This window comes from Lissotriton helveticus, chromosome 4_1 (assembly GCF_964261635.1).
Source record: "Lissotriton helveticus chromosome 4_1, aLisHel1.1, whole genome shotgun sequence".
In the NCBI taxonomy this organism is placed as follows: domain Eukaryota; kingdom Metazoa; phylum Chordata; class Amphibia; order Caudata; family Salamandridae; genus Lissotriton; species Lissotriton helveticus.
Genome location: NC_136063.1, coordinates 33270147 through 33414325, shown reverse-complemented (window position 1 = coordinate 33414325; position 144179 = coordinate 33270147). Strand labels below are relative to the sequence as shown.

General features: G+C 44.6%; 1 pseudogene across 1 annotated transcript; it reads right to left on the bottom strand.

Annotated features, from left to right (window-relative positions):
- Positions 1-23037: 23037 nt before the first annotated feature.
- On the bottom strand, positions 23038-135585 carry LOC144828303 (verrucotoxin subunit beta-like; annotated as a pseudogene). The gene is made up of 4 exons (XR_013610421.1): positions 135546-135585; positions 128641-128759; positions 72523-74530; positions 23038-24608 (listed from the first exon to the last, which is right to left on the bottom strand). The product of XR_013610421.1 is annotated as a verrucotoxin subunit beta-like (transcript).
- Positions 135586-144179: the final 8594 nt, after the last annotated feature.

The following is a 144179-nucleotide window of genomic DNA, read 5'->3' as shown; positions in this document are numbered from 1 at the left end:
TTCAATATCAGGACATGCCACACACTTCAGAGCATGTCCTACCTTTTACATACAATGTACCCTTCCCCTGGGGGTACCTTGGGCCTACCTTAGGGGTGACTAATATTTAGAAAAGGGAAGGTTTAGGGAATTGCAAGTGGGTGCACTTGCCAAATCGACATGGCAGCGCCATGCTGCACACAGGCTCTACAATGACCGGCCTGAGTCACATTTTACATGCTGCTTATGTGGGTGGCACAACCAGTGCTGCAAGCCCACCAGCAGCAATTTGATTTACAGGCCCTGTGAACACATGCTACACTTTACTAAGGTCTGACATGTAAATCAAATAACCAATCATGGAATCACTAATCCATTACAACAACTTACAATAGAGAGCATATGCACTTTAGCACTGATCAGCAGTGGTAAAGTGCCCAGAGTCATAAAACCAGTGCTTTAAATGGGCCGATACTCCCCTGTACTAAGTATCTGCACTTCTAACTTTTCTGCTCTTGAGTACTGGAACTTCTCTTTGCCTAAAGAGAGTACCAGTACTCATAGGACAGCAAGCCAAGCTCAGGGAAATTGGCATGCACAGAAAGAAGCGCAACGCAGCTGACAATGAGTCAGTCCGTTTTGCTGAAGAGCTCTGATGATCGAGTGCTACTCTACTCCCCACAATGTGCTAATTGATTGGCAGTGATGCTATATTGCACAATGCTGACTGAAAGCTGCAGTGGCAGCGCGCTGCTCCCGTTAGGCTTGGGGGGATGGCTGAGCTTCTCACAGCTCGTTTCTACTCCACTACAATATACACCTTACACCACGTGGCATTACTTTCACTGACATAGGAGTCAGACACAGTTTAATAGGCGGGTCCATCCTGCCCCAGAGCGCGAGCGGGCAACAGGTAATTAGAGTGAATTAAGTTTTGGCTGGAGCTGGAAATGCCGGCTGTAAATGACCCCTGGAAGGAGAGCTATCAGCAACCTGTGAGTACAGCCACAGATGAGAAGGAAAGGTGTCAGCAGCCTGTGAGAACAGCCACATATGAGAAGGAAAGGTGTCAGCAGCCTGTGAGAACAGCCCCAGATGAGAAGGAAAGGTGTCAGCAGCCTGTGAGAACAGCCACAGATGAGAAGGAAAGGTGTCAGCAGCCTGTGAGAACAGCCACAGATGAGAAGGAAAGGTGTCAGCAGCCTGTGAGAACAGCCACAGATGAGAAGGAAAGGTGTCAGCAGCCTGTGAGAACAGCCACAGATGAGAAGGAAAGGTGTCAGCAGCCTGTGAGAACAGCCACAGATGAGAAGGAAAGGTGTCAGCAGCCTGAGAGTACAGCCACAGATGAGAAGGAAAGGTGTCAGCAACCTGTGAGTACAGCCCCAGATGAGAAGGAAAGGTGTCAGCAGCCTGTGAGAACAGCCACATATGAGAAGGAAAGGTTTCAGCAGCCTGTGAGAACAGCCACAGATGAGAAGGAAAGGTGTCAGCAGCCTGTGAGAACAGCCACAGATGAGAAGGAAAGGTGTCAGCAGCCTGTGAGAACAGCCACAGATGAGAAGGAAAGGTGTCAGCAGCCTGTGAGAACAGCCACAGATAAGGAGGAAAGGTGTCAGCAGCCTGTGAGAACAGCCACAGATGAGAAGGAAAGGTGTCAGCAGCCTGTGAGAACAGCCACAGATGAGAAGGAAAGGTGTCAGCAGCCTGAGAGTACAGCCACAGATGAGAAGGAAAGGTGTCAGCAGCCTGTGAGAACAGCCACAGATGAGAAGGAAAGGTGTCAGCAGCCTGAGAGTACAGCCACAGATGAGAAGGAAAGGTGTCAGCAGCCTGAGAGTACAGCCACAGATGAGAAGGAAAGGTGTCAGCAACCTGTGAGTACAGCCACAAATGAGAAGGAAAGGTGTCAGCAGCCTGTGAGAACAGCCACATATGAGAAGGAAAGGTGTCAGCAGCCTGTGAGAACAGCCACAGATGAGAAGGAAAGGTGTCAGCAGCCTGTGAGAACAGCCACAGATGAGAAGGAAAGGTGTCAGCAGCCTGTGAGAACAGCCACAGATGAGAAGGAAAGGTGTCAGCAGCCTGTGAGAACAGCCACAGATGAGAAGGAAAGGTGTCAGCAGCCTGTGAGAACAGCCACAGATGAGAAGGAAAGGTGTCAGCAGCCTGTGAGAACAGCCACAGATGAGAAGGAAAGGTGTCAGCAGCCTGAGAGTACAGGCAGCTGAAGAAGAGCATTTTAAGGAGAGCCTAGGGCATGGCCTGGCATGTCCTAGGGCAGATGACTCTAGTGAACTGCATGCACAGGATGTGTGCCAATCAGGTTCATAAACTGCACACAAGACAATCACTCGTACCTGGCACCGAGCATCTATCCTTACACACACTATAGCAACTTTCTGTACCTCCAGTCTGTACCGCTTGTGCTGTTGTGTGTTATTTTATGTTATATATATTTTCTATGACACCTTCTTCCATTTGTATGTAAGCCTACTGTGACTTTATGACTTATTCCTAGCTTCTTGTCACAGACTGGTGTCTGGTTTGGCCTGTGAATGCGCGCTATCAGTAGGGTGAATGGGCAGGGCACAATTCCTAACAAAAGAAGAGGGCGGACTAGTGTAGTTTGGCAGCAAGTGACATCACGGCGAATGTCATCGCGGTGCAGGACATCACTGCTCACGACATCACAGGAATTAACATCATAGAAAGTGGCATCACAAGCCATGACTTTACAGGAAGTGACATCACAAGAAGTGACATCAGATCTAAAGCGCTCACATATGTTTAGCAGGTCTATCATGTGTACGTTTGAGCTCATTGCGAGGTTAATGGCACAATAAGCTATGGAAGATGATAAGTGACTTCTACACCTTGGAATCCCCCAGTTTTATGTAACACATCCTGTACATTAATTGACAAACTTATATATTTTATTGTACATGTAATATGCACGAGGTAAAGTGCTCTGACACCCTGCATTGGATGAGTAGGGCTATACGAAAAAAAAGGTGATACTTAAATTATTTCAACACACCTTTAGGGAAAGTAAGGTCTACATAAATGCAATTAGCTTTGTGTAAATACTGGGAAAGACCAACACATCTGACATTCTTACAGTGCATGGATATCTCCGAAACAGGGACTGAGCAAAGTGAAAAGCTGCCTCTTACGTATGTTCATAGTGCTAACAGGGTGTTGGCCTTTGTTTCCCCTCCGCTTCATTTGCATCAGGTGTGAGGTCCTGACTGCTCCCAGACAAACAAAAGGAGGCCTGGTGACCCCACAGATTGGGCCTTCCTCATGGGCCCAGCAGGAGTGTTAAATGTGAATGCCCCCTCCCCGCCTGCACGTTGTTGATTGTCGCAGATGGAAAGCAGACCACGTGCAGGCGCTGCTGAAAGTGTCCGGTGTTTGGAAATTACACCGGGACAAATTCAGCATATTATTCAGTGGGGCCCAAATTCTTGGCAGGCTGGACGACGTTCACCCTGTGAAAAAAGGGGGTGGACGCCGTCCACCCGTATGTACACCTGACTCGTGCCCTGTGAATTGGTCTTCGCCACTTTCTGTTTTAGGTGAATGTGTCGGCTTCAGTGAGCTCTGAGTGAATTGTATTGGTGGCTGTGAGTGAGCCAGGACTGGACTGCTGTACACGTTTATGCAGATTATGGGCTCACACTGGGCCTCATATATGAGGCTGTGCGTCACTTTTACGCCGCCGGTGCGTCACTTTTTGTGACGCACCAGTGGCGTAAAAAATGCGCCTTGTTGTGCTATATTTACAAAGTGACGCATCTAGTTAGATGCGTCACTTTGTAAACCCCTGCGCCACATTATACCTGCGCCAGGTATAATGTATGCAAGGGGGGCGTATTGACGCAAGAAAGGGTCATAGAAGTGACGCAGTGAAATCTATGAGATTTCACTGCGCCACTTTTAGGACGCCATTGCGTCAAAATCTTGCGCCTGCCTCACAGCAGGCCTAAGACTGACGCAGGCCCTTTCACACGGGGCTTGCCCCATGTGAAAGGACACATTGCTGGAGTGGCGTCACTTTTGTGACACACTCCAGCAATGCGTCACTTTTGCGCTTACAGATACGTCAGAAATACTGACGTATCTGAAACTCCTTGCGACATGATGCGTCATACTGTAAATATGACGCATCATTAGTGTCGCAAGGAGGGTGCAATGAAAAGTGACGCATCGCTGTTTTCCCGCAGCGATGCGTCACTTTTCATAAATGAGGGCCACTGTCTTTCTGTGCCTGGTGTGTGCACTCCTAGCTTCTTTACATGTTAGCCTGTTTCTGTTGCCACTGCTCCCACCAGGGCTCTTGTGTGACTACTCACTCTATGCCCTGCCTGATCTTGTGCACACAGTCATTCTGCGCCTACGTTCTTACTCCTGGCTTGCTGGGGTGTGTGCCTGTTTCTGTACGCACAGCTTGCATATCGGACCTCTTGTGTAAATACACTTTGCTCTGCCTGCTCTTCTGCACACAGCTTGCACGATGGGCGCCTCTTGTGTAGATACACTTTGCTCTGCCTGCTCTTGTGCACACAGTTTGCACGATGGGCGCCTCTTGTGTAGATACACTTTGCTCTCCCTGCTCTTCTGCGCACAGCTTGCACGATGGGCGCCTCTTGTGTAGATACACTTTGCTCTGCCTGCTCTTGTGCACACAGTTTGCACGATGGGCGCCTCTTGTGTAGATACACTTTGCTCTGCCTGCTCTTGTGCACACAGTTTGCACGATGGGCGCCTCTTGTGTAGATACACTTTGCTCTGCCTGCTCTTGTGCACACAGTTTGCACGATGGGCGCCTCTTGTGTAGATACACTTTGCTCTCCCTGCTCTTCTGCGCACAGCTTGCACGATGGGCGCCTCTTGTGTAGATAAACGTTGCTCTGTCTGCTCTTGTGCACACAGTTTGCACGCCGGAAACGCAAAATAACAGTGTAATAGTAATCAAAGCCTACATGTAAAAAGTTTGCAAACACAGAGTAAAATCTTTTGTTTGTTATATTCCCAAGGCCTGTAACATTTTTTTAGCTTTTTTTCTTTCTATTTAGAGAAAAAACAGCTGTCTGTAGTAGATGATGACTGAAAATGTATTCCATGAAATAAACAAGATTTTAAATTAAAAAATAAGACAAAGATAGCGAGTTTTTTTGACAAAGTGTTATTAAATCTCCTCATAAAATAGCTTTCTCAACGGTACTTCAGTGACCAGCAGTTCATGAGACTCAATCCTTGTGAGGCCCACTTGTCTTTACATTTTCTGAGGCTGGTAAACTGAGAATCATGAAATTGGATAATGCAATCATCCTATATTTACAGGGTGTAGAAACACCCAAAGTGAGGCATAGAGAGCTGTACTGTGATGCTGTTTGATAAAGTAACTCTGGCCAGATTGGAACTTTTAATTAAGATGCTTTTGTCAGGCTGGATGAAAATACAGGAATATAGCTAACCCTAAAACAAGGGTCACTAGAGAGAGGTGAGTGAAGAATGTTTCAGTGAGGCCTCTCTGGTACATGAACCAGAGTTCACAGGTCACCAGGTCAGCAGAGTGTAGTGTAGCTCTGTGACAGGCTGCCGCTGGTGTGATCTGGTGCCACCAGTGGGGCTGGGTAGGTAGTCGGCGGCGAGCCAATTTGGGGTGGAATGCTCAGCTGATGATTTTTATAAAGATGAGCAAGCTGAAATCTTTTTGAAATAATATAGCCTGGCTGTGACCTATGTGTGCCTCATCCTCACTATCCTAAGAGTTTATGATTCCCTCATCTTCATTGCTTGATTTTTCTGGCGAGAAAGTGTCACTCATTGTTGTTGAATGTCACTCATAATTACACTGAAAATATGAAAATGTCACACATAAGCAATCTGAACCCTTGGCAGCTGAGCACATGTATTAAATGCTCAGTCTGGGTGCATGAATGCTTCTGTGACTCTGTGCATGTTCGTGAATGAGAGAGTGTCTGCATTGTCCAGCATAGCAGATATAGAGTTGTGAGCCCGACAAGCCCTGCATTACCACACTCTGCCAATGCGGCACACGTGAAAGGGGTTGCTTGTAGCAAGTGCCATGCCACACTCCCTCCAGTGTGGATCTGCTTTCTCCGCAGTGTTTCAACACCATTGTATTTTGTTTTTTAGATTCCGTTTTCTCTTGGGTTAATGGAAGGGCTCTGGGAAGGGTAGAGGTGGGTGAACCAACAAATTAACAAGGAGAGCCCAGTCAAAGCCTAACCACGAGGTCTAGTTTGGCCTTAAAAGCTTGTACATAAATCGAGCCCTGAAAACAGTACCATTGAAATAATAGTGTCCTTTTTAGGTGTCACCTACGCAGCGCGCATGTGCTGCATAGGAGAGAGACCTAATGCCATTGGCACAGCTTTGGGGGCAAAAACGTGCACTCGTTGCAATGCTTGCAATGGCAACGCGTGCACATCTGCCGATTTCCTTGTGGGAGCGTGCAGCGCCATATGGAGGCGCCATATGGTCGCATGCTCCCCTAAGGGAATCGCGCAGGCCCCCTCCCCTGCTGCCACGCGAGGCGCGTTCTTGTTTCATTTGTAAGCATTTCACCGTGGTGCACAAGCTTATATGACAGCATTGAGAGGAGTTTGTGCTCCCACCATGACGACAATGCCATTAGTGATCAAGGAAGCAAGTCACTTTTCAGGTGTTTATTATATTTGGCTTATTTTGTTTTCATGAATGAAGCAACATCATAGTGTATTGAATCTTACACAAGATACGATTGTACAGCACACATCCTGAACTTGTGCATTTGAATATACTATCATATGTGCTAATGAAGAAAAAGGATGTCGGTAAGATAACATATTTGTCTACGATCACACAACTTACTCATGTGGGGATGACTGGGATTGATCCCAGAATTTCTTCTTTCACATTGTGCAATTCTGCCTCTAGATGGCTGTTTCTTTCTTTCTCTCCTGTATTGCAATAAAGGCCATTATTTTGTCTTTATTCTTTGCACATGAGATTAGAGTTTGGTTGGCAGGCAGATGCACACTCAAAGTTCAGTTTATTTTGTGTTTGAGGGTGCAGGAGGAGCTGGAACTGAGCCAGAGCCAGGCATCCTGGCATAAGCTTTCAGCAGCTTGCCCACCTCCAGAAAGAGGCAATCAGACTTTACAGCAGGTAAGGAGCTTTGAGGCAAAGTTCTGAGACCTAGGAGAGGCTGTGTGACGTCTGCTAAGTGGCAATGAGACAAGAGGATTAACTATAGTTAAATCTTTTCAAAAAATGCTAAGGACAATTTCTTGTGCTAGTCATATGTGATATAGGCGATGCACCATCAGAAGCCCACTTTCATTTTAAAAGTACCCTTTTGTACATTTAAGTGAAATGGAATACTCAAAATATACCAAAAATGCTTTGTATCATTATGTACATTTTCACACCAATTCAATCTCAATCACATTAAATGTGTGCCCCTGATGGAGTCCCTTAGCATTTAAATAGCCCGCCTCCATAGCCCCGCCCCCTGGTCCACATCTCAATTTGGTGAGTACCTGCAGTTAATTTTCCATTTAAAGCACTGCATAAAACCACCAACAACAGGTCAGAAGAAAATACAGGAGGAAGGCAAAAAGTTCAGGGATGACCACAGATGAGAAGGAAAGGTGTCAGCTGTAAAATGAACAAATAGTACACAGCCTATGAAGTGGCTCTAAGTGTGCACAAGGTCCCCAGAGGAGCCATGGGATGGTAGTTTATGGAGGTTAATGACCACATTGGGGATGGATATACTCCTTACACTAGAGGTAGGAGACCAGACATGCTACCATGCAATGAAGACCATAAGTTGTTGTTTTTTTACAGAGTTTTATATTGCGCCAGCTTGACCGAAGGTATTGGGTATCAGAGTGCTTTACACGAGAACCAGTTGTGTTACGTGAGGACACACTCATTTTTTGGAGTTAGGAACGGGAGATTAAGTGAATTGCCCAAAATCACAGGATGTTGCCCTCCTTGCCGAGGTTCGAGCCTGGTTTCCCAGCTTTGAGGTCCACCGCCCTAGCTGCTAGGCCAACTCCTCTTCCCAATTTGATTTTTCCACTTTGATTTGACCCCTGAAAAGAATGGACAATGGTTCAGGGCCAGCCACAAACTGAGCACAGACCTGGGTGGATTTCTTGGGTAATGCTATAGAGGCACTGAAGGGCTGGGTGAGGGGCAGCAGAGCTTAGGGTTATTCAGGGCTGTACAAGATCTTTTTAAAGGGGCACATGCTTGGTACTTGTTTACCTGAGCTGTGCCAACACCTGATGGATAGTAAGCTTTCTGACCCCCGGATGTTTGCTGAAAATGCGGACATATGGGTCAGTACCTGAATGTCCAGGAAGGTGTTGGGGGGATTCCCACAAGAGTGGTCAGGGTTCCCATCAGAAGAGGGAGGAGATGAACAGAAGAAGGTTTCTCATGCCCCCAAAACATCTAACAAAGGAAATGGTCGCATTCCCAGCCTGTCCACCACAACAAAAACTACCCTAAGTAAAGTTAGCAGCCCCAAAATCTCAAGTGTTATGAGTGTTTTTAGTATGGATACTATCCGAGGGATCCCAGGGATAGTGAGTGTAGTGCAGGGCTAAGAGTTTGTCCCAGTTAATATGCAAGAGTCCTTAAATGCTCAACCTAAAAAGGGGGTTTTGGGCAAAGTTAATAATGGTCCTGTGCTGAGTTCCTACCTACTACACCAATGCCCAACCAGGTTGATACTTTAAACTCAATATGTCTAGATTCATATGGAGCTAGCATCCAAAACAACTACTTTGCAGGAAACTGTACATTGTCCATTGATTAGGTATAATGTTATGATTTATTCTAAAACAATTGAAACACAGGAATTCAAATGTCACATTTCTATATAGATTCACAGTATGAGAAACATTTAAGCTATACAGTACACAGTTACACACTTTCAAAAGTGGAAGGAGTTTCAATTCTTAAATGATAGTTTACAACACATATTTGTTTTCAAATCTTAAATTTAATCAACAAAGTTTTCAGCCAACAATTAATTCATGGAGTAACTTGCTTCTTCTTCAGGGCTGAAATGTGATCCAAACACAATGATTTAATGTACATTCATAATGAATACTGATGTATTGTCCTTTATATGTTATAAAACATTCAGACTCTAAAATTATACAGTTCATTTCCATGTGAAGGCTCATATACTTCATTGGTTACATTATTTTTATGTGACCAAAATATATGCATGAGAAAGCTCACCATTCAAGAAAGAATACAAACACTACAGCATGTTACATGATTCAACATAAAAAAAGGACATTTTAAAAATGTTAGTAAGGACACCTCTTGAAAAAAAAGATGTCATGTAAAGATTCCGACTGTGCATGTTACTCATTTTAAATATCTCTCATTGACGACTTGCGCTACTATCTGTTAGAAATGGGGTTCTCTAATTGGCAGAGGTAGGTGCCTTTGTCCAAATCGCGAAAATTGCTTCTAGTCAGGAAAAGGGGCTAAACTTCTAAAATAACCCCTGGTCACCCCCTTGGCAGCTTGGCATGAGCAGACAGGCTTATCTCAGCGGCAGTGTGTAAAGCATTTGTAAACATGTACAGTAATACAGTAAAAAACACTACAAATTAACACCACACCAGTTTGGAAAAATAAGTAATGTTTACTAGACTTAACAGACGACCAAACAACACAAATACACAATACTGTAATCAAAAATAGATTTTAAAATGGTAGCAAATAGCTTAGTTCAATGTATATGGTAAATGTAACACTTTACTCTCAAAGTACCTTTGATGTGTTATGCAAACAAACAAAAATTGTCGCAGGGAAGTTGATGCGCCGTTCCTTACACTCAGGGGAGTGGATGCGTCCCTTCCTTACTGTGTGGGGAGTTGATGCGTTGTTTCTTACTGCAGTCAAGTGATGATGCAACAAGATGGCGCCTCAATGCGATGTGACGATCTGGTGCGATGCGACAAAATGGCGTCTTCATGTGATGCAACAACGTTGGATGTGATGCGTGCATACCCGACAGCCGTGCAGGGGACTTGGTAACTTCTGAGCTGCGACAGGCCTTTTGACATGATTCTACAGGGCTGCGACTCGACCTCAGTGGTGGCGAAACGCTTCTCTGGGGATTCAACACGCTTCGTAGTTGATGCAACGGCAACAGCTGCGAAGGTGCCACGCTTCTTCGGGGATGCGACTGCAACTGCTGTGGCGGCGACACGCTTCTGCTCGTTGCGTCACTCTTCCAGCTCCCAGCAGCATGCAGTCTTCTCAGAGGGCCGAAACAACAGAAGGCACCTCTCTGCAGGTAGAATTCCCAGCAAGGGAATTCAGGGGAGCTGGTGGTAAAGTCTTGTATCCCTGAGACTTCAGGCAGGAGGAAAGCACACTTCAAGCCCTTGGAGATTCTTCTTCAAGATTGCAGAAGTACACACAAAGTAATTTTTCTCCTTTTCTTGGCAATACAGTAACTACTGCAGGCCAACCTCAACAGCACAGCACAGGGACAGTCTCCTCCTTCAGCTTCCTTTGTTCTTCTCCTTGGTAAATGGCCGTCTTGAGTCCCAGAAGTGATTCCCAGTAGTGATCTGGGTTCTGGGTTCTGGGTTTCCCTTTTTATATACACAAATCCTTTGCCTCTGAAGGCAGAGAGTGTCTGTACCTTGTCCAAACCAATTTGGGGTGCATTCTGCCAGTGCACAATTTCTTCCTTTGTCAGTATGTGCCAGGGCCATCAGACGCACCACAGGAGGTGGAGCCAGCATTCTGGAAGGCAGCCACAGCCCTATTTAGGCCCAGGTGCTACTCTTCCCATCGCTCCCACTGCAGATAGGTCTATTCAACCTAGTGCTGACTCACCCTGTCTCCTGGAGTCACCCCAGTCCCTGTCACTCACAAACCAGACATGAAATACATAAACCTAGCAAAGGCAGGCTGGATGGTTAGGCAAGAAAATACCTACTTTCTAAAAGTGGTATTTACAAACAAAGAATGTTAATACGAACTCACTAAAAGATATATTTTATCATTCTGAGTTCAGGCATACTAAATTAGTGTTTCCATCATTTTCTCTGGGTCAGTTAGTATTATAAGATGTTATAATCAAACTGCCCATTCTGGCCTATGGGAACAGGTATCCTTGCAATAGTGAAAAACAAAATTGGCTGTAATTCAATATCAGGACATGCCACACACTTCAGAGCATGTCCTACCTTTTACATACAATGTACCCTTCCCCTGGGGGTACCTTGGGCCTACCTTAGGGGTGACTAATATTTAGAAAAGGGAAGGTTTAGGGAATTGCAAGTGGGTGCACTTGCCAAATCGACATGGCAGCGCCATGCTGCACACAGGCTCTACAATGACCGGCCTGAGTCACATTTTACATGCTGCTTATGTGGGTGGCACAACCAGTGCTGCAAGCCCACCAGCAGCAATTTGATTTACAGGCCCTGTGAACACATGCTACACTTTACTAAGGTCTGACATGTAAATCAAATAACCAATCATGGAATCACTAATCCATTACAACAACTTACAATAGAGAGCATATGCACTTTAGCACTGATCAGCAGTGGTAAAGTGCCCAGAGTCATAAAACCAGTGCTTTAAATGGGCCGATACTCCCCTGTACTAAGTATCTGCACTTCTAACTTTTCTGCTCTTGAGTACTGGAACTTCTCTTTGCCTAAAGAGAGTACCAGTACTCATAGGACAGCAAGCCAAGCTCAGGGAAATTGGCATGCACAGAAAGAAGCGCAACGCAGCTGACAATGAGTCAGTCCGTTTTGCTGAAGAGCTCTGATGATCGAGTGCTACTCTACTCCCCACAATGTGCTAATTGATTGGCAGTGATGCTATATTGCACAATGCTGACTGAAAGCTGCAGTGGCAGCGCGCTGCTCCCGTTAGGCTTGGGGGGATGGCTGAGCTTCTCACAGCTCGTTTCTACTCCACTACAATATACACCTTACACCACGTGGCATTACTTTCACTGACATAGGAGTCAGACACAGTTTAATAGGCGGGTCCATCCTGCCCCAGAGCGCGAGCGGGCAACAGGTAATTAGAGTGAATTAAGTTTTGGCTGGAGCTGGAAATGCCGGCTGTAAATGACCCCTGGAAGGAGAGCTATCAGCAACCTGTGAGTACAGCCACAGATGAGAAGGAAAGGTGTCAGCAGCCTGTGAGAACAGCCACATATGAGAAGGAAAGGTGTCAGCAGCCTGTGAGAACAGCCCCAGATGAGAAGGAAAGGTGTCAGCAGCCTGTGAGAACAGCCACAGATGAGAAGGAAAGGTGTCAGCAGCCTGTGAGAACAGCCACAGATGAGAAGGAAAGGTGTCAGCAGCCTGTGAGAACAGCCACAGATGAGAAGGAAAGGTGTCAGCAGCCTGTGAGAACAGCCACAGATGAGAAGGAAAGGTGTCAGCAGCCTGTGAGAACAGCCACAGATGAGAAGGAAAGGTGTCAGCAGCCTGAGAGTACAGCCACAGATGAGAAGGAAAGGTGTCAGCAACCTGTGAGTACAGCCCCAGATGAGAAGGAAAGGTGTCAGCAGCCTGTGAGAACAGCCACATATGAGAAGGAAAGGTTTCAGCAGCCTGTGAGAACAGCCACAGATGAGAAGGAAAGGTGTCAGCAGCCTGTGAGAACAGCCACAGATGAGAAGGAAAGGTGTCAGCAGCCTGTGAGAACAGCCACAGATGAGAAGGAAAGGTGTCAGCAGCCTGTGAGAACAGCCACAGATAAGGAGGAAAGGTGTCAGCAGCCTGTGAGAACAGCCACAGATGAGAAGGAAAGGTGTCAGCAGCCTGTGAGAACAGCCACAGATGAGAAGGAAAGGTGTCAGCAGCCTGAGAGTACAGCCACAGATGAGAAGGAAAGGTGTCAGCAGCCTGTGAGAACAGCCACAGATGAGAAGGAAAGGTGTCAGCAGCCTGAGAGTACAGCCACAGATGAGAAGGAAAGGTGTCAGCAGCCTGAGAGTACAGCCACAGATGAGAAGGAAAGGTGTCAGCAACCTGTGAGTACAGCCACAAATGAGAAGGAAAGGTGTCAGCAGCCTGTGAGAACAGCCACATATGAGAAGGAAAGGTGTCAGCAGCCTGTGAGAACAGCCACAGATGAGAAGGAAAGGTGTCAGCAGCCTGTGAGAACAGCCACAGATGAGAAGGAAAGGTGTCAGCAGCCTGTGAGAACAGCCACAGATGAGAAGGAAAGGTGTCAGCAGCCTGTGAGAACAGCCACAGATGAGAAGGAAAGGTGTCAGCAGCCTGTGAGAACAGCCACAGATGAGAAGGAAAGGTGTCAGCAGCCTGTGAGAACAGCCACAGATGAGAAGGAAAGGTGTCAGCAGCCTGAGAGTACAGGCAGCTGAAGAAGAGCATTTTAAGGAGAGCCTAGGGCATGGCCTGGCATGTCCTAGGGCAGATGACTCTAGTGAACTGCATGCACAGGATGTGTGCCAATCAGGTTCATAAACTGCACACAAGACAATCACTCGTACCTGGCACCGAGCATCTATCCTTACACACACTATAGCAACTTTCTGTACCTCCAGTCTGTACCGCTTGTGCTGTTGTGTGTTATTTTATGTTATATATATTTTCTATGACACCTTCTTCCATTTGTATGTAAGCCTACTGTGACTTTATGACTTATTCCTAGCTTCTTGTCACAGACTGGTGTCTGGTTTGGCCTGTGAATGCGCGCTATCAGTAGGGTGAATGGGCAGGGCACAATTCCTAACAAAAGAAGAGGGCGGACTAGTGTAGTTTGGCAGCAAGTGACATCACGGCGAATGTCATCGCGGTGCAGGACATCACTGCTCACGACATCACAGGAATTAACATCATAGAAAGTGGCATCACAAGCCATGACTTTACAGGAAGTGACATCACAAGAAGTGACATCAGATCTAAAGCGCTCACATATGTTTAGCAGGTCTATCATGTGTACGTTTGAGCTCATTGCGAGGTTAATGGCACAATAAGCTATGGAAGATGATAAGTGACTTCTACACCTTGGAATCCCCCAGTTTTATGTAACACATCCTGTACATTAATTGACAAACTTATATATTTTATTGTACATGTAATATGCACGAGGTAAAGTGCTCTGACACCCTGCATTGGATGAGTAGGGCTATACGAAAAAAAAGGTGATACTTAAATTATTTCAACACACCTTTAGGGAAAGTAAGGTCTACATAAATGCAATTAGCTTTGTGTAAATACTGGGAAAGACCAACACATCTGACATTCTTACAGTGCATGGATATCTCCGAAACAGGGACTGAGCAAAGTGAAAAGCTGCCTCTTACGTATGTTCATAGTGCTAACAGGGTGTTGGCCTTTGTTTCCCCTCCGCTTCATTTGCATCAGGTGTGAGGTCCTGACTGCTCCCAGACAAACAAAAGGAGGCCTGGTGACCCCACAGATTGGGCCTTCCTCATGGGCCCAGCAGGAGTGTTAAATGTGAATGCCCCCTCCCCGCCTGCACGTTGTTGATTGTCGCAGATGGAAAGCAGACCACGTGCAGGCGCTGCTGAAAGTGTCCGGTGTTTGGAAATTACACCGGGACAAATTCAGCATATTATTCAGTGGGGCCCAAATTCTTGGCAGGCTGGACGACGTTCACCCTGTGAAAAAAGGGGGTGGACGCCGTCCACCCGTATGTACACCTGACTCGTGCCCTGTGAATTGGTCTTCGCCACTTTCTGTTTTAGGTGAATGTGTCGGCTTCAGTGAGCTCTGAGTGAATTGTATTGGTGGCTGTGAGTGAGCCAGGACTGGACTGCTGTACACGTTTATGCAGATTATGGGCTCACACTGGGCCTCATATATGAGGCTGTGCGTCACTTTTACGCCGCCGGTGCGTCACTTTTTGTGACGCACCAGTGGCGTAAAAAATGCGCCTTGTTGTGCTATATTTACAAAGTGACGCATCTAGTTAGATGCGTCACTTTGTAAACCCCTGCGCCACATTATACCTGCGCCAGGTATAATGTATGCAAGGGGGGCGTATTGACGCAAGAAAGGGTCATAGAAGTGACGCAGTGAAATCTATGAGATTTCACTGCGCCACTTTTAGGACGCCATTGCGTCAAAATCTTGCGCCTGCCTCACAGCAGGCCTAAGACTGACGCAGGCCCTTTCACACGGGGCTTGCCCCATGTGAAAGGACACATTGCTGGAGTGGCGTCACTTTTGTGACACACTCCAGCAATGCGTCACTTTTGCGCTTACAGATACGTCAGAAATACTGACGTATCTGAAACTCCTTGCGACATGATGCGTCATACTGTAAATATGACGCATCATTAGTGTCGCAAGGAGGGTGCAATGAAAAGTGACGCATCGCTGTTTTCCCGCAGCGATGCGTCACTTTTCATAAATGAGGGCCACTGTCTTTCTGTGCCTGGTGTGTGCACTCCTAGCTTCTTTACATGTTAGCCTGTTTCTGTTGCCACTGCTCCCACCAGGGCTCTTGTGTGACTACTCACTCTATGCCCTGCCTGATCTTGTGCACACAGTCATTCTGCGCCTACGTTCTTACTCCTGGCTTGCTGGGGTGTGTGCCTGTTTCTGTACGCACAGCTTGCATATCGGACCTCTTGTGTAAATACACTTTGCTCTGCCTGCTCTTCTGCACACAGCTTGCACGATGGGCGCCTCTTGTGTAGATACACTTTGCTCTGCCTGCTCTTGTGCACACAGTTTGCACGATGGGCGCCTCTTGTGTAGATACACTTTGCTCTCCCTGCTCTTCTGCGCACAGCTTGCACGATGGGCGCCTCTTGTGTAGATACACTTTGCTCTGCCTGCTCTTGTGCACACAGTTTGCACGATGGGCGCCTCTTGTGTAGATACACTTTGCTCTGCCTGCTCTTGTGCACACAGTTTGCACGATGGGCGCCTCTTGTGTAGATACACTTTGCTCTGCCTGCTCTTGTGCACACAGTTTGCACGATGGGCGCCTCTTGTGTAGATACACTTTGCTCTCCCTGCTCTTCTGCGCACAGCTTGCACGATGGGCGCCTCTTGTGTAGATAAACGTTGCTCTGTCTGCTCTTGTGCACACAGTTTGCACGCCGGAAACGCAAAATAACAGTGTAATAGTAATCAAAGCCTACATGTAAAAAGTTTGCAAACACAGAGTAAAATCTTTTGTTTGTTATATTCCCAAGGCCTGTAACATTTTTTTAGCTTTTTTTCTTTCTATTTAGAGAAAAAACAGCTGTCTGTAGTAGATGATGACTGAAAATGTATTCCATGAAATAAACAAGATTTTAAATTAAAAAATAAGACAAAGATAGCGAGTTTTTTTGACAAAGTGTTATTAAATCTCCTCATAAAATAGCTTTCTCAACGGTACTTCAGTGACCAGCAGTTCATGAGACTCAATCCTTGTGAGGCCCACTTGTCTTTACATTTTCTGAGGCTGGTAAACTGAGAATCATGAAATTGGATAATGCAATCATCCTATATTTACAGGGTGTAGAAACACCCAAAGTGAGGCATAGAGAGCTGTACTGTGATGCTGTTTGATAAAGTAACTCTGGCCAGATTGGAACTTTTAATTAAGATGCTTTTGTCAGGCTGGATGAAAATACAGGAATATAGCTAACCCTAAAACAAGGGTCACTAGAGAGAGGTGAGTGAAGAATGTTTCAGTGAGGCCTCTCTGGTACATGAACCAGAGTTCACAGGTCACCAGGTCAGCAGAGTGTAGTGTAGCTCTGTGACAGGCTGCCGCTGGTGTGATCTGGTGCCACCAGTGGGGCTGGGTAGGTAGTCGGCGGCGAGCCAATTTGGGGTGGAATGCTCAGCTGATGATTTTTATAAAGATGAGCAAGCTGAAATCTTTTTGAAATAATATAGCCTGGCTGTGACCTATGTGTGCCTCATCCTCACTATCCTAAGAGTTTATGATTCCCTCATCTTCATTGCTTGATTTTTCTGGCGAGAAAGTGTCACTCATTGTTGTTGAATGTCACTCATAATTACACTGAAAATATGAAAATGTCACACATAAGCAATCTGAACCCTTGGCAGCTGAGCACATGTATTAAATGCTCAGTCTGGGTGCATGAATGCTTCTGTGACTCTGTGCATGTTCGTGAATGAGAGAGTGTCTGCATTGTCCAGCATAGCAGATATAGAGTTGTGAGCCCGACAAGCCCTGCATTACCACACTCTGCCAATGCGGCACACGTGAAAGGGGTTGCTTGTAGCAAGTGCCATGCCACACTCCCTCCAGTGTGGATCTGCTTTCTCCGCAGTGTTTCAACACCATTGTATTTTGTTTTTTAGATTCCGTTTTCTCTTGGGTTAATGGAAGGGCTCTGGGAAGGGTAGAGGTGGGTGAACCAACAAATTAACAAGGAGAGCCCAGTCAAAGCCTAACCACGAGGTCTAGTTTGGCCTTAAAAGCTTGTACATAAATCGAGCCCTGAAAACAGTACCATTGAAATAATAGTGTCCTTTTTAGGTGTCACCTACGCAGCGCGCATGTGCTGCATAGGAGAGAGACCTAATGCCATTGGCACAGCTTTGGGGGCAAAAACGTGCACTCGTTGCAATGCTTGCAATGGCAACGCGTGCACATCTGCCGATTTCCTTGTGGGAGCGTGCAGCGCCATATGGAGGCGCCATATGGTCGCATGCTCCCCTAAGGGAATCGCGCAGGCCCCCTCCCCTGCTGCCACGCGAGGCGCGTTCTTGTTTCATTTGTAAGCATTTCACCGTGGTGCACAAGCTTATATGACAGCATTGAGAGGAGTTTGTGCTCCCACCATGACGACAATGCCATTAGTGATCAAGGAAGCAAGTCACTTTTCAGGTGTTTATTATATTTGGCTTATTTTGTTTTCATGAATGAAGCAACATCATAGTGTATTGAATCTTACACAAGATACGATTGTACAGCACACATCCTGAACTTGTGCATTTGAATATACTATCATATGTGCTAATGAAGAAAAAGGATGTCGGTAAGATAACATATTTGTCTACGATCACACAACTTACTCATGTGGGGATGACTGGGATTGATCCCAGAATTTCTTCTTTCACATTGTGCAATTCTGCCTCTAGATGGCTGTTTCTTTCTTTCTCTCCTGTATTGCAATAAAGGCCATTATTTTGTCTTTATTCTTTGCACATGAGATTAGAGTTTGGTTGGCAGGCAGATGCACACTCAAAGTTCAGTTTATTTTGTGTTTGAGGGTGCAGGAGGAGCTGGAACTGAGCCAGAGCCAGGCATCCTGGCATAAGCTTTCAGCAGCTTGCCCACCTCCAGAAAGAGGCAATCAGACTTTACAGCAGGTAAGGAGCTTTGAGGCAAAGTTCTGAGACCTAGGAGAGGCTGTGTGACGTCTGCTAAGTGGCAATGAGACAAGAGGATTAACTATAGTTAAATCTTTTCAAAAAATGCTAAGGACAATTTCTTGTGCTAGTCATATGTGATATAGGCGATGCACCATCAGAAGCCCACTTTCATTTTAAAAGTACCCTTTTGTACATTTAAGTGAAATGGAATACTCAAAATATACCAAAAATGCTTTGTATCATTATGTACATTTTCACACCAATTCAATCTCAATCACATTAAATGTGTGCCCCTGATGGAGTCCCTTAGCATTTAAATAGCCCGCCTCCATAGCCCCGCCCCCTGGTCCACATCTCAATTTGGTGAGTACCTGCAGTTAATTTTCCATTTAAAGCACTGCATAAAACCACCAACAACAGGTCAGAAGAAAATACAGGAGGAAGGCAAAAAGTTCAGGGATGACCCTGTAAAAAGGGCCAAGTCCAACACTATCACATTTAGAAAAGAAAAACCAAGCATTTGCAATGCAATAGGTCTCACATTAGAAAGGTTTGAGCTATTGGTATTGTAATTGACACATTTTCTTTTTTTTTTTTAAATAGCGAAATTAAAAGTTTCGTCATTTACAATACCAATAGTTATAACTTTTGCAAATGTGACACCTATAGCATTTGTAATGCAATATGTGTTGTATTTACGTGACTTAGATGTATTAGTATTACAAATAACAATGTCTTTTACTTTTTTTAAAATAATTAGTACTTAAATAAAAGTTATTGCAATTTATAATGGCAATAGCTTAAACTTTTGTAAATAACTTTTGTGAAGATTATGTTCAGGGTATTTTATTGTGACAAAAATCCAAGAACAGTAGTGAAATATTAACATCTTTTTGTTACATTTGTAATAAAGCTTCAAACATTGAGAGAACCTATTTGAACCAGTTTTTGTTGAATGGTTGCACAGATTGATGCTTTGGTGGCGCTGAGTGATGTTGTGATGGCGAACAAGTGATGCTGTGGCAGCGCATAGTGATGTTGGAGTGCCCCTGAGTGATGCTGTGGTGTGTTCAGTGATGCTGTATGCTATGCTATGTTTTGTTTTGCTATCCTATGTTTTGTTTTGTTATGCTATGCTATGTTTTGCTATCCTGTTTTGATTTGTTATGCTATGCTATGCTGTTTTTTGTATTGCTATGCTATGTTTTGTTTTGCTATGCTATGTTTTGCTATCCTATGCTTTTTTGTTATGCTATGCTTTGTTTTGTTATGCTATGCTATGTCTTGTTATGCTATGCTGTTGAGGGTGAGTGAAGGTGTGGGGGGTGAGGGTGTGTGAGGGTGAGGGTGTGTGAGGATGAGGATGTTTGAGGGTGAGGGTGTTTGAGGGTGAGAGGTTGGTGAGGGGTTTGAGGGTGAGGGGGTTGTGAGGGTGAGGGGGTTGTGAGGTTGAGGGGGTTGTGAGGGTGAGGGGGTGTGAGGGTGAGGGGGTGTGAGGGTGAGGGGGTGTGAGGGGGTGTGAAGGTGAGGGAGGGTGAGGGGGTGTGAGGGAGTGGGTGTGGGTGTGAGGGGGTGTGATGGTGAGGGGGTGTGATGGTGAGGGGGTGTGATGGTATGATGGTGAGGGGGTGTGATCGCGAGGGGATGTGAGGGTGAGGGGGTGCGAGGGTGAGGGGATGTGAGGGTGAGGGGGTGTAAGGGTGAGGGGATGTGAGGGTGAGGGGGTGTGAGGGTGAGGGGGTGTGAGGATAAGGGTATGAGGGTGTGTGAGGTCGAGGGAGGGTGTGTGAACGTGAGGGAGGGTGTGTGAATGTGGGTGAGGGTGAGGGGGTGTGAGGGTGTGTGAAGGTGAGGGGGATGGGGGTGAGGGGGTGTGGGGATGAGGGGGTGGGGGTGAGGGAGGGTGAGGGTGACAGGGTTGAGGGCAACAGGGGTGAGGGTGAGGGGATGTGAGGGTGAGGGTGGGTGAGGGGGTGTGAGGGGGATTGAGGGTGAGTAGATGTGAGGGTGAGGGGGTGTGAAGGTGAGAGGGTGAGAGTTTGTGAGGGTGAGGGGGTGTGAGGGTGTGTGAGGGTGAGGGTGTGTGTGAGGGTGAGGCGGTGTGTGAGACTGAGGGGCTGTGTGAGGGTGAGAGGGTGTGTGAGGGCGAGGGTGTGTGTGAGGGTGTGTGTGAGGGTGAGGGTGTGTGTGGGTGAGGGTGTGTGTGTGGGTGAGGGTGTGTGTGTGTGTGGGTAAGGGTTTGTGTGAGGGTGAGGGGGTGTGTGAGGGGGTGGATGAGGGGGAGAGTGAGGGGGTGTGAGGGTGATGGTGTGAGGGTGTGGGGTTGTGAGGGTGAGGGGGGTGAGGGGGGTGAGGTTGAGGGCGTGTGAGGTTGAGGGTGTGTGAGGGTGACGGTGTGAGGGGGTGAGGGGGTGAGAGGGTGTGTGAGGGGGTGTGTGAGGGTGTCTTTCATACGACATAGAAACAAAGAGGTGTGCGTTGAAGCAAGGGAGCCTTCAGTATACACAGCCTTGTATTTGTAAGTCGAAAAGTATATACCATGGCTCAGAGGCACTAATGAGAAGCTTGTGGGAGAGAAGGGAGGTAGAATAAGGAGGAAACAAGGGGAAATAAGGAGTGATGGAGGGAAGAAATAAGGGCTGTGACTGGCTGGAGAAAGAGCAAGGTACATGGGAAAAAGCGCCAGGGAAGGAGGAATGAGGGGCTTTTGCAGGTTGGGTAGCGAAAAGCACGGAGGGGAAGAGACGACAGTAATAGGGAGGGAATAGAGGGGGCAGGGGGCATAAGAAAAACAAGGCACAAAACGGATAATTAAATACTCCAGTCAATCAACACAAGAGGAGTTTGACAATATTGCACATCAATGGATGAAGGCTACAGAGCAAAAGAAACCAACAGGTTAAGGCCGATCGCCTAAAGCAAGTATAGAACACATTTGATGTGAATAGCACAAACATCGCACATGTCCCACCAAAAAGCAGTTCATTCCCTAACCAGTGACAACATACATATGGCTCAAATGGATTAAACTGCGTTTCCAAAACCAAGCCAAAAAAATAGGTGAATGACACAACCGACCGTTGAATGGAGAGAGCTGGCCGAAAACTCCTGTAAATATATTACGTATATAATTTTAGTAACATCAGAAGATATTGGCTAATGCCAGAAGTAAAAAAAAAAACACTTTTAGTGAATGTAAAGATATGGCAAGCCCCTCTAAAATTCAACGTTCTAAAATCCCCAAAGTGTATGGAACTCCCAGACAGAAGATGTTTTAAGTTTTCGTTTCATATACAAAATACATATATTGTTAGCCATTAGCCACTCACTCCGTTTTCCAGGCAGAAGTGCTCCAGCCTCTTGTGTGGCACACAGGGCCACTCTGCCGTCGCTCAGCACCACAGCCACATGGCGCAGGCTGCAGCTCACCTGACGAATACCACTGAACTCCAGCGGACACCGGCTCAGCTGGCATTCCCCAGCCGAATAGAACCACAGAGATGAGGAGGGCAGATTGGAAAGCGCGCCCGCTGCCAGCGCACTGCTCCCTGAAGGTCTCTTCTTACCCATGCCGAGGACCGCAATACCAAGTGCGCAGAACGACTGCCGATATTATATACACTGTTGTGGGACAGTTCAGTTTCGTTTCCGGAGACGGCGGTGACATCAGCCCTCGAGGCAAACCCTGTCTCTGCATATCTAGGAGCAGAAAGGAAACTGAAAGCAGGGCCCCGAGATTGGAAATGAAAACCTGAGTAGGAAGGGAAAACGTGAATAAAAGGATTTCACAATCTAATTTCCTAGCCTCAAACCCGACGCAGTCAGTATAGTACCATTAGGAACTTGAGAGTGCACAAGAAAAGAAAGAAAAGGTGCAAGTGCGTCATATTAAAGACAAAGCGCAGTTTTCAATAAGCCAGCAACAAAAAAAACAAGCCGATTTTATTTCGGCAGTTACGAATGTCGACATGTACTGTCCACGCTCTTTTATCTTTTTTTTCTCCACCGTTTAAAGGGCTGCGCTAACAAGCGGTGTGGGATGGAGCTGTGTCTTAAAGGGGATTTATGCCGGCTTAGAGCAGGGCTGAATGTGAAGAGATTGACGCCAATAGGCATTAACATGTTCAGAGGCAGAGCAGACAGATGATCAAACGAACACGTCAAGCCTGCAGCAAATCTCAAAAATGTGTGTTGGACCGGAATTTGCGACGGATGGAAAAGCTTACATAATTCAATGTCTTTTGGAAAGCGGCTCCAACAGAAAACAAGCTGAAGAAGCAGTGTTGCCGGCGGGGGCGAAACCAGGAAGTCAGGCATCCTTGCCCATGACATGGGCGGGGCCTGTGACGCGGCCGGAAGAGGTCGGTGTTGCTCGTTGATGCGGGGCTCCCATCATGGAGGGAGAGCCCCGCGGTAGCGTGAAAATACCGAGAAGTGCCCCAAGTGTGGATATGCGCCGGAGAAAAGGAGCGCAGCGACGCGACAAAAGAGCATGGTGAGTGGAGGGGGGATATGTGTGTCTGTGTGTGCGCGTGTGTGTGCGCGTGAGCGGTGGTGGTGGTGGGGGAGGTGCGTGCGTGCGTGTGTGCGTGTGTGTGTGCGCGTGCCTGTGTGTGTGTGTGTGTGTGTGTGTGTGCGCGCGTGCCTGCCTGCGTGTGTGTATCTGTGTGTGTGCCTGCATGTTTGCGGGGATTCTGAGCCAGGGGACGGGCAGCCAGATACAAAAGCGCGAGGCGCGCTCACGCGGATAAATCTGAGACAGCAGAGGCGCGTGGCCGAATGCTGTCTCAGATTCCCCCGAAACTAAAAACAATAGGTCCTGAGCTAGACAGCGCATGCTACGCATGCGCAGCTCTACGCTCGACCTAATAAAGAACATAATTAACCTAAAGTGCAACATGCACCTTGCATGTATGTTTTTGAAATCGTATATTTAATCTTGAATCATGTAACATGGTGAAGTGTTTTTTATTTGCTTGAATAGTGAGCTTTCACAAATATATGTTGGTGGTATGGAAAATAACTGTATAATTTTAGAGCCTGAATGTTTTATAACACATAGAGGACAATACATCAGTATTCATTATGAATGTACATTAAATAATTGTAATTGGTTCCGTTTTCAGCCTTGTAGAAGCGCATGTTACTCCATGAATTAAGTGTTGGCTGAAGTTATTGATTGAACTTAAAATAGGAAAAATTTATTAGTAGTAAGCTATAATGTAGGAATTGAAAATCCTTCAGTTTGGGAAATGTTCTAACTGTGGATTGTATAGCTCCTAAACTTTTTCATACCGTGAATTGTAAATAGAAATATAACATTTGAATTCCTTTGTCTATTTTTTCTGAGAATAAATCATAAAATGATACCTAATCAATGGACAATGTAGAGTTTCATGCAATTTAGTTGTATTAGGTGGTTAGCGTTTACAAACTAGAGATATTTAGTTTAACATATGTTTATTTTCCGTCAATTTCCTCTCAATTTCTCGCTTCATTTCTTTCTTTCTCTAAGTTATTTGATTTTTAATATTTATGTTTATATTTTCAATTTATTATTGTACACCGTACATTATTTTCTTCTCTCCATCTCTTTTCCTCCTCTTTTGTCTTTCTTTGTTGCAGTGTGTTCTCATCCATGTTGCTGTCGGTAGAACTCTCCGTTATTGGCTTCAACCATCCGTTTAATGACGTCAAACAGTTCCCGCCTCTGCTGCTCCGCCTCTTCTCCTGTTGCTCTGTTGTTGACAGCGCAGAAGCGGTTCCCGCAGTGATTCATTAAATCTACATAGCGCTCCCTATGATCATTAACATAGCTCTCTATGGACAGATCTTCCAGTTCGTCTTTCCGGGTAAACAGGACCATCAGATGCTTCTCGACCCCCGCCCCGAAGAGATCCTGCAGTCTCTTGACCGTCTCCTGACCCTCCCTAGTGACCCGCCCCAGCTGCAGCACCAGGATGATGACGTGGGGCCCCGGGGCGCTGGGGACAACGCCCCGGGCTACCTCATTCATCAGCTGCTTGATACAGACTTTTGTGGTGTAAAATCCCGGCGTGTCAATGACTGTCACAGGTGTGCCCTCATACTCACAGCCCTCCCTCTGACACTCCCTGGTCACTGACACACATGAGGGTCCGGACTGAAACGCTTCTTTCCCCAGGATGGTGTTCCCGGCGGCGCTTTTCCCGGCTCCGGTGCAGCCGACGAGGAGTATCCTCAGCTCTGGGAGCGGAATCCAGATGAAAGGATCTGAAAAGGAAACGGGGGGAAATTAGACTCAGGGCGGCTGGAGAGAAACATTCCCGGCTCCTCTTTCACTATATGATGCGCGGGTTTCTAAACACCTTTTACAACATTTTCCATTTTTTATACCAACACTAAGTAGTGACAAGGTCAGAGGTCACACCATGATTTATTAGCGCCAATGCTCATGTGAGGAAGGACACAGCTGCTAAGGACATTAGGGGGATTTGTGGGAACTCTCACATATTGTTTCAGACTCATAACCAAAACTCAGATTTCCTTCTAACTCTGCTGACAATTTACCCACTGGGTGACCCAGCATTGGGCAAGCGGGGGAAGTGATGGTTTGCATGCGCCTCCTCTCAGGGCACATACTGGGCGTGGAAAGTAGTCCCCACACTATTTTTAGAGCAGGGACTCTGTCCCCCTTACCCAAGGCCGAGTGGTGTCACCCTGTGACCAGCACTGCTGCTCTTTGCATTTACAAGCACTGGGTGTTTGCTACCCTGGCTTTGAAGTGTTTTTAAATCCTTCTTCCAGCTGTCAAGACCCGTTTAATTGTGACATTATCCCAATGGGGGGGGGGGGCATCCTTGTAGGAAACTGGGTTTTTGTTGCAGCAACACCCACCACTTTTTGCCTGGTATTTGACTGTGCACTGGGTTCCTGCTAAAAAGTGCCAGAGTTTTTCCCCCAAAACAAGACAACTGGTAATTTGATCCCCAAGTGACCAGGCTGTTAGCACCTCTGTAAGTGCCGAGTAAGCTGTAGTTCTGGTACCTAGGGCATAGGTACTAAAGAAGATCCCTGAGAGCTGCAGCATATATTGTGCCACTCTCAGGGACCCAGCACTAAACTATCATAGACTGCCACTGCAGGCTACGCGATAAGGTGCTCTAAAAAGTGAAAACACAACCCAACTCAAACTACTGTGCCATGTCCCCTAACACTGCATGTAATATTTGTAAGTCACCCTTATAGAAGGCATTTTAGCCCTAAGGCAGGTTGCATTATATTACATGTGAGGACATCTCTACATGAGCAGAGATGCTCCTGTGCTCACTAGCTCATTTACTGACAGTAGAAGTCAACAGGGACGCCATCTTAAATTACATGTGCTGGAAAGTGGTGAAAACGAGTTCCCCAGCTACAAGACGGCCTCACTGAAAATAGGGATGGTTGGTATCAAACATCTCATACTAATAAACCCACACTGATTCCAGTGTTGAATCTGCCAAAACATGCTCACAGAGGGTATTTTATACTGTGTTCCCAGTCTTACTTCACCTTTTACCCTGAGTGTCATGTCATTCCGTGGAATGTTATCTAGTGATGTCATGGGGACGCTAAATCAGTTGTGAGAAGTACTTTCTATGCTGTGTCAGCTTGGCACATTGAATAATATGAATGTTATACTGAAAGGTTACCAAAGGGCCAACATAGGCGTTATAGGATATGATGTCATTTAACCCAGTGACAGTACGTAGGCATGACGAGCCAGCTGCAAAGTCAGAACCTGCATTGTGGAACATCGAAGCACCATCCAATGTAGAAAAAACATAAGCAAACTAACAGACCACTTCATCCAAGCAAACCATACCACAAATGACCTACACTGGACTGTAATAGAACATATCAACAACCGGACCAAGACAAACGACAGGACTCTACTACTTAAGGAACAGCGTTGGATCTATCGCCTTTCCATGAAAGTCACAGGGTTAAATGACAACATACCCTGGAATAGCCTGAATCCCACTTGAAACCACAGCATCATGCACATTGGAACCTCCTACTTCCAAAGAGGCCTAATCTGGACATTATACCATCACTACTGTGAGAATAGCACTATATCCCCCCTTGTTTTTTCTCCCAATGGGCCATCAGGAACCACATTATCGCCTGAGTGCCAAGAGCACCACTTGACCGATAGACTGAAATATCCTCTTTCCACACTACAGTGTGATTTCAAATGTACTTTTACACTACACCCACATTTCTTCTCTTTTTTGTGATATGTTCCAAATTAACATATTTTTTTTCTCCACCAGCCATACTTAGAAGGCACACTTGAAATTATAATTACTTAAACCTGCTGACTTTAGCGGTGCCTTGGGTGGGCCTGATGATGAAGCGTGTCACCAACTAGGTTTTCTTTCCAAAACAAACATACGCTAGGAGAACCCATTTCAGAGCTAGTTCTGTTTGATAAAACAAGTGACTTTTTGTAGACATTGCAGTTACAAACTGATGCAAACTCTTCAGTGTCAGGTCGGAGATACCTTTACAGAGCTACTTCTGTGGGCGGCACAATCAGTGCTGCAGGCCCACTAGTACCATATTATTTACTGGCCATGGCACTCTCAGTGCACTGTACTGGGGACTCACGAGTAAATCAAGTGGACCGATCATGCAAACACCAATCCATAACACAATTTACAAGAGGAGGTCTTGCACTTTATCTTTGAACAGCAGTGGGAAAGTGCACAGAGACACTAAACCAGCAAAAACAGTGTCATAACCTGGAGGTCAATAAGCAAAAAGACTGGGGAAACATGCCAAAAGATGCCAGGTCTAACACATTGCAAACCTTTAATGAGTTGAGGAAGTTAAAACATAAAGCAACTACAATAAAGTAGGAAAAGTGGCAAAAGGCAGGGTACACGAAAGATCCTTGTGACACATGGATGTCAAGTGAAGGTATGCCTGTATTGCCTGATGTCACGTTACCCACCATGGTAAGGCACATGCATAGCACAACCCATGCAGGTCGAAATGGTATAGGGCTAATCTGCAAGCGTCGTTAGTACAATCCCCATTTTCTAAACTGGTTGCGAGAACCAATGCCAGAGATGTATTTGTATGTAAAAAACAAATTGTTAACAAGAGGATTGCGGTGACCATGAGTCACACAGGAGGATCTGATGGCTCTTTTAATTGGCTTCAGGTCGAATTCATGGATATGCCTAATGTAACCAATTGAGATACATCTTGGTTATTATTTGCTTGTTTTCTCACTGGGTGGAGCGTACCCCCGGAAGATGTGACTATCTGGGGACGCGCTTCTGGGCTCACCTGACTTCAGCCGACTTCTTGCCTGGATCGCAGCCGTGAGGGATACGGCCTTCGTGCAGCCTTGAGCTCCGAGACTCTTTGCCTGGGACTCAGCCGTGAGGGAAACGGCCTTCGTGCAGCCTTGAGACTCTCATCGCCCCCTTGCGCACGCAGCCCCCAAACTTCAACTCCCAGGGGGCTGCGCGTGGCCCACTTGCCCCAACATCATCAGTAGGAGCCGGGGGCCTTCAAAATCGGCCCGGCCCTCTCGCAGCGCGGGACAAGCCCGGGTCAAGGGCGGGCCCGTCCGCGCCAGTCCGATAGAGACTGGACTGGGCCACTCCCTATATATTCTCCTTATAGTAAGACTCTTGTGTTGTGTTAGCTAGTACACTTTTCATTTTTATTTATTGCTAATTATATGGGAGGTGGAGTAACTCTCTAATCTAGCGTTGTATTAGCCTGTGTAACAAGTGATGGCGGCCAAAAAACAAAATGTTGGCAAATTAGGTGGCAGGGGAAGGGGAGGTGGACTTTCGGGCACTCTAGATGCATTTATTACAAGGGCCGCCTTTGCATTGGAAAAAGAGATAGACTTAACAGTACGATGCCTGTCTCTTGACCCAGTGTTCCTCAGGCGATCATCTCTTGGGAACATAGCTTTAGCACCATCTCCCGAACTGTGTTCTACCCAATCTGTCCCTATTTCCCAAACCCCTTTGGATCTACCCACTATACTAGACGTTAGTGGATTTAGTATTAGTCTGGACTCCTTCATGACCTACCCAAGTGTAGAGACGAACAGCATTAAGGATACTCAGTCTGTTACTATTCCAAGTATAGTTTCTAATTCACCATATGATGCTTCAGGACCCATAGTGTGTATAAAGCGCAAACGTGGAGGGAAGCAACAGAGGCCAGGTTACTCGAAAAAGTCTAAGGTTGCCCCACCAAAGAATAGCATGTTTGTAAAACCAAATAACGAAAGTAAAAAGTCTGAGACAGCGACAGTTCTCCCCAGCCAAACTGCCCCAAATGCTGTAACAATTGATTCATCCCCCAAAGTTGACAAGAGGAGGATGTGCTCACTTGAAAACATTGAAACACTGGTAAAATCTCTGGTCCTTCCCTTAGTGGAACGGACTAAACGGATTGGTATTCAGCTAGAAGCCCTCGAGAAGCTTATCCATGATAACACCGTGACTTTACAGAGGATGTCAGAGAATATTACTGTGTACCCTAGTGTCCTTAGTGAGTCTGGCATTACTTCCAATTCTACGAAGCCTGCAGTTAGTGTTAGAATTAGTCCCAAGGAAATAGGAACATCCAACCCCCTAAGTGGTAAGCCGACTTGTAAGGTGCCGCAACAAGTAAAAGCCGCGGCAAGGTCTCTTCAGTCAGCTAGCCCTAATAAGACCACCAATAAGAGTATTGGCAAAACGGGTGTAGTGGCTGAACGCCTAGAACCTGATGGACCCCCAAACATTGGTAGACGGAAATGTGTAGATTTACCACCAGAATGTTTTCCATATGTTACTGTCCTAGCTGGGGTCCCAGAGTGGAAGCATGAAAAAGACGAAACCTATTATGGCCTCAAAAATAAAGTCATGTATTGGTTGGGAAAACATAGACCGCTTCCACCTACAATGCAAGGCAAAATTTTAAGTGTTAAAAGAACACGATGGGTAGGCCCTAATATAAAGAACATTGATGGAGACTGCATAATAGTGAATTTTAAAATCCCTGAAGTTACTCAGTTCATTAGCAGTTTCCACAATATCGACAGTCTGGGGGGTATTGTTACCCTAGACTTGAGTTATTTCTACCCAAGTGTCACTACTACGCATGGTTGGCAGCGCGTCCATTATCCTCGCTTTGGGAACATCGGTTCACTGACTACAAAATACTCCAATAATAGGCTAGAAAGGAACCTAAACAGAGGTCGCCAGCAATATAATCCCTTTAATACATACCTAGCAGGGTGTTCCTTTGGTGCCCCTATTAGTAACAGATTTGAGCCTTTGTCCAGTTGGGGGGGGTGGATTGACAGCTGAAGGAATGGGTCAAACCGACCATAGATAGTCTAGATAGCCTCCCGTTTCCCAAAGCTGTGACTCATAAGGTGAATACAGAAACCCCCGGTACAGTGGCCAATACACATATTAATACTGCAAAGGTGTCTAGTGGAGATCAGTTACCTATGTCCCCTAGCGGGGTCGATAACATTGAGGCTAGGCCTATGGTAGATAGAACTGGTGGACAGGTGGTGCTATGTTCTTGGAATATAGCGGGTCTAGATTCCAAACTGAATTTACCTGATTGGGGGGCTTTCATCGAACAAGGCGATATTTGGGCATTCCAGTAGACCTGGGTGGTTGCACCATTGTTCCGTACTGGATTTCTTAACTTTCATAAGCCAGCAATAAAGGGCGTAAGGGGTAGACCGGTTGGTGGCCTAACGATATGGGTAAGACAGCATGAGGACATGACAGTGGCTGAAATGTCGATAAATAGCCCTGACATACTGGTTGTGAAGATAACATCTACGAAGGGGTTTTCCCTCTTGCTGATTAACATCTATGTAAGAGGGCCTTCTGGTGGTAAAACCTATACAACACTTACGCTTTTGGAACATTTCCTTAATACCATCCAGTGTAAGGGTCACAAGGTGTTCGCTGGTGACTTTAACGTCAGCTTTGAACCCCTGGACGCAGACGATGGTAAACCCTCTGCAGTTGAGGATTCGGCATAGGGCATTCCCCAGCTGGAATTAATCCCTATTAACAGATGGACGCAAGCAGCCCTGTACCTAAAGGGATTATGCCTTAATTTGGGTATGCGAGCTGTAAATGGGAGGGTAAAATCGGATAGGGGAGGGAAGGTGACCTTCAATAATGGGAGAGCGTCTAGCCGTATTGATTATATTTTGGTCGGAGTAGAATCTTGGTCCGAAATTGTCGATATGGTGGTCGTATCTAGACTGGAAAGTGATCATAACCCTTTGGTTATGAATATTCTTGGTGATTGTTTCAAGGGAAAGTCAACCGACGGTGACACTGAAAAGATTCAGGCATTAGTCACCCTTACGAATGACGAGCGTAGGGTTCGCTGGCAAAAGCTGTCTACGAATGAGGAAGCCATGGTAACTATTAGGTCCCTAGTTAATGAATCTATGATGGCTCTAGATAGCTGTGGATTGCAGGATCAGGTCCATCAAAGGATATCTTTGGTTCATAGTGACCTTTTTCAGAAGCTTAGAAAGCTATTCGTAAAAATAATAGCTAATAATGGTAAACCTAAACCACCTAGGGAAGCCACTTGGTATGATGCCAGTTGTAGGACCACTCATAGAGAGCTTCTTATGGCTATCAAATCTAAATCGCCTAGTAGTGTGCGAAGGTGTAGGGTGAATTATAAGGCAGCCCTGCTCAAAGCTAAGAAATGTTGGGACGAAGCACGCTGGACAGAACTCTCTGCAGCGTGCTCGGGTCTAAACATGACGCAATTCTGGCATTTGCTAAAGAGGGGTGACCGAATGAAGGCTCAGAGTTCATCTGCGAATGTCGAACCCCAGCAGTGGGTATCTTTTTTCGAGAAACAGTTTGAAACATGCGTGACCTCGGATGTGCCATTTCACATCCCCGCTGCGGACGAACAGCTCCAGTTTACCAAGCTGGAGGTTAGGCATGTTTTAAAACTGATTCCGAATGGGAAGGCTCCCGGCCCGGACTGTGTCCCTGCGGATTTGTTTATCTATGGGTCCCCTATTTAACCCGTCTGACTAATGCTATTGCAGTGGGTGCACCAGTCCCTGATTCGTGGTTTGGGGCTGAAATCTTGCCAATTTATAAGAAAGGCGATAGATCAGCCCCATGCAACTATAGGCCGATCAGCCTGATCGACGCTGTTCAAAAGATCATTGCACGTCTAGTTCTTGGTAGGATTCAGGGTTGGATTACAGATAATGACATCCTGACACCTCTGCAGGCAGGGTTTCGTACCTGTATGGAGACGCTTGAACAGGCATTTAGGTTTGTTATGTTGTTTTGGAAGGAGGTTTTCCTAGGTGGGGGGCGGCTATTTGCTGCCTTTGTGGATCTTCGGTCCGCCTTTGATTTGGTCCATAGGGCCAAATTATAGGAAACATTATTAAAAATGGGGATGCCTGTAGGTTTGGTGAGGGTGTTAGTCAAATTACATGAACACACATATGCACAGGTCCGATGGGGTAAGTCTGGGGAAGTGACAGCCAGGTTTGAGGTTTTAAAGGGAGTAAGACAGGGGTGTGTCCTGGCCCCCAGGTTATTTTCCCTATTTATTAATGGAGTTATGAATTATTTTACTAATAACCCTACTGATGCCCCCTCCTTAGTGGGAATGAAGATACCTCTGCTCATGTTCGCGGACGATACGCTCTTAATATCCAAAACTCGCCAGGGGCTGTAGAAGGCCCAGGCGCAGTTTGAGCTGTTCTGCCACGAGCATGAGCTGGAGGTTAATGTGGGGACGACGAAGTTTATGGTGTTGAGGGGGTCAAGACCAATAAAATCAAGTGTATTTATGGGAGGCACCCCTCTTGAACAAACACCCATCTTCACTTACCTGGGTGTGACTTTTAGTGAGGCATTGAGCTGGAAGCCCCAAATTGAATTGTTTTCCCTCAAACATACCCAATTAGGAGGGGCCTTACTTAGGGAGCACAAAAGATCCCTCACGAAACCACTGGCTCCACCTATTAAAATTTACAGTTCAAAAATGTTACCAGCAGTATTGTATGGAGCTGAGTTGTGGGGTTTTAGTAATGTGGATGCCCTGAAAATTGGCCAAAACAAATTTTTAAGATCGACAGTGGGTTTAACACAATCTTCCCCCCGTATACCCATGTTATATGACCTAGGTTGCCAGCCTGTAGAGGACATAATCCAGTACAGACCGCTGGCGTTTTGGCGACGCGTGTGGACTGTACCTGAACTGCCGTTGTACGCAAAGGGTCTGTTAGAGATTATAAAACTAAGGGGCTCCCATAGGATTGTGTGGCTCGATGGAGTCAAATCATTGCTACTTGGAATGATGATGGGAGAGCTGTGGTTCAACCCCGAAACTGCGATATTCCCCCCCCCAAAAGGTAATGAAAGAACAATACTGGAAGTGGATAACATGCAGACGCCACTCTAGTGTAGCTGTTGGTTCTCTTACTGCTAGCTTTCTAAATGCCAAAGATAATTGCCTCTTGGAGGACTACTGGGGCATAATATCAAAGAGTTTAGATCGTAAGCTATTTCACTAATTTAGAGCTGGTTCTCTGCCTGTAAGGGGATTAACCAAATACTGGGGCGGGGAGGGGGGGGGGGGGGGCAATAGCAAATGTTTGTCTTCTGTTGACCAGGATGAAACATTAGACCATTTTCTCTTTGTTTGCCCGTTGTATTGTGCTCCGAGGCAGAAGGGGCTGCGTCCAGTATGCTGTCTGTTGGGTACAAGATCTGCTCTAACAGCTAGTAGAATCTTGAAAACTGGCACTTCCAATGTAGTAGTGACTGGGGTAGCCAAATACATTAGTTGGGCATGGATCATCCGGTGTAGGGTTGCCCGAGGATGTTCCCTTGCGCCTCGGGTGGAGAAAAGTTTTTCGCTCTAGCACCATTGTGACACCTGTTTTTATTAGCATTCATTGTAAAGTCTTTTCTGGACTTAATACTTTTTTTTATCTATGTTTATATATTTATGAATTTTATTAATATGTACATTACCAGCAACGGATTTTATTGAATGGATTTTATGGTGATAATATAATTGGGATGTTTTTATTAATAAAATTGTATCATTTGTATGCAAGTATGTCTTTTATGATGAAAATCGAATAAAGACTTTTTGGAATTTGAATTTGACTATCTGACAGTTGCCAAGCTAATACTGGGGAATTGATTCCTCATTCCTGCATTCAAGTTCACCTTAAATGAGATCAAGAAAGTCACTTCGAGAATGAAGTAATGCAGTTACTGTGCACTACTTTAGGGATTGATCAGTGATTCAATTGGAGTTACAGACCTGAAGCTTCAGGACAAGTAGAGAGGATAAATGGGACGATCAAAGCAAAACTGGCTAAGGCATGTGTCTCTGCACCTCTTAAGTGGCCTGATTTACTTCCCTGGTACTCATGAATATAAGAACTACAGAATTTGAAGAGCCATGAGAATCCCTTTGGTTCCAGTGGCTGCTCTTGTGAATATCACAGATGAGCTAGTCCTCGAGTACTGCAAAGGACTGGCTGATGGGGTACATAATACCTCTTACTAGGTCGATGTAATGACCCGTCGGTGGTGCTCCATATTTTAATATTAACCCTAGAGAATGGGTTCATGTGAAAAGGCTTGCCTGCAAGTTGTACTTGGAAGAGAGGAGAGAGGCCTGCAGCAGATCAATCTGATGACCATTACACATATGAAGTGTGCTGAACTGTCAAATTGGGTATACACTTCCCATCCTAAGAGGATGAGAAGAGCAGAGGAGGAAGAAGGTCCAACTTCAACAGATTCCCTGAGTCCACTTCAGTTTGAAGTTTCAAATAATTATCAGAGGAGGAAGAAGGGTAATCTCTGAGGTTCCTTGGTCTTCGGCAGATAATAGGAAATCCATAAAGAAGAGTGGGAGCTCAGAGTCTACATTCACTGAAACACGAGACGGCAGACTGAGACTGTGCATCTGTTAGGAAGTAGAAGGGAGTTTTTCTTTCCTACCTTTTTCTCTCTCTCTGTGTGCATGATCGGGACTACTGGTGCATGCAATCTTGGCACACAGGCATGTGTATAAACAGTGGCTGTCTGCAGGTATCCTTCGCTTGGTTTCGCTTCCGGTTCTGTTACCTGGAAGGACTTCGCCGATGGATTCCTGCTAGCGAAGTCGTCATGTTGTGCTCCTCTTCTTGGGATTTCCGCCAGCTGGATTACGGGTGGTATTGCCCTGGGATTTTGTTATCTTCCCTTCCTGCTTGACTCCGGTACCTTGATTCTTTGTTGATTTTGTGACTGCCGGTGCTTGGGATTACAGCAGCGGGTGCGCGGCTGCGTTCCTGTTTCTCCTATCTTCCACTTCCTGGACATTTTGCAACCTATCAAGGTCGTTTTAGAACTCCTTTGGGTGTTTGTTCATAACTAATTTGTCGAAAACAAATAAAAACTCATTTTCTTTATTTGTGCTTTTGTTTTTCATTGTGTGTTTTTTTTCTGTCTGTGCCACACTTTCTGCCCTTTTTTATGCTATATGAAGGTGTAATACTGAAAACAAGGATAAACACGCTGGAATTTGGAATCTGGGATTCTGCTTATCTCCTGGAAGATATACGCTTCAGACCATTGATAGTCCTTACAGGGGAACAACCTTTTCTCTTTTTAAGGGTAAGAGCCAGTTTATGCCTGTGCTAAGTAGTGCCTGATCATGTATGCTAATGAGTTATAGCATTTGGTGCTAATCTGTGTTTCTGCCTTTTGTTTTCTCTCAGGATACATGGGCCTTTTCCCAGCCAGTAGCAGCTAGAGGGAAGCGCTGTGCTTGAGTGACGTCCCCTTGTGTTTTCCTTGTTCACCCCCTCCTTCTCCCGGTGTCCGTGGCAGCCATCGCCTTGTATATGATCAGTGGTGGCTGCCAGGGCAGGTGTAGCGGACTGGGTATATCTTCTCTCCTGCATTGTTGGGTGATCTTAGCATGGTGACAGGACAGAAAACCAAGCCCACGAATTAATACGCTGCCCGAGCGAAAATGGATCTCAAGGGTGTGAATAGAGAGGGGGAGGATGGGGTTCCTACTACGCAGCATTTAATGACCACCATTACGACCCTCCAGACTGAGGTACAAGATTTGAAGCAGAAAAATCATGGGTTATGCCTGGAATTGAATACCTTCAGGGTTCGGGATCAGTCTTGGAGTTCGGGCAGGGGTCCTTTATTAAAGGGGCAAGGACCTATAGTACAACCCGCCACTTGCCAGTTTGATACGACATCCGGTCATGGGGCTAGCGGTAGTACTCCTATAGCAGTTACAGTTACTATGCCTACTCCTGGAGGCCTTTTGCAGGGGAACAGCTCTGTTCTGGCTCTTCTGACGCCCCTGGTGGTAGGTTTGAGCACTACTGAGGAGACGCGAGACGTGAGTGAACACTGAACGGCTGAGGCTGCAGGCTGCGGTAGTGCGTCGAACGGCGAGAAAGTGTGCAACCCCCGTAGCCGCTGGTGCCACGGCTGAGTGCATTGCTGGGGGTGCTGGGGGGGCGTGAGGACTGAACCTGCCGTCGCCCTTGGCCTCGTTAATGATGCTGGCGATGGCGGAAATGCAGAGCACCCACGAGGAGTCAGAGCCGTCGGAGCCGCTGAGCCGCTGAAGCCACAAGCGGCTGTTACGAGGATTGGTCCCGCTGCCTGAACCGCCAAAAGCAGCGAGCATAGCAGAGGTAGCTGAAAAGTGAACGGGGCCCGCCACTTGTCGGCCAATATCCGTTACCGGTTACCGGTTACCTGTACCAGTACCATTGGCTGTGAGCAGCTGGAAGCACCTGGGAGCATCAGAAAGCGGCAGACAGCAAACCCAAGCCCCATTTGAACCCAGCAGAGGTGAGCGATCGGTCTCTGGTGTTGTGGGGGAGTTATATGGGCCAAAGAGGAGGAACGGCCACATAGTAGAGCAGACTCTGGTGCTGTGGGGGTGGGGGGGGTATTCATTCATGAAGGAGAAACTCCCGCATAGTAGAACTGAACCCTATACTCGGTTCCATTTCCACTACCAAGGTTGATTGCTACATTACTACACTTTGTTGTCCAGTGTGGAAACGGCAAAACGCGGAGTGGTTGGAACTGGAGGAGGAGTCATGCTCTTTGTAGAACAGGAGTAGGAATGGGAGCTGGAGCGGTTCTCCCGCATTGCCGCATTGTATTGCATTGCTGATTTTGAATTACAGGATTGGGGCTGCCCTTACACCCACCCGCATGACCCCAATTGATCTCCATTGCTAGACCCCGACGGCTGGTGATCATGGGTACCTGCAGTTGCCCGGGTGCTTGACATTTGAATATCACGCCGCCAGTACATCGCACCGTGCTGTGCTGCCTTTGTGTTGGTGTTGGACGTATATTGGTGTCGGAATAGGCGTTGGTGGCCATATATAATTTTGTGACTGGGTCTGCAGGGAAAAAGAGCATACAGGCTGGGGAGGTGGAGACGACCTATAACGGGTCTGTCACGGGTGTTGGAGTGAAAGGAGTAAGCGGTCCATTGGTACCCTTTAGCTTCCTTTATTTTCCGCTGGTGCACTTCAAGCTGAATCAGAGGTAAGCCGGAGTAAACCAGGTGCTAACTGACTGCCTGTATGGTGACCAGATCACTCTCACTAATAGAACAATTGGGTGAACTGGATATTGGATAATAACGGCAGTTAACGGTGGCTGAGTGTGAATACGGGGGGAAAGTATTAATCATAAAGGTGACCGTAAAGTAGAATTATGTGTTTTGGTAAGGAGAGGACATCAGGACCAACAACAAAACGTACTAAGAAAATACAACAATCTAGGGTGTTAAAAAAGGTTAAATTAAATACTGTTGGACTGAATCAGACGTTTGAGAAATCAGGTAACATACCAGATAGATTTCAATTCATGAAGGATCCAACTGGAGTTTTGATGACAATGCAAACAGATGTGGAAAATAATAAATTACAGACCCCCATCAAACATACAAGCAGCGAAAAAATCAATATGCAAGTCACACAAAATAGCGTACAAAGCGGAATGTGTAACTCTCAAAGCAAGATAAATTAACAAAAGGACAATGATTTTCAAATTACAGACCAAGATATATTAACTGTAACTATATCTCCAGGGACAATTCATCAATAAAAATCAAAAGAAATGTATATATCAGATGCAACAAGTGCACCAGATGTAGTGATTAAGAACACAAATTGCTTTATAAACAACTCTGATTTCAACTCTCCTGAAGTCAATCAAGCATATCAGGGAGGCAGGATGGGACAAAAACACTTATTGATTCCTATAGAAGAAAATGTAGAAATCAAGAAAAGGTTGCATATAGCTCCTGAGGAAATATTGCCTAAACAAGATCGTCAATGGTCAATCCTCCAACAGGAGCTAGGAAAAGAGATTAATTCCCTCCGTAATAAAATCGGCACACAATTTGTTAAAGACATGGAAGCGATGGGTCTGCAAATTCTTAATGGTCGATTTAAAGCAGATATGCCACCAGCATATACATACTTCACGCACAATGCAAGGTCGAGGATTGACTACACAATGACAACACTTAATATTTTTAGAACATTATCTCATATCAGCTAAAGAAAGTTACAGATAGTGATCACTGTCAGCAGATAATAACAATTAATATTAGCAGTAACACAAACAAAGCGTACCAAACTGTCCAGGGGTGCATTGGAACTGTAAACTATAAAAAATTGTTTTGGACTGTCGGGAATAAGGAAACGGTGAATGAAAAAGTTGAGAGACTAATAGAGATTTGCTTCAATGATAGAACATTAGAAACATCGATAGAACAGTGGGAAAATTTTACCAAGAAGCTGGTTAAACCCCAATCTCAACCTCAAATGCGATTGAATAAATGGAATCAAAATGAGGAACGAAAGGAAAAGAAAACATATATAAACCTTCCATATACAATTACGAAATTAAAAAGAGCTCGAAATAAGATGAGAAGGCAAATCAAGAAATCCGTCGCTAATGAGGAAATATCTGGCAATCTGAAATCACTAAATCAAAACTTGAAGAAATTAATATGGAATGAGAAAAATCAAGCAAAACAAGTATTATGGGCAAAAGTATTTCACGCAAGCAAACAAACAAATGCAAGAGAGTTCTGTAAAATCATAAACGGTCTGGTTCGACCAAATAAATTGGTGGTTACATCTGCACTAACTGAGCAAGAATGGGTCACATTTCTTAGAAAACATCTAAATCAGAATAGTACAGTTATGAGTAAAATTGAAACACAATCCATTGTCAGTTATGACGGTGATACGGAAGTCCCTTTTTTAATAACAACAGATCAACTAATAAAATTAATTAAAAAACAGAAAGATGGTGCACCAGGACCGAATCGTATCCCGTTTACGCTCTATAAAGAAAATCCAGATCTATGGGCAGTCTATTTAGAAAAGCTATTTAAAGAAATTATACACAAAGGCGTTATTCCTGAGTCCTGGCGAGGGTCTTTAATCATGCCAATTTTTTAAAAAGGAAACTGGGCACTTCCGGAAAATTATAGGCTCATTACCCTACAAGACCCAGATGCCAAGCTGTTTGCTAGGATTTTGCTTACAAATTTAAATGAATGGGCAATAAAAAAATAAGATACTGCCACTAAATCAAACTGGCTTTATCAAAGGGCTGGGGACAACGACAAACATTCTGGCATTATCACTTGTAATGGATAAGTCAATCAGAGTCAAACAACCCCTGTATCTATGTTTTGTAGATTTCAAATCTGCCTTTGATTGTGTCCAAAGAAATTTGATATGGATAAAGATCCAAGAAAAAAATATTCCAATGGCCCTGTTGAAACTGATTCAGCTCTTGTGTAGTAAAACCTGGGTTATGGTGAGGATGGGAGATGGCCAAACGCTATTGAAAGAAATCCCAGCAAACGAAGGCCTAAAACAAGGTTGTGTACTGGCCCCACTCCTTTTCAATTTGTTCTTGGCAGATTTAACTGGGAACTTGGATGAATTAAACGCTCACCCTCCGAAATTAGCTGGTAAGCATATCTCTAATTTGCTGTATGCAGATGATGCCATCCTTTTAAGCCAAACTAAAGTTGGATTACAGCGTCTAATCAATCAAACTTTCATGTACGCAAAGGAAAATGGGATGGTGATAAATGAAACTAAAACCAAGATCATGGTAGTCACCAAGAATATAAACTTAAGACATAAAAGTAAATGGTACAGGGAGAATACCCAACTGGAACAAGTTGAAGTATACTAGTATTTGGGTGTACTTTTTGATGAGAAGGACTATTACCAGCCACAAAAAAGGGATATTCAAAGGAAGACAAATGCGTTGACTGCAACATTTAGAATCTTACAGAAATCACTTGGCAACCTCACATATGGGCCGCTTCTGAAGATTATAAGGGCAAGACTGCTACTGTGATGTATTTCCTATGGTTACTGTATAGATCCCCCTATTCCTGACCCTTGTCTGGTTAATAAGTAACTAGCAGCCATTCAACGGTGCAAAAACCCGTTATCTGATTAAGCCACACCACGGCACAGACGCGCGTTATCTGATTAAGTCATAACGCATGCCATCTAATTAGGCAAGCGATATTCCTCCAGCCCCCTGATAGGCATACGGAGTTCTCAAAACAAATCAAACCTACGGCGACCTGGGAAATCCCCGCAGCCATTGTTTTGATTTCACCGAGAACTTCAGTAAAGAATGTGCTAACGATCAGTTCGTATGACATCCTTATTGACGTATTTATGTCCATCCTTACGTCAATCTCGGCACCTTTCAGGTATAAATATTACCGACATTGCCTTAAGCAAACACACTCGGTGGTGACGAGATTGGAGCAGCGAGACTTGCCGAGGAGCCCAGCTGAGAGCGAAGCCCACAGACGCTGCCCCTCCTTCCTGACGCGCTGAGAGAGAGACGCTGCTTTTCTCCTGCCGAGAAATCCAGCTCCGGCGCTTCCAAGCAGCCCTCGCAGGCAGCTGGAATATCAAGACCTGGGATAAGAGATACCAGCCCTCAAACCTTCTAGATCCCAGGTACAGAACTGAATAACCCCTTGCAGAGAATTCTTGAGTCAGTCCCTTGGCAAAACAAACTTAACTTAAACTGCTACTTATCTACTCCCGCCCACGTATTAGGCTTAGGTCAGGTACACTGGGGTAGGCGTGGTTAGTAGCACCAGTTGAGTACTATTAGTCAATGTATGTATGTATGTATATATTTTATCCATTTTAAATATCATATGGCTTAGAAACCATATCAATGCTTTTACAGTATTATTTTATAATTCTGTCTTTACTGTATGCACTTTACTTAACTATAAGTATTGCAATAATAGCGATCCATTTCTCTTGTACGAGAAAAGAGACTGATCAATAAATAACATCTTTTATTGAACACGCCCATCTCTTCCTTTCTCTACAATCTGGTGAAACTAAGAATGCACTGAACTGACTGAGTAAAATAAGTTGTCTTTTGTTTTCACACGACTCTAGAGATACACTCTTGATTAGGGGAGAGCAAAGTTGTCATGTTCTATGGTTGTCAGAAACTAAATCCCTTCTTGTCTATCCAGGGAGGTTCAGATCCTCCTTGCCTATTCGAGAAAGTTTCTAGTGAACTCTGAGCTAGCTGGCAAACACAAAAACTTTAAGTCTAATATCGTCGGTAGAAGACCTAGTTAACCTCTGCCCTAGGTCTATACTATTGAAGATATTATTCCAATGCGCAGAGCCTATTGGGATAATAGGAACTACACTACATGGCGCCCAACGGTTTGGATAGGCGATAAATCTAACGTAAGACATTAGAGTAACTCAGTCGTGCTTCTTCACTCAGACCCTTTTTCCCCATAATACTCCAAAGACGTCTGGAGTGGGTGAAAGGTTATATCCGCCAAACTTCATAGGAGGAGACTCCTATGTATGGTTCTTGGTTTATTCAACGTTGAAGGACACACTGTTCCAAAATATTGTGCATCTAATCTTTGTTTCCATAGAAACCTGATCTGCAAATAAACAAAATAACCTTCCTGTCAGTAAAATGTCAGACAGTGAAGAAGGAAGGGAGACAGCTAGAGTAGCAGCTGAACTCCTAGCAGCTGACAATAGTCTCCTACTGCAAGACCCGGACGCAATACTAATCCCGGTCAACATAAGAAAAACTATAACTTTAAAACTTATAGAAAATGGGCTGACACCGAGAGGTGGTATAGTCATATTCGTAATTGAGGCACACGAATATCGGCAGAAAGAGGTATTCTTTTCATGGATAAACTTTCCAGCAGCAAACGCTGTAACAAAGGACTTCCACTATTACAAAATACAGGAACCTCCGAATGAGTACACTCCTTTCGAGGAGGTGGAAATACCACTCAAATACCAAGAGCACCTGCTCTTGTTTAATGGCGCCCTAAAACATAATAATCACATCACCAGGCTCGGTCCACTAGGTAGACCAGGAGCAACGTGGCCGGTCCTAGCCGGATACACACCACATCCAGACATTGAAGAAATGCCTGCACCAGATCTTTTAGACCAGCTAAAACAACTAATTAAAATACATAGACAATTAGTCCAATATGTAATGCGGACTTCAACAGTCCAACCAGCAATTAAAATTCCACAGCTGACCCCTACTCAGGGGAACACAAATAAAATTACACCACAGAACATACAGTCCTGTCTAGGTAAAGTACCCGCAAAACGGGAACAAATTCCATTCTGGTTAGCACAAAAAATCACTCAAATAGAGGCGGTGTTTCCGGATACCACCTCTGTTGAGAAACACAGGATTCTGACTATCTGTCTTCCAATGGGAATCGCACCACATGTGGAGGACTGTGACACTTGGGGTACAGTCTTTGCTTCTGTTTACACAAAAACACATGGTGTTCCATCCATGTCAGTAATACCAGATGTGCTAAAACAAATTCAAGATGAATACGGTCCAGAACCTGCTTTAACTCTTGGTATGAAATTACTAAAAGACTTCAAGCAGGTCTCGGCAATATTATTAGCCAATATAAAGGGAGAAGCAGCAAATGTGGCGATCCGCCAGAGGTTGAAAGAGACAAATATAGCAGACCAACCATTTGAAATTGCCAGAATCATAGAAAAATCCTATGAGGAACTAGGAAGAGATAGCTTGGGTGAAATACCGTTGAAACCCCAACTAATTGAAAGTCCTGAAAAGGTATTTATTAAAAATAATCTAAACACTCAAAAAAAGAGCTGGGATGGAAATAAACAATCCAATCCTAAAGAAAAAAGATTCCAGTCCAGAGGAAGGTCTCCTCGGCGGAGAGAAAGATCTCCGGACCAAGAACGCAAGTCTCCCCAGAGGGAGCCCTCTGTGAAAAGATACAACCTTAGAAATAGGGATAATATAAAAAAACCTGATAAATATCAAGATATTGATACACGTCCCTCTCAATCTTTTCAGACTTCCTCAAAGAAATCGGAAAGAAGAGGACGATCAGAACACAGGGAAGAGCACGTCAAGTCCAAAGACAAGGAACCTTCTCATCAAAATAAAAAATTACAATTTCCAAAGAAGAAGGTAGCCAGTATTAAAGTAATAAATCATGCCGAGAATACTGAGGACACAGCTGAAAAACGGAGAATGGGCTCAGACAATGCTAGACAGCGCAGCAGAAGTGAGCATAGCTCGCAAAGTCCTTATGAATCATCTGGAGACAGTGGACACGAATGAATACATTCAAGTGGAAACTGCAGATACCAGAGTTAGCAAACCTCATAAAATATATGAAATAACATTGCGTATAGAGGGGGATAAGACTAGAAAAATAAGGGGTCTATTTTGGGATAATCTCTCCAAGGGCTATGACATCCTTCTAGCTGAACGAGACTGGCCACCCGAGTTTGTCAGGGAGTGTCCACATGGCGAAGAAATAATTATGCCTGCCTTCTCAAATCATATTCCAATTCATAAAAAATATACACTTGCAAGAAAGTGGGCAGTAGCTCAAGCACCTGCCTTATATAAAAATCATGTGGGATGGGATGAGGACTCTCCTCCACACAAAATCCAGTTAAAATCACAACCTACTGCACAGAGGCAGTACCCAATTAAGCAAGAAGCTAAAAGAACAGGTAAAAGAGATCCTAGATCAACTTGAATACCAGGGGGTGATTGAAACTTGCACCTCACAAATGAATAATCCTTTGTTTCCTGTCTCCAAACCAGACAATTCATATCGTCTTGTTTTGGATTACAGACATCTTAACTCATGTTGCAAAACCTTTGCAGTACAAAACTCGCATAGTGCTGCACTAATGAATAACATAGTGCGCAAAAAGTACAAAACAACGTTAGACATCTCTAATGGATTCTTTTGTCAAAATATAGCACCAGAGAGCAGATATTTGACGGCGTTCTCAGTAATTGGCTCGCAAAAAAAATTCTGTCGTTTACCCCAGGGGCACAAGAACCGCCCAGGGTTATTCTCAGCGAGAGTAACAGAGTTACTACAAACATATGATGACGAGGCATTATCTTATGTCGACGACATCTATCTAACAGATGATGACTTGGATACTCACTTGAAGCGAGTGAACACCATAATACTTGGGTTCGCAGCAGAGGGTTACAAATTCAACTTTAAAAAGTCAAGAATTGCCCATCTAACAGTCCTATTTTTAGGATATGAACTATCAAGTGAAGGCAAAAGCCTGGCTGACAATTTCCTAGAGAAATGTGCTGTAATCCAAGCACCTAAAACATTAAAAAACTTACAATCAATTCTAGGCTTCCTGAATTTCGGAAGAACTTACATTATAAATTATGCAGAGAGAGTTAAACCTCTCTATGATCTAATAAAACCAGATTTTAAAAGAATCAACTGGACTCAAAAACACACAGAAATTTTGAGGTCTTTACAAACAGACATGTTAGTTAAAACAAAATTACAAACACGTGATAACACACGCAACCTTGTGATTCGAGTCATCCCAGGAAGATGCGGATTCACATACCTGACCTCTAATGAGGGAGAAAAGGTACCAATTGCATACAAATCACACTTGTACACAAAAGCTGAAATGAAATTTAGCCCAACGGAAAAAATTCTGACCGCGGTACAGACTGCTGTGGCAAAGGAACGGGCCCTAGCACAAGGTAAACGAATAATCATCGTGACACCGATACCAGCCCTGGAGGCGGTAACAAAGGCAAGCATTCCGAATGCTAAAGCACTCCATCCAAGGTGGATACAGTGGGCTAACTCTCTTGCTGCAACAGACGTGGTATACGAATTTGATCCCAACTTAAAAACACAAGAATTTCTCCAATATGAATTTGAATGTCCTCCGCCAACCGAAATTCTGCCTCTAGAACATTACGGCTGTATAATATATACAGACGGATCAGCACAACCCGCAGTGGGGGGTAAACAAGCTTACAGTGCTGCGTGCGCGATTGTTAAAGGTCGCTGGCACGAAGGAAAATTTAAACCACTGGTCACTAAAACGCAATCTCTAGGAGATTGTACAGCTCAGCGAGCAGAACTACTGGCATTCAAGATGGCGCTTGAAAATACCGATCGAGAATTCCCCACACTCATAGTGTGTGATTCGTATTATTGCGTTCAATCATACAATGAATACTTGCAGATCTGGGTTCAGAATGGTTTTAAAGACGCAAAAGGTGGCACAATCAAGCATAAGATGCTTTGGGGAAAAGTAGTTCTTTTACAAAAGGAACTACCAAAGACTCACGTGATACATACACTGAGTCATCAACGTGATGGCGTTCACGTTGCAGGGAATTCATTGGCTGATGAGGCCGCGAAGGCAGCTGTGCAAACGGCTTCCGTAGCTGCCATCACCCGGTCAAAAACAAAAATAGACAGCGAAATATTACAGGCTGTCAGCGCTACAGTAAAAGAAGCTATAGAAACACTCCCGAAAGGCTTTCCAGTAAAGTACTCATACATAACTGATGCAAATAATGTTCCGTTTGCTCGAATCCCTGGAGTGGGGGATAGGGCAATTCCAAACATGGAACATAGGTTAGGACTCATCATAGCTGCACACGAAGGGCTTGCTTCTGTACATGCTGGCGTTTCAGCCACAGTATCATTATTAAAGCAGAGATACTGGTGGCCACAAATGAGAAGACAGACAAGGAACTATGTTCTAGAATGTGAAATATGTTAAAGAATGAAGGTATCAACAGTGAGACGACCAGCACAGACGCCCCTTCTAATCTCAGATAAACCATTAGCCTGTGTTTATCTGGACCACTGTGGTCCCTTACAAAGGGATGGTAACTATAAATATATCTTGGTCGCAGTGGATTCATGTACGAGATTCATATGGATGTGGCCCCAGCGATCGGCTGACGCCAGAACTGTTATAAAAGATTTGCGAGTCTTTATCGGCACATACGCAATTGGCATGCTACATTCTGACCAGGGTCCTGCTTTTAGCTCTCGAGCTTATAAGGAGGCCATGACCAGCATGGGCATTGCATTGCGGTACTCTTGTCCATTTCATCCTGAGGGAAACGGAATCGTAGAAAGAAAAAAACGTGACATAAAGCAATCCATAACAGCAAAGGTATTAGGTTCGGGAGCTGGGTGGGTCAAACATTTAATAAGTGTCCAACGTAGTCTAAATAACCTGCCAAGAAATTCTCTGAAAGGATTCAGTCCGTACGAACTATTGTTCGGGACTAGATTGATGATCCAAGATCTTGATAGTCAGACTTCAGTGGTTAAAGATAAATGCTTTGATATCAAAGATCGTTTGGCTATTTTACAGGACTTAAACGAAACAAGGAAAAACCTGAGCAACATAAAGTTGAAACAGCAGCCAACAACCACTGAAGAGAACCCACCTGTCCCAGCAAGGCCTGTCTGGATTCCAAAATTCGGGGATCTAGTCAGAGAAAAGATCGCGGTAAAGAAGGAATTTGGGCCTTCTTACAGAAAAGCAGTTCCTGTCTTGTCTGTCAACGGGACAAGATCAGTAGTACTACCGCCCCTTGCTGGTAAAAAGGAGAACCGAGTTGTATCCATCAACCTGGTAAAACCACAATCATGTGGCCGATAACAAACAGTAGGCCAAGTGGACTCCCAAGAAGTAGTAGAACACCAAAGTTTGCTACGAATACAGAGGTTCAAACTGAGAGACTAATCACATTTGAAAACTCTACAGTAAATCAACAAGGACTATGCAACAAAGCAATGGAACTTAAACCTCTTAAAACCCAAATAAAAACATTTAGCCAAGACACACCGATCTACAATGAAGTAACAAATGACTATGCTGATGAAACAAAGCAAACTCCAAAAGCAAAAAGTAATCCAGAAGCAATTGGAACAATTGACAGAACAGCATCCGGCTACTTCATCAACTTCGATGATTTCTCTGAAGATCTAATTGAATCTGAGAAACAGCCATCAACAAAAACTTTTAAAGATAAAGCTAAGGAACTTTTTCAACAACTTTAAGAAACCTATCTGATTTCTCCATGGATTGAAATTTGGGTGGCATTAGGTGCATTTATCCTCATACTTTGGCTCATCATGGTACTATGCTTGGGACATTTCATTGAGGGAAAATATGCAACAATGGACACAGCAAGCCAGAAAATCAACTTGGTCCTTAAACCACACACATCTTCACACGTCGAGAAAAGAGAACTTTCTTCAGTCAACTTCACAGCCAACCCTATACCCGGCGGGGTAGCATGGGACAATACTGATTATGAAATCTAGGGTCCGGTTGAAATCCTGAAGTATCCACACCAATTCAAGATGTCATTGAGTGACTTTGTAAAACCAAGCACATTTGCTGATGATTGGGACTTTGAAAGTATTAATGATATGATGTCTGACCTAGTGATGTCTGCTAAATTTACAGAACATGATTATTTGCAGGGTTCGTCTAATTATGATCAGATGTTCTGCTACAACCACTATGGTAACCATTATCTACATAAATCTGCACAACCTAGAAATGTTTTAAATTACAACCAATGGGAACATTGTGCCACTCCTCCAAAAGGTAGCTCGAAAACATTTTATGATAAATATTCATGCTTTTCAGGGTTTAACACAAGTAAAGCAGAAACATTTTATTTCAAATTGTCAAATAAGACAGGTATGAAGACCATGCTTACAAACACAAAATTGATATATTCAGATTCATTTTTTGAGCAAATGAATACATTTGGTTTTGATTTCTGGAACAATAATATTGAAGCAAAAACTATTTGGGGTACAAGAGATTGGCAAGTACAAGGTATCGAATCATTGTTTAGAGCCTGCATGATCCCAGAACAAATTATATTTTGAATGACACTATTCAACAAACTACCTGTCTTGGCTTAGCCAAAATCAAAGATTTAAACAAACCGTCTATTCCAAAGCCAACAGTGAACAGTAATAGCTCTATAGATGTTGAGATAGACGTAAACCATATATTAAACCAAAACAGAACACATCCTGAATGGAAACAATGGTTGATCTGGCCCACAGATACAAATAACTGTCAAAACAGACTCCTGAACAAAATACAGGGGTTCACATTGACCAGGCCAGACCCTAGATATTCCCAAAGACAACATCCAGGGATAGTAACCACCTACAGTGTGGGCAAGCTCTGCCTTCAATGGCTACAAACATCCACACTGGCAGAAATTAAGCAACACCTAACTTTACTTACAGAAGGTGCTGACTTGCGTGATTTCATTAAGGGACCACGCAAACAGCGTCAAAAACGTTTCATAGCAGCCTCTATATATGCAGCATATAACGAAGCCTGGAAAGAAGCTCAAATTGAGACAGCAGAGAAAATACGGGAAATTGACCGTATTAATTTGGAAAAATCACTTTCTGTGGTGGACAATGGGTTAATGACTCTGTCCTCCAGAATATATTCTCTGGACAGCATTGTGTCTTCAGCAATCGATATAATATCGCAAGACTTACTGATGTTACAACACGGTCAGTCGCAATTGCGTTCTATTGTACAGCTTGGCTGGACGTTACAAAATCTGCGTTCAGGCTATGTGCCTTGGCGTTTAATCAACACAACGTCATTATTTAATATCTTTAACCTTACTGATAAACAAATCAGTATGGCACAAAAGGGTGCTGATTATACAATCCTGAGCATTGAGAAACTCGAGAGATTGCCATTGACAATGTCAGAACGACCTGTCATTGAATGGATAATACATGGGATAATTAATATTCCGATATCAACTTTCAGGTTTCAATACTGCCAAAAATATATACAGGCAGGCCAGTATGAAAGGTTGGGTAAAGGGTACATTAAGTCAACATGGAACTTGCCCTATACACACGCATGTGTCAGTAATAAAGGCCAGAAAGTGTTTCTTAGTGGCAATAATTGTGCAAGGTCACTAAGCGGTACACTTCTGTGTCAGGGTATTAGTTTGCATGGAGCCTGTGAAGGGACTTCAAATAACCTTTCATGTTACCAGCTAGGCACACCTGCAACACAAATAGAACCATTCTTTAGGAGGCTCTCGAACGGGAGTTACATTCTAATAGTAGATCGCAGATGTTGTAGTTTGCTGCCCGGAAAACCTTATCTCATAACTGTGACTAAGAAGGTCATGTGCTGTGAACGAGGATTGTTCCCTAACGATTCTCCAGACAGGGAGGCAAGGTTATGGCCCAGCTTGAAAATTGCTTCTATTCGAATGGATACTTTAAGCAGAATGAAGACAGTGCTCCTACAGACGCCGACCAGGCTAACGTCATCTAAAGAAACGTATGATCTCCAAGTTGCAAGGACAACGGCAGAGATTCATTCATTGTTATCAACTAATTCCCCCATACATTTCGCAGAAATACTGAACGAAATCTTAAATATTTCTGATACCAGTGGTGTCTCAAGTGTATTTAAGACAGTGTTTTCAGGAGCTTTAACACCATTCAAAGCCATCCTGGGTATTTTTCCTGATTTTGTCCATTCCATTTTTGGTGGACTTCCTCTCCTATTGGGACTAGTGGCAGGCATCCTATTTTTGATCCTGTTGCTTCGCTATGGCAAACCGTGTCACAGACAAGACACCAGCGACGATGGAAGAAATGATACTAGCCATGCGCTACAGGGACCGCATAACTAAAGTCCTTGGACTAGCCTGGCTGAGAGACCTCAACATGACTTGGTTTCTTTCATTTAGACCCTTGTGGCAACGTTGTGTTATGCCTGTATTAAGGTGCTTGCTATGCGGCGAAGAATGCGTGTTGGACACCTGTCTGACACTACAATCGGATGTGCCAATGGACGCAGAAACATTGTTGGGTCCGGTAACGGCTCATGCATTGTGCTGTCCCCAGCGGCTACCAATCCTGATGACGGCATTCGTGGAGGCTTCACCACTACGATTAAGGGGTAGTGAAGTACAAGATGAAAGCAGCATCGATCAGGTACGACCTTCTGTCAGCTATGCTGGTCATAACATCAATGAAGGCAATCATGCTCAAGAATGCATGGTAACAACTTTTTCCGAGTTAGTGGAACTTTCGCAAGAAACTGTTGACAGTTTTTTCAACAGTCTAAATGATATGATGTTTTCACCCGAGCAGAAAGAATGACTTTGAGCAAGCTAGCACACGGCGTTCCTCACATCCTAAATTTGGCCTTCAAACTTTAAAAAGCGATATGGGAATTTTTTCTCATCAGTTTTTCAGACAGCGGGAACAATTTTTTTTTCCAATCCAAAATATTTACAAAATTTTGGGACACTTATCTTCTGCTTAAGGTAGAACTATTCTTAGAGAACTAAATTTCTATTATTAGATACTCTAGAGACTTTAGCTACCCTCTAGCATGTTCATAAGTATTTTATGCTTTGTGATGGAATGGTATCGCAATTTTTCTTCTGTATTAAGAGCCATTTCATGTGTAAATTTTGCGTTTTCATTTATGCTGATTTAGAAATATGCGTAACAGATTTTTCATTGCTTGAGTGCATATAGTAACTATTCGCATCTTTTTCGTGTATTTCACATTTCCAGTTTTCGAAATACATATGATTGTATTTTGGGGTGGTACGGTATACACATACACTACTAGTTTTTTTACTATGCCTAGATTTGTAAATATGGACATAGATTACGTGGAGTGGGTGTGATGTATTTCCTATGGGTACTGTATCGATCCCCCTATTCCCGAACTTGTCTGGTTAATAAGTAACTAGCAGCCATTCAACGGTGCAAAAACCCGTTATCTGATTAAGCCACACCACGGCACAGACGCGCGTTATCTGATTAAGTCATAACGCATGCCATCTAATTAGGCAAGCGATATTCCTCCAGCCCCCTGATAGGCATACGGAGTTCTCAAAACAAATCAAACCTACAGCGACCTGGGAAATCCCCGCAGCCATTGTTTTGATTTCACCGAGAACTTCAGTAAAGAATGTGCTAACGATCAGTTGGTATGACATCCTTATTGACGTATTTATGTCCATCCTTACGTCAATCTCGGCACCTTTCAGGTATAAATATTACCGACATTGCCTTAAGCAAACACACGCGGTGGTGACGAGATTGGAGCAGCGAGACTTGCCGAGGAGCCCAGCTGAGAGCGAAGCCCACAGACGCTGCCCCTCCTTCCTGACGTGCTGAGAGAGAGACGCTGCTTTTCTCCTGCCGAGAAATCCAGCTCCGGCGCTTCCAAGCAGCCCTCGCAGGCAGCTGGAATATCAAGACCTGGGATAAGAGATACCAGCCCTCAAACCTTCTAGATCCCAGGTACAGAACTGAATAACCCCTTGCAGAGAATTCTTGAGTCAGTCCCTTGGCAAAACAAACTTAACTTAAACTGCTACTTATCTACTCCCGCCCACGTATTAGGCTTAGGTCAGGTACACTGGGGTAGGCGTGGTTAGAAGCACCAGTTGAGTACGATTAGTCAATGTATGTATGTTTGTATATATTTTATCCATTTTAAATATCATATGGCTTAGAAACCATATCAATGCTTTTACAGTATTATTTTATAATTCTGTCTTTACTGTATGCACTTTACTTAACTATAAGTATTGCAATAATAGCGATCCATTTCTCTTGTACGAGAAAAGAGACTGATCAATAAATAACATCTTTTATTGAACACGCCCATCTCTTCCTTTCTCTACAATCTGGTGAAACTAAGAATGCACTGAACTGACTGAGTAAAATAAGTTGTCTTTTGTTTTCATACGACTCTAGAGATACACTCTTGATTAGGGGAGAGCAAAGTTGTCATGTTCTATGGTTGTCAGAAACTAAATCCCTTCTTGTCTATCCAGGGAGGTTCAGATCCTCCTTGCCTATTCGAGAAAGTTTCTAGTGAACTCTGAGCTAGCTGGCAAACACAAAAACTTTAAGTCTAATATCGTCGGTCTAGTTAACCTCTGCCCTAGGTCTATACTATTGAAGATATTATTCCAATGCGCAGAGCCTATTGGGATAATAGGAACTACACTACATGGCGCCCAACGGTTTGGATAGGCGATAAATCTAACGTAAGACATTAGAGTAACTCAGTCGTGCTTCTTCACTCAGACCCTTTTTCCCCATAATACTCCAAAGACGTCTGGAGTGGGTGAAAGGTTATATCCGCCAAACTTCATAGGAGGAGACTCCTATGTATGGTTCTTGGTTTATTCAACGTTGAAGGATACACTGTTCCAAAATATTGTGCATCTAATCTTTGTTTCCATAGAAACCTGATCTGCAAATAAACAAAATAACCTTCCTGTCAGTAAAATGTCAGACAGTGAAGAAGGAAGGGAGACAGCTAGAGTAGCAGCTGAACTCCTAGCAGCTGACAATAGTCTCCTACTGCAAGACCCGGACGCAATACTAATCCCGGTCAACATAAGAAAAACTATAACTTTAAAACTTATAGAAAATGGGCTGACACCGAGAGGTGGTATAGTCATATTCGTAATTGAGGCACACGAATATCGGCAGAAAGAGGTATTCTTTTCATGGATAAACTTTCCAGCAGCAAACGCTGTAACAAAGGACTTCCACTATTACAAAATACAGGAACCTCCGAATGAGTACACTCCTTTCGAGGAGGTGGAAATACCACTCAAATACCAAGAGCACCTGCTCTTGTTTAATGGCGCCCTAAAACATAATAATCACATCACCAGGCTCGGTCCACTAGGTAGACCAGGAGCAACGTGGCCGGTCCTAGCCGGATACACACCACATCCAAACATTGAAGAAATGCCTGCACCAGATCTTTTAGACCAGCTAAAACAACTAATTAAAATACATAGACAATTAGTCCAATATGTAATGCGGACTTCAACAGTCCAACCAGCAATTAAAATTCCACAGCTGACCCCTACTCAGGGGAACACAAATAAAATTACACCACAGAACATACAGTCCTGTCTAGGTAAAGTACCCGCAAAACGGGAACAAATTCCATTCTGGTTAGCACAAAAAATCACTCAAATAGAGGCGGTGTTTCCGGATACCACCTCTGTTGAGAAACACAGGATTCTGACTATCTGTCTTCCAATGGGAATCGCACCACATGTGGAGGACTGTGACACTTGGGGTACAGTCTTTGCTTCTGTTTACACAAAAACACATGGTGTTCCATCCATGTCAGTAATACCAGATGTGCTAAAACAAATTCAAGATGAATACGGTCCAGAACCTGCTTTAACTCTTGGTATGAAATTACTAAAAGACTTCAAGCAGGTCTCGGCAATATTATTAGCCAATATAAAGGGAGAAGCAGCAAATGTGGCGATCCGCCAGAGGTTGAAAGAGACAAATATAGCAGACCAACCATTTGAAATTGCCAGAATCATAGAAAAATCCTATGAGGAACTAGGAAGAGATAGCTTGGGTGAAATACCGGTGAAACCCCAACTAATTGAAAGTCCTGAAAAGGTATTTATTAAAAATAATCTAAACACTCAAAAAAAGAGCTGGGATGGAAATAAACAATCCAATCCTAAAGAAAAAAGATTCCAGTCCAGAGGAAGGTCTCCTCGGCGGAGAGAAAGATCTCCGGACCAAGAACGCAAGTCTCCCCAGAGGGAGCCCTCTGTGAAAAGATACAACCTTAGAAATAGGGATAATATAAAAAAACCTGATAAATATCAAGATATTGATACACGTCCCTCTCAATCTTTTCAGACTTCCTCGAAGAAATCGGAAAGAAGAGGACGATCAGAACACAGGGAAGAGCACGTCAAGTCCAAAGACAAGGAACCTTCTCATCAAAATAAAAAATTACAATTTCCAAAGAAGAAGGTAGCCAGTATTAAAGTAATAAATCATGCCGAGAATACTGAGGACACAGCTGAAAAACGGAGAATGGGCTCAGACAATGCTAGACAGCGCAGCAGAAGTGAGCATAGCTCGCAAAGTCCTTATGAATCATCTGGAGACAGTGGACACGAATGAATACATTCAAGTGGAAACTGCAGATACCAGAGTTAGCAAACCTCATAAAATATATGAAATAACATTGCGTATAGAGGGGGATAAGACTAGAAAAATAAGGGGTCTATTTTGGGATAATCTCTCCAAGGGCTATGACATCCTTCTAGCTGAACGAGACTGGCCACCCGAGTTTGTCAGGGAGTGTCCACATGGCGAAGAAATAATTATGCCTGCCTTCTCAAATCATATTCCAATTCATAAAAAATATACACTTGCAAGAAAGTGGGCAGTAGCTCAAGCACCTGCCTTATATAAAAATCATGTGGGATGGGATGAGGACTCTCCTCCACACAAAATCCAGTTAAAATCACAACCTACTGCACAGAGGCAGTACCCAATTAAGCAAGAAGCTAAAAGAACAGGTAAAAGAGATCCTAGATCAACTTGAATACCAGGGGGTGATTGAAACTTGCACCTCACAAATGAATAATCCTTTGTTTCCTGTCTCCAAACCAGACAATTCATATCGTCTTGTTTTGGATTACAGACATCTTAACTCATGTTGCAAAACCTTTGCAGTACAAAACTCGCATAGTGCTGCACTAATGAATAACATAGTGCGCAAAAAGTACAAAACAACGTTAGACATCTCTAATGGATTCTTTTGTCAAAATATAGCACCAGAGAGCAGATATTTGACGGCGTTCTCAGTAATTGGCTCGCAAAAAAAATTCTGTCGTTTACCCCAGGGGCACAAGAACAGCCCAGGGTTATTCTCAGCGAGAGTAACAGAGTTACTACAAACATATGATGACGAGGCATTATCTTATGTCGACGACATCTATCTAACAGATGATGACTTGGATACTCACTTGAAGCGAGTGAACACCATAATACTTGGGTTCGCAGCAGAGGGTTACAAATTCAACTTTAAAAAGTCAAGAATTGCCCATCTAACAGTCCTATTTTTAGGATATGAACTATCAAGTGAAGGCAAAAGCCTGGCTGACAATTTCCTAGAGAAATGTGCTGTAATCCAAGCACCTAAAACATTAAAAAACTTACAATCAATTCTAGGCTTCCTGAATTTCGGAAGAACTTACATTATAAATTATGCAGAGAGAGTTAAACCTCTCTATGATCTAATAAAACCAGATTTTAAAAGAATCAACTGGACTCAAAAACACACAGAAATTTTGAGGTCTTTACAAACAGACATGTTAGTTAAAACAAAATTACAAACACGTGATAACACACGCAACCTTGTGATTCGAGTCATCCCAGGAAGATGCGGATTCACATACCTGACCTCTAATGAGGGAGAAAAGGTACCAATTGCATACAAATCACACTTGTACACAAAAGCTGAAATGAAATTTAGCCCAACGGAAAAAATTCTGACCGCGGTACAGACTGCTGTGGCAAAGGAACGGGCCCTAGCACAAGGTAAACGAATAATCATCGTGACACCGATACCAGCCCTGGAGGCGGTAACAAAGGCAAGCATTCCGAATGCTAAAGCACTCCATCCAAGGTGGATACAGTGGGCTAACTCTCTTGCTGCAACAGACGTGGTATACGAATTTGATCCCAACTTAAAAACACAAGAATTTCTCCAATATGAATTTGAATGTCCTCCGCCAACCGAAATTCTGCCTCTAGAACATTAAGGCTGTATAATATATACAGACGGATCAGCACAACCCGCAGTGGGGGGTAAACAAGCTTACAGTGCTGCGTGCGCGATTGTTAAAGGTCGCTGGCACGAAGGAAAATTTAAACCACTGGTCACTAAAACGCAATCTCTAGGAGATTGTACAGCTCAGCGAGCAGAACTACTGGCATTCAAGATGGCGCGTGAAAATACCGATCGAGAATTCCCCACACTCATAGTGTGTGATTCGTATTATTGCGTTCAATCATACAATGAATACTTGCAGATCTGGGTTCAGAATGGTTTTAAAGACGCAAAAGGTGGCACAATCAAGCATAAGATGCTTTGGGAAAAAGTAGTTCTTTTACAAAAGGAACTACCAAAGACTCACGTGATACATACACTGAGTCATCAACGTGATGGCGTTCACGTTGCAGGGAATTCATTGGCTGATGAGGCCGCGAAGGCAGCTGTGCAAACGGCTTCCGTAGCTGCCATCACCCGGTCAAAAACAAAAATAGACAGCGAAATATTACAGGCTGTCAGCGCTACAGTAAAAGAAGCTATAGAAACACTCCCGAAAGGCTTTCCAGTAAAGTACTCATACATAACTGATGCAAATAATGTTCCGTTTGCTCGAATCCCTGGAGTGGGGGATAGGGCAATTCCAAACATGGAACATAGGTTAGGACTCATCATAGCTGCACACGAAGGGCTTGCTTCTGTACATGCTGGCGTTTCAGCCACAGTATCATTATTAAAGCAGAGATACTGGTGGCCACAAATGAGAAGACAGACAAGGAACTATGTTCTAGAATGTGAAATATGTCAAAGAATGAAGGTATCAACAGTGAGACGACCAGCACAGACGCCCCTTCTAATCTCAGATAAACCATTAGCCTGTGTTTATCTGGACCACTGTGGTCCCTTACAAAGGGATGGTAACTATAAATATATCTTGGTCGCAGTGGATTCATGTACGAGATTCATATGGATGTGGCCCCAGCGATCGGCTGACGCCAGAACTGTTATAAAAGATTTGCGAGTCTTTATCGGCACATACGCAATTGGCATGCTACATTCTGACCAGGGTCCTGCTTTTAGCTCTCGAGCTTATAAGGAGGCCATGACCAGCATGGGCATTGCATTGCGGTACTCTTGTCCATTTCATCCTGAGGGAAACGGAATCGTAGAAAGAAAAAAACGTGACATAAAGCAATCCATAACAGCAAAGGTATTAGGTTCGGGAGCTGGGTGGGTCAAACATTTAATAAGTGTCCAACGTAGTCTAAATAACCTGCCAAGAAATTCTCTGAAAGGATTCAGTCCGTACGAACTATTGTTCGGGACTAGATTGATGATCCAAGATCTTGATAGTCAGACTTCAGTGGTTAAAGATAAATGCTTTGATATCAAAGATCGTTTGGCTATTTTACAGGACTTAAACGAAACAAGGAAAAACCTGAGCAACATAAAGTTGAAACAGCAGCCAACAACCACTGAAGAGAACCCACCTGTCCCAGCAAGGCCTGTCTGGATTCCAAAAGTCGGGGATCTAGTCAGAGAAAAGATCGCGGTAAAGAAGGAATTTGGGCCTTCTTACAGAAAAGCAGTTCCTGTCTTGTCTGTCAACGGGACAAGATCAGTAGTACTACCGCCCCTTGCTGGTAAAAAGGAGAACCGAGTTGTATCCATCGACCTGGTAAAACCACAATCATGTGGCCGATAACAAACAGTAGGCCAAGTGGACTCCCAAGAAGTAGTAGAACACCAAAGTTTGCTACGAATACAGAGGTTCAAACTGAGAGACTAATCACATTTGAAAACTCTACAGTAAATCAACAAGGACTATGCAACAAAGCAATGGAACTTAAACCTCTTAAAACCCAAATAAAAACATTTAGCCAAGACACACCGATCTACAATGAAGTAACAAATGACTATGCTGATGAAACAAAGCAAACTCCAAAAGCAAAAAGTAATCCAGAAGCAATTGGAACAATTGACAGAACAGCATCTGGCTACTTCATCAACTTCGATGATTTCTCTGAAGATCTGAGTGAATCTGAGAAACAGCCATCAACAAAAACTTTTAAAGATAAAGCTAAGGAACTTTTTCAACAACTTTAAGAAACCTATCTGATTTCTCCATGGATTGAAATTTGGGTGGCATTAGGTGCATTTATCCTCATACTTTGGCTCATCATGGTACTATGCTTGGGACATTTCATTGAGGGAAAATATGCAACAATGGACACAGCAAGCCAGAAAATCAACTTGGTCCTTAAACCACACACATCTTCACACGTCGAGAAAAGAGAACTTTCTTCAGTCAACTTCACAGCCAACCCTATACCCAGCGGGGTAGCATGGGACAATACTGATTATGAAATCTAGGGTCCGGTTGAAATCCTGAAGTATCCACACCAATTCAAGATGTCATTGAGTGACTTTGTAAAACCAAGCACATTTGCTGATGATTGGGACTTTGAAAGTATTAATGATATGATGTCTGACCTAGTGATGTCTGCTAAATTTACAGAACATGATTATTTGCAGGGTTCGTCTAATTATGATCAGATGTTCTGCTACAACCACTATGGTAACCATTATCTACATAAATCTGCACAACCTAGAAATGTTTTAAATTACAACCAATGGGAACATTGTGCCACTCCTCCAAAAGGTAGCTCGAAAACATTTTATGATAAATATTCATGCTTTTCAGGGTTTAACACAAGTAAAGCAGAAACATTTTATTTCAAATTGTCAAATAAGACAGGTATGAAGACCATGCTTACAAACACAAAATTGATATATTCAGATTCATTTTTTGAGCAAATGAATACATTTGGTTTTGATTTCTGGAACAATAATATTGAAGCAAAAACTATTTGGGGTACAAGAGATTGGCAAGTACAAGGTATCGAATCATTGTTTAGAGCCTGCATGATCCCAGAACAAATTATATTTTGAATGACACTATTCAACAAACTACCTGTCTTGGCTTAGCCAAAATCAAAGATTTAAACAAACCGTCTATTCCAAAGCCAACAGTGAACAGTAATAGCTCTATAGATGTTGAGATAGACGTAAACCATATATTAAACCAAAACAGAACACATCCTGAATGGAAACAATGGTTGATCTGGCCCACAGATACAAATAACTGTCAAAACAGACTCCTGAACAAAATACAGGGGTTCACATTGACCAGGCCAGACCCTAGATATTCCCAAAGACAACATCCAGGGATAGTAACCACCTACAGTGTGGGCAAGCTCTGCCTTCAATGGCTACAAACATCCACACTGGCAGAAATTAAGCAACACCTAACTTTACTTACAGAAGGTGCTGACTTGCGTGATTTCATTAAGGGACCACGCAAACAGCGTCAAAAACGTTTCATAGCAGCCTCTATATATGCAGCATATAACGAAGCCTGGAAAGAAGCTCAAATTGAGACAGCAGAGAAAATACGGGAAATTGACCGTATTAATTTGGAAAAATCACTTTCTGTGGTGGACAATGGGTTAATGACTCTGTCCTCCAGAATATATTCTCTGGACAGCATTGTGTCTTCAGCAATCGATATAATATCGCAAGACTTACTGATGTTACAACACGGTCAGTCGCAATTGCGTTCTATTGTACAGCTTGGCTGGACGTTACAAAATCTGCGTTCAGGCTATGTGCCTTGGCGTTTAATCAACACAACGTCATTATTTAATATCTTTAACCTTACTGATAAACAAATCAGTATGGCACAAAAGGGTGCTGATTATACAATCCTGAGCATTGAGAAACTCGAGAGATTGCCATTGACAATGTCAGAACGACCTGTCATTGAATGGATAATACATGGGATAATTAATATTCCGATATCAACTTTCAGGTTTCAATACTGCCAAAAATATATACAGGCAGGCCAGTATGAAAGGTTGGGTAAAGGGTACATTAAGTCAACATGGAACTTGCCCTATACACACGCATGTGTCAGTAATAAAGGCCAGAAAGTGTTTCTTAGTGGCAATAATTGTGCAAGGTCACTAAGCGGTACACTTCTGTGTCAGGGTATTAGTTTGCATGGAGCCTGTGAAGGGACTTCAAATAACCTTTCATGTTACCAGCTAGGCACACCTGCAACACAAATAGAACCATTCTTTAGGAGGCTCTCGAACGGGAGTTACATTCTAATAGTAGATCGCAGATGTTGTAGTTTGCTGCCCGGAAAACCTTATCTCATAACTGTGACTAAGAAGGTCATGTGCTGTGAACGAGGATTGTTCCCTAACGATTCTCCAGACAGGGAGGCAAGGTTATGGCCCAGCTTGAAAATTGCTTCTATTCGAATGGATACTTTAAGCAGAATGAAGACAGTGCTCCTACAGACGCCGACCAGGCTAACGTCATCTAAAGAAACGTATGATCTCCAAGTTGCAAGGACAACGGCAGAGATTCATTCATTGTTATCAACTAATTCCCCCATACATTTCGCAGAAATACTGAACGAAATCTTAAATATTTCTGATACCAGTGGTGTCTCAAGTGTATTTAAGACAGTGTTTTCAGGAGCTTTAACACCATTCAAAGCCATCCTGGGTATTTTTCCTGATTTTGTCCATTCCATTTTTGGTGGACTTCCTCTCCTATTGGGACTAGTGGCAGGCATCCTATTTTTGATCCTGTTGCTTCGCTATGGCAAACCGTGTCACAGACAAGACACCAGCGACGATGGAAGAAATGATACTAGCCATGCGCTACAGGGACCGCATAACTAAAGTCCTTGGACTAGCCTGGCTGAGAGACCTCAACATGACTTGGTTTCTTTCATTTAGACCCTTGTGGCAACGTTGTGTTATGCCTGTATTAAGGTGCTTGCTATGCGGCGAAGAATGCGTGTTGGACACCTGTCTGACACTACAATCGGATGTGCCAATGGACGCAGAAACATTGTTGGGTCCGGTAACGGCTCATGCATTGTGCTGTCCCCAGCGGCTACCAATCCTGATGACGGCATTCGTGGAGGCTTCACCACTACGATTAAGGGGTAGTGAAGTACAAGATGAAAGCAGCATCGATCAGGTACGACCTTCTGTCAGCTATGCTGGTCATAACATCAATGAAGGCAATCATGCTCAAGAATGCATGGTAACAACTTTTTCCGAGTTAGTGGAACTTTCGCAAGAAACTGTTGACAGTTTTTTCAACAGTCTAAATGATATGATGTTTTCACCCGAGCAGAAAGAATGACTTTGAGCAAGCTAGCACACGGCGTTCCTCACATCCTAAATTTGGCCTTCAAACTTTAAAAAGCGATATGGGAATTTTTTCTCATCAGTTTTTCAGACAGCGGGAACAATTTTTTTTTCCAATCCAAAATATTTACAAAATTTTGGGACACTTATCTTCTGCTTAAGGTAGAACTATTCTTAGAGAACTAAATTTCTATTATTAGATACTCTAGAGACTTTAGCTACCCTCTAGCATGTTCATAAGTATTTTATGCTTTGTGATGGAATGGTATCGCAATTTTTCTTCTGTATTAAGAGCCATTTCATGTGTAAATTTTGCGTTTTCATTTATGCTGATTTAGAAATATGCGTAACAGATTTTTCATTGCTTGAGTGCATATAGTAACTATTCGCATCTTTTTCGTGTATTTCACATTTCCAGTTTTCGAAATACATATGATTGTATTTTGGGGTGGTACGGTATACACATACACTACTAGTTTTTTTACTATGCCTAGATTTGTAAATATGGACATAGATTACGTGGAGTGGGTGTGATGTATTTCCTATGGGTACTGTATCGATCCCCCTATTCCCGAACTTGTCTGGTTAATAAGTAACTAGCAGCCATTCAACGGTGCAAAAACCCGTTATCTGATTAAGCCACACCACGGCACAGACGCGCGTTATCTGATTAAGTCATAACGCATGCCATCTAATTAGGCAAGCGATATTCCTCCAGCCCCCTGATAGGCATACGGAGTTCTCAAAACAAATCAAACCTACAGCGACCTGGGAAATCCCCGCAGCCATTGTTTTGATTTCACCGAGAACTTCAGTAAAGAATCTGCTAACGATCAGTTGGTATGACATCCTTATTGACGTATTTATGTCCATCCTTACGTCAATCTCGGCACCTTTCAGGTATAAATATTACCGACATTGCCTTAAGCAAACACACGCGGTGGTGACGAGATTGGAGCAGCGAGACTTGCCGAGGAGCCCAGCTGAGAGCGAAGCCCACAGACGCTGCCCCTCCTTCCTGACGTGCTGAGAGAGAGACGCTGCTTTTCTCCTGCCGAGAAATCCAGCTCCGGCGCTTCCAAGCAGCCCTCGCAGGCAGCTGGAATATCAAGACCTGGGATAAGAGATACCAGCCCTCAAACCTTCTAGATCCCAGGTACAGAACTGAATAACCCCTTGCAGAGAATTCTTGAGTCAGTCCCTTGGCAAAACAAACTTAACTTAAACTGCTACTTATCTACTCCCGCCCACGTATTAGGCTTAGGTCAGGTACACTGGGGTAGGCGTGGTTAGAAGCACCAGTTGAGTACGATTAGTCAATGTATGTATGTTTGTATATATTTTATCCATTTTAAATATCATATGGCTTAGAAACCATATCAATGCTTTTACAGTATTATTTTATAATTCTGTCTTTACTGTATGCACTTTACTTAACTATAAGTATTGCAATAATAGCGATCCATTTCTCTTGTACGAGAAAAGAGACTGATCAATAAATAACATCTTTTATTGAACACGCCCATCTCTTCCTTTCTCTACAATCTGGTGAAACTAAGAATGCACTGAACTGACTGAGTAAAATAAGTTGTCTTTTGTTTTCATACGACTCTAGAGATACACTCTTGATTAGGGGAGAGCAAAGTTGTCATGTTCTATGGTTGTCAGAAACTAAATCCCTTCTTGTCTATCCAGGGAGGTTCAGATCCTCCTTGCCTATTCGAGAAAGTTTCTAGTGAACTCTGAGCTAGCTGGCAAACACAAAAACTTTAAGTCTAATATCGTCGGTCTAGTTAACCTCTGCCCTAGGTCTATACTATTGAAGATATTATTCCAATGCGCAGAGCCTATTGGGATAATAGGAACTACACTACACTACCAACCATCACTTATGGCAATGAATCATTAATAGGAAAGGATAATGAAATACGAAATAAGGCCCTATCTAAAACATACACGTTATTATTTCACCTCCCAACTAATGCCTCGCCTGCACAGATTAGACTGGAGTTCAGTTTAAGCAACCAATACTATGCGAGAAAGGGTCATTTTACTAAAAGCTGGAATCGGATAAAAAATGATCATGATAATCAGATATCACAGTTATTATGGAAAGAAAGAAATAATAACGTAAAGTCAACTGCATGGAATTATCTTAAGGACGCGATAGATGAGTTTGCGGTTATTACAATCTGGAAAAATCCGATAAGTAACGCATCGTTCAAAAAAATAGTCAATAGAACTACAAACCAACTATCCCTCGTAAATGACAAAGATAGCCTGACAAAAATAAAACATGCTTGGACAATAATAAATGGTTACAAAAAAAGGAAGATACAACAATACTTGGAAACACCCTGGTCGGAAAAAAATAAACAAGTTCTTCTCAAAGCAAGATTTGGAATTTTCCCGGGACTTTTTCATCTTCCCCCGTGGAAAAACATTGAAAGTTGCACACTATGCAGACTCTGTTAAAAGGGAGAGGAGAATTTTATCCACCTTTTATGTATTTGTCCTGGACTCCAAAATGAAAGAAGGTCTTTACTCAAATTACCTTTTAATGTACGTGGAATAAGGACATGTAGGCATTCTCTGAAATGTTGTCTCTAATCGAATGACATAAGTATGAATGCTACCTTTGTAAGGTTCCTACTAATAGCGAAAACAAAATTAGGAGAGTAAGTTTTAAAATGAAATAGTTTTAATGAAATATAATCAATTTGATGGTGTAACGGCTATTATTATTTGGTTTTAATTACTACAGCACATTTTATGTATTTGCAATATTGTAAGATTTTAAATAATCAAACAATGAAGAATTACCTTACACCTGTCCTATTGGCTGTGCCGGAAAGGTTTACAGGTATTGTAATAAATACAGTGTATTTATGAATCAGTGTCATTTGCACGTTGTGTCATACAACTGCGTTTCTGGATGATTCTGCTAAGGTTGCTTTAATTATATCTTACTTAGCGGGAACAACAGCTATGTGGGCTGTACCTTTGGTGGATAGCAATGATCCTGTGCTTTACAATTATCTGGCTTCTCAGGAGCAGATGTGTTGCTTGCTTGCGAAGCATGCTATTATGCAAGCTAGCAATGCTGAGTTATTGAAACTAAGACAGGGAAAACAGCGCTTGTTGTTGTATTTCTCCTCATTTAATCATCTTGTTTCAGAAACGCACTGGCCCATGGCAAAAATAATGTCTTTGTTCTATCAGGGATTGAGAGAGGAGTTGAAGGATATTGTATCTCAAGTGGTGGATCCTCCGGATGATTGTTCGGCCTTCATTGACTTAGTAGTCAAATTGAATCACCGGTTGTCTGAAAGACGTGGGGAGAGGAATCGGTTTCAGACCTCTTGTGTTGTGGGTGTGAGAAGTGAGTTTAAATGGCCTGCAAAGTCAAAACAGGGGCCTGAACCTATGGAAATAGGCAGGGTGAGGGGTCCTTTATCGAGTGAGGAAAAAGGAAGATGGCGGGCTCAAAACTTATGTTTGTATTGTGGGATGGTGGGACACTTTGCCTGCTAATGTCCGGTAAAACCATCTAGTTTTGCCGCAAGTCAGGCTGCAGCATTTGTAGGTAGGAAAGCAGGAGTAAGCTTCCAGGGAGATGCCACTTTTAGCGAATCTTATGTGATACCTGGAGCTGTTCAGAGGTTTCCACAACATTTTAACATTTCTGTCTGTTTGGTGTTGTCTAACAGCAGTAGATAGAAGGTGTCTGTGCTACTTGATTCCGGGGCCACAGAGAGTTTTGTGGATTTCCAACTTGCTGAAAGGCTAAATGTTCTGTGTGTGTATAAAGAACAACCGGAACCTGTAAAAGCAATTGATGGGACGGAACTGCCATCAGAGTCCATTAAGCGTCAAACGGAACCCTTGTGTTTAAGTTGTGACAATAAACATTTAGTGACCATAAGTTTTGATCTCATAGATGCTTCTTCTTTTGGGATCATACTTGGTGTAGCATGGTTGAAAATGCAAAACTCTAGGATTGACTGGGTAAGCGAACTGTGGCATTAGATTCTGAACAATGTTTACAATGTTGTTATCAAGTTGCCACAGATTGGGGTATGCCATTAACTTGTGCAGTGGGCAACTGTGGAGAAACTGGTGGTATTCCTGATCCCTATGTGGAGTTTTGTGAGGTTTTTGATAAAGCCCAAGCCAATGTTCTTCCACCACATAGGTCTTATGACTGCCGTACACATTTGTTGCCTGGTGCTACATTGCCCTGTAGCCACATTTACGCGTTGTCAGAACCAGAGGAGCAACATCTACAGGAGTATTTGGATGAGATCTTGGCATCTGGTTTTATGGGTCCTTCTTCCTCGCCAGTGTCATCGGCTATCTTTTTCACCCCAAAGAAGAAGGGCAGTTTTCGTGCTTGTGAGGACTACAGAGCACTCAACAAAGTGACAGTTAAGAATAAATACCCACTCCCATTAATCCCAGTTTTGTTAGATCAACAAAACTCGATTTGAGGGGCCAGTACCATCTCATTCGTGTCTGTGAAGGAGACAAATGGAAAACCGCATTCCATTCAGTTTTTTATCAATGAGGTTTTATGGGAATACTTGGATATGAGCGTGACAGTGTACATCAATGACATTTTGATTTTCTCTAAAACCACTGTGGATCATGAGATTCACATGTCACGAGAACATCATTTGTTTGTGAAGCTGGAAAATGTAAGTTCCATGCATCTTGTGTGGAGTTTTTGGGGTTTCTTCTTTCTGCTGGCGGTATTAAGATGGACCCTCATAATAATGAGGCTATTGCTACCTGGCCTTCTCCTACCTGTGTGAAGATGTACAGGTCGTTCTTGGATTCGCTAATCTTTATAGGTGGTTTATCTCTCACTTTTCGGATATAGTAACGATATGACTGCCTTGTTGAGAAAGGGTGTGCCGTTCATTTGGTTACCAACCGCCCAGGCTGAGTTAGAGTTGTTGGTTGATGAATTCACCTCAGCCCCTGTCCTTGTACATCCTGATCCTGCTTTGACCTTTTATGTGGAGCCGGTTCCTTCCTTTTGTGCATTAGGTGGTGTTCTCTCGCAGAAGGATGTTGAAACATCCAATTACGCACTGGTTGGTCATGAGGTGTTTGTAAATTTATTTGCAATCTATTCATAAGAGTGGGTGAAAGGTAAAACAGCCAACACGTCTTTCGCCCCCTTACATGGCCATCCGGCCTGGGGCTTCCTCAGGGCTGTACATACATAATTTTGTGGAGGGAATATAGTAAAATGGGTTAGTGTCATGAACACGTAAATGGGAGGTGGGGAGGGCAAGTGGGTCAGGGTTTTGGAAAGAGAAGAGGAAAAAGAAAAAAGAGAGAAGGTTAGGAAGGGAGGGCACACAACCGACAAGGGTGTGTTAGTATTGGGATGGTCGGTGTACGCTAGATGTTGATTGGGTGGGAGAGGTAGGAATTTGAGGTCGGATAGGGAGTTATAAGTGGAAAGAGAGTGAGCGAGAAGTGGAAGTGCCACAGTTTAGGGGATGGAGAGGGAAGTAGGGGATAGGAAGGAGGGGTGTTATAGACAGTAGAAGCAGTAATAGTCAAATTTTTGAATATTTGAATCATGTAAAACAGCAGACATCTGCATATTGTGATACACAAAGAGCATCAGATGTATTGTATTGCGAGATTGATGTGTTAGGCAGGCAAATGATGAGCCCGATTAGGTGAGATTAAGGACATGAGCGCGTAAGCAATACATATAGCGACATTTAGGGCGAATGGGTGTTAGGTTAAAGAAATTTCACACCTAATCGGGTATATACAAAATGTTTCTCACCAATGTTCCTATTTGATTTCATTTGCTCATTATTATCGCGTTACTTTGTGCTGCATTTTCCAATGACGTTTCACAATATGAAAATGTGCCATGCAACCATGCGTGAAATAAATCCATGCCTCCTTTTCTCACTATGTACTATCCACATCTACTGTGACTTTATTTTTTCTTATTTTTTCTAGTATTCCTGAATATGATCACCTCTGACTCCGTCCGGACCCACTCCTAAACGGTCGCTCCCCCACGCTCCCAGAATCTACAACCTCTTCGCGCTGCCACGCGCAATTGCACTCTGCTGACACTCACTCCTTAACGGACCCGGTATCGTCTTATGGGATAACTTTAATTGCTAGCGCTTTGTGTGATAACTTCAATTGCTAGCGCTTTCTGTGATAAATGTAATAGCTAGCGCTTTTTGTGATACTGTAACTGCTAGCGCTTTCTGTGATACTGTATTTGCTAGCGCTTTTTGTGATACTGTATTTGCTAGCGCTTTTTGTGTTAACTGTAACTGCTAGCGCTTTTTACCTGTTACCATAGCTTCACCTTAGGAATAATCATTTCTTCACATTGAGCGTTTTTTTCTACATAGTGCCGCACTCTCTGCCCTGCTCTCAGCGCGACATTGCTGAGGCTTATTTGTATGTTTGAACTTTGGTTTCACACTCGGTGCCATTGGACATTTGCTGCCCCTGTCTCCCTTTCCCTTTGACCCTCCATTTTGTTGTTGTGGTTTTCCCCTGGCCCGCCCCTCCTCCCCGCTACCGCCTCCCTGCTGCCCCTCCCACGCTCCGCCCCCTCCACTAACCATTTATGACTGATGCCCCAACGTGCAGCGTCCACGCGCTGCGGCCGCGCCGAAGGTGCGCCAAAGGTAAGCCCGTCTATGCCCGTCCACGCCAAGACCGCGCCCAGCGCCAGACCCCCTGGCCCCCGCACCACCCACCCCACCCGCATTACATACGACGCCTCCGCCCTCTTAGCCCTAAACCCCGGCCGACTCCCCAACTGCGCCCAAGCCGCTCCTGGACACACCCATGGACCCTTCACATGCAACTCCTGCAAGTATGACAGCACCAAGACCAACTCCTCATCCACTAACACCAAACAGAGATCCGACACCAACCACCTAAAATGCATCCTGCTCAACACCCGCTCAGTCCACAGACACGCCATCGACCTTTGGAATCTACTAGACACCATCTCCCCGGACGTCGCCTTCCTAACAGAAACATGGATGAACGCCTCCTCAGCCCCAGACATCACCATTGCCATCCTGGAAGGCTACAAGATCATCCGAAAAGACCGCACCTTCCAAACAGGAGGAGGCATCGCTATCGTCCATAAGAACTCCATCCGCATCTCAACCAGCTCAGACGTCAACCTCGCTAGCGCCGAACACCTTCACTTCCAGATCCACACCGACCCCAAGACCACACTCAGAGGTACCCTCCTCTACAGGCCACCAGGTCCCCGTGCACAATTTAGTGAAGACATCACTGACTTTATCACCCCACACACCCTCCCCTCCGAGGACTACATTCTATTGGGAGACCTCAATTTTTACCTGGAAAAGAGCAACGACAGCAACGCCACCACCCTTCTGGACAATCTCGCCAACCTCGGACTCAAACAACTTGTCAACACCCCCACTCACTACGCAGGTCACACACTTGACCCTATCTTCACCTCCAGCAAACATATCTCCTTCAGTCACACCACAGTTCTCCATTGGACGGACCACAGCTGCGTTCACTTTATCTACAAAAAGACCACAACCCACAACCATCCCCAACCTACTTTGCGAAGAAACAAACAAAATCACCATCGACCAGATATCCTCATCGCTCCTTCAAAACCCCCCTGCCCACTCCTCGAACCCCAACCAAGCAGCCATTAACCTTACTCAATGGCTAGCCAACAGCGCCGACAACCTAGCACCTTTGAAAAAACGTCAAATCAAACTTGGCAGCAAAAACGCCCCCTGGTTCAACGATGATCTTAAGAAATCCAAGAAACTCTGTCGCTCCCTTGAGAAAGCCTGGAAAAAAGACCCAAACACCAGCACCAGAGACGCCTTCAAAAACGCTACCCGCATACACCACCAACTGATCCGGACTGCCAAGAAAGCCGCATTCAAAGACCGACTAGACAACAACGCCCACAACAGCAAGGAATTATTCAACATCGTCAAAGAGTTTACCAACCCCACTGCCAACTCCAACGACATCACTCCCTCTCAAACCCTTTGCGACTCCCTAGCCTCGTTCTTCCACGACAAAATCGCTGACATCCACAACAGCTTCGACAACCAACACGGAGACCAACCCACCCAACCTTCTGCCGTACCTTCACCCCCCTTGAACATCCTTAATGACTGGAACCCAATCTCCATTGAGGACACCATTCGCCTGATGAACTCCATCCACTCAGGATCCCCCACAGACCCATGCCCTCACCACATCAGGATTCAAGCAAGCCGGGCCCAAGACGGCTGAAATGCCAGAAACCGGTCCCCGGAAGCTTGTTTCCTTCCCAGTGTAAGAATTGGCTTTTGTAGTCTGGTCTGCCCTGTTCCCATGATGCACTGGGCCAGGGACAGACTAATTTGCATACAGCCAGGTTCTGAAACTGGGATGGTGCAATGAGCTAAAAAACGGTGTTGGATCTAGCCCTGATCTCTTGACTGGGTGAGAGTACTCTGCTTAATTCAGAGACTCTGTCCATCACCACCCCTTGTTGTAAATAATTTTGTCCACCCTAAGCGTGGAAGGGTATACTCAGATGTGAGTCCCTTGCTCATTGCACCATCAGGATTCAAGCAAGCCGGGCCGAAGACGGCTGAAATGCCAGAAACCGGTCCCCGGAAGCTTGTTTCCTTCCCAGTGTAAGAATTGGCTTTTGTAGTCTGGTCTGCCCTGTTCCCATGATGCACTGGGCCAGGGACAGACTAATTTGCATACAGCCAGGTTCTGTAACTGGGATGGTGCAATGAGCTAAAAAACGTGTTGGATCTAGCCCTGATCTCTTGACTGGGTGAGAGTACTCTGCTTAATTCAGAGACTCTGTCCATCACCACCCCTTGTAAATAACTCACCACATCTTCAACACAGCAGACTCCATCATAGCACCACACCTCCGAGACGTCATCAACTGCTCCCTCAACTCCGCCACCTTCCCGGAAAGCTGGAAACACGCCGAACTCAGCGCCCTTCTGAAAAAACCCACAGCTGACCCCACCGAACTCAAAAACTACCGCCCCATCTCGCTCCTTCCATTCCCGACCAAAGTCATCGAGAAAGCTGTCAACAACCAGCTCGCCGCCTTCCTCGAAACCAACAAATCCCTCGACTCCTCACAGTCCGGCTTCCGAGCAAAACACAGCACTGAGACCGCACTCATCGCAGCAACAGACGACATTCGAACTCTACTGGACAATGGAGACACAGTCGCCCTCATCCTCCTCGACCTCTCCGCAGCCTTTGACACAGTCTGTCATAGCACCCTGTTACAACGCCTCAGAAACATCGGAATCCAAGGAAAAGCACTGGAATGGATCACCTCGTTCCTTGCCGGAAGAACTCAGAGAGTCCGCCTCCCACCATTCAAGTCAGAGGCCACTGAAGTAATTTGCGGCGTGCCACAAGGATCTTCACTCAGCCCCACCCTCTGCAACGTATACATGAGCCCCCTCGCGGCCATCGCGCGCCAACACAACCTCAACATCATCTCCTACGCTGATGACACTCAACTGATCCTCTCACTCACCAATGACCCTAACACCGCCAAAACCAACCTACATGAAGGAATGAAAGAAGTTGCCGAGTGGATGAAGCACAGCCGTCTGAAACTGAATTCAGACAAAACAGAAGTCCTTATCTTAGGTACCTCCCCCTCCGCCTGGGACGACTCTTGGTGGCCAGAGGCCCTTGGAAAAGCACCCATCCCAACGGACCACGCACGGAACCTGGGCGTCATCCTGGACTCCTCACTCTCGATGACCAGACAAGTCAACGCCGTTTCATCATCTTGCTTCAACATTCTTCGCATGCTCAAAAAAACATTCCGCTGGATCCCCACCGAAACTAGAAAAACGGTCACCCACGCACTGATTACAAGCCGCCTGGACTACGGAAACACCCTATACGCCGGTACCACCGCAAAACTTCAGAAAAAACTCCAACGCATCCAGAACGCATCAGCCAGACTCATACTAGACATCCCGCGTAAAGACCATATTTCTGGTCACCTGAAAAACCTCCACTGGCTCCCCGTCAATAGGAGGATAACATTCCGCCTCCTAACCCACGCACACAAAGCACTCTACGAACTTGGACCCGAATGCCTCAACACACGACTTTCCTTCTACACCCCCCCGCCAGCTTCGCTCTTCCAATCAAGCCCTTGCTGCTGTACCACGCATCAACAAAACCACCATGGGAGGAAGATCCTTCTCCTACCTGGCGGCTAAAACCTGGAACTCACTTCCCATTCACCTTTGCCTCACTCAGAACCACCTAGCATTCAGAAAGCAACTTAAAACCTGGATATTCGACAAGTAATTCCCCACCCCTCTTCAAGCACCTTGAGACCCTCTGGGTATGTAGCGCGCTATATAAATTATTTGACTTGACTTGACATATTCCATTTAACTACTTGGATATTGCCCATCATTTGCCTGCCTAACAGGACTGATCAATAGTAAGATTTCTTTGCTGTTTTTACTGCTGCCGGCCAAATACACACAATCACTGCTATCTAGTTGCAAACTGGAAAAATAGTGAAGTTTCTTTGCTCTCTGCACAACCGCCAGCCAAATGAGACATGAACTCAGCTATCTATTTGGCTGTTGGGTAAACAGTGAAGTTTCGTTGCTATTTGCAAGACTGATAGTGAAATATTTCATAATCTCTGCTATCTTGTCGGTGACGAGGTAAACAGTGAAGTTTCTTTGCGGTTTGCAAGGAGACTGGTCAAAAAGTACATCATCTCTGATATTTAGTCAGCAGCTATGTAAATAGCAGCAGAAATTCACTATTTATATGGCAGCTGGCTAAATAGCCGGTACTGTCTTTTTATTCCCCATTTGTGGTTTTGTGTGATTAAATACCACAAATCAAACTGTAAAACCAGTGAATGAATTATTGCTTTTTCTTTGATTATGACGCTTCATCAAGGAAAACTGTGCCAGTACAATATGTTTGCTTTGTGTTTAAATTGCAGGTACGGTGTGCTAAAAAAGCTCTTGACAGGGCAACATGTCTGATTGTGTGAAAAGTGTGCTTTGTGCACCTGAGGTATGTGAGTCAGGCATAGAACAGTTACTTAGTGGCAAAGAAATTAGGATTTTAGTTTCCAGGAAGTAGTGACGCACAGCTGGTTCACGTGAGTATATGGAAACTCCATGGATTGAGGTGGAGCCGCCAGGACACGATCGCCGCATTTTTTATCAATTTATGGACACACCACCCGTGTTCCGCCCTGCTACTTTGCTGCACTATTTGGACCTAATTACCATTATTAAGACCCACGTTTTCCACATATATTGGTTATCCTGTTTGATCGTACTGTTAGATTACCGTAGCTTCTACCTCACTAGATAAGTGAGCATCCTCGACTTGGATGTGTTCCTTCTCTGCTCTCACGTTCCCTGCCATCAACGGCCTGATTCAGCCTACGGTATTCATTTTATGAGCCACTCCTCTGATGTACTTAGACCCCACCAGGTTGGAAGTATCACCGGTTATGGGATTACACTGAGCTTGAACGTGCCACACAGCCTTGAAGATTCAGTGATAACTTTATCTCTGATGAAACACGTGTCGGCTGGCTGCGTTGTGTAGAACTACCAATTAAAAGAAAATACAAGATACCATCGTTAGATTGAAACTAATTTGTTGTTCTTTCACTAACTGCATTGTCTCAATCCTAATTTGTGTGTGTGCTCGGGTTAGTCTTCTTAGAACAGTTTCTTACCTCTCTCTCTTTTCAAGACATACACCTCAATCGGGGCACTGCTTCCGGTGTTGCCACAGATTGCAGACACTCGGAATGTGTAGGATGATTTGGGATTCACTCCTTCGATAGTGCAAGTCTCGACCTCCTGCGCTGTCAGTTGCTCCTTCCATGTCTTTGTATCTGTAGATTCCTCTGTGAATTCCACCTTGTAGGCACTTATTTTGGTGCCAGCACCAATGGTGCCAGACTCCCTCCAGGTGATGGTGATGCCTCTTGGTCCATCATGCCGGCCTGTCACCTTCTCAGGTGGGCTGCATGGAAGGGTCTTGATCATGTGAGTGGGTTGACTTGGTAAGGTGACCCATCGAGCAGATACCGCTAATTGTCTGAACTGGTACAGGGAGTTAGGAAGCAGACATTCCACTCTGACCGTGTCACAGGTGTCGTCTCCTTCAATGCTGCTCCAGACATCTTCACTCCTGGTCCTGTACTACACACGATAGTTCAGTACTGGGTAAGTCCCATCAGGCAGCGGTGCGCAGGTGACCAGCACACTGTCATAAGATATTTGACTTATCTTAGGGGTGTCAGGGCGTGGGGGGTGGAAGGCTTTGTCGTTTAGAACCCCCCGATCATACAAGTAAATCGAAACTCCTGGATTACTGGGATCAGAAACTGAGGACACAACAAACTGGATCTTCTTGTCTGAGGCATTGAGCCTTGTAAACTCCATGAACTCGTTCACGAGGGCTCTAGATTTTTGGTTCACGGCAGCATCATTAAACCATTCTCTAGAGGCTGAGTGAGTGGGTTCCCACTGTTTTTCCTTAAGCCAGTAATTTAATTCTGATAGAAAAGGTTCCTCTTCTCCTAGTGAAGTGAACATGAGTGAGATCACAAGCTCCACTCTGAGGTCACGTAACACTTTGTTCATTTCCAACTGAGAAGGTACAATTTTCACCGCCTTTGACTCTGTCAGTAAGTCCATGTACCCACTGACGAAGTTTACCTCATTCTGTTTCAATTTCAGAAATTCAGAAAGTTGTGTGGTACTAAATGGGGATTTTTCTTTGGTAGTTAAAATGTCCTTTAGTGCACTTTCCTCTTCTCCACCACCTCGAACAGCGGGTAGGACTCTACCAATGTATTCTTGAAAGACCGTTCTATACTGACTGCACATGTTCTTGACATTTTCAATTCTACTTTTGAAGTCAGGGAAGTGTACAGCCGCTGGCTGGGCGAGCATGTCATTGCACTCCATGTCAAATGTATGTAGATCTTCTATGGAAGCTTGTACCTCTTTAGTCAGCTGAGAACTGATGCAGCACACAAGCTGAGCTGCCCTGGAGTCCAGCATGCTCAGTGGATGCAGCCAGACCATTAAAGGTATTGCATGCTCGCCATTTGCACCGAGGAGTGATGGGAGGCTTTTGTAGATATTAATGGCCTCCTCATAAGTCGAAGGGTTGTTTGTTAAAGCAAAATCCCCAAAAAACGTGCAGCTGAACTTTTCAAATTTACTCCTGTCATTCTGTGATACAGTTAGGGCTCCATGACCTCCAATCGTAAGCTTAGGTATTCTATCAACAGCACCCTTTAATTCTCCTTGTACGTCCTTCATTTTCTCAGAAGAGGACACTTTCCTATCAAACACAAAAAATGCCTGCGCCCCGTACTGCACTGCAGTGACCACATGGGTTGCCATATTGTGAACAAATATTTCTGGATAAGAGATATTCTGGCCTCCTAAATGTGCCATGGTCAGTTGTTCAAACTTGATCGTGGTTGAATATTGTAGTGTCACTCTGGCCTGTTTCTTGGACGCCTTCCTCTCCGTTAAATATTTTGCGGCTCCTCCCACCTCAACCATCCCCCCCAAGAAACTTGCTTTCAGGGAGGCAGAGATATTGAGGGCAGAGGCTTTGTCTTCAATGTTGTCTTCTGCAATGATTTTAAACTGTGTTTTTTGGTTGTTGCTTGACACACACATCTTTCTCTATGGCCTTCTTATTCCATAAAGTAACACCTGAAATAACAAGAACATGTGATTTAATTCAGACTGAAATAGTACTATGATTTTGCTACAGATTTCACACTTTCAGGCTGAAAACCTTGTTCTGTCTCATTTCCACTAGTCAGTGTCAACAAGATGGGACAACAGATAAGTATTCAGCACAGGAATGTATGGCAGATCTTTCACAACTGATTAAAGTACTCAAATCCTTCTTGGAGTATCGATCAATATTGGCAAGAGTTTGACTCAGTGGTGTACCATTAGGCTTTCTAGACATTTATAATTAGACTCTGATGGAACCTGACTAGTAGTAAGGGATACCTTCGATCAAACTCCTAAAAAATAGTTTGCCTTATGTTAGACCCTAACGGTCGAGGCAACCTCACCCGGGAACCTTTGTCTGAAAGTCAGCTGAATCTTCAATATATTCCACCACACAAATGTTATGACTTGACCTTATAGGTGCTCAAAAATGAAAAGTACTCCTCCTTTAATAATATACCATCTCTAGAAGGCGCAAGAGGTCACAGTGTAGGAAGCTTCCCCTGCATTCGTGTGTTCAAGGACCCAAACTACCTATGGCTTTAGATCCTCCTGTGAGGCAATGCACAAAAGTGCAGTAGAAGTAAGACAGTTTAATACAATGTTATAAAATAAGGTTGCAGATTTCCTGGATAGGGTTTTTTCTTCTTTTTTTCCTGCAAACCACCAATAACAGACTTAAGTAAATGGACTTTGTATCATAAGCAAATATGAGCCATCAAATGGAAAAAAGCTAACTGAAAAAGAAAAACATGTTTTATTATGCCAATTAAGGCTTTGTGTTAGTTCTACAAAGTACGACTTTCCAAACCCACAGATGCCTGATCTTAGGTCAGTGCATTAACGCTTGAACTTGGAAGTCCAGTTTGTTGTTGGCCAACACAGTCACTCTGAGCATACTTGTTGATGTGTCGTCTGAGATTGATGGATTACTGGCAGTCCCATAAACACAGGACAGGGATGTAGTGGTAATTCAATTCTAATTTCTTTCTTTTGAATATTTCAACAGTCTCATCCTTTTGATTGGCACATGAATAATAACCACATAGAATATTACTAAAATAGTACTTATACCTCACACTAAAATGAGTAGAGTATGAACATTTTTAACATGGTTGGAATGCTATTTGGCAATCTAAAATCCTACTATTTGGAAAATCAATCAAATTTACTTTATTCGTGTTTCATATGAAAGACATAAAAGTACAGATAAAAATAATTTTCAGACACCGTAAATAAAGGAATGCGTTATACTTTACATCCTAATTGTCTTTCCTAATCTGATCATACATTTTAAAAAAACTCACTATGCATCCCATTGTTAGTTCATCTTCCATACATTACATCTTTAAAAATACAGCTCTGCATTGTCTTAAACCATATTGTTTTAAGATCCGTAGTAAAAACACCCTCCTTGGCATCATATAAAATCTGCAGAATAAAGTTGCATGTAGTGTCGATTGTGTCGAACTACTATTACACGGGCATAGTGCTCGAATACGTGACCAATCATTTGTCACTGGGAATGTAATAATGCTAAGCACAACACCTAGACGGAAGCGTGTCAATAGCATACGATCAAAGGGGCATTGGACATATGACAGATATGGCTGAATTCCAGTGCATAGTAACATAGTGTGGTTTTTCATTACAGAATTTTTTTCTTTCTCTACTAACCAGCGCTTATCTTCCACTTAAGACCGATATTCCATTTTCAGTGCCTTCCTGGAAGTAATCTCCATGCAATCTGGGCTTGAGAACATCTCCGGGTGTCCAAATTCAGCTGTCGTTTCCTTGATATGTCTCAACCATGGAATACATAATGCATTATCAAGTTTTAAGCAATCCACAATAACATTCTGATTAACAGTTGCTTCTGGGGAATTCCATGTCTTATGCCATAATACTAAAGGGCCAGATTTTATGATATCTACAATATTACGCAGACCGACCTCAGAGTGGCAGATATGTATGGCAGTTGATTTAGGTACGGCCAGTAGATAACGCAAGAAATTATTTTCACAGGCCTGTAAAGAGTTTACATTTGTAAATACCCATATGCCGGCACCATAGGTGGCAGTTGAAACAAATTCATTTTTGTATATTGAGAGCATTTTTGTAACCGGTCGCAAACCCAATTACTCGTGACATGCTAACAAGTGCCCCAGTAGCTTTTATAAAGATTTTTACGGGCCGATATTGCAGATGGCCAAGTGCCATTCTGGTCAAAATGTATTCCTAGGTAGGCAAAGTTTTTTACACATTCAATTGTTTTACCATTAATAGAGATGTTACAATTTTTGTAGATCTTTTCCCACACTTCATACTGAATGTTTTACTTATGTTCACCTGCAGCCCCCTCTCCTGCATATAGTTGACAAAGTATGTGACTGTTCTTTGTAGACCTATGGGTGTCCTTGACATTAAAACCGCGTCGTCCGCATACAATAATATTGGTACAGGGTTTCCATCAATGTGCGGATAGTCACGGGGAAGCCTGGCCAGTTGGTGTCCCAAGCTATTAATGTATAGTATGAAAAGGAACGGGGCAAGGACGCATCCCTGCCTCACTCCTTTTCCAATGCTAAATCTGGATGAGCACTCCCCATTTTTTCCATATCTCACCCTGGCTCCTGACTCGCGGTAAAGTTCTCCAATAAATAATAAAATGTCATTTTCAATACCCATCATCCTTAAAATATCCCATAATTTGTTATGTATCACACAATTGAACGCAGAGGATAGGTCAAAAAATGTCAAGAATATATTTCCATTTTTTGCTCTGGTATACTTATCAATGATGAGATTAAGATTCAGGCCTTGTTCTATTGTGCGGAGTCCAGCATTGAAACCATATTGTAGCCTTGATAAAACTTCCTTTCCCTCGGCCCATAATTGTAGTTTATTTAAAAATTACCCGCCCAACGGGGGGCGTGGCTTGCGCACCGCTGCGGTATGGCGACTTGCGCTTGAGCTCCAGGGGGACTGAGGGCCGTTGGAGGTTTTCGACAGCTTCCAGGTGCCCCTGTTCATCGCAACAGCTCTCCTGACCCTCGGAACATGCCGGGAGCCATTTTCGAGCATTTCGGTCGGATGTTGGCTACGGAGGTGTGATTTCTGACAGGCTGAGGTGGCGCTCGTTATCTCTACGGGCGGCCGCCATTTTAGCTGATTGTGACGGACGTCGGCTTCTCTTCACAGCAAAGACGTCATGGATACTTTCTTGCCAGTTCGGCGGCATACCAGGTGCTTGAGACTACATTTGGATACTTTTTCATTTTTTCTTCCTCATTTTTTCCTTCGCGCTGCTTGGCTGGTTATTTTGTGGCTCTTTATGCTTGCACACGTTTTGGCTTGCCTTGGTACAGCCGTTTGAGCCCTGAGCTGCGTTCTATCTATTCTTTGGGTCTCTGCTTTAGCCTGCTGGGCTCTGGAAGGTGCTTTTACTAATTTCTGCAAAGGCTTGTCATATAAGTCCGCCCTTTTAGCTTATTCTGATTTATCTGCTTTCAGTGCGCTCTATTCTTTTGTTTTTGGTGGGGAAGACACTTCCATTAACCTTTTTTTGCCTGCCTCTATTTTTCCTCAAGTGGATTTATATTTTTTTTCTCTGTGTCTGTTGTTCAATGGCCGCCAATATGGGCCGTTCATCATCTGTTAAGGACTCAAAAGATTCCAGTGCCTCGCTTAAAAGACTCAAACAATTGTCTCTTACGCCAGAGTCTTCTCACACAGACACTAATACCACTCTTGACGCAATTTTAACGCGACTCAATGAGGTTCATGAGATTGCGCAGTCAACAAAGACTAACACAGATTTACTGCAAGTGGAGATGTCCGCTATCAGGAATGATTTCAAGGCTCTCGCTATTCGTGTTTCGACTACGGAGACACGTATTAGTGGAGCGGAGGACCATCTGCAGAAGCAATCTCGGTCTCTTACCCACTTAGAGCGCTCAATGGCGGCATTGCGCAGAGATCTCACTGAACAGGAGGATTGTAATCGCAGATCTAATCTAATCTGCGCATTTTTGGTCTGCCGGAAGATGCAGAGAAAACATCCTCTTCAATGATTGATTTTTTATACCAATGGCTTCCTTCTACTCTACAAATCTCTTTCCAGAGAGACTTTGAGCTAGAAAGGGCACATCGTGTTCCCACCTTCCGATCTAAATCTGCCACACAGCCAAGAGCGGTAATTTTTAAACCATTGCGTCATCAACACACGGAGCAGATTCTTGCCCACATGAGGAAAATTAAAGTGGTTTCCTGGGAAGGTCATCGAATTTCAATCTCTCAAGACTTCGCCAGGGATACTGTGATAAGGAGGAAGGGCTTTCTTAATCTTCGGAAACGTCTTTCTGAAATGAACATTCCCTTTTCCTTCTCTGGTCCATCGAAATTTCGTATTACCTTCAAAGGTCGTTCCAGAATTTTTGATGAACTGCTAATTGTTTTCATTGTTGTTTGCTTCTCTTCCGTGCTCGATTATCTCCGTCTCCATTCCTGGTTTTTCCTTCTTTGAGAGATGCTTCTTCTCTTTGTCTCACTTATCATTAGTATTATGTACCCCTATGTAGTTAGTTAGATACTGTTTTAGGATGCTTCTCCTTATTGTATTCTCTATTTTTCTAGAATTTTTGTTTCCTTGCATTGGATGTTCTTTTCTTTATACACCGCTATCTCTTTTTCTCGCTCGTTACCCTTACACATTATTATTAGTTTCTAGATTTTGAAGGTGATATACTTACATATGGTTCTGTTCAGAGTTACACTGTTTTTTCATGAGATTCCTTCTTTTTCTATTTAATGATAATAACTTTTGCATGCTATGGTATTTCCTGTTGTATGGTTTCTACTAGCTGTTGCCTATTTATTGTGTTCTTATTTAATGTTTTTATTATCAATGACGACTTACTGTCTGTTACTTCGCCTGTTTATCACATACTTTTTCTCTCATATGACTAATTTTTTATATTTCTATTTTATCTTTTTCGTTTTTCTTTTATGCTTCTTTATTATATTTACTCTCTCTTCACTCACATGTTAGTCTATTTTACTACTTTGACTGATTATTTTGTACTCTCTTTTCATGACTTTCTAGACTCTGATTATTTTGTTATATTTGATGCTTCTTCCAGATATTTTTCTGTAAATTAGTTGTTTCAAGACATAATTTTTATTGGGGCTGATGTTGCTGATTCTATTTCTTCTCATAACGGCTTCCTTGATCCCCCTTTTCACGTTCCCCCTAGTATGAATTTGGTCTTTTTCAGACCTCACTTCCTTGCTCTTCTTCCCCTTTTTCTTTCTTTTCTCTTGCTATCTTTTTTTCCTCTATTTTCTCCTCTTTTTTTCTCCTCTCTCTGCTTTTTTCTCTTCTCTTGGGCTCCTTTATTAACCTTCCCCTTTTTAACGTATCTGCTTGGTGTTTGGAAGATTACTTCTATTCTGCTTGTTCATATATTATCTTCTGGTCTTCTCTGTCTTATCTTCTACACGATTTATGCCTGGCTTAAATGTATTATCCCTGAATGTTAAGGGTCTAAATCACCCAGTTAAAAGGTCAAAAATGTTGGACTACTGTAAATCTCTTTCTTCGGATCTTGTACTGTTACAGGAAACAAAGGTTTCGGCCACGGCGGCACTTTTCCTGAGAGGGGAGTGGGTATCAGATGTTGCTTGTTCAGATGCGTGTGGCAGAAGGAATGGGGTCATTACGTTGATTTCTAAAAAATCTGGTTTGTCTATTGTCTCTTCTGAACAAGATACGGAGGGTCGTTGGCTGTTATCTAAATTGTCTGTTGGTAAAGTTAATCTTTTTGTCATGAATATTTATGCTCCGAATAAGGATGATCCGTTATTTTGGACAGCAGTAACAAAAAAATTGCATGACACTCCTCATTCTGGTAATTTGCTGGTGGGTGGGGATTTTAATTTGCCAATGGATCCCATCCTAGATAGGAATTCTGCCTTTCATTTTTGTCTTCCGAAGTCACATAAACAAATGACTAATATGTGTTCTCTGCTCCATCTTCAGGATGTCTGGCGTCTCTTTAATCCCACTGGTAGTGATTTTTCCTTTTTCTCCTCCCCTCATTCTACTTTCTCGTGTATTGACTACCTTTTGGAACACTCCTCCCTTCTTCAATCTTCCTCCTCTCCTCTTATTCATCCTATTTTGATTTCGGACCATGCTGTGATTTCTTTCACGCTGCTGTCCTTTGCTCCCACAACAAAATCAAGGTCATGCAGACTAAATACTGAAATTTTGTCTGATGACACCCAGGTTTGTGAGTTTTCTAAGGAGATTGAAACTTTTTTCCTTGAAAATGAAGGCTCAGTTGATTCACCAGTGGTGCTCTGGGATTCCTTTAAATGTACTTTCCGGGGTCAGGTCATTAAATGTATGTCAAGGAGGAATGCTGCTATTAGAAAGGAACTAACAGATTTAGCTGATGAGATTAAAAGACAAGAATCTCTTTTTGTCAATCTAAGGATAAATCCTGTCTACAATCCATTAAACACTTAAAATACACATATAATACTATTATTACCAGAAGGGCTCATATTGGTCTTCAGGCTCAGAAATCTAAAGCACTCTTATTAAAAAATCGAGCTGGCAAGATTCTTGCAACTACATTAAAATTTCAGGACTCTTCTTGTAAATCTTCCAGGATTTCTTCTATTAATGACCATTTGGGTAATAAGAAATTTCAGACTGAGGAGATTCTTGGGGTGTTTTGTGATTTTTATGATAAACTATATACTCCCTCTAATCAGGCATCTTTTGAGCAATGTCAAGACTTTTTAAAGACAATTCCAATAAAATCGATCTCAGTGGAAGATAATTCCTTTTTGAATCGCCCTATTTCTATCTGACGAAATTACTGCTGCAATTAAAGATACTCGTTCTGGGAAAGCTCCAGGTCCTGATGGCTACCCTATTCTATTTTACAAAACATTTCTTCCTGTAATTGTTCCCAAATTACAATCCGTCTTTGATGCTTTTATTAAGGATGGCTCTGTCTCTGGTTCTGCCGCTGATGCTACAATTGTAGTGATTCCGAAAGAATGTAAGGATCATTCTGATCCCAAAAATTTTCGGCCTATTTCTCTTCTTAACATGGAAGCTAACATTTTTGCAAAAATCTTAGCTAAACGTTTAGAATCCTTTATTCCTCATCTGATACATCCCTCGCAAACAGGTTTTGTAAAAGGTCGGTTGGCACGTGACAATATTCGAACATTCTGTCACATTCTTGGATCGGCTAAACGTTCTCAACTTCCAGCTGCGGCCTTGGCACTCGATGCTGAGAAGGCCTTTGATAAGGTTTCTTGGCCTTTCCTGCGTGCGATTTTATGTGCCCATAATCTTGGGGACTCCTTTATTCAGATGGTTATGTCTCTTTATTCTCGCCCTAGAGCTAACATAAGAGTTAATGGTGCTACATCATCCTTTTTTAACCTTCGCCAAGGTACTAGACAGGGTTGCCATTTATTCCCTCTTTTATTTTTATTATCCATTGACCCTCTTCTCAGACTGATTGACCTCCACCCAGATATTAAAGGCTTTTCTTTTGGTTCGCATTGCTTTAAAACTGCTGCCTATGCAGATGATGTCCTTATTTTCTCTGATGACATTGCATTGACCATCCCTGCTATTTCTGACACGATTTCTCTCTTTTCAAAGGTCTCTGGATACACCTTGAATAGGGATAAAACGGAGATGTTCCCTTTGAATGCGTACTGTTTTTATCATCATATGGGTTCTGCTGGCTTTAAGTGGCAAACTAAACAATTGAAATATTTGGGTATTTATTTTTGTTCTACCTTAGCTGCTACAGTCTCTTATAATGAATCCCAAACCATTCTTAAAGTGCGGCGTCTTTTGGAAACCTGGTCTCCGAAACACATTTCTTGGTGGGGTCGCCTGCAAACGCTTAAGATGATGATTACCCCTATTATTAATTTTGTTTCCTCTATGCTTCCAGTTAAACTTTCTGCTTCCTTCTTTCATGAGATTGATGTTCTCACTTCTAAATTCTTATGGAATGATAAACGGGCTAGGATTGCCTATAAATCTTTACGTCAACCTTGTGACATGGGTGGATGTAATCTTCCTGACTGGGAGAAGTACCAAGTTGCCTTCTTGGCGTCTCAAGGTGCTTTATGGTTTTCTTCCCCCTCTATTCATATTCCATCTTGGCTGTTGATAGAACAAACTCTGGCCTCCCCACTTCCGATCGCTTCTTTTATGACTACGAACACCCTTTCTATCCTTTTCTCCCGCTCCATTATTTTAGATACTATTGCTTCGGTCTGCAAGATTGATAGAAGGGTTGCGGTTCCATTGCATAAATCTAGATGGTCGTCTATTTGGTGAAATTCTAACATAAAAATCAATATTGATCCTTCTCTGGTGTCCTATTGGGCTAACAAAGGGATTTCGCTTGTTAAACATCTCTATGATGCTGCTGATCAACCGTTACCTTTTTCTTCCTTGGCAAATCAATTCTCTTTAACTAACTTGGATTTTTATACCTTCCTTAAGATTAAAGTGGCACTTGCCAAGGTGCACCTTTATCCTTCTTCCCCCACAATCACCCTTTTTCACTTATGGGTATGGTCTGGTCATATAGCCTCCAGAATTTATAAATTCTTATCATCTTCTTTAGTACCTACCCCAACTGTTACACAACGGAAATGGTTGCATCATTTTGATCATGGCGTTACGTATCATATTTCTCCCGACACCTGGCAGCTTATTGGTAAGCTCTCTCTTCGCAATAAAATTGCCCCTTCACTAATGCAATCTAAATTTTTCCCTATGAATCTCCTTCATTGGACTCCTACTAGCTTGTATTCGCTAAATCCTAAAGATGATAACTTGTGCTGGAGTTGTGGTTTGTTACCTGGAGATTTCCAGCATATGTTCTTTGGGTGCTCCCTCCTCCAACCCTTTTGGGATCTAATACACAAACATCTTATGCTTATTTATGGTATTAAATTCCACCTTTCTTTTCCATTAATTCTATTAGGCCCGTTAGCTGCCCCGGTCCCTCTTCCTCTGGATTCTACGGAATTGCAATTGTTGGACCTGTTGTTAACTGTTGCAGTAAAAATCATTCTCATGGAATGGACATCTTTTTCTTCACTTTCCTATCATACCTGGTGGGCTTGGGTCTTCTTTTTACGGAGTGCTCATACTTCAGTTGATCATGCTCATCTTTCTCCGTCCATATCTGCTGGTGTTTGGTCTGCCTTAGATTCATACATGGATTCAGCCTCGAAAGGGTTGGTAGCTCAATTTCCCTTTGATTTGTCTGTTTAAATGTTGTTCTCCTTTTTAGGAAGGTTCTTTGGAAGTCCATTTTCTCTCGGTCTCATCTCTTTCTTCCTTTCTCTGTTCCGTTTTTTCGTTGCTTTCCTGCTCCCTCTTCCTTTCTCTTTTTCTTTTTTCCTCTTTTCTCTTCTTTCTTCTCCCTACCCCTTTTCCCTTAATATACTACCTGATAGTGGTACTTTTGACAGTTACGTCTACTGACTATTAATTTTTCTCCTTTTATTGATTTATCTATCTGACTTCAGTAGACTTCGTGTATTGGACATATGTCTCGAGCTATTTATTTTTAGCCCCATATGTTGTTTGTGCTTATCTGATTTCAATGGTATCACTAATGTTTGTACCCTATTTCCTTATGTGCTCCTTCAAATTAATAAAATCTTTTGAAATGAAAAAAAAATTACCCGCCCAACCACCTTTAAAAATGAATCTAAAAGTGATATAGGTCGGTAGCATTTAGGGTCATCACGGTTTCCCTTCTTAAAAATAGGTATTAAAATTGCATCTGACCAGGTCTTTATAAAACCAGTTTGATAGCACTTATTTAAAACATTCATTAAAGGTGGGGCCCTAATATCAGTGTTTGACCTGTAAGCATCGACCGGGACACCATTTGGCCCTGGGGCTTTGCCAGAGCAGATGCTATTACAACGCATGCCATTACAATGTAAGTATAGGTAAGTATATTATTATTTTTTTAAATGTAAGTAATTTAAATTTAATTAATTAAATAAATTAAATTATTTTTAAATAATTATTTAGTACATATATTACTTTAAGTTTATTTTTAAAAGAATTTTTAATAATAAAGAACTATTTTTAATAAATAATAAAATTCTTAAAATTAATTTTTTTAATTAAAATAAAAGATTGTATTTTAAAACTAAACCCTAAAAATACCCCTGTACCCCAAAACCCAAACCCAGCCCTGAACCCTAAAAAGACCCCTGTACCCCAAAACCCAAACCCAACCCTGAAACCTAAAAATACCCCTGTACCCCAAAACCCAAACACAACCCTGAAACCTAAAAATACCCCTGTACCCCAAAACCCAAACCCAACCCTGAAACCTAAAAATACCCCTGTACCCCAAAACCCAAACCCAGCCCTGAAACCTAAAAATACCCCTGTACCCCGAAACCCAAACCCAACCCTGAAACCTAAAAATATCCCTGTACCCCAAAACCCAAACCCAACCCTGAAACCTAAAAATACCCCTGTACCCCAAAACCCAAACCCAACCCTGAAACCTAAAAATACCCCTGTACCCCAAAACCCAAACCCAACCCTGAAACCTAAAAAGACCCCTGTTCCCCAAAACCCAAACCCAACCCTGAAACCTAAAAATACCCCTGTACCCCAAAACCCAAACCTGAAACCTAAAAATACCCCTGTACCCCAAAACCCAAACCCAACCCTGAAACCTAAAAATACCCCTGTACCCCAAAACCCAAACACAGCCCTGAAACCTAAAAATATCCCTGTACCCCAAAACCCAAACCCAACCCTGAAACCTAAAAATATCCCTGTACCCCAAAACCCAAACCCAACCCTGAAACCTAAAAATACCCCTGTACCCCAAAACCCAAACCCAACCCTGAAACCTAAAAATACCCCTGTACCCCAAAACCCAAACCCAACCCTGAAACCTAAAAATACCCCTGTACCCCAAAACCCAAACCCAACCCTGAAACCTAAAAAAACCCCTGTACCCCAAAACCCAAACCCAACCCTGAAACCTAAAAATATCCCTGTACCCCAAAACCCAAACCCAACCCTGAAACCTAAAAATACCCCTGTACCCCAAAACCCAAACCCAACCCTGAAACCTAAAAACACCCCTGTACCCCAAAACCCAAAAACAACCCTGAGACCTAAAAACACCCCTGTACCCCAAAACCCAAACCCAACCCTGAAACCTAAAAACACCCCTGTACCTCAAAACCCAAACCCAACCCTGAAACCTAAAAATACCCCTGTACCGCAAAACCCAAACCCAACCCTGAAACCTAAAAATACCCCTGTACCCCAAAACCCAAACCCAACCCTGAAACCTAAAAATACCCCTGTACCCCAAAACCCAAACCCAACCCTGAAACCTAAAAAAACCCCTGTACCCCAAAACCCAAACCCAACCCTGAAACCTAAAAATATCCCTGTACCCCAAAACCCAAACCCAACCCTGAAACCTAAAAACACCCCTGTACCCCAAAACCCAAACCCAACCCTGAAACCTAAAAACACCCCTGTACCCCAAAACCCAAACCCAACCCTGAAACCTAAAAACACCCCTGTACCCCAAAACCCAAACCCAACCCTGAAACCTAAAAATACCCCTGTACCTCAAAACCCAAACCCAACCCTGAAACCTAAAAATACCCCTGTGCCCCAAAACCCAAACCCAACCCTGAAACCTAAAAATACCCCTGTACCCCAAAACCCAAACCCAACTCTGAAACCTAAAAATACCCCTGTACCCCAAAACCCAATATAAAAAAATATAAATTAATATATTTATTTATTTTTAATATTAAATAAATTAATTAAATACTGTTAAATGAAATATAAAATAAAATTATATACTTACCTATACTTACGTTGTAATGGCATGCGTTGTAATAGCATCTGCTATGTAATGTCATGCGTTGTAAAGGCATGCGATGTAATGGATCCAGCGTTGTAAAAGTTGCGTTGTAATAGAAGTGCGTTGTAAAAGTTGCGATGTAACGGCTGTTTCCCTTTTCTATATAGCAGCAGTTATCTCATCTACAGTGAAGCTAATGTCCAGGGGGTATACCGATAAGCTTTTCTGTATCCTATTTGTACCCTCTGTCCCCTCACTTCCTCTTTGTAATGTATCCCTCCCTTGCTCATTAGCTATTAAAAATATATCCGCTCGATATAGGGCACTGAAATAACCAATCCAGCTATCTTCTGGGATGGCTATGTCTACTTTATCACAATCCCTCACCGTTAGGTTTGGGGAGTTCACTATCTTCCAGAACTTTACATTATCTTTCTGTTGGCAGGCTTCATATACGTCTAGCCATACTTCCTCTTTTAGTTTTTGCTTTCTATTCTTTTGGGCCTGTTTATAAAGTAGTTTCGCTTTCTTTATCTCTTGTCTATCCCTGGGTATTGTTTTCAAAGCTATTTTTAGCTTTTTATGTGCTTTAGTGCATTCATTATCAAACCATCCCCTTTTTTATGCAATCCCATCTTTTGTTTAACTGTGAGGATTTCCTTAATCTTGGCTGAGATATTCACAAAAGAGTTTATCACATCAACTCCTTTGTTTTCCTCTGCCAAGCACGATTTGAAATCCTCTTGCGTTTCATGTACAAGTTGCCCCATGAACGCAATGGGATCTACCTTCTGACAATTTAGGGCGTATCCATTTCTGGTTGCCAGGCTAAATTCATGATTGTATAAGGAACCCCCGTCTACTGCGTTGTGAGTAGTAGCAAACACGAATAAAAGTGAGGCACTGACACTACTTCTCTTTGCTGTTCTATGAGAGCATGGAGTACCTTTACTTGCATCCAGAGGTTCTTGGGATTCAGCGCAGAGCATGCCTGTTTACAGAAAGAGAGTATAATTATAGAGAGCGTGTACCCTCAAAAGGAAAACACACATCAACTGGGCTCAGCTCCTCTCCTCTCAGAATTGGCTCTGAATCAGCTTTCTGTATAGGTGTCACAAGAAGGGCGCAGTGAAAAGTGTTGCATCCCTTTGTCAGGATCTCTGGCAGGATTTGTTGTAATAATCTAAGGTGCAGGACCTCTTTGACTCAGTGGCCGTGCCATGGGGTTTTTATGGTATTGGCCACTGCCTCGTATATCACATGGGGAATTTGGGGGAATTTCCATTAATTTCCAAACATAACTTGTATGCATTAATATAATAATCTTCAGACGAGCCAGTGTAAACCAGTATGACTACAATATATTAATTCAGAATACACTCTTTATGGTATCTTCTCTTTCTGTCTTTGAAACGCAGATAAAAAGGAGTGTGTTCCAGGCTGAGTTTTCATTACATATTTCATCAAAGTACGAAGGCTAAAAGATAAACAGGCCTTTGATCAAGCAGAAAATGGAGTCATGGTCTGCACAAAATGGAGTCAGGGCTTTTGCTCTTTACAACATCCTTGGCTTGTACATCTGAATCTCACGTTGCTTGTTCAATAGTATGTATATAGGGGATTTCTATCCATTTTATAAGAACATCCAAGTAAAATCCATGCTCTTGTACAGAAAATATACCATTCCAGATTTAAAATAAGTCTATAAAATCAGTATAAACATACAATAAGAATAAATGTAAAATAGAATGTGTTTAAACCAGCATGAAATGATGTAGCAAGCTTTGCATGATCAATTAATGTTAAGCATTGCATGTTTCAAATGTGAAAATGTTTGATTTTAGAAATCCTGAAGGTTCTGTGGTACTCATATTGTTTTTTTCTTTAATTGTCAAAATGTCCTTTAGTGAACTATTTGACTTGACTTGAACTTTTCTCTTCTCCACCTCCTCGAACAAACTTTTCGATTCTATTATTTAACCCCTTCCAGGCTGATGACGAGCTCAGCTCGTCATGAGCGTAACCTGCCGTGCGCTCATGACGAGCTGAGCTCGTCATGAATTGCGGGGTTATTAAAATCGCCGCGCACAGCGGGAAAAGCCGCTGTAGCGATGCGGTTAAGTCAGAGAAGTGTACAGCAGCTGGCAGGGTGAGCATGTCATTGCACTCTATGTCAAACGTATGTAGTTCTTCTATGGAAGCTTGCACATCTACAGTCTGCAGGGAACAAATGAGAACCAGCTTAGATGCCTTGGAGTCCATCTTGCTCAGTATATACAGCCAGATCATTAAAGGTATTGCATGCATGCCGGTTTCACCTCACTGTGATGGAAGGTTTTTATAGATACCAATGCCCTCCTCGTAATTGGTAGGGTTATTTGTCAATGCAAATTCCCCAAAAATGTGCAGCTGAACTTTTCAAATTCACTCCGGTCATTTTGTGATAGGGCAAAGTCCCATTGCCCTTCAATTGCAACCTTAGATAGTCAACTACACCCTTTAACCCCTTCGCTGCTCATGACGAGCTCAGCTCGTCATGCAGTACACTGGTCGTGTGCTTATGACGAGCTGACCTTGTCATGAACAATGGTAAATATGGGGAACCAGCACATGAGGAAAATCTCCATAGCATTGATGGTGTTAATTATCCTTGTATGTCCTTAATTTACTCAGAAATGGACACTTCTCTATGGAACAAAAAAAAATTACTGTGCCGTGTACTGCACAGTAGTGACCACATGGGTTGTCATACTGTGGCCTAACTCACCCCTGGGCCTCCTCCACTACATGTCCCACCTTCTCCTCACCTGGACATTGACACCGGTTCACAATGCACTGCACTTTTTCCAAATCAGTGACTCAGCCAACAGGAACCTCAGCCAGGCAGGATTTCACATGCCTGAGTACAGAAGTTGGTGCCAACTCTGCTGGGGAACCTCCAGATTCAGGTGATGTAACAGGGCTCCCTTAGGCATGAAGTTGCAGTGATCCCACCACACACGTTTGGCGCAGCTCAGAAGCCTCACCCTCCACGGCGTCCAGCCAGCGCAACATCCTCCGGCCTGTGATGCAGAGAGCGCCCATTGGTAATCTCCTCTAGGCACCCCAGTGTAGTGGTGGCGTGTTTTATTCAATGCAGACCTCCCTACGCTGGTGCGCAGGGATGCCTCTACTATTCACAGCTCCAAGGGGTGCCAGGCAGTCTTCTCACACAGGTCTGCGATGTATCTCTACGCGACCTGCCTGATATCACCACCAGGTAAGGGCGATCGCCAACGCCTTAATGTCTACCGTCATGGCCCAGCAATTTCACAGCACCTCTGTCTCACACTCCGGGTCACAGACGCAACAAGACCTCCGGGCCCTAGGGGACTGTTTGTGCTTTCAAGGTTTTGGCTGCCATGGTGTTGCAAGGAGGTCGCTTTGAAATGTGATGCATCACTGGTTTGTCCCAGCGATGCGCCTCTTTTTGTATATGTAGCCCTGAATCTTCATTTCCTCAACCCCTGGGATTCTGGCTGGTCATGGTGGCTGTTATCGGGTTTGGAGGGGTTTTTGATCTGTGCTGCACTTGGCTTTGGCTCCTCCATTCTGCATGTCATTGGTTTTATTTCCTTTTTTCCATTGGTGGTGGTCTTATAGGCTATTTTCCTCCAGAGGCAAAAAAAGTCAGGTTGGGCTGAGTAAGGTGAGTTTTTTTGCCTCTAATTGGCCTTTTGTCACTTTTCTCCCACTAGCAGGAAACTTTGTTTCACCTTGACGATAGTGTTAGCAGCAGTTTTCAATGTGGCTAGTATACTATTGCCACGTAGTGACGTATTTTGAATACATTGCTAACAGGGCGATAGTTTCCGGCAATAGGCTGCATTAAGAAAACGGCCGCTAAAGCTAGTTAACGGCAGTTCTTGTCCATATACACCAGTTTTTGTTTACGTGGTCTATGGACACCTGTTGCTTTTTATTAAACCAGATAAAAATGGCAGACTTATGGTTTGTTTGCCTTTTATCAGAATAAGTGGTCATTAAAATGGCTTAAAAGCGGATGTATGTCAGTACAACGCGATCTTTAAGATCGCTGTATTTTACAGTGCGGTTTTTACAATGCAAGTCGTTACAACGACTTGCGTTGGAGGGCGCTGGATTGAGTATTAATTTAATTTTCTATTCCAACTCCAGCCCACGTAACAGTAGGGAAGGTGTTGGAATAGAAAATCTAACTATTCCTTAACCAAGAGCACCATCCAGCGCAAGTCGTAGTAATGATTTGTGTTGTAATGGCTGCATGGTAAAGGTAGTGCGGTGTAAACACCACGTTGTAAACAATGTTTCCCCCTTAAAAGCTTGCTTATCATGGATCTTCTTTCAAATTAGATCTCCAACTTTAGGAGCCCAATGGTCAGTAAAGGTAATAATCTTCCCTTCGGTGGTGATGGCTTGAGGAGGCTTCACACTGAACAGCGTGTCTCTGACATCTTGGACACTCTTTAAGACATTGAAATGTTAGTCCAGATCAAACTCTTTTTCGCCCGCCACCGTCTTAAATTATCCAGGTCAGGTACATGCCTGGGTACTCCAAAGAGTACCTAGTATAGAGTATGTACTCCCCTTTCTTATTTCAGCAAGTTATTTAATGCTCTCTGAACTACATACTGCTGATGTTACCAACTAAGACTTGAACTCAATTCCCCAACAGTCATGGCTTGTTTAATCATGCCATTAGCATGCTCAATTGTTTAGATTGCTGAATTGCAGACATTCTGCATCCCTGTAAGCCACGGGGGCAAACACAGGACCATTGTCTAAATGAAAGATATGAACTGCTCTAATTTGGAACAGACGCAGCATATCCTTAAGGCTACTAGCGCACCTGCATTTCTCTAAGCCCACACCCATTGGAATCAAGAGCATGAATCAATTCTTACCACTAAGTACTAATATTACTTTACAGAATTTATTTGCCCGAAATGGTTGAAATATATGACTCTTAAGCAGCGGTCTCCAACCTTTTTCTGTAATGAGAGCTACTTAAGTTCACTGCATATCATCTACTAATGTTACTACTGTTGTAATAGGTAACAATGCAGACAAAAGAGTATATAGTGGCCACCTTATCCATCTTTACAAGTAGTAATCACATCAGTGCATTAGGCAGGATTGGCAGCGGTAATGTATAAAGGATTTGCCAATTTGTAATACATTTATGTGGGTTATATATAACAGCCTTTGTTGCACTCTTCCTGACACCCTAATGCCATATGATTTACCACTCAAATTTTATTTCCCTAAACATCAGTTTATGAATTCTGAAAATACATACATTTTCATAACAAATACATACTTTGCAATGTTGGTATGCATATATTATTTCAACCGAAGCAAAAACATATCATTCATTAGTCTGTACTGCATACAGGAGAGCAACTTACAGGTAGCTGGAGAGTTAACAGTAGCTCACACGCTGCTTGTTGGAGAAACCTGTTCTAAAGTGTATAGTGGAGACTGTGTGGGGGTCTGCAGGTTTCTTATAACCGTGGAAGCCATGATCTGTTGATAGACATCACATTATTTAACATAATGTCAGAGCACATAAATATGCCCCCCAGTAGCATTGCTATGTTTCCATTTGTCCTAGCATGGGCAGATGACCCCTCCCCATGCGCTGCTGTTATTAAGTTTAACCTGTATAGGATATTAGAAATGTTCCTGTCTCCACTCTGGGTATAGTAACCTGGGAGTGCTATTTGAATTAAGAGTGTAGGATTATTCGAGAGGAAAGTCGGCTACTGCACTCTATTCTGTGACACACTATTCCACTCTGTTTCACTCCACTACTCCACTATGACTCTGTACCACTCCACTCTACGCCACTTGACTCTACAACACTCTGCCCTACTTTATGCCATCGTACCCTCCAAAACTACTAAACTCTATGCCACTCCCCTATATGACAATCTGCTCCGCTCTATGCCACTATACTCTACAACATTATATACCACTCTTCACAACACCCTCTACACCACTCCACTCTGTTCTACACCACTACATGACACTCAATGCCCCTCTACTCTATGCCCCTCTACTTCACTCTGACACTCTACTCCCCTCTATGCCACTCAGCTCTACTCCACTCTACAACAATCTACTCCCTCCACAACACTCTACACCACTCCATGCCACTTCACGATACTCCCCGTCACTTCACTCCTTTTTTTAAATTTGTATTTTGATTTCATTTTAACACAAGGTACATAATAATAAAAAAGATTACCATAAGTTAATACATTACATTGTACATTGCAGTCCCAGCAGAGAAGAAAAAAAGGAGAAATAAAAAGCTGGAGGAAAGAGAAAGAGACATCTTGAGTCATAATCCTATGTACGAGTAAGATCAGACAAAGCAGTCCCATATGCGGTCTAGTTTTTGTAAGGACTGTATACCTCTGACATTGGCCAGTGCTCGTTCCCACTCATATATATCTTTCATGACTAACCACCACTCGGAGCAAGCCTGGGGTTTAGCGAGATCCATGCTCTTGCAATGCAATTGTGAGTTGCGGCTAAAGCAACAGAAAAGAAAGATCTCAACACTATGTCAACATTCTTTTTTGAGATCTAGTATAATCTCCTTATTAGTAGAATAGAAATTCTGGCCCAGATGGCTAGAATAATTGAATTACTTCCCCCCAGAAAATCTCAAGCATGGGGCAGGTGCAAAGCATGTGGACAATATTAGCTGCAGTCAATCCGCTGTTCACAATCTTTGCAGGAGTGTAATGAAGCATGCATATAGTTAGAAATTGTTGAAACTTTAAGCTGATAGAATGGATAGAACAATCTAAAATGTAACAGTTTCTACAGGAGTAGTAATTATACCCAAAGCTTGACTCCGTTTGGTAGCTAGCTACTGGCAATCGTCTCTTATATATTGATAGAGTTTTGCTAATTTTTGATTTCGGATTAAAATTGAAAAAAGCATGACAGTAAGTCATGAGTATGTGGTATTTGTGCCAGCTGTCGTCTTAAAAAGTAGTCCCTTAGTTGTAGATATTTAAAAAAGAATTGTTGTTGGCGGTGGTGAGCAGATTCTAAGGACGCACAAGAGTGGAAGCCGTCAGGATCGTACAGCTGACCGAGCCATTCACTTCCATGGCTTCCCCACTGCTGAGTGACAATCGATCAATCAATCAATCAGAGTACTTGTAAAGCGCGCTACTTACCCGTGAGGGTCTCAAGGCACTTGGGTGGGGGAGGGGGGCCGCTACTGCTTGAAGAGCAGGTCTTGAGGAGTCTTCTGAAGGGGAGTAGCTCTTGGGTCTGCCGTAGGTGGGTAGAGAGGGTGTTCCAGGTCTTAGCGGCGAGGTAGGAGAAGGATCTTCCGCCGGAGGTTGTTAGTTGGATGCGCGGGGCAGCGGCGGGGGCGAGGCTGGCGGAGCAGAGCTGGCGGGTGGGGGTGTAGAAGCTGAGTCTGCTGTTCAGGAAGGCTGGTCCGGCGTTGTGGAGTGCTTTGTGTGTGTGGGTGATGAGCTTGAAGGTGATCCTCTTGTTGACGGGGAGCTAATGTAGGTCTCTCAGGTGGGGGGTGATGTGGCTATGGTGGGGGACGTTGACGTTCAGTAGGGCGGAAGAGTTTTTGAAGCGTTGTAGTCCTTGTAGGTGTTTGGCTGGGATTCCTACGTAGAGTGCATTGCCATAGTCCAGTCTGCTGCAGACGAGGGCCTGTGTCACCGTTCTTCTTTTTTCGGTCGGGATCCACTTGTAGATCCTGCGTAGCATGTGGAGGGTATTGTAGCAGGAAGAGATGGCGTTGACCTGTTTAGACATGGAGAGGGAGGAGTCGAGGATGAATCCTAGGTTGCATGCATGGTCAGTGGGTGTCGGTGCTGTTCCAAGTGTGGTCGGCCACGAGGAGTCGTCCCAGGCTGAGGGGGTGGGTCCGAGGATGAGTACCTCCGTCTTGTCCGAATTCAGCTTCAGACTGTGTCATGAAATACTTCCAGGAGGGTAGGATTATCCCAAAGCAGAAAAGAAGAGTGTTGCACTAAATCTTTAGAGGACAACGAGCAGTAGTCAAGAATGTCATGCCATATAGGTACTGTGTACCTGACAGACTTAAATCAGACTCCTTTAAAGTAGCAAAAGTGTGATTTCTTGTCAGTTAAAAGGCTTTGGAGGCGCCCAGTAAATGCCGCCCAAAAATGTAGTTTAAAAGCAGGAAGTTGAAGTCCTCCTTGCGTATAGGGGAACTTAAGTGGTAGAAGTGCACGGCGTGTTTGCTAATATCTCCATATAAAACCTTCTAAGTTTTTAAAGAAGAAATTGGGGACACAGAGAGGGATACCCCGCAACCGGTATAGAAACTTGGGCAAGATAGGCATATTAATGAAGTTACATCTGCCAATTATAATTATTGGATAATTGTTTACACAAATGGCTCATAGTTAAGATTCCATATCTGTTCGACATGAGTAGAGGTATACTGTCATTATAGGTATACTGTCACTCCACTCCACTCCACACAACCCAACTTTACTATACGCCACCATGACTCTCTATGCCACTCTACAACATTCCACTATACTCCAGTTCATGACACTCCACTCCACTCTCCTTTACCCCACAAATGTTTAGCTATGCTGAACAGCAGCCACAGTGGAGTACAAAATGGCTAAACCATATAGACAAAGCCAAAAAGCTCTTGTATAGGCAATACCTAGTGGCTTTATTTATTTTATTTATTTATTTTTTGCATTTGTAATGCGCACAGATACCCACAAAGGGTTTCCCGGCGCCTGGACTAAAAGCCAACAACACAGAAAGCAAGAACGGTCAGAAACCATGATTATTTATTGAAAAGCCAGATTTTAACGCTTTTCTTAAAGCTGGCAAAATTTTCCTCCTTTCGTAGAGCTGGGGGAAGGGAGTTCCAGAGGACGGGTCCCAGATAGGAAAAGGATCTCCCTCCCATTCTGGCCAATTTAAATCTGGGTACCACAAAATTTGCTCCATTTGAGGAACGGAGATTACGTGCAGGAGAGTAGGGCCTAACTAACTTTTGCAAGTACTTTGGTGCGGTTCCTGCCTTTATTTTGAACATATAGCTCAGAGCTTTGAACCGAACCCGGTTCTCCACTCTGAGCCAATGCAGGTCTTTAAGGTGCTTAGAAATCCTTGCTCTCCTGGGGATTTTACACAGCAACCTGGCTGCGGAGTTCTGGACTAACTGGAGCTGTCTAATCACGGCTAAATTGGCTTTGCCAATGCTTGTCTGATCTGGTCAGCCCTGAGCTGACCCTTAAAGTAGAGCATACATAGAAATACAGCTAACCTGCTTGGTCTGAGCCTCTGCTTACGAAACACAGTGCCTTTAAAATATTTTATGGCACAAGGTACTTTTTGAAATCCTTTCATTTATTCCTAGAGCACAGCTGTCATTTGATAGCATGTTAAATCTGTGTTTATGTGAAAGCTCCTTCACCTCATCCTACCACAGATGGCCATTCCTGCCAGCACCTAGGATATCTTTGTTTCACTGTCTGGAGGCATATATACAAAACCCACTTGCTAGCTACACATAGTCATGTGACCCATCATACCAGGCTGCAGGCACTAAATGCTTAAAATAGGAGAATACCAACTATTGAAAACTGACATTTTCAGAATTGGGACTTAAATCCAACTTTAATATTACAATACTTTAGAGACCACACTCGATCTTCCTACCTGCTCCTAATTGAAAAGTACATGTAATAAGTAAACAAAATGTTATCCTGTGGGAGATGTATACCTTGCAGTATTGAAAAACAAATTGACTTGGTTTTCACTACCAGTTCAACTGAAATATTACTTGTCCCTCTCTTAAATACACTGCACCCTGCCCTCTGGCTGTGTAGGGCCTAACCTGTGGGTGACTTACATGTATTAACAAGCATTGGAAGTACAATAGGTCTCACATTTGGTTGAATTAGTGCTATTGGCATTGTAAATGACAATGTCTTTTACCCATGTGTTATAGAGTGTATGTCTGTGGTGTGTAGTGTAATTATGTGGTTTGGATTGGAATAGTTAGTTGTGGATTTGTGTGGTGTGGAGTGGATTTGTGAGTGGAATTGTGTGACATGGTGTGCAGCGGAAAAATGTGGATAGTGATTACGTGGTATTGAGTTTAATGGAATTATGTGGAGTGGGATTGTGTGTTATGAAGTGTAATTACGTGGAATGGTATTTTGTGTTGTGGAGTGGTATGTAATGGAGTTTAGGTATGTGGTGTGCTGTTGAATTGTGTGGCATGGTCTAGACATGTGTGGTGTAGACTGGATATATGTGGCATGTTGTTTAATTGTGTTGCTGAGCTATTGAGCTGCATTATGTAGTTTGGTGTTGATTAATGTGGTGTGAATTGGAAATGTGTGGTGTTGAATTGTGTGGTGTGGAACAGAGTGGATAGCTTTGCCTTTTTGGTGACAAAAGATTTGTTTTGTAACATTTGCAAAACAAGTTGATTAGTGGTGCGGGGAGAGGGTGTCACTCAATGTGGCTAAAAAAATTGGGAGATCCAAATGCACTAAACCAATACAGTGATGTCTAAACAGTGGTAGAGATGGGCTATTATATAACAGATAGTTGAGTTGCTGAATGCTTTTAATCTTGATGTATATTTCGAGTGTGCACAGTGGAGGAGGAAGGGTAGCATATTGGACAAAAGTGTTGGAAATTGGAAAACTGTCGGGCCTCAAGTGAAGTGAACATTTGAAAAGAAATCCCAAGTAATAGAATCCCACCAAACAATCTATTTGCCTTTGGTGTCCTCCAATTTAGGGGTCAATTCTTATTCGGGAAACAAATCCGTCCGACGATTCGTATTCGTAGCCGTTTCCGTACGAATCGTAGTAATCCGTACGAATCGCGTAGTACGATCCGTTGGCTCGAAATACGTACGAATCGTCGCAAACCGTACGAAAGTCAAGGGTGAGTCTGTACCACGTAGAAGCGCACAGTAAACCGTATGAATCGTAAACATGCCGTACGACCCGCCAAGTACGATCTGGACCGGGGAATGGGGACGCGATTCTTACGGATATGTCGGGTATGAGAAATTCGTACAAAGATCTACACTATCGCATAAGCAACGTACCCCTAAATTCAAGGGGAGAGAACGCAGGGGGTGTACGCACCATACACAGTACACGTACGACCTAGGGGGGTACAGACCGTACCCCTACACACCGTACACCTACATTCATGGACATACACACAGGGACATACGCACCGTACCCCTGTAATCAAGGGGTGTACGCACCGTACCGCGATGCATGGTACCCCTGCAATGATGGGGTGTATGCACCGTACACGGGGGGTCCGTTCCGTACAAATTTCGTCCCGAAATCTGGTTTCCAGACTTTTTAAACACCCATGGCAAAAGCGTCGTACCGAGTGTTGTCGACACGAATCGTACTTGCTGGGTCGGAAAAAGCTGCTTTCGAACCTTACGGACGTCGCATACTGCGTGGTCCGAATACGATTCGTACGGATCATTGAGTCGTACCGTCTTTGGTACGAATCGTACGGAAAACTCCATTGGGTACACATCGTACTACAACGTACATACGGGTACGGTTCTCCGTACGATTTGTATGGGAAGAAGGCTCCATACAATGATTCGGGAGGGATTTTACCGAATCGGAATCGGCCCCTTAGTATTGGGCCCTTTAGCTAATCTGACAATGTGCTGGAAATTGGTTGATTGTTTAATAATCCTTTGTGCCTCAAGTGACGTGAACATTCCTCCCAAAAAAAGAAGTAACAGAGTTCCATCAAACAATTTTTGCGCATGTGCAGAGTGAAAAATCAGTGACTGGGAACTGGCCATTTAATGTTTCCAATATATAGGGTATGCTGACATTTCCTATGGTCATTTTTGGAGACATTGTAGAACCAAAATACTAGTAGTGCGATTGAAAGTAGGTCACTGGGGAACATGCCAGAATCAAAATTCCTACAGTTCTGCTTTAAAAAAAAATCTTGGACACATTCATCTAGCGTGAATTCACCATGAAGGAATTTAAGTATTTTGATGACTAAATTGTAACTTTAATCAAATGTTTTTGTAGTTTTATATACCATAAACTCGACCCGAAGGTTTGTGTGCGCTTAACATAAGCACCAGTTACAGCAAACAAAAACACCTTCATTATGCCCAGAATCACATGAAAGAGAGCCGACAGAAACACTTGAACTTTGATCCTTAGTTTCAACATTGACATATCTGGCCGTTAGGCACTCTCCTTGATCTTCTGGCCCAATGTGATCATGAAAAAGCAATGTAAAGGCAGGAGAGGGAGGGAAAAAAAAGAACGAAGGTAGATCCTAAATTTTCCCTATGGCCGATCAGCCTCAAACCCTTCATTAATTACACCCCTTAATGGACGTCCGCATTTCAAAGCCTCTTGAGATTGAGATGGAAAACCACTATTTACAGTGGTTTTCAGCTCGTCACCACAGTGTGATATCGGCTCCTCACCGGGTGACGGGAGCTGATATCATGTGTCACACGGTGGCACCGCGTGAGTTGACAGGTATGTAAATGGGAGGTGCACAAATCTCATATCTACCGTAGTAAACGAGGTATAGTTTTTGGTTTCGGAAGTGACAGAAATTGTGTTATTTATTTATAATTCATTGCACCACAAGTATTGTGCACATTTCCAAAAATCCACCAAGGAACAAAGTACCAGCTTTCAGTTTTATGGCATTTGTTGCACTAAAATTAACAGGCTGGGAACTGACTCATTAAGGTCACAAACATATAGAGTATGCTGCCTTTTAGTATGTGCACTTTTGGAAACATTGCACAACCAAAATATTAGTGGTGTGGTGGAGGTTGGACCACCCCTAGTTTGGCCCTGTTCTACGATCATCGTCCTTATATTTCTGCTTTTAGAATACATTTAAATGTTAACATTAGTTTTCTGCCTGTTTTGTATAGCGTAAACTCAAGCCAAAGGTGTTGGTGCACTTAACAAACCACCAGGTGCAATAAACAAAAACACATTTTCATGGTACCCAAAATCACATAATGTTGATTCAACACCGCCACCCTAACCTGGTTTCTGGTGGGCTGATCTGGATGTTATGCCACATCTTCTCCTTGCTTACCTTCTGCTGTGCTCTTCCTGGTGACACAGTGTGATAGGGAAAATAAATGTAGTGGCAACCTGGGCATACAGTGAAGGTGTGGGTGCTGTACCACTACATAATGGATTTCCGGAAGCTCCAATAGCATCCCAAAACCCCATCCCATCTGGCGTCCTTCATTTAGATTATTGCCTTGTGTAAAAGCAAGGTGGTGGATTTTGAGGTCCACCTCATCACAGTTATCAGGGCATTGATTTGTGTTGCACAGTTGATGTTATGAGCTTTTTTAACTCTAATTACTTACCTTTATTTCCCAGCAGTGTGCTTGATCTTCTTTATTCCTGAAGAAAAGGAGTGTGTGCAAATAATGTTTTTAGACAGTGTGATTTAGATTTGCAAAGTAATATTTCTTCTATACTACAAATAAACCCAACAAAATGAACCAGAAGATGTAGCTAATTAGTTACTGCTGCTAACTTTGCATTTTTGGTGCCAGGATCTTGTCATCCTTGACTCCTCGCTCTCTATGAACCACCAAATCAATGCCATATCAGCCGCCTGTTTCCAAACCATCTGTCTGCTCCAAAAGATCTTCAAATGGATATCGACCGAGTCAAGAGAACGGTCACCCAGGTGCTTGTTAGAAGCAAGCTCAACTAGTGCAAACGCTAGATGAAAGCATGACCCAAAAACACTAAATGAAAATGCAATGCACTCATAATACCTCTGCCAGGCTTTTCCTGGACATCACCTGCCAAGGCCACATCTCTGGTCACCTGGGAGACCTCCAATGGCTTCTGATCATCAAAGGAATCACATTCAAGCTCCTCACACACGCCTACAAAGTACAAATATATTTTTTAGGTAACTGGGACCAGAAGAGCTGGCAGTGTGGATGACTAACAACTGTCTGAAATTGAATGGCAACAAGACTGAGGTGCTTGTGGTGGGGGGAGCCCCGTTGGTGTGGTCTTTGGCCTGGTGGCCCCAGAGATGTGGGCCCACCCCTACGCCCTGTGCTCAGACGAAGAACCTGGGGGTATGGTTAGACACAAAGCTCTCCTTTGAGTATCAAACTAGGCGGGTAGCAGGCCATTTTTTGGAGTCATGAGGAGCCTGGGTAAAACCCTAGACATGTTGCCTACTGCAGCCAGGAATACCATGGTTCATGCCCTGGTGACATCGCACCTGGACTATGGCAATATTTTATATCTAGGTGCAACAACATAATGTATACATAGATTACAGGGTGTGCAGAACACAGCAGCTCATCTGGTTCTCATGCACCCGAGGAGGACCACTTCGAAGGCAGCACTGGATCTTCTCCATTGGCTGCTGATAAGAGAAAGGGCAATGTGTGTCTGCCATCGTATTATTCAGGAGACAGCTCCTTCCTATTTGTCTGAGTTACTCACTCCTTATCTCCCTACACGCCAACTGATCAAGTGGGACGGGTTTGGTGTGTGTCCCCGTGATTAAGAGAGCAAGGATGGGCGGGCGCTCATTCCACCTTCTGGCTGCTCAGCAATGGAACAGACTCCCTTGAGCCTTAGGATGGAGGCCCAGGAAGACACCTTCAGAAAATAATTGAAAACTTATCCCTTTCCTGGGAATGATTAGGACTGGCTAGGTTTAGGCTGTGGCTTTTGGAGCAGTTGCATGTAGCGCGGGGACACACTGGCTGAGTGTAACCATGCGCTCTATAAATGTGACTATTATTATTATTATTATTTTAAGACTGCTTAAATTGTGTGTATATGACCTTTAATCCATCCATCTAAATTGTAAACCCTATTAAGAGGATTTACAGGTTTATCTGGGGTCTCAATCTGTATGAAATCATCAGTAGGACTCATCACCGGAAACCTCTAAAGAGTCTGATGTGTAATTGTTACTTCTGCTGCACTGTCTAGAAGTGCTCTCACCCAAGCCCAATTCTGCAGAAGTATCCACAGTTAATCTGGCATGTTTCTTAGAAAGTACTGTCACTTTCTTCTTTTTAAACTGAGTTTTAAAGTCCTAACTTTTCTCTATACACTGATCTCAGTGACTGCTGCTGTGTCACCTTTTTGCCTTCTCTATTCTTCTTTTCTTTGGTACTTGGTCCTAACCCTCTTTCTGCTCGTTTACAACCAAAGTCCTGAAAAGAACTGGAAGAGCAGTTATCAGAACAGTGAGGGGCCGAATCACATAACTAATCTGAGATCAAATCCTAAACTTACTACTTTTGGTATTCACAGAAGGAATTTAGTAGTATTAACGTTAGGAGTCCTAACTTTAGTACTGCGATAACAGTATTTATTGTCTTAGTACTGATTGCTTCTATGGTAACCTGCCCCTGTATTACTGGTCCTGTTAGAGCTTGTGTAATGTTTGTGGTCCGTAGCAAATACGGAATGTGTTTCTTGTATAAGGAGACTGTATAATTCAGTATCCCTACAACATCAGCAATGGGTAGGGACTAAGGACATGGAAAGGGTGTGTATCCAGCTAGTATTGTCGATTAAGCCCTTTCATTACCTAAGGTACCCAATCTAGTATGTGTGTGTGAGTGTGTGTGTGTGTGGTTGTGCATGCATGTGTGTGTGCATGCGTGTGTGGGTGATAACTCACCACCAAACCAATTTTGTTGCTCTTGGTAAGTCAAGGAGATTTCCAGATACTGGTATGATGTTGTTTGACTGCCTCTCAGTAAAGTACTCCTATTGCAACAGGAGCTGCCATGGTAACCAAACAGAATCAAAAGTCATTCAATTCAAAAGAAACAGACAGTCCACAGATGGGAAATACCCATTTAATTGTGAAGCTTAACAAACAGTCATAGGTGCTCCCTTATCCCCTAAAAGAGGTAAACCATGGTTGCATTATCACTGCGTTTCTGTTAAGATGTTTTCTTTTGTGAGTGCATATTTAAAGACTACTCGAAGGTCCGAAAAAGTGATAATGCTGGTGCTGGGTGCCACATTGCATAAACTAAGGTTTTGACTTAGTTCTATAAGGTTTAGGTTTCTCACCTAGATGCCTAAACTTGCTTCACTACACCAACATTATTTTGTTGTATTTTACTCTCAAAACCACTATGCTACCGTGTATTGGCAGCAGTGAATGCCTAAGGCAAGCCCATCTGCACCCGTCCACATCTGTATGGGGCCAGTGGCAATGTTTTACTTACTCATCTAAGGTTCTTAAATCTCCACATAATCCACATCTTGAGGCACCTCTACTAAGTGAATCTTACTATCCTCAATCTCACGGTCACCCCTTGTACTTGACTGGACAACCACCTAATTACATTTTCTAAGCACAACATAAGATCACGGAAATGTTCTTATTGTCTAGGCACTACCTGTAAAAATGTGTTAATCGTAAACACCTTTTGTAATTTTCTGGCACAGTCCCAACCCCCCTGTAGAGAGACCCTAAATGCATTTGAAGGGCAATTACTAACTGGCTCAGACAAGCCAGCGATGTGCATGCTCCAATGCTCCCAACTACATCAATCCGCTGCCATGAAGCTTCTAAATGGTATACAGATGACTTAAAGAAAGCTAAACTCAAGTTGCACAAATTGGAGCATAAATGGAAGAAAGGATATTTGCCAGAAAAAAAGGGAAGCTTATTTTGCATCTTAAAGCCTACAAGAAATTGATATAGGAGGCCAAATCTATCTACTTCTCATGTTAAAATATTAAAATCGGAAAATAATATAAAAGTAATATTTGACATGGTTAATGAACTCTCTAACCTGGACCCCTAAAATGCCCTGATGGTCCCTACTCAAAAGTTGTTTAAAAAAATCAGGGGAAGGCCCTTTGGTCTTAAAAAAACTATCACCCCATCACTTTATTTCCCCATCTGGCCAAGATACCGGAGGCACACATTGCACAGCATCATTCGTCCTTTCTGGAAGACAGTTCAATCCTAGATTCTTGTCAGACGGGTTTTCAACTATCCCATTCTACCAAATTTGCCATACTTTATGTAGTTGATGATATGAGAGAGGAAGCAGGTAAGAGCTGTTGCAGGGATTCTGTCAGGAACAGAACTATGCTTGGGACCACATAACATTAGTAGACATGGACTGAGTCATCAACCACCTCAATACCAAGAGCCCGAGTCCGAATAGCTATAGTGTCTCAGTTGCTCCCCTAACCATACCAGAGAAACAAGTGGATCGACCCCCCAAAACACTCCCGACGCTCTCAGGGATCACAGTAACAGGATATACTTTTTTTTTCACACACTCGCACTTGTCCACATTAAAATATGATGGAGACACAAAGGAAGTCAGAAATGTTTATTTAAACTATTGTGCTCTAGAATGCAGTACACGTCTTACAATCAGAACAACTGCCTAACAAAAATATCATCAGCATAGTCAGTAAACTGTATATTATAAAAAGCCCTCTCATATTATGACAGATTAGCCTAAGCCCCTCCCCTTCTACAGAAGCAAACTGATTATACAGCAAAGCTCTCCGGGATAAGTAGCAGACCCCATAACTTAGCATACAAAGATGAAATTTCTGCATCTCAGATACAACCATGACCGTCTCTCAGATGATGTCTTTACTTGTGTTGCATTGCTGTGTATACTTATATGACAACACATACATGCTCATGCACAACAGCTGCATTTCTGTTTTGTATCTAGGTGCTAGTGCCTGACCAGAACTAAGTAACAAGGGACATTGTTGTTTACCATGTCTACTGTGTTCAGACTAAATCCCAGGAAAGAACAGAACGCGGAAACAAAAGCAGATTTTGTGGCACAGATCCAAACGTGTTTATATAGTAACATGTGCAAAGCAATTGAGACCTGTTTTATACACCGTTAGGCAGGCCCGGACTGGCCGTTTCAGGCACCGGGTAATCCCCCGGTCGGCCGCGAGGGTGGGGGCCGGTTTTGGGCCCCAGGGGGCCGGTTTTGTTAGAGGGTCGTTTTTTGCAGCATAGCTTCAAAAACGGCACTGTAACAAAATCGGCCGAAAACCGGCCCTAGCAAAGAGCACGGTCGCACCCCCCAACTCCCCGGGAAAGGGGGGGGGGGCGGTCGAGCACTTTGCCAGGGCCGGTTTCAGTTCCTAGTCCGGCCCTGCCGTTAGGCTAACATAGGGAAAACCACAATGGACCATGTAGGGAACACAGGACAAGTTCAGGCTCAGGCAGTTCTTTTGGACATATCAGTGGCCTGTGACATAGTGGACCATGACATCTTATTTGACTGTGTCAGGGCCTCTGGACTGCAGGGTCTAGCGTTGGATTGGCTAATATCTGTTCACTCAGACCATTCTCAGTTGGTCTGCCTCTCTCCCTTCCATTCTTTCAAGGTCGGACTTAATTTTGGAGTACTACAGGGATCTTCACTATCCCCCTATTTATTCAATTTGTACATTTGTCAGGTGGTGCAAACTCCACAGAAGCATAGGTTCAAAATATCGAAGTATGCTGATGTTATGAAGCTACTCTACAACATTGATGACTCTCCAGAATCTGCAGAATTCTTCATGATTGAATGAACGGTCACCAGTTGAAGATAAAACTGCATAGTTGGAATCCCTGCGTAAGGCCAATAAAGAGGAGCACTACTCCTCTACCAAAAATGCAGTTAAAAGCTTCTGGATTTTAGTTTATGAAGATCTTTCACTGAAGCCCCAGATAGGCACGGTGACTTCATCTTGCTTTTACTAGCTTCGAAAAAAAAGGAAATACTTTTCCATTGAGGCGATCATCCAGATTATAATTGCTCTGGTCATGTCACATATTGATCATGGTGACTCTTTTTACTTGAGTCTCCCCAAGGAGTTGGGCCGGAGGCTCCATTTGGTCCAAAAAAAGCAGCTAGATTGGTTTGGCGTCATCACAGATTTTGTCATATCAGCTGGTAAAGTTACACTTGCTCCCAGTGTCCCAGAGAGTTCTTTTCAAGACTGGGTGCACTATTTGTAAGTGTCAATCTGGCAAAAGTACAACATTTGTGACCTCCGGGATCCCGTCCCCTAATGCAATTTGAGATTTGTGCTTCAAACCCTATTAGAGGCCCCTCTGTTAAATAGTAAGAGATAGGGTGGAACTCAGTTTTCTGTGCTTACCCCTGGCATTTGGAATTCCCTCTCCCCATATATTAGAGCCTCGTCTTCCTACACCAGCTTTAGGTCTTTGTTAAAAACGTGGCTCTTCAGGCAAGTATACGGCTAGTTTTTGTGGACTGAGTCTCTGTGCCTCTGAGCCATTCAGCGCCATGAAACCTTATTGGTGTAGCTGCCCCTTACAAATGTGCAGTATAGAAACCTAACATCACTGTGTTACTGTGCACTGGGGGACTTGGGGACTTTCAATTCTTAAAAATATTGCACTTGAATTTGCTGTTACGAGTGAGGAGTACAAGTAATGTACTTGCCCATGTTTTATTTAGAAAGCGGCCATTGTTTAGACTCTCGCAAACTCAGCTAGCGGGCTAGTGTTTTGTGTACACCACTACATAGAGTGCCCCTGGCATGATGCAAAGCTGTAGGTTGGGTGTCTGTCAGCACCACACATGTTTACAGCATTTAAATGTTTCAAACCTTTTTTCTTTAAAAAAACCTCAAAAGCGTTGCGATACTGTTTATTGGGGGACCTGGGGTCTTTAATTTCTTTACAATATTGCACTAGAATTTGCTGTTAAGAGCTAGGAGCACAATTTTTGTGTCCATCCATATTCCATCAAGGAAGCGTCCATTGTTGGGACACTCACATGCACAGTTAGCACTCCAGTCTTTTAGCGCATACCACTAAATAGAGTGGCCCTGGCACGGCCGCAAACCCGGGTGCCACTGGCATAACGAAGGTGCGCCTACGGCAAGCCCATCTGCGCCCATCCATGACTGAATGGATCCAGCATCGAGGAACCCTGCATCTCTGAGGTCATACTTTTTTTTTTAATTATCTGCGGAGCGAGTAAAGCAGCGTATTCCATATAGAAGGGGGCTTAAAGGCCATCAAGCCAGGGGTATTGTCCCCTAGCAGAGCTCGAATAGTTCTGATCACCTCCTCCTCTGTCAAGGGTTCATCGAGGTAGGCCCCTATGCCCCTCCTCCTGCCACAGCAACTGCAGAGTGTCAAAGAATTCTGCCAATTCGTGTTGGATTCCACGGGCCCAGACACTGCAGGAACGAGGTATGCCCAAATCCACTACCCTGACTCAAATGCCTCCCATGAGGTAGACAACCATGAGAGGACACCCGAGCCCAGGGCAGGGGACAGGAAATCAAATGAAAGGGACGTCAAAAAGGATTCACCCCTGAACTGGACTGCACAATGAGACTCAACCACCACCTCCACGCCTCTGCACCTACAAAACAATGTACACACAATTACTTCTGTGTTCAGCTTCAATGATTACCCCTTATTCCCATAGCCACACTCCACCATACAATGATAAGACACCTCCTTACTTGTGAATTGTACAGGATTAGCCTGGAGGTCTTTGGCAACAAGGATGACCCGAGCAGTCCGAAAGAATTCAAGATTCTTATGATCAGTATAGATCGTGACTGTGTGTCGAGCGCCCCAGAGATAATGACGCCACTCCTCAAAAGACAATTTCACCGCCAGCAGTTCCCTCTCAGCCACTGTGTAATTACACTCCGCAGGCAACAGGGTCTTAGAAAAAAAGGCAATGGGGTGCATCTGACCCGTTTCAGCATCCCTTTGGGACAACACCCCTCCCACTGCACACAATGAAGCATCCGTTTCCACAAAAAACGGTAAGGCAGTATCGGGATGCACCAAAACAGGAGCAGATGTGAAGGATCGCAGCAGAAGTTGAAAAGGATCCTGGACTTCAGTGGACCAGACAAAGGGAAACCCCTTCCTTAGCAATCGGGTCAGCGGGGACACTACATCAGAGAAGTGGGAGATGAAGCGCCGATAGAAATTGGCGAACCCCAGAAGGGCCTGGATCTGCTTGACAGTAGATGGTATGGGCCAGGTAATAATAGCCTCTATCTTTCTAGGGTCCATTCGAATACCCTCAGCTGTGATGACAAACCCCAGGAATTCTACCTTCTGTGTGTCGAACTGGCATTTCTTCAGTTTGGCGTACAGGTGATGGTCCTGTAACTTCTGTAACACCTTAGATACATGATCATGGTGTTCTGCCACTGTCTCTGAGAAAATCAATATGTCGTCCAAATAGACGATGACACTTCTGTCCAGATATTCCCGGAGAACCTCGTTAATGAAGTATTGGAAGGCCGCTGGCGCGTTACACAAGCCAAACGGCATCACGCAATACTCGAATAGGCCAAATTTGGTCTTAAACGCCGTCTTCCATTCATCCCCGGGTCGGACTCGAATGAGATGGTAAGCACCCCGCAAATCCAGTTTGGTAAAGATGGTTGCTTTGCGGAGCTGGTCCAACAACACGGGGATGAGAGGAAGAGGGTACCTATTCTTCACGGTGGCCTTATTTAGAGCCCTGTAGTCCACACATGCCCTCAACGTCCCTTCCTTCTTCGGAATGAAAAAGATCGCCGATGACACAGGCGAACAAGAGGGACGAAGGAAACCCATCCCCAACATCTCCTCTAGATACTCTTTCAGATGTAACTCCTTGGGTTCAGAGAGCGCATATATGCGACAAGAAGGCAGAGGAACGTCAGGTATCAAATCGATTTTACAGTCAAAAGACTGATGAGGAGGGAGACCCTGTGCCTTAACCTTATCAAAGACACCCCGAAAGGCGGAATACTGAGAGGGAACCGATATCACCTCCACCCCTGCACAAGACAAGGGAGGTATCCGTTCGACAGCCTCCCTGTAACAATGTGTAAGGCAATGCCTGGAATCTAGAGTCACCAAACGTTGCACCCAGTCAATCTTAGGATTATGTTCCTGAAGCCAGGGAACTCCCAACACCAATCCAAAAGAGGGGGCGTCAATAAGGTCAAAGACCACTGACTCTGAGTGCCCATTCTCGCACAGCAACGTCACTGGTTCTGTCTGGCGTGTAATGGAACCCGAGGTTAGTTCAGTCCCATCGATGGCTCTCACAGGTTCTGGTTGTCTTTTGTATAGACATGGGATTTCTAGCTTTTCTGCCAACGAGATGTCAATGAAATTCCCAGTCGCTCCGGAGTCCAACAAAACAGACACTGGTACATGCCTACTCCCCGACATCAAGAGTTGTGCCGGAATAATGAAATGTCTTGGCACCTGATCTATCACACCCAGCACCTGATAGGTCCCCCCTTCTCCACTGTTCATGGTTTGACTACAATCCACCTGTACACATGCTACCTTTTTGCTGAATGCCTGTCCGGAGGGTTTAACAGGACACTCTCGGGCAAAGTGCCCCCCTTGCCCACAATACAAACATAAATTCAGTTCCCTCCTTCTTCTTTTCTCCTCCATGGTTAATGGGCCTCTCACCCCTCCAATCTCCATGGGCTCGGAAGCAGGCCTATTTTCCCCAATGGATCTTGTTTCCGGTTTCGTATAACTCCTCCAAGGTCCCTGAACCCGACTACGATCACCACGCCTCTCAGTCAACCTATGATTTAACTTCACCACCAGATCTATAAAGGCAGCACAGTCGTCTGGAGGAACGACCACCTGAGATACCACATCTTTCAGTTCGTCACATAAACCCTGATAAAACAAGGAGGTTCTCTTGTCTGTGGGCCAATGTGTTTCTGACACCAACCTATTAAATGTTGACACATAGGTTAGCAAATCCTGTTTGCCCTGTCTTAACTTGAGGAGCTCCGCATCACTCGCCTGCATAAAAGCATGCTTTGCAAACAGACCCCTCATTAATTCTTTAAACGCCAGGTAATCATGCAATACCGGATCATCATTTTCCACAAGAGGGATAGCCCATTGTGCTGCAGTGCCAGCCAAATACGATATTGTAAACGCCACTTTAGCCGTGTCATCCGGAAAAGCGGTCGGCCTGCAAATAAAATGCAGTTGGCATTGAGTCATAAAGGTCCCATACTTATTGCTGTCTCCCATGAACCTCTCAGGGGGGGCCAAGGGAACAGGAACAGGCGTCGTAACAGTAACTGCTACAGGGACTCCCCCCTCCGCTCTCTGACCCGTCCCGCCTTCATACTGAAATGTAGCTGGCTGGATGACAGGGACATGTCCCCTCTCTCTCAACAGTTCTCTGGCTTTCACGGCCCCCAGCTCCTGCTTCAATCCTGCGTTTTCCTGTTGTAAGTCCTGTACCTGGGCCTGTAAGGCCGCTACCGCCCCCACTATGTCCTGCATTGTAGGTGCCCGCTCGGCTCCCCCCATGGGACCACCCAAGTCCTCATCCATACCTCGTCCGGGCAGTGTATTTTATCGTGGGCTTGGTATTCTGTTGGATTCCACGGGCCCAGACACTGCAGGAACGAGGTATGCCCAAATCCACTACCCTGACTCAAATGCCTCCCATGAGGTAGACAAATATGAGAGGACACCCGAGCCCAGGGCAGGGGACAGGAAATCAAATGAAAGGGACATCAAAAAGGCTTCACCCCTGAACTGGACTGGACAATGAGACTCAACCACCACCTCCACGCCTCTGCACCTACAAAACAATGTACACACAATTACTTCTGTGTTCAGCTTCAATGATTACCCCTTATTCCCATAGCCACACTCCACCATACAATGATAAGACACCTCCTTACTTGTGAATTGTACAGGATTAGCCTCGGGAGGTCTTTGGCAGCAAGGATGATGAGTATTCCACTAATGTAGAAGCATCCAGTTCCAAGTAGGGATAGGAGATAAAGGAAAGTCACTCGAGGACGTTTTCTGCCAAAACGGGGACTCTTAAGGGGAAAAAGCCATTCAACTCGGCATAAAAAAAACCCAGCTAATGTCCTTGCGAGTGTTTATAGTCTTTAAACACGAAGGGGGGCACAACAAACAAACGTATCCCTCTTCCGGGATCTGCAGCTCCTCTGTCTTCCCAGCGCGACTGAAAGCGCCCAAGCAGCACACAAAGAGGTGGACAGCCTCACACAACGCGGAAGTAAAGGACGCTGCTTGGAATCCACGCAGCTAACACGCCAGCTGGCGTCTTTCGGTATTATTACTAACTGTCCTTCCGAAGAGCCGTTATCCGAGGAAACTGGAGCCCCAGCTATCTTCAAATGACCAACAAAAACACAACAGCTCAATCTTCAGGATTACGAAGGAACAGAGGGAAAGTGAGGGAAGGGAGGGGGGCTGGGTGGGATACAGACTTCTCCTAAACTGCACTAAATATAGGGGGAAAAACTGAATAACCAGGGAGAGGAAAAGGCAAGTCAAAAATAGAACTAAAGAGACAGAGGGGATCCAATTGAAAAGGAACACGAGCCCGTGAACCAATCTCTCTAACAACGTAGATACCACAACCCAGCACCTGGAACCCAAACTAAAAGATACCAAGCACTGATTTAAGGAAGGGGCGGTTCTTTTATCCCTTCAAGACCGATCATGTGATGGTGGAGTATAGCCATAGAGGACAGACTAGCCCTATTTCCTAACAATTCGGGAGCAATTGTTTATTGTTGGGCTCGAAAGAGGGATGCGTAGAAGGAGATAATTTCAGCTTGAACAGCTGATTGGCCCACCACCAGTTCATCATCAGCTATGCATAGCTCAGGTATGTAATCACTGGCCTAGGGCTCCCAAAGGAGCCCCGCCAGCTTCTTTACTGGTCGCTGTCCCTCTCCATAATTTCAAGATTCTGGATTCCTTGTTTAAGAAATTAGTTTCTTGAGTGGATCTCACAGGTTATACGTAAGGACATTTTTTGTCGACCAAATGAGGACACTCCATCCCATTTGTCTAGATGCCTGTCGGGCTTCGTTAAACCCGCAAATGAGATCACAAACTGTTCCTCCTATAACTATTCATTCAGCCCACAGAGTAACTCACTGCATGCAATTCAGGGAATGCAGCTCTTGATTCACAATCAGAGAGAATTGAGAAGTCCACCATAGGAAGTGAAATAGGCAGCACATTCAACTTCTTCAGCATTAACTGTTGTTTGCTAGCATGCCACCAACGGTATCTGCTTCATTTTCTTCTGGATCATGTCCCTGATGATGTGTTTTTAAACCTGGCTCCATGAGGCCTCCCTTCCAGATGTTATTGCAGCAGTACCTCAAAACTACTCCAAGGCAAGAACAGACAATAAGTTGGCATTGCCATTGTTTTTAAGGACATTTATAATAATAATAATAATAATAATAAATTCTTTATTCGGCTTATTCGCAGTGGAAAAACCATAAAAGAGCAGAAAATATCGTACAATGCAAAAATACATATATTACATAAAATTTCATATAAAATTCATTTCACAGTAAAAAAATTAATCAAAAATGTACAAGAATGTACAGAGAGCCGCTCAAATTAAGACAGACGGGGATTTTAGAGATTCTTTCTATGTTTCATAATACATTTTAGAAAACTACTAACAAAATAACAGACATTTTCCGTTTCCAGCATTTGCAATCTTAAGAGAGCGGGTCTGCATTGTCTCAGCCCCCACGTTCTTAATATCGGTAAAAGCCAGATCTTTCTGTGGGCTTGATGGTATTTACAAAGCAGGATCACATGCAAGTTAGACTGCGTTGACAGACCGTCACATGGGCAGGGGGGGAGTGTAGCATTCCAACAGTTTTGTGATGGAAAAGTAACCATTCTAAAAAAGGTATTTAGCCTGAATCTTGTGATTAGCATTCTCTCGTAGGTTGATATTTGAAGGGCCAAATACGGGTGAATGTCAAAGGCTACTTGTATCATATTTGCGTGGATAACTGCCGTTTTTGAGGAAATGGATGCAAGTCTTAAAGTTTCCAGGTGTCTTAATGCTTTCTGTTTAAGATCTTTTTTCGAGATGTCTGTTATTGACACCGGGTCCAAATAGTAGTTCTCAGCGCCTAGATCGTTAAAAAAATTCCTAACATAAAGAAGCCATTTTATTTTTGTGGAGTTGTCCAAGTTCATTGTATCTGAAATAATGGCTTGTGTGAGGGCATTTTTGTCTGAGTTCCAAATGCGGCGCCACAGCATCAGCGGTTCTATTTTGATTAGGTCCTCTATATAAGGTATGGCTAATTCTAGATGCATTGCATAGGTAGAGGTGCCTTTGGGGGTGGCTAGCAAAAATCTTAAAAAGGCGTTTTCAGCTTTCTGGATGGGACTAGTATCAGTATAGCCCCAGACTCCCGCGCCATATGTTGCGATTGCCTGGCATTTGGCATTGTAAATCTTGAGGAGCTCTACTGGTGGTCTTTTGCCTAGTCTCTGAGAAAAAGTTGTTAGGGCGGCAATTGCCCTCCTGAATAGATGTGCCCTTGTGTTCACTGCTGGCTTCCAGCTAAGTTGATCATCTATCATAACCCCTAGATAAGGGTACTGAGGGGTAGCTTCAAGCTTTTGATTATTGAGGAATATGGGATTAATTCTTTTTTGGCCTCTGCCAACTATCATTACAAAAGTTTTTTTTACGTTCACCTTTAAGTCAAGATTGCCCATGAATGAAGTGTACCTGGTTAGTGCTTTCTGGAGTTCTCGGGGAGTTCTTGCGAGGATTACAGCGTCGTCCGCGTAGAGCAGGGCTGGGATCAGGCGGCGGTTTATGCGTGGGAGGTCCTGGGCCCCCCTGTTCAAGTTCAAGTTCAGAGATTTGTATAGCGCACTACTCACCCAGAGGGTCTCAAGGCGCTTGGGGAAGGGGGGGGGGTTCAGTTTTTGTCGAATAGCCAGGTTTTGAGTTCTTTTCTGAAGGAGATGTGGTTTTGTGTAAGGCGGAGGTGTGTAGGGAGTGAGTTCCAGGTCTTGGCTGCAAGGAAGGAGAAGGACCTGCCACCCATGGTGGATTTTCGGATGCGCGGGACTACGGCGAGGGCTTGATTGGACGATCTAAGTTGGCGGGTGGGTGTGTAGAAGGACAGTCGAGTGTTGAGGCATTCGGGTCCTAGTTTGTAGAGAGCTTTGTGTGCATGGGTGAGAAGACGGAATGTAATCCTCTTGTTGACGGGAAGCCAGTGGAGGTCTTTTAGGTGTCCGGTGATGTGATCTTGGCGAGGGATGTCTAGTATGAGTCTTGCTGATGCGTTTTGGATGCGTTGGAGTTTCTTCTGTAGTTTTGCTGTGATTCCGGCGTAGAGTGTGTTACCATAATCCAATCGGCTCGTGACCAGGGCATGGGTGACAGTCTTTCTTGTTTCGAGGGGGATCCATCGGAAGATCTTTTTGAGAATGCGAAGTACGTTGAAGCAGGAGGATGAGACTGCGTTGACTTGTCTGGACATCGAGAGAGAGGAGTCAAGGATGAAGCCCAGATTGCGTGCGTGGTCAGTGGGTGTGGGTGCTGTGCCCAGAGCGGAAGGCCACCATGAGTCGTCCCAGGCAGAGGGGGATGATCCTAGGATGAGCACCTCCGTTTTGTCTGAGTTGAGTTTTAGGCGGCTATGTTTCATCCATTCGGCTACTTCTTTCATGCCTTCGTGAAGATTGGTTTTGGCGGTGTTAGGGTCTTTGGTGAGGGAAAGAATTAACTGGGTGTCGTCGGCGTAGGAGATGATGTTGAGGTTGTGTTGACGCGCAATGGAGGCGAGTGGACTCATGTAAACGTTGAAGAGGGTGGGACTGAGTGATGATCCTTGTGGTACTCCACAGATGACTTCAGTGGCATCAGAGTTGAATGGGGGAAGTCGGACTCTTTGAGTTCTCCCGGCGAGGAATGAGATGATCCAATTCAAGGCTTTTCCTTGTATGCCGATGTTGCTGAGGCGTTGTATAAGGGTGTTGTGGCAGACTGTGTCGAATGCGGCGGAGAGGTCGAGGAGGATGAGGGCCACTGTTTCTCCGTTGTCTAGTAGTGTTCGGATGTCGTCTGTGGCTGCGATGAGGGCGGTTTCGGTGCTGTGTTTTGCTCGGAATCCGGACTGTGAGGGGTCGAGTGAGTTGTTGGATTCAAGGAAGGCGGCAAGTTGGCTGTTGACGGCTTTCTCAATAACTTTGGCGGGGAAGGGGAGGAGGGATATGGGTCGGTAGTTTTTTAGTTCAGCTGGGTCTGCTGTGGGTTTTTTCAAGAGGGCGCTGAGTTCGGCGTGTTTCCAGCTTTCTGGGAAGGTGGCAGAGTTGAACGAGCAGTTGATGACATCACGGAGATGGGGTGCGATGATGGAGTCAGCTTTGTTGAAGATGTGGTGGGGGCAGGGGTCGGTTGGCGAGCCAGAGTGGATTGAGTTCATTAGGCGGATGGTGTCTTCGGTGGTGATTGGGTTCCAGGCGCTGAGGTTGTTAGTTGGCGGTGTGGGATCTGAGGAGGGTGGGGAGGGTAGTTCGCCGGGAGTGTTCTCGAAGCTGTTGTGGATGTCGGCAATTTTGTTGTAGAAGAAGGAGGATAGCGCATCGCAGAGGTCTTGGGAGGGAGTGATGTCGTTAGATGCAGCGGCGGGGTTGGTGAATTCTTTGACAATGTTGAAAAGTTCCTTGCTGTTGTGGGCGTTTATGTCGAGACGATCCTTGAAAGCAGATTTCTTGGTGGATCGAATCAGTTGGTGATGTTTGCGGGTGGCCGTCTTGAGGGTGGCCATGTTGTCGGTGGTTGGGTTTTTTCTCCATGTTTTCTCTAGGGTGCGGCATAGCTTCTTGGATTTTTTAAGGTCATCATTGAACCAGGGGGCCTTTTTATTGCCTGAATCGATCTGGCGCTTTTTCAGGGGAGCTAGTTCGTCAGCGCTGTGGGTGATCCATTGCTTGAGATTGGTGGCCGCTTGGTTAGGGTCCGATGAGAGGGTGGGAGGGTTTTGGTTGAGTGATGTGAGGAGTTGGTCAGAGGTGATTTTGTTCCAGTTTCTCCGAGGAATAGGTTGTGTGCAGTTGTGGGTCAAGGTGGTTTTGTAGCTGAAGTGAACACAGCTGTGGTCCGTCCAATGGAGAGCTGTGGTGTGGTCGAAGGAAATGTGCTTGCTGGATGTGAAGATGGGGTCGAGCGTGTGCCCGGCAACGTGGGTGGGGGTGTTCACAAGTTGTTTGAGTCCGAGATTGGTCAGGTTGTCCAGAAGGGAGTTGGTGTTGCTGTCTTGTTTGTTTTCGAGGTGGAAGTTGAGGTCTCCTAATAGAATGTAGTTTTCGGAGGCGAGGGCATGTGGGCTGATGAAGTCAGTGATGTCATCGCTGAATTTAGTGCGGGTTCCTGGGGGCCTGTAGATGAGGGTGCCTCTAAGTGTGGTCCTGGGGTCGGTGTGGATCTGGAAGTGAAGGTGTTCGGCGGTAGCGAGGTTATCGTCGGTGCTGGTCGTGATTTTGATGGTGTTCCTGTGGATGATGGCGATGCCTCCTCCTGTTTGGTTGGTGCGGTCTTTTCGGATGATCTTGTAAGCGTCCGGTATGGCTATGGCGATGTCGGGTGCTGATGATGTGTTCATCCATGTTTCAGTGTTTCATCCCCCTCAACATCTCCCCCTCCAAGCCGTTAGTGTAGAGTGAGAAGAGGATGGGGGCCAGGACACATCCCTGCCTGACCCCACGCCCTACCCCAAACGGCGACGTCAGCTCTCCGTTTACACCAAAACGCACTCTGGCTGTTGCTCCGGTGTAGAGCTCTCTTAGAAGGTCTAAAAGGGGTAGATCTATTCCCAGTTGAGCTAGGACCTTCCACAGCTTTGCGTGCGAAACGCAATCAAAGGCTGCGGATAGGTCGACAAAGACCATATATATCTTAGTGGGGGTAGCCTGGGTGTATTTACCCATTATTAAGGTGAGATTTAGGGCTTGCTCTAGAGTGCCAAAGCCCTCGCGGAAGCCGAATTGAATATCGGAGATTATGCCCCGGTTCTCGCTCCACTGCTGGAGACGCTCTAGGATCACTCTCCCCACTACTTTCCCGAGCGAATCCAGCAGTGATATGGGCCGGTAGCATTTTGCATCTTGACGGTCCCCCTTTTTAAAGATGGGGACCATTATTGATTTAGTCCAGGAGGTCAGGATTCCCTCATTCACTGCCGCTGTGCAAACTCTAGTTAGGATGGGGGCCCAGAGGTCTAGGTTGTTTTTAAAGAAGTCCACTGGGACCCCGTCCGGTCCTGGTGCCTTGCCTGATTTACTACTCTGGAGTGCGTCCATGAGATCTGGAATATCAAAAGGAACCAAAATGGGATAATGGGGCTTTGGAGACAAAGGTTCTGTTAATGATGTGTTTTTAAAGATCTCTTCGAAGTGGGAGACCCATGTGTGTTCGTCAATTGCAACTTCTATTTTTGGGGTGCCTTTAGGAGTAAGATAAGGGGTTCTGACTGTACGCCAGAAAAGCTCGCTGTTTTTTAAGACTGCACCTTTATGAAGATCTTCCCATAGTTTTTGCTTGAGTTGGGCAGTTCTCAGCTTTCTTTCCCCTATGTATTGGCGCCTCAAAAGTTGGATCTGGGCTGCATCCTGCGGTTTCTTTTGAAGTGCGGATTTTAGTTTTGTTAAAGCAGCAGTGCAATTATGGTTGAACCATTTCGGTTTTGTCGAACGATTTCGGTTAGGTTTTGAGGTAAGTAGGTCCTTTATAGAGTCCAAAATTAATTTAAAGTTTGTCAGGACTTCCTTATGACTTGATGCAAGGTCCAGGCACTTCACAATATTAGGGTAGGTCCGAGTTATTAATTTTTTCAGTATCTCAGATGGATTAATTTTTGCCCACTTGATTGTGAAGCCATTGTGTTTACCAACCTGGATCTTGTTTTGTGTGAGAGTGGTCGCCATCTCCAACTTATGAGAGGAGTTGGATGGCATAGTTATTTTTATTGTTAAAGCGGAATGATCACTGAGGGGAGTGACAATGACCCTAAAATCTTTAACTTTATTCATGAGACTTGGAGAGAGGAATATGAAGTCTACTGTGGTTTGATGCCCTCTTCCCACGTATGTCGGAGTAAATTTATTTGGGTCTGCCTCCTGGTGGTTTACGATGTGGAGATCCAAGTCCGATAGGACTGTGTTAGTAAGATTTCCTAGTTTATTGTGGGCAAAATGCGCTACTGGGGCGTTAAATTCGTCCACTATCCCGCAGCACAGTGGGTTGGAGGCTGTGCAGGGGTGGAGATTGAAGTCTCCGCCCCAGATTAGATGGGTTGCCTTATTTACGGATCTCCGGTGATGAATCTGTTTTAATTTGTCACATAGGGTGGTAAGAAGAATTATGAAGTTTTCTTCCGATAGGTTATTATAAATATTAGTCAGAATAATTATTTCTTTATTTGCAAGGGTTAGTGAAAGGATTTGATGATTAGGATCCTGGGAAAGTGTGGCCACTTTATTAAGAGGTAGAGTATTTGAGATATAAGTTGATAGCCCACCTTTTGGTCTGCCCATTGGGCTGGTTAGTGCTGGAACAGAATAGGTTTTGTAACCTTGTAGGTGTAGTTCATCTACGGACCATGTCTCCTGGAGACAAATTACTTGGTATGAATTTAGGAACTCCTGCGCGGAACCATCCTCGATTTTATTTCGGAGGCCTGCGGTGTTCCAAGAAAGTAGTGTGATTATTGAGGAGTCATCATTAGATTCTTTTATTGGGATTGTAAGTTCATTATTTCTGGGAACTGGAGAGGTTATGAGAGGTTGTGGAGAGGGAGATGCATGAAGCTCACTTAAAGAAGTTTCTATTGATGGTCAGTCGACCATTTCTAGGCCACTGTATCTATTGTGTAGCGGGATGTTGTACCATGGGTCCCACCGAGATTGGTCTCTGTGAGGGGGCCGTTGAGTATAGGGCCTTCTGTCGTCCCATCGTCCACCCTGATGGCGTTGTCTTACTATGTGCCAGGGATAATCTGGCTCATATAAGTTAGGGGGGCCGTGGTAACTGGGAATTGATAAGTCGTCCTGCCTGGGGAATGGGGCAGACCAGGGAGGCTCCTGCTCCTGTATAAAGCCACCCGCCTGCCTAAAAGGATAAAAGAAGGAAAGTGGCTTGATCTTAATTCCTCCATTTGGGGTGATATCTTCCCATGCGCAGACATAGTGTGCTATTCGTGGGTCCTCGAATGTAATTGTAATGCAATCCCCGGAAATGGTTTTTCTCGTGCTGCCCACCCACGGCACCCTGACAGCGGATCTAATTCTTCCGCGCCAGGAAGATGGAATCGGGCGGTTGGTCTGGAGCCAGTGCTGGGCCTTATTTATTAAGGACCAGCTCGGTTCTGAGGTAAGGTCTGTTAGTTCAGGTACTCCAGCCATAACCACCACATAGGGCGAGGCCTCAGGAGGGAAATCTGCTGGGGGTCTTGGGGGACCAGGATTCCTGGCGGCATTTCTCTTGGGTCTGTCCGAAGGGGTTTTTGGTGGTGGGGGTGGAGGTAAGGAAGTTTTTGTTGTTGGTTTGTTTGCAATCTCGACTGAAGTTTTATTGGCGGAGCTACTTGGTGCTGCCGGGGTGGCGGCAATTGTGGATGCCACTCGTGGGGAGGTTGGAGTGATTGTCTGCAGTGAGTTATTGGTGGTAGGCAAGGCTATTGCAGTGTTTGCTATTTTGGTTGGATTTAACGTGTTTTTGTTAATGGGGGCATTTGGTGTAATTATCCGGAGAGTCTTTTGTTGTGGATTGGGCAAAGATGGATTAGCACTAGCTATATTAGTAGAGGTTGGATTTTTAATATTATTTTCTCCTATTTTTTGTGGGCATGATGGGAGAATTAGCTGTTGGTTTTTTAGGAGTTTGGAGATTTGTGACTCTATAGTTAGTAATCGATGTTCTAAGGGTTGTATTGCCTGTTTAACTATATCAGCTATGCTGGTGAGGGTTAGTTCCTGAGCCTCCGTAACCTTCAAGTCCACTTGGGCTTGTTCACTGGAGTGACGGTCCGAGGCTTTCGGGGGGGCTGGTTCCTTCTCTGTCTGATGGGCTGACGCTAGAATCTCTATTTGTACTGACCTATCACCATGGTTTTGCGGAGTGCTAGATGGTAGCATCAGACTTTCCGGTGTAAAGGGATTTATGGGCGCCCTTTTCTTACTAATTGCTCCCTCCCTCCTGCCCCTTTCTATTCTTTTGTCTGTGGAGGTGATTTGTGAAGGTGTTGTCGGAAGCAATTCTGGGGTTTTTTCTAAGTCAGAGCTGAGCTGAGAGTCCGCAAACTGGGATACTGACAGATCGACAGTATTTGGCAAGCTGCGTCTCTCACGTGTTGGCACTATCACAGCATTTGGGGCTCCCAGTGCCGGGGATCTGGCTTCCGCCAAGATACCTAATGAGGATCTTTTGGCGAATGCCAGATCTAAGGAGACCCTTTCTTCTATCATTAAGATGCTTTCATCTATAAGTGTGTTGGCCTTCGCTAGGAAGTCGTCCATAGGGCCAAGCAATTTACCCACGGAGCTGGGGGCTTTGGTTTTGGTTTTAGTTCCCCTCGTAAGAACCATTATTGTCCTTGTTGGATTCGCTTGTGGAATAATGGGGGAAGTCCGGATACAGATGTCAGAGGGGTTGCCCAGTCCAGTCTCTACCAGCCTCTAACGGCCTTAAACGGCCCGGTCTTTGCCCGGTCTTCGCCCCCGGGCTGCGACCCGCGCGCGACCCGCGGCGCTTGGAGACTGGCTAATTATAAAGGAGGAAATAGGGGCGTGGCCGCCGGGGGAAGAGGCGCCTGCTGCAAGGAGCGGTGGTTTCTGGGCCTCGCAGTCCCCCGGTAGGCTTTTCCAGGGCACAACCTTTGCACTACAACCTGGGCGGGTCGCGCTGAGAGCGAGGTGGATTACCGCCGAATGCAGTAACGCTCCCACCAGCCGACCTCAGCCACAGGGAATGCGGTGAGATGCGTAAACAGGGGAGCAGTTCCAGGGGAGCAGTTCCTCGAGCCAAAAACAGAGGGCAGGTCAGTGAGCGGACATTTAAAAATGCATAATCCAGTATCTACTGACCCAGCCTTGTGAGGCTGTGTTCTTCTCCACTGACCTCACACGCAACCTGAAATTATCTGGCACATTAATTCAGCGCCCCTATGGATATGCCAGGAACTGGTGTACATTTCTCCCAAGACATACTTGCACCACACATTCCTAGAAGCTCTAGTTTCGTTTTGTAAGGAGATTTAAATACACATCTAGACAATATTAAGTTTAGCCCTACTCACAAAGCGTGTCATCTTTTAGATTCAAATCTAAAACATTTAGACACTGACCACTTGCTGCCACTACTTTGGTCGGACCATCTTGCAGTACCATTTTCTATCCATATTTCTCAAGCCCCCTTCACAGTGGGGGACAGATCTCAGGCTAGGATCAACATCCAGCTGAGGAATATGATGCAGGGCTCTCTGGACGCCGCCCTGCTAGTCAAACGTAGGCTTTTTGCCAGCCTTCACTGCCCCGCCCCTAGGTTTGCAGAGGCTCTAAGGGCAGCAAAAACAATTTCAAGGGCCTGCAGAGGTCTGGAGTCTTTTCTATGATGAGGTAAAAAGCCTAAATACAAAATGGCACTAAAAAACTACCATGGACGCTCTAGAGGTGCTGAGGCCAGTAGTTAAGGAACACCCTGACCCACGCAATGTATCTCTGCCACTGGCATTGTCCCAATTACAAGTATCTGGCACACTTCTTTGTCAAAAAGGCAATGGACATTCAGCATTCCCTAATGGCTGGTTGGATTGAAGCATCCCAGGTGACAGATGATGTGCTTGGCTCCAGAATAGGGGCACCTCCTATCACCAAGGACTCATATACCTCAGTTGATACACAGGCCTGCCAGAAATTGAATTCATGGGCCATGCTGGACTCTCCTCCATTTCTGTACCAACTCCAATCAATAAAATCAGGCTCTTTATGAGATCCCTTCTCCCCTACCAAGCATAACATCTAAAACGTGGACCTCAGTTTGGTGTTACAGAAGGGTCATATTTCACAGGCATGGAAACATTCAAGGTCCTGCCTCCTCTGAAGAAACTTAATCTGGACCACCAATTGGTCACATTATAGATCAAATTCCATGCTGCCCATTCAATTGAAAATGTTGGGGAAACACGTTAACATACAACTTTTCAATTATTTTTTTAAGATTGTCTCAATCAGGTTTCAGAGCAGGGCACAATATGAAATCCAATTGTCTAGGAATCATAGAATACCTTATGCGGCTCCTTGATAAGGAGACTGCCTCAATGATTGTATTAAATCTCAGCGTGGCCGTCAATACTGTGTCACATGACACTCTGTTAGAGAGACTGACTAACTTTGTCCTTCAAGAGACAGCCTTGTACTGCATAACTTTTTTTTTTACAACAATGTACTTTCCACATTTTCTTGATCAATGCGTTTGTGAAATCGTATGCCCTTATCTCTGGAACATCTCAACAATCAGCCCTAAGTACAATGTTATTTAACATCTATGTTCCTTCGTCTCTGGCCTGGTCGCCCCCCTGCTCCTCTACGCCTGCCACTGCTGCCCTGCTTACCTGCCGAGAGCCTTCGCCGACGCCGCCAGCAGCGCCCCAGCCGCCGCTGGGCCGCCCGCTCTGCCGGACCCGTTCCCGCGCCTCCTGCCTGCGGCCCCCGCCCCCCCTGCCACACGATTGGTTAACCCCTTCCCGCCTCCCGGCGGACCCGCCCTCCCTGCTCCCCTCTTAAGGGGACCTCGCCTGCCTCTAGGGAGCGACCACTGCGCCTCTGGCCTGGTCGCCCCCCTGCTCCTCTACGCCTGCCACTGCTGCCCTGCTTACCTGCCGAGAGCCTTCGCCGACGCCGCCAGCAGCGCCCCAGCCGCCGCTGGGCCGCCCGCTCTGCCGGACCCGTTCCCGCGCCTCCTGCCTGCGGCCCCCGCCCCCCCGCCACACGATTGGTTAACCCCTTCCCGCCTCCCGGCGGACCCGCCCTCCCTGCTCCCCTCTTATGACGCCCCCTCAGCGACCGCGCAGCGGACGCGCGCAGCGGGAGCACCGATTGAGCGCCGAAGGTGCGCCAAAGGTAAGCCCGTCTGCGCCCGTCCGCGCCTGGACCGCGCCCAGTGCCAGGACCCCTGGCCCCCACCGACAGAAGACGACCCGACGGACATACGACGCCGCCACCCTCAACGCACTCAACGCCGGCCGAACCCCTGGATGCTACCGAGCCACCCCGAGACGCACCCACGGACCCTTCATCTGCCAGTCCTGCAAGTTCTCCTGCACCCGGACCTGCACTGCACCAGCACCCACCAAGCCGAACTCAAGCAGCAGCCACCTGAAGTGCATCCTGCTCAACACCCGCTCCGTCCACAGACACGCCGTCGAGCTCTGGAACCTGCTCGACACCACAGACCCAGACGTCGCCTTCCTCACGGAAACCTGGATGAACGCCTCCTCAGCACCCGACATCGCCATCGCCATCCCGGACGGCTACAAGATCATCCGGAGAGACCGCGTCAACAACACAGGAGGAGGCATCGCCATCATCCACAGGAACACCATCCGCATCACGACCAACACCGACGACACCATCGCACCCGCTGAACACCTGCACTTCCAGATCCACGTCAACCCCAAGACCACCCTCAGAGGCACCCTCATCTACAGACCCCCGGGACCACGCACACAATTCAGCGAGGACATCGCCGACTTCATCAGCCCGCTCGCCCTCCCCTCAGCCGACTACGTCCTCCTCGGGGACCTCAACTTCCACCTGGAGAACAACGACGACCGCAACACCACCACTGTGCTGGAAAACCTCGCAAACCTGGGACTCAAGCAACTGGTGACCACCCCCACCCACCTCGCCGGACACACACTCGACGCCGTCTTCTCATCAAGCAAAGACATCGCCTTCAGCCACGCCACAGGACTCCACTGGACGGACCACAGCTGCGTCCACTTCACCTTCAGAAGAACGACGACCCACCACCACCAGCAACAGGTTGCCCGAAGAAGCTGGAACAAGATTACAGCCGACCAGCTCGCCGCTTCCCTGAGTCAGCACCCTCCCGCCAGCTCAGCGAACCCCAGCCAGGCCGCCGACAACCTCACGAAGTGGATCAGCAACTGCGCGGACGAACTCGCCCCTCTGAGGACCCCGCCCAGCAGACCCGGCAGCAAGAGAGCCCCATGGTTCACCGACGAACTCAAGAGCTCCAAGAAGAACTGCCGAGCCCTCGAAAAGGCCTGGAGAAGGGAACCAACACCGGACAACATGACCACCCTCAAGCTGGCCACCCGGAAGCACCACCAACTGATCCGCGCCACCAAGAAAACTGCATTCAAGGACCGACTAGACAACAACGCACACAACTGCAAGGAACTCTTCAACATCGTGAAAGAGCTCTCCAACCCCAACGCAGGAAACAACGACATCACCCCATCGCAAGACCTCTGCAACTCCCTCGCCTCCTACTTCCACAACAAGATCGCGGACATACACAACAGCTTCAGCAGTCAACCATCGCACACAACGACCGCAGCAACACCACCCACCACCAACCTCCGCGCCTAGACTCGGATCAGCACCGATGACATCGTCCGCATGATGAACTCCATCCACTCCGGATCTCCGACCGACCCCTGCCCTCACCACGTCTTCAACAAGGCCGACACTGTCATCGCACCCCACCTGCGGGACATCATCAACACCTCCTTCGACACCGCCACCTTCCCGGAGAGCTGGAAGCACGCCGAACTCAGCGCTCTACTAAAGAAACCAACAGCGGACCCCACCGAACTCAAGAACTACCGCCCCATCTCGCTCCTCCCGTTTCCAGCCAAAGTCATCGAGAAGACCGTCAACAAACAGCTGGCCGCCTTCCTCGAGACGAACGGATCCCTCGACCCTTCACAGTCTGGCTTCCGAGCCAACCACAGCACCGAGACCGCCCTCATCGCTGCCACCGATGACATCCGAGCCCTGATGGACAACGGAGAAACAGCGGCCCTCATCTTCCTAGACCTCTCCGCCGCATTCGACACGGTCTGCCACCGCACCCTAGTGCAACGCCTCAGCAACGTCGGAATTCAAGAGAAGGCACTGGAATGGATCGTCTCCTTCCTCGACGGAAGAACACAGAGAGTCTGTCTACCACCGTACAAGTCAGAGGCCACCGAAGTCATCTGCGGCGTCCCTCAAGGATCCTCGCTGAGCCCCACCCTCTTCAACGTCTACATGAGCCCCCTCGCGCCCATCGCACGCCAACACAACCTGAACATCATCTCCTACGCCGACGACACCCAGCTGATCCTCTCACTGACCAACGACCCCGCCGCTTCCAGAGCCAACCTTCACGAAGGGATGAAAGCTGTAGCCGAATGGATGACGACCAGCCGCCTGAAACTGAACTCAGACAAGACGGAAGTCCTCATCCTGGGCTCCTCGCCCTCCGCCTGGGACGACTCCTGGTGGCCCCCCGCCCTGGGCTCCGCACCCACACCGACAGACCACGCACGCAACCTGGGCTTCATCCTGGACTCCTCCCTCTCCATGACCAGGCAAGTCAACGCCGTCTCCTCGTCATGCTTCAACATCCTGCGCATGCTACGAAAGATCTTCCGGTGGATCCCCACCGAGACCAGGAAGACGGTCACCCAGGCCCTCGTCACCAGCCGACTGGACTACGGCAACGCCCTCTACGCCGGAACCACCGCCAAGCTCCAGAAGAGACTCCAGCGGATCCAGAACGCCTCAGCCAGACTCATCCTCGACATCCCCCGACGCAGCCACATCTCCGGACATCTGAGAGACCTGCACTGGCTCCCCGTCAACAAGAGAATCACCTTCCGTCTCCTCACCCACGCACACAAAGCCCTACACGACCAAGGCCCGAGCTACCTCAACAACCGCATCAACTTCTACGCTCCCAAACGCCACCTCCGATCAGCCAGTCACGCCCTCGCCGCCGTACCCCGCATCCGAAGATCGACAACAGGAGGAAGGTCCTTCTCCCACCTGGCCGCCAAGACCTGGAACTCCCTCCCGACCGACCTGCGCCTGACCCAAGACCTCCTTTCCTTCAGGAAGAAGCTCAAGACCTGGCTGTTCGAGCAGTAGCAGCACCCCCCCCCCCAAGCGCCTTGAGACCCTCCGGGTAAGTAGTGCGCTATATAAATGTCCATGATTGATTGATTGATTCGTTTGTGGAGACTTAGTGGAGAGCTTAAGTCTTACTATATTCTAATGCTCAAACTCAATGGTGACAAGACTGAGGTACAGGTGTTGGGAGGAAGCCCTTTGTTGTGGGAACTACAGTACCAGAAACCTTGGATGCAGTCATGAAGTCAACCTCCAAGAAGTATAACCTCGACTTCTGGCTGGATGAGAACCTATCCATGAAGCCACAGATGGCTAAGGTTGCCGCAACCTGTTTGGGTGTCCTGAAATGGCTGAGGAATATCATTTGTTTGTTCCTGTTTTCAGTCCAAAACATTGTACTCCAGGCCTTAATTCTTTTACAACTGGACTACAGCAACATCCTTTATTGAGGCGCTAACACCGCCTCTGTAGCAAAGTGCCCGCTTTGTTTTTTTGGTTTTTTTTGCAGAGTTTTATATAGCGCGAACTAGACCCGAACCGAATCGGGTATCAGAGAGCTTTACATAGCACCAGTTACGTTACATCAGGACGCACATTCATTTTAGGCACGGGGAGCTTAAGTGATTTGCCCAGAATCACAGGCGATTTTGGCGTCGTTACCGAGACTCGAACCCTGATCCCCATGTCCGAGGTCGAGCGCCCTAGCCATTAGGCCAACTCCCAAAGCCCACTTTTTGCCTAGATGCTGTGTTAATTGATCTGAAAGTGCACTGGAGCCTGCTAAGGGCTCTTTGCCTCAAGAGGTAATGTGAATTGGTGCACCTAATTGCAAGATGCTTTAACCCCACTTGTAGATCCCTACTAGATGGTACCAGTGGTACCCATGACCAGGGTCTTTAAGGGATCGCCAGCACTTCAGTACTATTTGTGCCACCCTGGGAGACCAAAGTAAAAGAAGTCAGCAGGTCTGCTATGGCAGCCTGAATGAGCAGCTTCCCTGCTCAAGATTGAACCTACATACACCATGTGTCAGGGTCACTCCACTGCCTCAATATAGGAAAACTACATATAAAGTAGGCCTCTTCCAGCCCAAAAGGCATGATGCTTCATATTTATGGTGTGGGCACACATGTCCCTACTGTGATCTTTCAATGAAGGCTACCGGGCAACCCTGAGTTAACCAGCTCCATTATCGTACCACCAAATTCTGTTGAGTTTGGTATTAAGCACTGTACTTTTTCACCCCAGACATGATTCTTGTTTTGAGGGCGAGCTGGCATGTACCTGAATGGCATCCTTAGAGGTTGCCCCCAAGTTGCGGTAGTCTCCCTTTGCTTTGGTCGGTGTACCAGGCTGGTCGCTATCAACCCAGAAGTCTGCCCCCCTGCTGGGAAGTGCTTTTACTCCAACAGGATTTTAAAGTGGTATCTCAAATACCCTGGGCTGGTAAATTAAATGCTACTGGTGGGCTTGCAGCGCAGATTGCGCAACCCACCAAAGTAGCCTTTCAAACTTACCTCAGGCCTCTGCTATTGAAGGGACTGTGCATGCAATGTCACTGCTGCTGAGATGTGGCACCTAAAGTGTATGCCATGTCTGTGACCCCCCTTTTACTGTATGTCAGTCACCCCTAAGGTAGGCCCTAGCTAGCCCTATGGGCAGGGTGCATTGCAGCTAAAAGATAGGAAATATACCTTAAGTGTGTAATATTTCCTGGTAGTGACAAACATCCATTTTGGTTTCTCACTACTGTGGGGCTGCCCTCCCATAAGAAAGCATTGGGGATTTCCTGATAAGTATTTCAGTTGTAATTCCTGATATGAGAGGAGCAGCATGATCTATTGGTATATTTGGAATAGTGATAATATATGCTACGCAATGGTGTGCGCAGATTTATTATAACTAATTCTAGAAATGCCACTTTTAGAAGTTGGCATTTCTGTGTGCTATGTGTCTGCCTGCCCAATGTGAATTGTATGTCTGGCTTTTGAGTGCCAGGGGCTGGTGTGGTGTGTGTGGCTCCAGGAGGGACAGGGTGAGTCTGCGCTAGGCTGAATGGGACATCTGCATTTGGAGTAGTAAGATGAGCAGTCCACTGACCTTGAATAGGATTGTGCCTGCCCTCGTGAATGCTGACTCTGCCCCCCTGTGATGTGTCTGATGTTGAGCCCCCACATAACAAAGGGAAAGAGGAGCATGGTAAACAAAGTGCTCCAATTCCCCCTTGAACCAGTGTTGGCTGGTTTCCCCAAGCCCTGTGCCAGGGCAGACAAAGGAATGTGTCAATTAAATTGTGACCCCATGAAAGGGTTGTTGCTCCTGTGCTTGGGGGGCTTGCTGCTGCAGGGCCTCAGGGGGAACCACCATGAGGGACTGCCTCCCTCCTGTAGGGCCATGTGAGCTGGCCTGCCTGGGCCTAGCTTTTCCCCCTGGACTTTGGACTCAAGCGCCTCGTGAGCACTTTACTTTTTCTGAAGAGCACTTTGCTTTGTGCTACTGGGAAGAACTGGTATCTGCAGTGCTGGGCTGCATCGTGGGTGCTGAGGAATTTCTTGTGTGGGGATTCCCCTGCATTGCGTGACTAAGCGGGAGCCCACCTTTAACTTTAAGGGTGCCCACCCCACATTGATGATTTCTTAATGAGTGGGTGCCCACCCCACATTGCTGTTCGAGACTAGTGTTTATTTCCAAATAAGCGTGTATCTGTAGATGTGAACATCAAGCTATGCCTCAGTGAGAGTAATGGGTGCACATGTAAATCAACCTGGCTATACCTGAAGGTAAGGACATCTGCTTGCAAGATATTCTCATTACTCAAGCACCTTTATTTGGAGCCTGTCAAAACGTGTCTGAATCACCATGAAAACTTGTAAATAAATTAATGTTGTTAGCCAAATTAAGATATCAATTTGAATTTGTGGATTTACGTATTTTCATTTTGTTTGGTTAGAACAAAGAAAGAGGACTAGAGAGTGGGAAAAGAAATAATATGATAGAGAATGACTCTCTCTCTTTCTCCTCCACCCTTAAGGATTGAACCCCATTTGCTTAAACCCAAATGGTGTCCTTTACCTGGAATCATGGCATCATTGCGGCAGTCATACAGCATCCCTAGGTGAAGGGGCCGGCCAAGTGCAGCTAAATTAATGACAGAATAAACTTCGGCTGCCATGACTTCATCGGAGATCAGGCTAAAATACAAAAAAACACACGTGGATTAGTCTTATCTCTTTTCATTGTGCCTATTCAAACCTGCAATCTGGTTTCCTGTGGTGAGCATGGTGATTTAGACAGTTCTAAATATGGTTTCAATAATCGCTCAGTACTGTCAGTGTGAGAATCAGTAGAGACGTAACAGATCAAACTGCGCTCAATAACTTTCATGTGATAATCAGAAAAGATTCATCAGAAACAAAAATTGGTTATTACAGCCGGTGTGAAACTATGTGGCCCAGTCAAGTCTTTAACCATTGATGTCTGTCAGTGCAAGAATCAGTGGAGACCTTCTAGATCTATAATCATTCCTTACTGTTGGTGTGAGAGTCAAGAAATGTCAAGCAAACATATAATCACTTATTCCTTTCAGTGTGACAGTCAGTGAATGACCTGAAGATATAAAACCACTCAACACTATCAGTGTAGAGACCCTGCAGATACACGATCACTCAACATTGTCAGAGTAAGAGACAGTGGAGACCCTGCAGATACACAATCACTCAATATTGTCAGAGTAAGAGACAGTGGAGACCCTGTAGATATACAATCACTCAACATTGTCAGAATAAGAGACAGTAGAGATCCTGCAGATATACAATCGTTCAACATTGTCAAAGAGACAGTGAAGACCCTGTAGATATACAAGCACTCAACATTGTCAGAGTAAGAGACAGTGAAGACCTTGCAGATATACTCTCACTCAATATTGTCAGAGTAAGAGACAGTGGAGACCCTGCAGATATACACTCACTCAGCATTGTCAGAGTAAGAGACAGTGGAGACCCTGCAGATATACAAGCACTCAACATTGTCAGAGTAAGAGACAGTGGAGACCCTGCAGATATACAAGCACTCAACATTGTCAGAGATGGGGACAGTGGAGACCCTTGCAGATATACAGGCACTCAACATTGTCAGAGTAAGCGAAAGTGGAGACCCTGCAGATATACACTCACTCAATATTGTCAGAGTAAGAGACAGTGGAGACCCTGCAGATATACACTCACTCAGCATTGTCAGAGTAAGAGACAGTGGAGACCCTGCAGATATACAAGCACTCAACATTGTCAGAGTAAGAGACATTGGAGACCCTGCAGATATACAAGCACTCAACATTGTCAGAGATGGGGACAGTGGAGACCCTTGCAGATATACAGGCACTCAACATTGTCAGAGTAAGAGACAGTGGAGACCCTGCAGATATACAATCACTCAACATTGTCAGAGTAAGAGACAGTGAAGACCCTGCAAATATACACTCACTTAACAGTGTCAGAGTAAGAGACAGTGGAGACCCTGCAGATATACACTCACTCAGCATTGTCAGAGTAAGAGACAGTGGAGACCCTGCAGATAAACAAGCACTCCACATTGTCAGAGTAAGAGACAGTGAATACCCTGCAGATAAACAAGCACTCAACATTGTCAGAGTAAGAGACAGTGGAGACCCTGTAGATATACAAGCACTCAACATTGTCAGAGTAAGAGACAGTGGAGCCCCTGCAGATATACACTCACTCAACATTGTCAGATTAAGAGACAATGGAGACCCTGCAGATATACATGCACTTAACATTGTCAGAGTAAGAGACAGTGGATACCCTGCAGATATACAATCACTCAACATTGTCAGAGTAAGAGACAGTGGAGACCCTGCAGATATACAAGCACTCCACATTGTCAGAGTAAGAGACAGTGAAGACCCTGCAGATAAACAAGCACTCAACATTGTCAGAGTAAGAGACAGTGGAGACCCTGCAGATATACAATCACTCAACATTGTCAGAGTAAGAGACAGTGAAGACCCTGCAAATATACACTCACTTAACAGTGTCAGAGTATGAGAGAGTGGAGACCCTGCAGATATACACTCACTCAGCATTGTCAGAGTAAGAGACAGTGGAGACCCTGCAGATACACAATCACTCAACATTGTCAGAGTAAGAGACAGTGGGGACCCTGCAGATATACAAGTGTTCAACATTGTCAGAATAAGAGACAGTGGAGACCCTGCAGATAAACAAGCACTCCACATTGTCAGAGTAAGAGACAGTGAAGACCCTGTAGATATACAAGCACTCCACATTGTCAGAGTAAGAGACAGTGAAGACCATGTAGATATACAAGCACTCCACATTGTCAGAGTAAGAGACAGTGAAGACCCTGTAGATATACAAGCACTCAACATTGTCAGAGTAAGAGATAGTGGAGCCCCTGCAGATATACACAATCACTAAACATTGTCAGAGTAAGAGACAGTGAAGACCCTGTAGATATACACTCACTCAATATTGTCAGAGTAAGAGACAGTGGGGACCCTGCAGATATAGACAATCACTAAACATTGTCAGAGTAAGAGACAGTGAAGACCCTGTAGATATACACTCACTCTGCATTGTCAGAGTAAAAGACAGTGAAGACCCCGCAGATATACACTCACTCAATATTGTCAGAGTAAGAGACAGTGAAGACCCTGCAGATATACACAATCACTAAACATTGTCAGAGTAAGAGACAGTGAAGACCCTGTAGATATACAAGCACTCAACATTGTCAGAGTAAGAGACAGTGGAGCCCATGCAGATATACACAATCACTAAACATTGTCAGAGTAAGAGACAGTGAAAACCCTGTAGATATACACTCACTCTGCATTGTCAGAGTAAGAGACAGTGAAGACCCCGCAGATATACACTCACTCAATATTGTCAGAGTAAGAGACAGTGAAGACCCTGCAGATATACACAATCACTAAACATTGTCAGAGTAAGAGACAGTGAAGACCCTGTAGATATACAAGCACTCAACATTGTCAGAGTAAGAGACAGTGAAGACCCTGCAAATATACAAGCACTCAACATTGTCAGAATAAGAGACAGTGGTGACCCTGCAGATATACAAGCACTCATTATTGTCAGAGTAAGAGACGGCGGAGACTCTGCAGATATACACTCACTTAACATTGTCAGAGCAAGATACAGTGAAGACCCTGCAGATATACACTCACTCAATATTGTCAGAGTAAGAGACAGTGGAGACCCTGCAGATACATAATCACTCAATCCTGTCTGCATGTGGCTAGGTGTTGCTCTAGTTTTGAAGTACCTTTTTAGTCTTTTGGCAGCTTGTTGTAAATCATTCAAATAATCCAAGTTAAAGTTGGTACTGGTTTAATAGAAACAGCACAGTACTCATTACATCAGTTCCCAGCAGCATCTGCCAGTACAAGACATTCACATATAAACAATCCTAAATGGAATCTACAGATGTGCATGTGCACAGAACTAAGGAGCATAGATTAAAAGGGAAATACAATAGGCCAACTTAAAAGAGAAATGCAAGAATTATAATACAAAATACAACACATTTTCCCCCTTAAGAAAATCATCAGTATAAGGGCATGCATTTGGAGACACGTCGGACATTCCAAACCTTTCCATCTTGTGTGACCACACTGTTGCGATTCACTTTAACTACTTTGATGGGTTTACCAAACTTTACATCACCTTTGGCAATAAAGCCAGGTTTTCGAATCCTCACCCAATCACCACATTTGAACTCAGGTGTTTTAACTTTCATACGTATATCATAATCACATATGCTCTTGTGTTGCTTAATTCCAACTTTTTGCCCAACCTCAGAAATATCAGGTGCAGTTTTATGAGAGTCACAATTCTTTTTGAACCACCAAGGGCATAATTTAGAAATGGGATCTCTGCCTCTTAAAAAGCGGAAAGGTGAAACTTCGGTAGTCGAATGAGGTGTGATGCGATATAACCAAAGTCTCTCCCTCCATAAATTACCAAAAGTACGGGCCCAAATAATATCTTGTTTAAGAACTCTGTTGTACCTCTCAACTTGTCCATTCCCTTGAGGTTCATACAAGGCAGTTGTGATATGTTTGACACCACAATCTTTAAAGAATTCCTGAATTTCAGATGATTTGAATTGTACTCCATTATCTGAAATCATCATTTCAGGAGCACCTTCCCGAGCAAATAACTCTTTTAAAAATAAAATCACACTACTAGTATTAGGATGAGAAATAAGCTTGACCTCAGGCCACTTTGAATGATAGTCGACAACAACAATGGCAAATCTGCACTCTCACAAAGGGTGAGGATTCGATGCAATGTAGACGGCAGCAGAGCTTGATTTAAGGTTCCTTTCAGCAAGCTGAAAAACGATGAAAACAGGAAAATGTTCGTATTCAGGATACAAAACAGTAATGTTAACTCCAGGTCTTCATGTTAGCTTGCCCATGTAGCAGGAATATTAAATCCAAATATCCAAGAACAAGAATGTTGAAGATTGTTAAAAATAGAAATAAAAAAAATTGAAAGTTGTACCACTCCTGTGCTGTAGTTAGTTGAGTAGTAGGTACTGGTCACCCTCGTCGCCAAATTTGTTGTAAATCATTCAAATAATCCAAGTTAAAGTTGGTACTGGTTTAATAGAAACAGCACAGTACTCATTACATCAGTTCCCAGCAGCATCTGCCAGTACAAGACATTCACATATAAACAATCCTAAATGGAATCTACAGATGTGCATGTGCACAGAACTAAGGAGCATAGATTAAAAGGGAAATACAATAGGCCAACTTAAAAGAGAAATGCAAGAATTATAATACAAAATACAACACAGCTGCCACCTCAGAGGCAAACCAGGCTGAAGATGGCTAGTGGGGAGAGGATTTGGACAATGTGAAAGGGATAATGGAGTCAGCAGCAACAGACATCTACTTACAGAGGTCAAGGCATGGTGAGAGAAATTATTCTTTATAGAATTGCACACGAGAGATCCCAAATAGAGGTGATGTGTTGTGTTGAATGCTGTGTTTTATCTAGGTGCAATGAAAATGAAACAATAAAAGCGAGATAAAAAATAAAAAATTGAAGAACTCTCTTTTCTGGATATGAACGTTATAATTGTCCTTTTTGATAAAGTTTTCTTTGAGTGGTGCACCTTTGCTTTTGTTTTGAATTGTTAAGTTCCTGTTGGGAACAAGTATTGAGACGGTGGGTACTACTCAATGTGCACACAACTCCCACTCAATATAGAAGGGACATTACTGAAAGAGTGTAAAAGCAGGTTAGGTGCTGGTAACCAGAAAGTTCTGCTGTCTGGTCTTTTTGTGATTTTATTGCATTTTAAATTTATTTTGACAGTTATTAAGTGCACCTGGACCTTAATAGTATTTTGGAACTTTACATTGAAATGCTCAAAGGTAGCTGAGTTATATCAAGATGAGAGGATTGGAAAACATCATGGCCCACATGCATCAAGCATTTTTGTAGTCGCAAACGGTGCGATTCCTTAAAATCAGCCGTTTGCGAATGCAAAAGTGCTGTTTGGGATGCATCATGCCATTTTAGAAGTCGCATCTATTTTACGATTTCTAAAATTGCGTTAGCATTTAAGAAATCGCAATTGTGCGATTTCTTAAATGCTATGCATCATTACAGAAAAATGTGCGATTTTTAAAATTGGAAGTGCAAATTACCACGAAGTTCAACTTCGTGGTAATTTGCGAAATTGTTTCAAAATGCAAAAAAATGAATTTTTTAAACTGTTAAGCTACAGACACACATGTCCTTAGGACATGTGTGTATGTAACTTATGCTGAAAAGTACATTTCATGGGTGCAGGGGGGGTCATGTTGACCCCCCTCTCCACCCTTGAAATGCATTGATGAATTGCAATTGCACATTGTGAATTCGCAATTCCCATTCATTCCTATGGGCATTTTGGCCCATAGGAATGAATGGGAATTGTGAATTCGCAATTGAAAATTTGCATTTTTTTTGCAAATCGGTAAAAATAGCGATTTTTACCGAATTGCAAAAAAAAAAAAAAATATTCATGCATAGACTTTTGCTAATTCTAAATTGCGAATCGTTATTTTTCGCAATTTAGAACTCGCAAAAGCCGATATTGATGCATGTGGGCCGAAGAATTTTAAAGAACATTGGAGAACAGCAAGCGGAAAATTATCAAATCATTGTGATACACTATAGTAAGTATTGTTGGAAAAGATGGGCCTTTAGATGTTTTCGTTAGGTAAGGACCCCGCCAGCGCTGTGCAATGACAAGATTGACCCACCAGAAAGGGGCGAAAATGTGTGGGCATCCAATTACCATGCAGGTTTAAGCTTGATATTCCACATTCCAAGGGGTTAAAGGATAATATTTTTCACCAACTTTGAGTGAGTGTTAAATTTGAGCAGGGACTTCTCTGAATACTGAGAGTGAAGGGATGTTGTTGGAGGGACAGAAGAGGGGGAAAAGAGTCCTGGAAGGCTGAAGCATGGGCAGGTGAGAATGGGACAGAGGCCTAGCACCTGTTGCAGCTGAAGTCTCAAGTGATTTAACTGGACCAGAATTTCCAGTGATCCTTCACTCTGGAATCTGGGTGCGGAAACATTGGACTACTTGTGATCAGGTGACAGGAAATTCCACATGGTAATTCTATGATGCTACCCAGTTTATAATAAAAGCCAGTAATGATTTTGAGCCAGGTCTAAGATATTAACCTCTTGAATGCTATGGGGATTTTTCCCCTGTGCTGGAAACCCGTGAACCCCATTATTCATGACGAGCCCGGCTCGTCATCAGCGTAGCAGGAGGCTACTGCATGACGAGCCCAGCTCGTCATCAGCGTCGAAGGGGTTAAAAGAAATTCAAAGTTGTGGTGAATTATTTAAACAGTGCCCAGGACCTAAAGCCTAGCTTGGCCTTCTTGAGATTACCCATATTACCTGTGCAGTGCTTTTCTAGGATATCCTGTCCTTGCAATTTTTTTTAGAGTCTCTGTATACAGCAAACAAAGGAGCTCAGCTCTGTAGACCCCAAAAAATCTGAAAACAAGAATAGAGCTAAAAGTTAGTGGTGCAGTCATGCATTAACAAAGACTGTCAAAGGCATCAGAAAAGAAGCATTGACAAAACCAAGAGGCATGGTCTCGGCCAAAGCCATAGCAAATTGGATGAGGGCAGGCACAAGATAAGGGAGAACAGAATAGGAGAGCACAGGATGTGGGAGGGCACAGACCAGCATGTGTCACAGGGTAGAGAAAACATATTATGGGGAGAACACAGGAGATAAGATTACAGGGTGGAAGGGAGAACATGCCGAAGGATAAAGAGGGCTGAAGATGAAATTAAATAACATAGTATTCTTTGAGTATAACATCAGCAGTGAAGGATGGGAAGAGGAGACAATGGGACAGAAGAGGATGCGAGAAGCAGGTGTCTGAATATAATCTTGGCGGACCGGATTACTCTGTCACAACCATGACGGATGTCCCGTCTGTCAAATTACAATTCCAAAATATCCTATGGAACTTGTAATAGGGCGCCATGTTTGTAATGGAGTATCCCTGCTGCCAAGATCATAATTAGGGGGAAACAACCATTACAACGCAACTTTTACAACGCACTACCATTACAACGAAACTTTTACAACGCAACATCCATTACATTGCATGCCATTACAACGCAACCATTACAACGCATGTCACTACAATGCATACCACTACAATGCATGTCATTACAACGCAGTCATTACAACGCATACCATTACAACGCATACCATCAGAACGCATAGTACCCTTACACTATCCAACACTTACCCTACTGTTGCACCCCCTGGAGTTAGAATAGTAATTTTTACCCCTACACTATCCAACACTTACCCTACTGTTGCACCCCCTGGAGTTAGAATAGTCCTTTTTACCCCTACACTATCCAATACTTACCATACATGTAATGTAATGGTATGCATTGTAATGTTATGCGTTGTAAAGGTAGTATGTGTTGTAATGGAATGCGTTGTAAAGGTAGTTTTTAAAAAATCGTTGTAATGGCATGCATTGTAATGGAATGCGTTGTAATGGATTTTGTGTTGTAAAAAATGCGTTGTAAAGGTATGCGTTGTAAAAGTATGCGTTGTAACGTCATACATCCTAATTAGGTCGAGTATGTGGCAAGGTACCTAATAGAAAACAGAACAGGAGAGAACGCTGGTTGGAAAAAAGTACAGGATGGCAGACTGCACCGGGCTGTAGAGAGCATGGCTACAGAGGGCAATTCTTACTTTTACTAAATATAATTACTTAATTTAAAGGTATGACATGAAGGTGCATGATAGACTTGGATTGAAAGTTGTGACTTGCACGACACACCTTGACACCATTAGCACTCAGCTCACTTTGCTCCTTTGGGTCATGTTAATGGACCTTGAAGATTGTGTATAAGCACATGCGTGGTCTTCTAAGATTGAAACTTGTATATTTACATGTTAACTGTAAAAATAAATGGTTACACACACTGCAAATAAAAATGTGACAGCTCATGCCTCAGCAAAACACAATTTCCTCCTTGGGGTGTACGGACTGCCTTGCAGTGCCTGCTAATTAGTAAGTTTTATCCTAAATCCCAGCACCTAGTCACCAGCTTCACGTATTGGTGACCTATGGGAAGTGCTGTCACCAGTACTGAGCTAGCTCAGAGACTAAAAATAAAACCACCAGGGTGGTGGGTGTTGTCTGTGCAATTAACATTTGTGGATTACAGTGGATTGATTACAATGGATTGCAGTGGAATACAGTGGGTCACAGTGGAGTGTACTGGAGTGGATTACAGGGAGTGGATTTGAGTATAGTGGATTACAGTGGATTACGGTTGAGTGGATTAAAGTTGGTTACCGTGGAATGGATTACAGCAGTGTTGTGTATTTTCCACCAAACAGTAGAAACTGCTTGTTTGTGACCCATATAAATAGGATGGTTCCAGACTGATTTCATGAACCTCCATAGGATATGTTGGCCCTTGTCCCTGCTGACTCGCAGTCCTACTGCCAGCCCCTCTAAACCCGAACAGGGAGCAAACAGTTTTGGCACCCACTGAACATGACAACTCTGTTCCCTTAGGAACCATGGTGACAGATTTCAAATTTTTGCTCGGTCACTCATGCTTTGTTTTGCTCACAGAAATATACAAAGAATACACAAAGGGGCGTTTTCAATATTTATTGAACCAGAGTGATTCTTGCATAGATTGTATAGGCTGCAATGATTTATAGAAAGTAGCAAATAAAAGTTATAATACGTGTCAACACAGACCATAAGAGCTCCACCCCTTCTGGATGGTCTAACCCCTTTTACCTGGTGGGTAAGAGTGTAGGACCCCGTCTACGTCACAAACTGGACCCCCCTCATGGAGATGTCAGTCAGTTGCTAGACTCAGCTGAAGTAATGTAATATAATGTAAAAGGCACTTCTGAAGCTCACATTTACTCCGAAGAGTGTCCTAGAGCTCTGCACTACCAGTGGGAAGAAACAGAGAGAAGCAACATCAATTGTGCAAAAACAGTTATGTTTTTTACTTCTTCTGGAACTGGAGGGTGGATGAGATGCATCTTAACCCCATTGAGAGATTATTACCAAGAAAAGATTCCAAAAATGAGAAGGGCATGCCACTCATTCTAGACCTATGGATCAGAGGGATTCTGGCCAGAACAAGTTGGCTGAACCGACACCTGCAGGGAGCATAAAAACAAATGTTTGCTCACAGGTACCCTTCGCCAGACTAATGAAGAGCTCTGTGGACCAATAGCAAGGTCTTGAAAACAATTATCTTCCTACTAAGAAGTCAATGTAGTTCTCTAAGATACAAGGATACCTGAGTTCTCAGAAGCAAGCCGAGACGCGTTTGGGGCGCTTCACTTTGGACCACATGCAGCTTACTGGTAAGTAATCAGGCAGGCCCAGACACAGTGAATTGCCATAGTGAAGCCTGCATATTATCAGAGCTTGTACTATCAGTTTCTTAGCAGAGAGAGAAAATGGAGCAACTTCCTGAGCACTTGCAGCAGACCAAAGCAAGTCCCTACTACTGCTTTAACCTGTGCCAGAAAACAGAGCCCATCTTCAAACCTAATACTATGTTTTTTAAAAGATCTAGAGTGGCTTAGCGGAGGTGGAGCATCCTTCGGCCAAAAGGACTGCCATGGCTCATCTGATCTTGTATTAAATACGAATAGCTCAGCTTTCCCTGCATTACACTTACGCTCGAGATGAGATGTCCACTGTAAAATAAGTTCAGATTTTTTTCACCAGGGAATACTTCTTCCCTACCCCTGGAGAAATTAATTGGGTGTCACTGTTTTATTAACCTATTTTTGCACGCAGAGTCTCTGCCAAGAAAGTCAGAGGAGTGAGGTATATATTAAATAATGTGGGGCTCAAGGCAGAGCCCTGTGGCACTCCTACCTGGAGATCACGAGACCCAGATGCAACCGGTGGAAATCAGACCTCTTGACCTCTACCTTCTAGGAAAAAAGCCAGCAATTTCCACACCTGGCCCCTGATCCCGAAAGTCTGGAGCCATGCCAGAAGTGTGGAGTGGGGTATATCATGTTGAATGCTGCAGACAAATCCAGCATAATCAGCATCACCCTGCCTCCGACATTTAAGGTACCCCTGATATAATCAACCACCTCCACTAGCACTGTCTCCATGCTGCAAAGAGGGCAGAAACCAGACTGGCTTGGAGGCAGCAGATCTGCTTTCTAGAGAGTGGGATAGCTGCTGATTGACATGGTTTTCCAACACTTTTGAGAAGGCAAAAAGTAACAAAATAGGCCTGTAAAAAGATGGATCAGGCATCCACCTGGTGTTTCTTTAGCAGAGACACAATTGTATCCTGCTTCCAGGCCTTGGGTACTGTAGCCAAAGATAGCAAGGCATTTAGGCGATTGTTAGTCAAAAGATTAATGCCGTCTGCTCCTAGGGCAAGAAGGGTTGTGGGGCATACCTCTGTGGGAGGGCCCGACTTAAGATTGCAAATGCTAACAGTGATCCTTCCAGGGAGATTGAACCAGTGAGAAAGTCAAACCATAAGTTTGGCTAGGCTGCTGGTTGTAACCCATCAGCTCCTCAACCTGCAAAATTGGGGTGGAGACTGGCTTGGATATTGCCAATTTTATTCTGGAACTAGTGAGCAAGTTGTTCACACCATTCCGCAGGGGGCACCTGCCATCCTACACAGACCATTGGGGGCCTAAAGGTTTCCACTATTTTAAAACTTTCTCTTGACTTATTACCAACCTTTAAGATTCTGTCCTCAAAATAGATTTGTTTTGCCATTTTGACCTCTTTCTGGTACTTTTTTATAGCCATTCTAGGCTGTACTGGACGCAACTGCCGTGGCAGTTCAGGTGCTAAATCACAAGTAATGGAGCCAATCCAGTTATCCAGGAGGACAGCATAAGTGACCATATCACCTGAGAATGTAGTGAGATATTGATCCTGCCTGAGGTAGGTACCTTCTTATACAGTACCAACAAACTGTAATCATATACTGGTACGACCAAACTAATGGGGTGGGAGTGTCCCCTTCCAGCGGTACTTTTGAAAATATCTGATCCAGAAACATGACCTGCTTGATGGGTAGGCTTAAATACAAATTAAGTCAGAGCTAGTGTAGAGGTACTCTCCTGAAGGGATACTGCCTCCTTCTCCTCATTCAATACCTTATGAGGATTAAGTTTACCCAAGTTAATCAATTGGGAGTATCTCACAGCCAGAGGTGACAAACCACTACACAAGAAGGTGAGGAAAGAGACTGCTGGACCCAAAGGTCCACACTCTGATGCTCCTGAAAATCATAGCCACACCCCCTCATCTACCACTCAAGCAATCCTCTCTACATATTTTAAAGCCCTTAGGAATTGCATAGCAAATTGTGGGGCCAGAGGATTTTGTTAACAAAGTTTCATTTCCAAATAATACATCCGGAAAATCCTGACATTGCAGCTCACAGATGGTATCAGCGTGTCCAGGAAGTGAACGCGAATTGAGCAAGGCTTCCAAGAAATCAAAAGTCCTACTGTTCGCAAATCTGGGTAATGAAATAATGTTTTTGCAAAGGCCCCTCGAATTGGTGTGGAAACCGCCCTGCCCTGTGCACACCTTTCCTTGTTTAACACAGAGGAGACTAAGGCTAAGGGCCAACAAATCCGTACAAGGGGTAACCTTAGCAGTTGCAGAAGTCTATAAGTAAGCTGCGATTTACCATCTTGACCAAATCGAGCATAATGGCAGGCGCTGGACACTTCCAGGATGCTGACAGGTGCAGACAAGCTTGCCTTTGGCACACCAGCGGAGAGCCCACTGTGCACGTCCATGCCGTGTCCTTCCTTAAGTGCGTATGGGCCTCGGGAATCACCAAAAACAGCAGCTCTAGCGGTCCCAATGAGGGAAAAATTGGCAAAATGGAAAAGAAAGTGCAAATGCAAAATTTTAGCTCCTTAATCCTCCTGAAAGAGAATGTTTGTAAAATGTGATAAAAATGGGGGGTCCCAAAACGTGTTTTCTCCATGATAATTTCAAAAATAAACTTTTGGCGCAGCTACAGCCCAAACTGCTGAATGGAATTACAACAAATTTGGAATAGAGGTAGCTCTTGGTTCAGAGTGCACTCTTTGCTTTAAATGGTGTTAATCTATTCAGTAGTTCTTGAGGAATTAAAAAATAAATATAAACTTTCAATATCTAATGACTGCAGTGGATCCGAGAAGCCTCCTGAGCACAAGGTTGATTCTGATTGACAGCTAACACTCTAAACCAAAAAGTGTTGTCAGCCATCTTGTGAGTTGTTTGAACTGAGTCACAAGAAAAGAGGGCTAGGTAGAAATACCCTGACCCCCGAGGCCTTTTCAGCGGGTCCCACAGGGACCCTGAGGGCCAAAAAAGCATTAAAAGAAATATGTGGATTTGTGCAGTGTCTGCAAATCCTGCTGAAAAAAAACCAAAAAAACCAAAGTGCAGTCTCCTGCGATTCGTTTTCTAGATGTACTCAGGACCTGGCCCATTTGCAGCTTTTTAAAAAAAACTGTGGGGGGGGGGCTCCTGGCCCTCCACACTGTCCCAGGAACTGTCACCTCCCCCGGGCATTTGTGTAATATGGGTGGGGGGCCTCGAGGGTCCCCTACAAGCCCTGGGGACCACCACCTCCTCGGGCTGCAATACATTAAAAGTAGCATGGGGGGCTCCTGCTTCCCCACACTGCCCCAGCGACCACCACCTCCCCGGGGCACTGAGAAAATACAATTCAGGGGTCCATTGCAGGTCCAGGCCGTGGGGCTTCCAACTTGATAGGAGGGTGGCCGCGTGGCCCCCCTCCTGGAGTACCTCCATGGTCCTAGGTACCGCCAGCCCCCAGCGCGGGCTCCAGCAATTTACCGGGCTTCCCACCTCTGGGACATTGTTGTTTGCAATGGCAGGGGGGGAGCACTGCTCCCACCCGGGTCCAATACAGGCTTCAGGAGGGGGGCGATGCGGCCTTCCTTATTCATTTATTTTATTTTATAGGTTTTATATAGCGCTGGCTAGACCCGGAGGTATCAGAGCACTTTACATGAGTATCAGACCATAATTGCAGGTTACATTGTTACAAAGGTTACAAAGTTATTAGAGCCTGGCTACATAGTGACAAGTAAGGTTGAGACAAGCAAAAAGAACATGTACGTAAGGGTAAAAGCAGGCAAGGGGAGAGATTCAGGGGAGGAGGGGGTAAGAGCAGTGGAGGTAGACAGAGAATGGAGGAGGAAAGAGGAGGGGAGGGTGAGAGACACAGTGGCCATGAGACACAGTGGCCATGACCCGGGGGATGGGGTGCCCGGGGCTTAATTTGCCCTCCTTCCTGTTTAAAAAATATATATAAAATGTTTCAGGCCCTGGGGGTTGGCGTTCCAAGGGCCCACAAAATATTAAGAGAAGGGGTGGCACACAGCCCCCTTTTAATAATAAAAAAAATAAAGAGAAGCTGGCATCTCTCCGGAGGCCCACCCCTTCCTACACCGCTCTTGAAATGCATCTACTCGCGCGTTCTGCATTGGGGGATTAAGGACCCTAGAATCTTTAGGGTCCTTAGGGGCCAACTAGCCCACCAGGCACCTCAAGTACACCCCATCCAGTGGGATTGCTGAGATAAGGTCCGAGGCCACGCCCCTTTTTATTCCACTCTGCAAACACGTCTCTTGGCGCATTGCTGGTGGGCAATGAGGTCCTCTTGTGTACTGAGCACTGAAGGGGACTTCATTCCCCGAGCAGCAGAGCACCAGGCGTGTGTTTGCAGTGTGGTGTAAAAAGGGTGTGTGGCCTTGGACCACTAACAGGAATCCAGTTGAGTGGGAGCTTACTAGAGATAACAGGAGGGTTAGTTGGCCGTCAGGGACTCTCAGGAGGCAAGGGGACTTCATTCCCCAAAAAGAGTGTGCTAGGAGTAGAGTTTGCAGAGTGGGTGAGAAAGGAGGCATGGCCTGAGTCCACCTCTTAGCAATTCCACTAACTAGGGCTTATTGGAGGTATCAGGTAGGCTAGTTGGCCCCTAAAAACACCCAGCAGCAAAGGGGACTTTAATCCCCATATATGAGCTCACAAGGGAGCGTGTTTGCAGACTGGTGGGAAAAGGAGACATGGCCTGCTTTGAGATCTTACCAGTACTGCTCTGTGGGACATAATGAAGGTAATAGGAGGGGTAGTTGGCACCAAGGTTGTCCTTGGAGGCCAAGAACCCATCCTGTTACCTCCAGTAAGTCCCACACAGTGGGATTGCTAAGATGTCTTCGGAGGCCATGCCTCCCTTTCTCCACCACTCTGCAGATGCGCCTCCTGGCACACTACAGGTTGAGGGATGAAGTCCACTTTTCTACTGAAGGACTTTGGGGGCCAAGAAACCCGACGAAAGTCCTAGGCACCCGCGGCCCTGCTGTGTGCCCCGCTCAGCGTGCGCGGCACGACCCGCCGGCGGAGTGCCCCCAGCCACCCAGCGACAGCCTTGTCGAGCGGCGGTATGGCCGCACCAGCACCCCGGCCGTCGGACTCACCACTGCTCCCCCTGCACTCCTCTGTGCCGGTGCCTCCAGAGACGTGGGTCCCGCCTGCCAGTGGCCCCACCGCTCCGCCAGCCGACTCAGCCATATGGCCCCAGGTGCGTGCCAACAGCCCAGCGCCTCATCTGCATTCCGGCAGACATCTGCCCCGGCTCCCGACCACGCGCTGGCCCGCTGTGCCTACCACGGGTTGCTGCCGGGCGCCTCTCCACGCCTCCCGCGTGCTACGCAACAGCCTCCCTGCCATTTCCCACGCATCTCGCGGGCGGAGACCCTGCAATTCACCACGCATCTCGCGTGCTACGTTATTAGGACCTTGCAGAGCCTTCTGTCCTCACTTGAACCTGCTCCTGGCCCTCTGGTGACATTGCACCCCCGGACACATAGCCCTCCCGCCTTCCCGGATGGCTATGGCCGCCATACCCCCGCTGGAGCCTTTTGCTGTCACGGGCACACCCCCATCTCAAGCAGCCAGATGGAGGAAATGGGTGGAACGC